Source organism: Ylistrum balloti, unplaced genomic scaffold, assembly GCF_031769215.1.
Source record: "Ylistrum balloti isolate Yb309-2 unplaced genomic scaffold, AGI_CSIRO_Ybal_v1 Utg371020, whole genome shotgun sequence".
Lineage (NCBI taxonomy): Eukaryota > Metazoa > Mollusca > Bivalvia > Pectinida > Pectinidae > Ylistrum > Ylistrum balloti.
This window is the reverse complement of record NW_026782567.1, coordinates 2114-113034: the sequence shown is the minus strand read 5'-3', so window position 1 is coordinate 113034 and position 110921 is coordinate 2114. Positions and strand designations below refer to the sequence as shown.

At 34.7% G+C, this 110921-nt stretch overlaps 3 protein-coding genes across 3 annotated transcripts; 2 read left to right on the top strand and 1 right to left on the bottom strand.

Annotated features, from left to right (window-relative positions):
* The first annotated feature begins 22783 nt into the window (after window positions 1–22783).
* Window positions 22784–24451, top strand: LOC132560133 (long-chain-fatty-acid--CoA ligase FadD15-like). Its single transcript, XM_060224782.1, has one exon. The coding sequence runs from the start codon at window positions 22790–22792 to the stop codon at window positions 24449–24451; it is 1662 nt and encodes a 553-aa protein (XP_060080765.1). The 5' UTR covers window positions 22784–22789.
* Window positions 24452–32299: 7848 nt separating this feature from the next.
* LOC132560145 (long-chain-fatty-acid--CoA ligase FadD15-like) lies at window positions 32300–36036 on the top strand. The gene is made up of 2 exons (XM_060224794.1): window positions 32300–32331; window positions 34073–36036. The coding sequence occupies exon 2, from the start codon at window positions 34085–34087 to the stop codon at window positions 35744–35746; it is 1662 nt and encodes a 553-aa protein (XP_060080777.1). The 5' UTR covers window positions 32300–32331; window positions 34073–34084; the 3' UTR covers window positions 35747–36036.
* A 4548-nt stretch (window positions 36037–40584) lies between these two features.
* Window positions 40585–104388, bottom strand: LOC132560144 (neurobeachin-like protein 1). Its single transcript, XM_060224793.1, has 60 exons — window positions 104329–104388; window positions 98987–99078; window positions 96525–96686; window positions 95457–95538; window positions 93057–93175; window positions 92224–92297; window positions 91421–91503; window positions 90309–90488; window positions 89667–89775; window positions 89210–89316; window positions 87933–88016; window positions 87692–87790; window positions 86824–87067; window positions 84932–85035; window positions 84375–84476; window positions 83661–83797; window positions 82588–82720; window positions 82131–82250; window positions 81195–81483; window positions 80650–80738; window positions 80276–80365; window positions 78003–78180; window positions 77118–77251; window positions 76515–76671; window positions 75762–75864; window positions 74374–74524; window positions 72549–72707; window positions 72144–72303; window positions 71147–71235; window positions 69849–70589; window positions 69388–69520; window positions 68518–68633; window positions 66800–66820; window positions 62098–62229; window positions 61711–61831; window positions 61133–61317; window positions 59319–59468; window positions 58879–59036; window positions 58407–58531; window positions 56714–56843; window positions 56293–56435; window positions 55842–55972; window positions 55251–55358; window positions 54839–54934; window positions 54316–54440; window positions 53601–53741; window positions 53083–53213; window positions 52282–52391; window positions 51384–51501; window positions 49355–49452; window positions 48629–48742; window positions 48143–48232; window positions 47653–47762; window positions 46438–46610; window positions 46024–46118; window positions 45402–45518; window positions 44810–44971; window positions 44190–44338; window positions 43891–44028; window positions 40585–41440 (listed from the first exon to the last, which is right to left on the bottom strand). The coding sequence occupies exons 1-60, from the start codon at window positions 104386–104388 to the stop codon at window positions 41407–41409; spliced, it is 8085 nt and encodes a 2694-aa protein (XP_060080776.1). The 3' UTR covers window positions 40585–41406.
* Window positions 104389–110921: the final 6533 nt, after the last annotated feature.

Below are 110921 nucleotides of genomic sequence, written 5' to 3'. Positions count from 1 at the left end.
TCCGTAGATACAGCCAATACGAACAGTCTCATTATTAGAAGTTCGAGGTCATCATACTCAATGTCAAGTCTTCGATTAATGCTTTGGTCACTCTTAAAATAGATGAGGTCGCCACCATCGCCATAATTACATGTACTTTTGTCCTTCCTAAAAACATCCCTGTAAGTTCAAGTGATATATCATCATCAGTAACAGAACTATTAAGATGGGTCTCTGAAAAACATAAAATACAATAAAAAAAAATTCAGCATCAAGAAGATGTGTTGTGTTTCTTACAGGCCATATATTAACATGACATAAAGAAATATTGTCAATATGGATATTTATGTCATTAATTCATCCGGGATTCGAGTGAATATCCCAACCTAACCTTAATATTAAGACTATCAATTCGTGTAGAATGAAATATCTATTTATGGTAATTACTGTCAGAGGATCAACAGCGATACCACAATAATATATAGAGCCATTTAACATTTTTCATCAAAACCAGAATAGTTTTATCCATGATCATGCATTATGTAAGAGAGTGCAGGTTGTATCCTGATCAAAGTAGAGGAAGTCGTATAAGGAAGAACCCAGTTATTGAACTTTACTACGTAGTTTACTAAGATTGACATGTGCATTTGTTTATAGTCTGTACATGCATTACATTAGTAGAAACATCTGCTATTAATAGCACCTAAACATTATTTACTTAAAGCTAACTGAAACCATACAAATATGAGTTGAAAACATGAAGCAAAAGTGTTGTTTTGTTTGGATGCAATTCACATAAATATATACAACCATGAATCCAGAAACGGCCATAAATCATATGTAACTTGAAAGAAAAGCAGACGACGACAAAAGACGAACCTGTCTCCGCGTGACTATAAATGAAATAACCGACAGATAAGAAAACAATCTAAAGTAGAACGCATATTTTTGATACAAGTTATATTCAAACTAATTTTAGCAAATGTTTGATTGAAGTCAAAACCGAATGTAACCAAGTTATGCCTGATGATGATACTGTGTGAACGGATATAGTGTAGATATAGATTAAGTGTTGAGTTGACAGCTTTAAGTGGGAGGTCCGGTTTAACAAAACGCATGCACGATATCTCAAATAACACATTGTCATTGTGGTATTGTAACAATGTTGTAGGTGAAGTTTCAAGATATACTTACCCATAAACAAACATTTCTTCCTTAATCGATCAACATAGAGACAAATGAACCAACGGTTACTTGCGGTATACATACTGATTAATCAAACATATTCCAGGCCATTTTATATCTGAAATGGAGTTTCACTTGCATCTCCTGTTCTTGGTGGTGGCTTCATTTACATGGTCTTATCAAAGTGTATCTTCTGATGTGGTTGTCAAACCATCGCGGGATGACTGTAAACCATGGATACCTCCAAATTTCAAAAACCTGAAAGAAAATGACACAGTGAAGCTTGATACAAGGACTATACCCTTACCAGAACAAGGCGCACAGGTAGGTGTGTACATAACACACACAAGATGGATCAACTTTGAAGGCTGTACAATCCATCACAATGAAGAATCATGTACTTATACACTAAGTGGAGATACAGATCCTATTGTAGAGTGTTATCAGAAATGCAACCAGACTAAGTTCTCTTTGTTTAATGACAAGTGTTGTTCCTGTAATGTGTTTACATCTAAGACTAATTTCTGTAACGCCAAACATTGTTTTCCTACGTATTTCGGATTATGCGGTCAGTTTTATAATGATTACAACTCAGCCTGTTACTGTCAATATCGTCCTATTGACCTTAATGTACATAGTACCCATGGTAACTGCTTAAAACTATTTCATAGAAGTAACAATGATGTAAGAATCCATTCCGAATATTGTCATACCGATTGGAAATATTTCGGCGCATCAGGAGGAGCTTTTCACGAATATACTACAAAAAAAAACTGGTGGGCAGCAGCCGCAGAGGTTCAAGATGACTTAAGAGCTTTCGCCAATAATTCGTATTTACAAAACAAAATATCTTTAAAAGAAAATCATTATTACTGGGTAGGAACTTTCAGAAAATTTATTTTCGTTACAGAGAGTAAGAAACCAAATGCGAACTCCAATTGTGTGTTGATTAAAATCGAACGGGGATCTGCTCGTGTTCAGATCAGATCATGTAATTCTTCATCCTATAAACTGTGTATAGCCGATGGTGAGTCATCACCCGTGTCTCCAACAAGCACCATCTCCACCACTGACGAGACAGCTGGTGGTATTGTGACATCAGACCGGATGTGTAGCACAAGTGACGTCATTCCGACGGTTCCGCAGGAAGAAGACACTGAAATAAACACAACAGCTATTGTTATAGTAATTATCGTTGGGGTTATATTATTGCTCGTTATATCACTTGGGATTTTTGTTAAGGTTAAACGAGCTACCCGTTCATCCGATAATCCAATGGGCCATCTGCCGGCTCCGAGAAATGTATACACTTCACAATCAGAAATGCTCGAGCTTCATAAAAGACAAACAAATGATGGAAATGGATACAGTGATGTTTGTATAAACGACGACAACAATGATTATCACGAAATCGAACTTCCAAGTATAGAACCTATTAGCGATATAAACAATAGTTTACCGAATAATAAAAAAGACGACTCTTACGATTCATTCGTCAGTGCGATACAAAGGGCAACAAATCCAGATGAGAGTCAACACATTAGTTATGACCAGGTACAGAGAAATGTAAATACTGGGGTATATGACGTATTTGCTTGCAAAGATGACGTCACAACATCGGATTATGACCAAGTGAACAAACTTGTTGACGGTGATTATGGGGTATTAAACAGACAAACTTCTGCCAAAGATGTGTTGAATGACTATGATTATATTCATGTAAATACAGATAACGAAATGCACCCATCAACAAATGCTTGACCAGTCAAGGTTCAGCCAATAAGAACGTTTTTGTGTGTTTGTTTATCGTGTAATGACACATTTAATTATAATTAACAACCAGTCCTCTTTTGAATTTATGAAAATCATGGTCCTTTGGTGAAGAGGCATTTCTCCTTCGGGATTTGTGGGTTAAATATTTGAAACAGATGATATCCAAACCCCATACCCATACATACCATTGCTAGGTATCAGTAGAGTATTGTGATGTAAGAGATCACACTTGAGTGTCTTGCTTCACCATTAAGGACATATTGCCTTTGTCATAACGTTCATATTTCAACCCCATGAACATTGATTTGCATCAAGGAATAAGCACAATCTTCATATAAGAATTTACCCAAGGGCCGGTACCTTACCCTCGACTAATTATTTAGCCCATGCCGGGCTCTTCAATAAGTTTGAGTATGAGATTCCTATACTATATCCATGTTGTATACCATCGCTGTGTACAAAGATCCAACTAGGCGATACATGTCATCTGGACCTCTTGTTCATAACATCATTCTCAGTTGGTAACGTGGCATCACTTGCTTCGATTCGCTAAAATTTACACGAACACGCTTACATTTCTGCAACACGTTGTCTTATTCTCCTTGGATTTCAGGGGTTCACTTTAAAAAAAATCGCTCATATTTTCTCCTTCATCGTGGATGTATCGTAGTTTTGGAGTTTAAATTCTTATGAAACGTCGGTATCTTCTTCCCTGGTGTTTTACTGTTGATTTGTTCTGAGCACAAATAAAACACTAAGTCAATTAGGGCAATCTATCTTAAAATTATGCAGAACTTGTGTGTTGTCTGTTTATTCTGATGTTGTTTTTATAGTAAAATTGCTGAATTTATGTGTTCTTTATAATCTATCATGACTTTAAGGAAACAAAAATGACCGTAATTCATCGATTATTTTTCTACATATTTTCACAGAAAAGTTTTTGACATACGTGTACATTAATTAAATATATTGTAATTTGATTTCTTAGATTTGTTACACATGTGGATATTTAAATGTCTCAGCCTGTTGTATCTATGAAATTTATTGTTTAAGTGCTGCAATACTTTGACAAATGTATAAGCAAAATATGAGATATTTTCGGTTATGTGTATAGACAGCTCCTTAAGTATATCATTAAGTTTACATATGTTCGTGTTTAAGTATGATCTAACGTTACAGGAGGAAGTATTTTATAAATATACTTGAATATGCTATAAAAGGGAAATGTGATTCAATCCTATTTCCCCGAAAAGAATGACATAACCCATGTCACCACTTCATACTGTGTATCAAGTTAAACCATATAATATCATGTTTTGTCAAGATGAAAATACAGATTAAAATAGTTTCAAATTGAAAAAGTATTACTTTTTTATTACATTTTTTCAGCTAAAACATTTTTTTCAAAGTACTCAAGCATAAACTTCCAGTTGCATGCACCAAAAATCAAATACAGTATTTGCCTCTTTATGTAAAGAGCATTTAATGAACATTTCAGGAAAATAGAGAACCGGTAAAGGTGTCATTTAAAAGCCAAAAGATTGGTATTTCAATTTTGGTCAATTTTGTTGAGGTTTGAATGGTGGATTTTTCAAATAATGCTGTTAAAACAATAGTGTACATAGTCATAGGATGTCAGTTTTGAATAAGTAGATTCTGCTGCGCATTTCCATATCAAAATTAAATATCTATATTGTTAATGAATAAGAATTAACAATCACGAACTTTAAAAATGACATTTTTTCAACAGTTTCTCAGATAGATATTTTTGTTTTGCACTAAATATCAAATTATTTGGCTAAATGTCTGAAACAATGAGAACAGGTAAAATTGTCATTTAAAGGCTCGAGCAAAGTTACTTTATTTCGAGAAATTGCAATAAAGAAGAGTATAATGGTCTAATAGGCAGTATTCTGACAAGGCAAGTGTTCACCAAAAATTAACTTGTCCCTTAAATATATCTTTCAGTAAATTTGTATACATCCGATGATTTAAGAACAACGTCAAGTACATGTGTATTCTGGACTGCGTCACTATTCGTTTGAATTAAAATTTCTGTTTCCTCTCTCTTGACACTGTCTGTCATTATGGTGGATTGGGAAGACCAGGATGTTATTGCGTAACTGTTATGTCATTTTGTAATGGAGATATAGTATTGAGTGGTGTATTTTCAACACACTATTTGTATATAACCTTAGACGTTACCAGAGCTCAAACATTTGTCTTAGGTTTCCGTAAGGATCAAATTTCTTAATTTTCTTCAGTTTCGATTCCAGATCTCTTCTCGTTCTCGTAAGATGAATGAAATTTTAGGACGAGGATATAAAGATTGTACAAAAGCTTTCAGCACAAATCTAGAGAATAAGGTACAGAAGAGCCAAACAATGAATTAACTTGTATCCTACAATTGTTTCGCCTTTCTATCTTAGAAAAAACATTGACGGTTTGGTTTAATATTGTTTAGCGTCCTATCAGCTTCTTAGGTCACTTAGGCACAGCCTCCCTATGGATGTGAGGTATACGTGCTGAATGTGAGAATTATATACGGATGTATAACTTAACCTCGAACTTAATGACAAAGTGTCCTGGTTCCTGTCTAGATTCGTTCATTGACCATACAAATTATTATACGACCTAATGTGTGGTCCTTAACACACAGTTTACAATGTTACATTAGTATCCTTCCCTATTTCAATAATCTGATCAAGTACATGAGAAACAAATTTAGTATGTTTTGTTATTTATTTATTTATTTTTTTTTTCGTTTCCTTGCCAGGTATCTGAGTAATTTCATGTTTTATTCACACAATACATATTGTGATCAGATTTCAATGAACAAAGGCCATTTCTGCAAGAAAAACGTATCTAAATACATGCATATCTTCATATAATGACCATAGTTATTGAATTTCAGATAGTATATACAGTTAAAACGTAAACTTCCTTGTCACATGACGAGAAAAACCCTTGAATTATAGACTTCAGCAACACCATAAGAGAGTACTGGTGTACAACATGAGTCGATTAACTATCTACATGTGTGTACTTCTAATCCAAATCAACACGGAATGTAATGGATTACATGTTAGTGATATTTCTAATTCAATGACGTATCACGAAGCAAGAAGATATTGCGAGCTCGTGAGACCAGCAAGTGAAAAGACAAGAGGTGTCCTTTTAGAATTTTCTAAATCTTTGACATATGTACCACAGCTGGCCTGGATAAACGCCTATGTTACATTCACAGAATGGATAAACTTTAGAGGTTGTAAACTAGCTGATCTAGGAAAGCTTAATTCAACATCTCACAATATCCCTGATGGAATTGACGACCCCGTTTTATTTTGCTACGAGAAATGTTATCCGTTAAAGTTTGGGCTGAATGTAGGAAACTGCAGTTGTGTTCGTGACATATCAAGAAAACATAATGAAACGTTTTGTAAAGATTTCCAGGTAAATAACAATATAGAAATTACAGGCGGTAAGAGGGTAGGGAAATATGCTTGTTTGTGTATATTTGCTCCAAGACATCGCAATGCCGCAGTACAAAATAAAGGATATGGACAGTGCCTGGCTCAGCGACACACTTACAACAAACTTCCAACTTACCAAGTTTCGAATTGTCAGACCAAGATGTACTACACATGCCACAAGAATAACCATTCAGGTGTTCTCTATAAAAATAACACCAAACCAAAGCAAACATTTTGGAAATCTGCCTTGGATTGTCAAAATCAAGAAATGTATCTAGGGTTTTATAACATTTCTGAAGGGGCAGTTTCAGCAGGATATCTTTTTTGGGAACCTTCATTTAGAAAATACAAACTTAATTTGAATACCAACTATACTTTTAGCAGTCCATATTGTGCAGCAGTAACTAAAACAGCCAACGGATCATTTGACATTGTTCCAAGGTCATGTACCGACAGAATTTCAGGTTTCTGTAGTACTAACCCAACACCAGGAATAACATCAATTGTATATACTTGTGTAGGTGTAGTATTAGCGACCTGCCTATGTGGACTGATTCTGTATATTGGGATTTGGAAGAGGGGTACATGTGAATTGAAAGATATCAATGACACAGACACCAGAAGGAATACAACTCAAACAAACCTAAACATTAGATCCGGTATGTATTGCGAAGTGGGTGGTTTGCCCGTCGGTGACAATGGTATCTACAATGTTCTACATGAAAGACAAAGGTTAGATAATAACACGGATACGGATATATATGACCATGCTACAGTAGTCCCTATCGCTAGAAAATCAACTGATAACTATGACATGATGATCAGGTCGACCGATCGATTTGATGTACCGAATGAATATGATCATGTTATGCACAGACCAGCCATGGACTCCAGTGATAACAATAGCGATCATACTGAAGTTAACATTGTCCAACCAAAAGATCACATTAGCTCTGACAACGATCTAGAGTTGACTCTAGCACATGGAAATACGTCTTGGTGAAAGAAAAATGTACTTGTATCATATTGCAGTATCCCTAACAGGACAGTCGTAGACTATTTCACGTCTTTGATTTTCAAGGCATTGGCACCAGAAAAGGTATATCCTCGTATGACCTTACCTATCGCAAAGACATTTGAATCCGAGAAAAAAGTGAGAAGCGGAAAACAGAATGTAGTGAAATATTTGTATACCACTATATAATTTAGAGATAGCCCTACTATGTTTTGAAATTTGTATATATTTGTTGTTGTTAAGCTGTAAGATGTTATAAATGTATAGCTGGAAAATACGGACAAATAATAGAGCGTACTGGTTAAACAGTCATGTTATGTCGTGATCGTATCTGGCTCTGCTGTAATTAATTCCAAAGTTGTGTTAGAAAGTGTTATTCATTTTTGTGTCTTTTTTTTAAAAATTAAATGAAAATCAAAATGAGATTGTTTCGTTCTCAATTAAAGCCTGATAAATTTCTGTTGGTCCACTTTATCCCACTTTATCTCAATTCAAGTCTGATAAATGTGTGATGGTCGATATTATTTCAATTCAAGTCTGATCAATTTGTGATGGTCGACTTTATTTCAATTCAAGTCTGATAAATGTGTGATGGTTGACTTTATTTCAATTCAAGTCTGATCAATTTGTGATGGTCGACTTTATTTCAATTCAAGTCTGATAAATGTGTGATGGTTGACTTTATTTCAATTCAAGTCTGATCAATTTGTGATGGTCGATATTATTTCAATTCAAGTCTGATCAATTTGTGATGGTTGACTTTATTTCAATTCAAGTCTGATCAATTTGTGATGGTTGACTTTATTTCAATTCAAGTCTGATCAATTTGTGATGGTTGACTTTATTTCAATTCAAGTCTGATCAATTTGTGATGGTTGACTTTATTTCGATTCAAATCTGATAAATGTGTGATGGTCGACTTTATTTCAATTCAAGTCTGATAAAATTTGTGATGGTTCACTTTATCCCTCTTTTTCTCAATTCAAGCCTGATCAATTTGCGATGGTCCACTTTATCTCTCTTATTCTCAATTCAAGCCTGATAATTTCAGCCCCCTGTGTCAATAAACTCATACTAGGAACGAGGTTGTAACTCAATCAGCCTAACAAAACGACCCAACGTTTGGAAACCGTGTAAAACTACTTTTCTTTAATTTGGTATGTGATTCCCTAAATATCTTGTCCTAAAACTGCCGCCAAACTTCGTGAAACATCGTTATATTGCCATCGTTTAATTAGCAATAATCACCTTATACATTCATGTATATTGAAAGGCGAAGATAAACCTCGGTGCATTGGATGTGATGAGCCATTCATCGTTAAACATTTTGTATTGAACTGCATTGACCTTCTGTCTACTCGAGAAGTTTTTTATCAGAACGTTACAAGTCTAAAGACCCTTTTTGAAACTGTGCAGATTTGTATAATTCTAGGTTATATGAAAGATGTTGGTCTATATAATAATATACGACTTACTATTTTAATCTTTTGTGATAATATAACCATATAAGATTTTTAGTATTTGTCTTTTACCTTTTTGTTCGTTTGATGTTATTTCCGTTGTTTTTTTCACTGGTTTATGGCACTAATGACCTTTTATGTGTTGGCGGGCCGTTAAGAATGTAAGAATAATAATAATGATAATAATAATTAGAAATTGTTTGAAACAATTTAACGGGCTTTTCACCCGCATTGTTCCCGAATGTCAACGCTCTGGTGGTTATTTTATTGACATTATTAAACTAATTCACCCCAGAGGAGTTGAAAGTAGATCAAGGTCACCACCACCAACCCAACCCCAACCCCCAACCCTGCAATATCCGTATGTATCAAATTTCGATAATATCTTTGACCAATAAGTGACCACCATTTACCTAAGCATGGTTGTCATGACAGAGAAACCTATAGTGCTGTTCGGCAATACAGCAAAATTTCACCTAAAGCATGTAATTGATACAGAATAAGGACTGTGATACAGGACAACAAGATACACACAAAATTAAAATTTGTATTAAGACTTCTAAAAAACCAATTAGCATTTTGTGAAGAATGAGGTTAACTGGCCCAAAGATTTTTTATTTATTGTCTTAATGAAAATCTTTGAATGTGTAAAGGAATCAAAACAAAGCACATTCTGTAAAGAAGCATTGTCAAATTTATGTAGGATTGTCCAAATCAATTTAAAGTTGGTAACTCATGGTAACCAATTCTCTATTGTTAGTAAATGATCTACACCTTTGGAACTGATGGGCTAAAACCTCTAAAATTCTGAGGTACAAGGAATCATAAGCTAGCTACTTGCTAGAAAAAACTATATTAATACCCAGAAAACATTGGAGTGAAGTATTGAATAAATGTTCATAATTTTTGGTGTCATTACAAAACATAAAACAAGTGGCCCGATGTATTGTATTGCTCACCTGGTTTGATATTGACTTTCCTGCACACCAATTTGGCAATACAGTGAACCAATAAACCAAAAATAATATACTTGCACAAACTGTTTAATCAACGGTTTTTAAGTTATTGTGGTTTTTAAGATTTTACTGTATGACGTCATGGCGCCCATATTGGATTTTTGACCTATTTGAAAATGTTCCTGTAGAACCTTCAGACCTTCATTAATAACAAACTAACCAAACAATTAAAAATGTCTTTCACTCATCTAAAAATAGACACTCCACAAAATACGGAAGAAGAGAAAGAATAAGTAGAATAAGACCCCAATGACCTTGAACATGTGTTATTTATATTAACAAATAAATTGTCTACCACTTGAGTATAATACTGACTAAATATCATAGCCTTAGGCTTTCTAGTTTTTGAGAAGATTTTAAAAGGTTATGTCACAAATTGAACCCTTAATCTTTGACGCCTTCCGAAAACCGGAAGTTGACGTATGACGGTGCATTTTTTGTCCAATAATGGTAGTTCTTTATCCAAGCATGCTACATATTAAATATGAGAACCCTGTGCAATTGGAATATTGAAAAAATGTTACATTAAAAATTTTAACACATTTGACCCTGTGACCTTGAATATAGGTCAAGGTCATTCATATTATCAAATAAAAGTTTCCACCACTTGAGTATAATACTTACGAAATACCATAACCTTGGACCTTTTGGTTTTTGAGAAGAAGATTTTTGAGTTTTATATCACAAAATTGAACCCTTGAACATTGATGCCTACTGAAAACCGAAAGTTGACGTATGATGGTGTAATCTTTTGTCCAATTTAGTAGTACTTTATCCACGCATGCCACATAACACATATGAAAAACAGGCACGTTTTAGTTATTGGAAAATATTATTTTTAAAAAATTAACATTTTTTGACCCATTGACCTTGAACAAAGGTCAAGGTCATTCATATTAACAAAGTCAATTTCCCACCACTCGAGTATGATACTGACCAAACGCCATGACCTTAGGCCTTTTGTTTTTTGAGAAGAAAACCGGAAGTTGAGGTATGACGGCGTATTTATTGTCCAAAAATGGTAGTACTTTACCCAAGCATATAACATAGCAAATATTAGAACTCGCAATTAGGTTATTGAAAAATGTTATATCAAACATTTTAACCAAATTGACCCCAATGACCTTGAACATAGGCCAAGGTCGTTCATATTAACAAACTTAATTTTCCACCACTTTGAGTATGATTTTGACCATATATCATGACCTTAAGCCCTTTGGTTTTTGAGTAGAAGATTTTTTGAAGTTTGTATTACAAAATCGCACTTTTGAAATTTGACTCCTACTGGAAACCGGAAGTTATTGTTTATAGAATAAAGTTTCATGAGAAATGATATTTATATGTAATTCTACATCACATATCAAAAGTTGAATTCAGTACATTAAGCCGTTCATGAGATACCGACACTTAAGCTAAAAACGGTCATGACGTCATGGCGGCCATTTTGTAATAACATACTAACCAATAATTAAGAATTTCTTTCACTCATCTAAAAATAGAGACTCCACAAAATACGGAAGAAGAAAAAGGAGAAGAATAAGAATGAGAAACTTAACAAAAAAATAGGTCTGTTAACCTTTGGGTGAAAAACCCTAATGATAATTAGCATTTAGTTGGACACTCATCTGGGAGCGAAATTAATCATCTTTAAATCAGCTTTAAGAACATCTTTCCGTGACATGAACACGATCCAACTTAAATGCAGTGTTAAGATTGGCCATTTACTAACATACGTATTATTCACTTTTATTCCCCTCTATATCCTGTCGAACATCACAGCTCTCTCACTACATACACGAACTAACCGGAAGGTATTAATATAACAGGAAGTGGTAAGTGTGACGTCACTGACGAGTCAGTCACAGTAAAGGTAATGTTGGTACTTCACTTGATGTTGTCTATGTAACATAAAACTTTGTCATCGTACAACTTTGATTCAAAATCACTTAAAATGGTTCATTTTAAGACCCAGCCATGACGTCAATTATAGATGAAGTGAAATGATAGTGTCTGAACTCATGATTGATCATGTGATCAGTGTTGAAGTGGTGGATTAACTCATATCTCACAATTACTGACAGTGCCTGAGATTAATGTAAACCGTGGAACAATATAAATAAGTCATAAAAACGTACTGAAACAAACATTGAGACGAACAACAATGATGAGAAAATGAATCGGTGCAATCTTCCGATATTCATTTTACATTTTACTGAAGGTTGATATAAGGTTAAATTGTGTGCTAACAGACACGCAGAGAGATCACTCTCTTAACTTATCTCAACATGCTTACTTCAACTGGAATGAATTATGTATGCAGTGTGAAAATTTCGGTACATATATTAATATTTTTAGTGATGTGTTTCTCAATATCCAGGTGCACTAACGTTATATCATTCCGTAATGTATCCTGGCTGGATGCAAGAAACGTGTGTTCAGTAGTTGTACCAGAATTAATGGAATCGGGAGATCTGAAATATAATATTTCTATTCTTAACGGAAGTGAGAATATAAAACTGGCATGGATCGGCAGGTATGTTTCGTATTCAAGTTGGATAGAGTTTGAAGGGTGTTTTAATACAAGTGAAGTTTCCGAGACGATCTTCAGCATCTCTAAGTATGACGATAACCGTGTATGGAGGTGTCACAATCTGTGTCCGGGAAAGTATTTTGGTTTAACAGAAAAGTTGTGTAAATGTTTCACGACCTCTACTAGATATGACAATATAGGATTACTTTGTGGAACAAATTTTAGGAATGAGATAAGTGGTGGGTTTTATGGAATCGGAGATTGTATATGTAAATACACAAAAAGCGACGTCATGTTTTCGGGATTTAACAAAGGAAATTGTTTAACCTATTCTGTAGGCAATTCCACAACTATAGCTACCAACTGCAACACGGAGAATTCTCTGTTAGGTTTAAGAGGTAACGAGTCGGGACACTTTCAACTACTTCGTCCTAAAACAGGAACCTGGTTGGACAGTGTTATGGAAAGCCAGTCTTCCAAAATTATATTGCCAAGTATATTGGATTTCGACGTGATAGAGCCTATAAGCCTAACATACTGGCTTAATATCTTCCGGACACAAATTTATGGTAAAGCAAATAACTCGATAACTAATTTCACACAACAATGTGTGGCTCTGCGCATGTTCGGAAACAAAAGCATAAGGACAGAAATAAGAGACTGTTCAGAAGAACTTCCGGTTGTTTGTCGTCTTACCCAACAACGTGACAGTGATTTTCCACAGGTTTTATTGACAAGTATTGTTGCGTGTTTGTGTGTTGTCGTGTGTAGCGTGTCTATCGTGTTTGGTGCTATGTGGTATCAGCAATACAGAAAAATGAAGCCCACCTTTCTCTCAAACTCACAAGAAGTTCGTGCATACCATGAAATCGAAATGAATACGATGGAATTAAGTTCAATTGAGATATATAACCAATTACACGAAAAACCACTCGAGGAAACTCCTGGAACAGAATCAAACTATGAAAGAGTCCAATCTGATTACGATCACATTCCCAAACCGGGAAAATTTAGGTCTGAACAGGTTGTGGTACCATCAGATTATGACACTGCTATGTTTTTTAGAAAGTAATGAGGTCTTGGGGGCATTACAGCTGTGCCTGAACAACAAACACAAAATGATCAATACCTTCTATATATCAATTGTTTACTTATCTGAAGCTATACATCACAAATGTGATTCCAAAATACCCTGGCTAGTTATCATATTGAACATTCCGTGTGGTGTACATATTTTATAATAATGCTTGTGTATGGAAATAGTATATAAAGTATGTATTGGAACATTCAGAAGATATCATATACACCGAACGTAGCTCAGGCGCCATCACAAGGATACAGATGTAACACGTGCAAAACAATCCATAATTTTAGTCAAAAAGTTGTCACACGGAAATTGTAGTCTTAGTAATGCTCTGCGCTAATGGCGGAAACAAACATTTCGGATATAGCTACAAGACCTGTATGTTAGGACAGGCTACAAAACTGGTATGTTAGGACAGAGCTACAAAACTGGTATGTTAGGACAAAGCTACAAAAACAGGTATGTTAGGACAAAGCTTCAAACAAGGTATGTTAGGAAAGGATACAAAACTGGTATGTTAGGACAAAGCTACAAAACTGGTATGTTAGGACATTGCTACAAAACTGGTATGTTAGGACATTGCTACACAAGCGGTACGCAATAAGATATTTCAAATAGTTTGTCTGCAATGATGCTATGACTAAAACAAAAAACACCTACAACCACAAAAACACAATTATATCTTCAATCGGGGTCTCGTGCCATTCAAAGCAAGTCTTGCCCAAGGACCCGACAACGTCAGCACAAAAGGATCTGTTTCTCAGTAGAATCGAGTCACGCACCTCAGTTCACCTGAGGTGTTAAGTATTTCAAATAGACCGTAAAAAGGTCAATGGTATGGCGTGATGGTCTTTTAGCAGTGGCTTCCAAATACAGATATAAAAAACAAAAACAAAAATATATAACCTATTGATTAAAACTTAATCATCTCTTTTAGAAAACACGTGTCCCAAATACTACAAATTAATCCTAACATACATAACATTTCAGAATTCTTACTCTGAGATTTATTTCACGTGGAATACTTTAGGATTACAGTTTTCGTTGAATCTTGAGTTTCATTCCTTATATCAATAAACTTGAATTTGAAAATTGGCTTTCCCTAGATCACTCTATCTAGTCATTCTTTCTTCTAAAATGAAAGTGTATGATGTTGAAATTTTTGTATAAATTTCCGTATCATTTATATCAGTATGAATCTATTTTTTGTTTTACATTGTATCAAACATTTGTTTCCTATAGTCCTTGTTCTATTTCAGTCAGTACATTTAAAAATATATAAATGTGTTATCATTACCTTGTTATGAACTGTAAATAAATAAAAAGTTTTTGTTTTGTATTAGTTTTAACTTACATTAGTTTGTGAATATGACACTGTATTTATCAGGTATCCACTCTACGCTATACAACTACTATCGTTTTCTTTGTCTTTGCGCCATTAAATGTACATTTGTTTGATGCTCGTTAGTATGTTTAGTGATTCCGGTGTCGCTTGCCTTGTTATCATTTAGGAACATGACATTCTTCTTGTATTGATCAAGATTTACACGGCGGACCTTATCGATAACCCAGAAGACTACTTGTCTCGTTCTCCTTTTACTTTTCAGGATTATGCGTATAAATCTCTGTTTTGTCCATAATTTGACCTAGTTTCATCAAAGAGTTTGAATTAAAATTCCGCTGACATGCTACGATTTTCTTTGATGTATTTATAATAGATTTACTACCCTTTGATATCCTATAATCGTCTTTCAATTGTTGATAGCTATGAAAATTGTATATTAGACACAAATTTATATATATATACATATTGTACATTAACTATGGGCATATGTATACATACAGTTGGAATGAAACAAAGATTAAAACTGATTTGGAGGAAATCAGAAAGGATGGCCTCGTGTAACATGTAGGATCATCGTACTCGGATATACGTGTTAGCGTTGAGATGAGTCACATCATACTGACAACGGCTGACAATAGGCATATTGTATTACTCGTGCCAGACGAGGTTAATAGATGTTGGTCGAACACTTACAACAACAAAATTACATCAAGAGCGCTGGGTTAAGATTGATAATGAAAAGGATAAATGTTCAACTCCACTTTTAGATTGCAACTCACCCGCCATACACAGCTAAAAGGAAAAGCGCCAATACGAAAAAAATAAAGAATTAAAAACATGATTTGGTACACTTGGCCCAAAACCCTGGTCTGACAAAGGTTGTGAAAAGAAATTACCTTGACCCTTATTCAAGGTCACAAGTACCGAATTGGTTAAAACATTAAAACGAATTCTTCTGATTGGGCGAAACTTCCAGAAGCACGGTATTTGGCAGATAAATCCGGAGGATGAAGCCCGATAAAGGTTAGAAAAGACATTACCTAGACCCTTTTTTCCAGGTATCGGGATGGAATTTGACCTGAAAACGTCTTGTTCTGATAAACGGAAAGTCTAAGAAGAATGATATTTCACTGATAGGTACCTAGGATGTTCGACAGTTTGCGAGAAGAAATTACCTTGATCTATATGCAATGTCACAGGGGCCGATTTGTCAAAACATTAATACAACTTCTTCCAATTAACCAAATGGCCAAGAAGCATGATATTTGGCTAAAATAGTAACAGAAAGTTCTAAATACATGGTATTGGGCAGTAGGTCTCTGGGATGAAGTCTAACGTAATTTGCAAAAGGAAATGGCCTTGAACCATAATCAAAGTCACAGGATACTTCTTCTGGAACACCGCAGGTCTGCGAAGAAGAATATATGAGGGAAAAGATACTTTCAATAATAATTGCCACTGCTAAGAGGTGAGTGTTAGAAGCTAACGTTTGTTATAACCGATTTGATGAGTCCACTTTGAATGCCATTGTGGATTTGTCAATGTATTTGTGATTTTAAACATTGTATTCTTGATGAAAATTGAATACCAGGTGAGCGATGCAAGCCCATTGGACCTCTTATTTGTAAGGAAGATGGTGTCTTGTAAAGATTGCCTCTAAATTGAATACGATTTTGTCTCGTGTTATTTGCTTTAAGTTTATCACCCTAGCAACGTCTAGGGCTATATGAGTACGAATATCTAGGACGACACCAACATCCGGGGTCATATGAGGAAGGATGTCAACATCAAGGGCCATATGAGAAAGGATGTCGACATCCAGGGCCATTTAAGTAAGGATGTCAACATCCAGGGCCATTCAAGGAATGATGTCAACATCCCAGGCCATACAAGGAAAGATGTCAACATCAAGGACCGTTCAAGGAATTATGTCAACATTCCAGACCATACAAGGAAGGATGTCAACATTCAGTGCCATATGAGGAAGGATGTCAACAGCCAGGGCCATTTAAGGAAGGATGTCAAAATCGAGGGTCATATCAGGAAGGATGTCAACATCTAGGACCATATAAGGAATGGTGTCAACATTCAGGACCATATAAGAAAGGATTTCAACATTCAGGGCCATATAAGGAAGGATGTCAACATTCAGGGCCATATGAGGAAGGATGTCAACAGCCAGGTCTATATAAGGAAGGATGTCAACATCTAGGGTCATATAAGGAAGGATATCAACAGCCAGGACCATGTAAGGAAAGATGTCAACATCCAGGGTCATATTAGGAAGGATGTCAACAGCCAGGGCCATTTAAGGAAGGATGTCAAAATCGAGGGTCATATCAGGAAGGATGTCAACATCTAGGACCATATAAGGAATGGTGTCAACATTCAGGACCATATAAGAAAGGATTTCAACATTCAGGGCCATATAAGGAAGGATGTCAACATCCAGGGTCATATTAGGAAGGATGTCAACAGCCAGGGCCATTTAAGGAAGGATGTCAAAATCGAGGGTCATATCAGGAAGGATGTCAACATCTAGGACCATATAAGGAATGGTGTCAACATTCAGGACCATATAAGAAAGGATTTCAACATTCAGGGCCATATAAGGAAGGATGTCAACATTCAGGGCCATATGAGGAAGGATGTCAACAGCCAGGTCTATATAAGGAAGGATGTCAACATCCAAGGCCATTTATATGGAAGACCGGAAACATCCAGGGTCATGTGAGAATGATTGTCAACACCTGAGGCCATATAAGGATAGGTATCAACGCCCAAGGCCATATAAGGACGGGTGTCAACATCAACTTTACATTCTGGTGTTGATAAGATATTATAAATCTTATTATAAAGAGGATGTTACAAAAAGCATTACATGTAACGATAACGGTCGTTTGTGTCGGTTTTACTGTCACTGAAATGTGCCTCATATTTCAGTTACATTGCGTCACTTCGACTGAAGGGTGAAACCGCTCAGGAGGGGAAAACGATCCCAGCACTACAAGTGCTTAAGTCAAAGATGACCTCAAGTCGAAGTAAATAGCAGACTGGAAAAGGTTAAATTTGTCGAGGTATATGATGTACAATATTTATGTTTGTTGTTGTTGTTGACATTCTTAAACAAGTATAAGAAAGTATTGTTAGTGTTCACATTGCATGGTAAATTTTGAGTGAACTACACAAATAAGCTGTTTCGCTGTTTAACCTGCTGTCGACTTAAATTGTCCCCAACCCCCATCCCCGCTAAGATTTAATCGTATGGGTAAATTACCGGATATGGATAGCACACGGAGAATATAGACGGATAAAATTAAGACCTAGTCTAAATCGTTGACAACTTATCTCAAATGTCCACGCGCGCTGACCTACAGTACCGTGAGTTGTTTAGATGCTTTAGTATGCGATAACGATATAACAAAATCAATATATGGGACGTTCTAACTACAGATGAAAATCACTAAATATAATTCATTATAGATACATGTACATTGTTGTCATATATATGCGACATAAATTTTGTTGAACTTCAAAACTTAATAGTCAACGATAAAACAAGAACAGTTAATCGAGTCATAATATATCCCGTAGTTCTTTTGTGCGGTGTAATCGGTTTGACCATATAATGGCAGTAAAACAGGTGCTTATCACATGGTACAGTAACGGAGACCGACACAAGGTTTAGTATTGGGGAACGACGTGTAAACACCAAGTCACGTTTCTTCTCTCTACCTGTAAGTATAACTTAATACTGACTGTTTTTTCTCACGAAGCTATCCAAGGGACCAGTTTTAAGGTTTCATATCAGTAGAGATCTATCATATTCATATGTATGTACAGAATCATATGTGACGTTTCCAGGCGTTTCTTGTCAAAGTGTTAGAAATGTTAAATTTTATCGTTACCCACCAGGCTAGATCAATATTCACAAATGTCTGTGTCGAGACAACGTTTGAGTCTTCTGCAAGTTGGGCACGTATAAATGAGAGCACAGGTACTTGGCACGAAATCCCAACCCACGGTCCAATACATGTATGTGATTGACATAACCGATGGAAACTTCAGAGGTCGGTAGCATGACACCATACGACAGCTCTCATACGATCCTTTTTTCCAAAAAAGGATAATGCTTGGTTTTAAAATATTAAAGCCTTTCCTTTCAATGTGACCTTGTAAATTTGATCCTTATCTGAGCAACATTGATATCGCCATTGAAAGTGATAACAGTATTCATCGTTGGAGTTCATTTATGCGGCTAAATCGACTGTTTCTCTATCTCCAAGCTTCAATCAAGTCAAGGAAAAAGTTTTAAAAGACCGCAGAAAATCATAATTTCAAGCTAAAAGCACATGTTGTAGGTTGCAAGACACTAAAACCCAGTTTGCATATTGAATAAAAAAGACGAAGAATAAATTTTCTAGACGCTTTAGGACTTGATGATAAACCCGGCAGACGAAAGGTTGGTGTTTTGTTATCAAACATGGGCAGAGACTCAGTGAAAATATATGATTCATTTGTTTGGGCACCGGAAGTCCAACCTAACGAGGATGCTGGTATTCAGGCACGTGCTGCTGAAGATAAACATGACTTGAACACTGTATTCAGAAAGTTTGATCAGCATTTTGGTGTTCACACATACAGAAATATTAAAAGACAAGAATTTCTTAACACCAAGCGAGAGGCAAAATCGATCATGGACTTTATTGCGACGTTGAAACGCAAGGCCGAACATTGTCAGTATGGCGAACAGACTGAGGGGCTGATATGCGACATGGTTATCAATGGCGTAAACGACAGGAAATGTTCAGAGAAACTTATGGAAATTCCCGTCGCAGATTTAACACTTGACAAAGTAATTCAAACATGCCGCCAAGTTGAGTTAACTGCAGCACATCTGAATAATCTTGGGGCTGAAAATCCAAATGTAAACATGGTACACAGAAGTCGGGGACGTGGTTCGACTAGGCATAAGAGAGATAGCGAAAGGAGCTACAAGGGAGACCACCCATATTGTAAAAGCTGTTGTAGGCATCATGAATATAAACAATGCCCTGCGTATAATAAATACTGTGACAACTGCGGTCAAAAGGGTCATTTCAAGGCATCCAGTGTTTGTAACCAGAAGTTTGACCGCGGTCGGACAAACCGTAGACCATACAGAGGTGCGGGTAGAGGACACAGGGGCACTGGAAATGGCGTTATCGGCAGACCATTGAAAGCGTGCGGAATGGTAACCCTCCCATGCGCGTACAAATCAGTCAAGCGATTGGTCGAGTTTCAAATTTTGGACACTGCGACCAAAGTAAATCTACTAGGTAGAGAGGATTGTGTTCAGTTTGGACTCATAGCCAGGGTAAACGAAGTAGAGCTAACTATGGAAGGGATACTCCGTAGCTACGATGACGTCGTAGGTGACCAGATTGGGTGCATAGACAAGATAGACAAGAGTATTACACCGGTTAATCATGCGCCGAGACCAGTACCTGTTGCCCTTCGCGAGCAAGTAAAGGCAGAGCTAGACAATCTGCAGAAATGTGGTATCATCTCTCCCGTGGAACATCCAACTGAATGGGTAAATAGCATGGTGTGCGTGAGGAAGAAAAACGGAAGAGTCAGAATATGCATTGACCCGGGAGACCTTAATAAGGCCATACTCCGTGAACACTATCCAATGAACAGTATTGATGATATTGTAACCCGCGTACACGGCAGCAAATACTTCTCAACCCTTGACGCTAACATGGGATACTATCAGATAAAGTTGTCAGAACAAAGTTCATTTCTAACCACATTCAACACGCCGTTTGGGCGTTACCGGTACCTACGTTTACCTATGGGTCTGAAATGTGCTGGAGAAGTTTTCCAACGCGAAATGATTACACAGTTTGGCAACCTGGATGGTGTTGAGGTAGTGGTGGACGATGTGCTGGTACACGGTAAGACAATTGAAGAGCACAATGCCCGTTTAGAGAAAGTCTTGAGCAAGGCTAGGTCCGCCAACCTCAAACTAAACAAAGACAAGTGTATATTGGCTAAACCAGAAGTCGATTATGTGGGTCACAGACTAACTGGAGACGGAGTCAAACCAACTCAGAAGAGAGTTGAGGCGATCATGCGTATGAGAGACCCGGAGAACCACAATGAGTTGGAAACAATTCTTGGAATGTTGGCATATGTATCAAAATTTATACCAAATTTGAGTGAGCTCAATGCGCCACTTCGTGAGCTGAAACACGCCAAAGAGTGGGAATGGACGGACCAAGCGAAGGAAGCGTTCCAGAACATAAAGAACACGCTAACTTCAACAAAAGTATTGAGGTACTATGATGTACACAAACCGGTAAGAGTGACTGTAGACGCGTCTATGAAAGGATTGGGCGCAGCGATCATTCAAGAGGATGGAGTTGTGGCATACGCATCAAGAGCCCTCACACCAGCTGAACAGCGTTACGCGCAAATTGAGAAAGAGATGCTAGCGGTAGTTTTCGGTTGCGAACGGTTTCACAAACTGCTGTACGGAAAATCTGACGTTACCATTGAATCGGATCATAAGCCGCTTGAAAACATTATGCGGAAACCGATACACAAGGCGCCGATGCGTTTGCAAAAGATGCTACTCAAATTACAGCCATATGAGTTTGAGTTGACATATGTTCAAGGAAAACACATAGGACTAGCTGACTGTCTCAGCAGACTACCGTTAGATGAGGTCGGTGAAAAGCCAATCGACGATGAAATTATGGTTCTGACTGTAGAGGCTCTATCGTGTGGTAACCATGACACGATTGCCAAGGCAACCCGAGAGGACAACCAGTTCAAGGTCCTCAAACAAGTCATATGCCAGGGTTGGCCACAGGATAAGGGAGATGTGCCTTTTGAAGCACTACCATTCTGGGACTATCGTGACGAACTTTCTACATACAACGGAGTTGTATATCGTGGGGAACGTGTGTGCATTCCTACTGAACTGAGGGCGGCAACCCTCAAAACAATTCATAGTTCACACTTGGGGATCGTCAAATGCAAACAGAGAGCCAGGGAATTAGTTTTTTGGCCTGGCATGAATAAGCAGATAGAGGACGTTGTAGGTAGATGCAGTGCATGTCTCACGTACAGGAACAAGATGCCCAAGCTCTCGAACCTGCGACCCAGAGATAGATTGATAGATCGATTGACTGATTGACCTTTTTTCTATCTTCGTGATTTCTCCCGTGTCCGGGTGTTGTCTCACTCACGAACGTCATTGTTATGGCCTTCTGGACAGGAACTGATAAAAACCGCGGCCCCTTTCCCTACACTTTTCAATATGTCGTGGCTATGTATAAAAACACACTTGTTCAATACCTTGTGTTTATAGTATATACGTAGTGTCGCTGCATTCTCACGAAAATACATGACGATTTTGTATTTTTACATCTGAGCGTTAAGTTCTGATATGATCATTACGATCACATACTGCATCTGAGCAGTTACGAGCAAAATATGATCACTGTCATTCTTTATTCCTGTGTTACTGTATTGTTCTAGTATCGCGAGATCCGAGAAACTACGAGATGCACGGCGTTGACTTCTGACGTCATAGGAACTCCGATATGGCTAATATCAGGCAATATTTTTTATCTAGATTGTTACACCATTAAAATATAAATGGTATATATCGACGGATTTAGAACATAAACAAGCATCTCCTTTTACAATGTATAACAATGATAACAACCCATGACGGTTTTCATATCATGATGTCACTTCCTGTCTATGTTTCAGATACAAAATACGGGAATGTGTCTTGGAAACGCAGCTATCGAAATTTTTCGAGTTTTCAACGTTTTCTTTATAACATAACACGAGATCTCTTTGCATAAAGAATATAATTTTGCATTAAGTTTAATCTTTGAAATCTTTTCTCATATTCAGGTCAATTGAAAGATGTCGACTTTGAGTTACTGGAACGAGTCAAACCCTTTAATATACGACAATACCACCATCGTCGATCGGGCGAGAAAGAGGACTGAAGTATACCCAGATGTTATCCCTTTTGTCGAAAGATCGTTGTCTGGATCCAGGCGATCAATAACGAATCGGGAATTCCTGAGCAAAGTTGAAAAGGTTGCTAAATACCTTGTATCTATAGGAGTTCAAAAAGGCGATAAGATCGCGATATTTGGTCAAAACTCGCTTGAATGGATTATAGGCGAATTCGCCATATTTTTTGCAGGAGCGGTTTCAGTTCATGTCAATATACTCAGAAAAGACGCAAGCGACGCTCTCGAAAGCATCGACATCTGTAAATGCAAATGTTTGCTGATAGATCCAACTGACAGCAGTAGTGCACTGCGGCTGATAACCGACTTCAAACAGAGAGATGAAAATAACAATATACTCCTTCTCAAGAAAAACGAGAACTGTCAGTTCCACCACATAGAACTGGAGTTCGATCTACCGGACAGGAAATTAGAATTACCACACGTTGTCCCAGAGGACGATGCTGTGATATTTACAACCTCAGGCAGTACAGGGAATCCGAAACTAGTTCTTCATACCCATTACGGAATAGTTTGTAATGTTCCGTCAGACGAAGAAAACCCTGGGTATAAACATTATGGTGGTCCGTCGAAGTTTGTCGTATTCAATGACCGTACATTCAGCTGGCTGGGAGGATCACCAATCACTAACTTCCTTTATGGGAACCAGTCAATATTTACTTCTTCATCGGCTCATCCAACAAAAGAACAGGCTTTAGAAATTTGGAACATGATAAAAGAAGAAAAATGTACGAGTGGATGGTTTCTGCCTTACTTAATGCAGAATATTATAGACGCACATGAGAAATTAGAGGATGACGGTTTTAGACTTTCGTTTCTGTTCTCTGGCGGTCAGATTATGGACGAAACTTTCGTCAAGGCCATTTATCGATATAGCAACCTCTTTTTTGCTTCATATGGCTTTACCGAATCCTTCGCTGGTGTATCTATGTTTATGTTGAAAGAAGATCAGCCGTATCATACAGGGTACACTGGGAAAGTTAGTAAGGGAGTCGAGTTAAGAATTGTAGATGAATCAGAAAACATCGTTCCTCTGGAAACACAAGGAGAAATCCAGATACGCCAAAAAGCACTGTTCAAAGAATATTTTGGAAACGAAAAACTTACAAAAGAAGTCTTGACGTCAGAAGGATGGTTCAAAAGCGGTGACATCGGCTATCTCCGAGAAGAAGGGACTCTCTTCATTACAGGAAGGAAAAAGGACATTATTTCGCGAGGATCTAGGAAAATTACACCAGGAAGTATTGAAGATAAAATCAAAAGCATGCCTGGAATAAAGCATGTGGTTGTTATCGGTGTACCTGATGATCGGCTGCTGGAAGAAGTCTGTGTATGCTTCATTCCTTTTGAGGGGATAGACCTGACCCCAGCAGCTGTTGAAGAGTTTTGTCAGAATATCTTTCTGAAAGAGGAAAGTGCAGACGGGATGGGAGAAATGCCAAAATATTTCGTACGCTTTGAAGCATTTCCGTCACTTCAAAATGGAAAACTGGACAAAGTACAGTTGAAACTTCTGGCAACAGAAAATCTGCCACTTGGAGAGTAATCAATGACCAATTAAGACAGTGTATTCTTCAGTGTAACACATATCAAGAAGATGTCACGTTCCGGGGCATCTCCTTACAGGGACTGGATTGTATATAATCATAAATGTTTGTGGTCAATAACAGAACTATCGAAATGGTTATTAGCTTACATAAGCTTGACATTCCACATGGTTCTTACTGTGGTTGTCAAACTAACATGAAGATTCCAATGTCTGGACAGTTGATGACCTCACAACATTGGATGGAAAGTTGTTCCATATTTTTCAAGTCATACCTTCAAGAAATGATTAATCTTTGTATTTGCTCGGTATGCATATATCATTGTACATTATATTTTTATGTAAAAATATTTATTGCATAAATAGTTGTAGACTTCATCATATTGATATTTGACGACTACAACACAAGGAAATAACTAGTGATTGAAAACCAGTTAACATCGATAATCGATTATAATCAGATTGGCTTTCCGATGTAGTTAATTTATTACATAATCGGTTGACTGCGCTGAATATTCATAGAAAATTAACGCATTCTTCCTTGATATAACTTTTCTTTTTTGTTACTTATGTTAAAATACCTTACTTACCTAGAATTTGCACGAGAATGAATTGTTAATGCACTATTAATACTGTGACAAACACACACTTCTATTTGTCCACCATTTTATTCACCGACTCTTTCAGACAAAGTTATCTTCAATGAGTAAGAGTGATGTACAGGGGAGGTAAGAACTAAATAGAACATAGTAAGGATTATCTCCCTTATCTCATTATAGTAGATTAACATGAATATCATTAAAATTAGAATCTTTGTTATGCATAATATGAATTTTTATTTCGCTAAAACACAAAGAAAATGCTAAGGTATCAGTGATCGATTATGATGAATCACAACCGATCATCACATCAGATGATGGCGAATGATTAGATAATCGATATTCAATCATTGTTCCATCCCTAGAAATAATTAAAGCTTGTTTTATCAAATAATTGTACCGTTCATTTACATCAGTTGCAACAAGTTTTTCCATCTTCTATCAATTACTCTCCTGAGTCCTGATGAAAGTGTGCGGGAGCAGGGGGTCATACTGTGACAGGAAACCGGAGGACCCGGGAAAAGCCACGTGGTCAAGCAGGTGACCCCATGCCCTTTCAAGTTTGGGAATCCAACCCCTGAAACCTAAGTGAAAGATAAGTGTGTTACATCTTTGTCAGTTCTTTGAGCGATATGAAGCTGGATGTGTTGGATGCTCGTTAGTTTTGAAAGTTGGTTCGGATATTTTATACCTTCTTTTCATTTGATAATATGACATTACTTACTTGGATTGACCAAGATTTACATGGCAGGTGTCGTCGAAGATGCAGAAGACCCTGAACACCTGGTCTTATTCGCGTTGTGCTTTGTCCTGAGTCTTCAAGTAAATCTTTCTTTTTTTAATATTTTGCCTCAGTTTAATTGAATTTGAGTTTGGATTATGATTATGTTTACATGTTTGCATTTTCCAGCTTGTTTTTTTGTATCCATGCAATATGAATGAGGTTGGGCTGTTTCATGATCATTTGTATACCTCTTCATTTCTTTGTTGTTAACAAGGTCAAAATTCTTCATTTAAATTTTTAAAATCTCAACATTCATGAGTTTTATGACTACAGTCAAATAGAATGTATGTAGGGCTGAAATTAAGTGGGAAAATTTTTCTTTTAATTTCGTATTCAGGAAGTGACTAAATTCATGTATTAAAAATATTTCTAATGAAATCAATTAAAATAAATATACCAACTAAATAAGTAATTTTACAATATCTAGATATGGTACTCTGAGCTTATATGATAATAATGGACAAGTCAGTGTGTTTACCAACTTACGTCCACGAAGCCTATCAGTTAACACATATATTCATAGGGTACTTAACAAATAAACAACAACAATTGAGTTTTGTGTTTTTTTTATTCTCCGATATTTCCCTTACTCTGTGTAGAATCTTAATTATTATACATATGAATTAATTTTTCAAAACTATTATCAATAAAATATTATGTTACTTTGTTCTATATTAACAGAATAGTATTTGTTCAGTGGTATTTACAAAGAAGTATTTAAAAATTGGAATAAATATTGCACTTTATATATCAAACAATTGTTTGGCATCTCTCTGTGCCATGTATACTGTACATAGAATAGACATTGTCAAATAGACTAGAGTAAATTTTGAAATAATCTTCGACAGAAGTTTTCAGCATGAGGAAATTTGACGAATAGTTGTGGAGAGTAGATTTCATCATAAGAAAATTCTAAAATAATCATAGAAAGAAGTTTTCAACATAAGAAAATTCGACAAGTTGTGTAGAGTAGATTTCACCATAAGGAAATTTTACAATTTTCCTGGAAATAAGTTTTTTCAACATAAGGAAATTTTACAATATTCTTTAAAATAATTTTTTCAACATAAGGAAATTTTACATTCATGGAAAGACGTTTTCAACATAAGGAAATTTTACAATATTCCTTGACATTTTTTTAACATAAGTAAATTTTATGTTAGGACAGGCTACAAAACCGGTATGTTAGGACAGGCTAAAAAACCGGTATGTTAGGACATAGCTACAAAACTGGTATGTTAGGACAGACTACAAAACCGGTATGTTAGGACATAGCTACAAAACTGGTTTGTTAGGACAGGCTACAAAACATGTATGTTAGGACAGAGCTACAAAACCGGTATGTTAGGACAGAGCTACAAAACCGGTATCTGAGGACAGAGCTACAAACCGGTATGTTAGGACAGGCTACAAAACCGGTATGTTAGGACATAGCTACAAAACTAGCATGTTAGGACAGAGCTACCAAATTGGTTTGTTAGGACAGGCTACAAAACATGTATGTTAGGACAGAGCTACAAAACCGGTATGTTAGGACAGAGCTACAAACCGGTATGTTAGGACAGGCTACAAAACTGGTATGTTAGGACAAAGCTACAAAACCGGTATGTTAGGACAGAGCTACAAACCGGTATGTTAGGACAGGCTACAAAACTGGTATGTTAGGACAAAGCTACAAAACCGGTATGTTAGGACAGAGCTACCACACTGGTATGTTAGGACATAGCTACAAAACTGGTATGTTAGGACAAAGCTACAAAACTGGTATGTTAGGATAGAGCTACCACATTGCTACAAAACTGGTGCTTAATAAGTTATTTCAAATAGTTTATAGCAATGATGCAGTGGCTTCCAAATACAGATATAAAAAACAAAAACCAAAAATATATAACCTTTTGATTAAAACTTAATCATCTCTTTTGGAAAACACGTGTCCCAAATACTACAAATTAATCCTAACATACATAACATTTCAGAATTCTTACTCTGAGATTTATTTCACGTGGAATACTTTAGGATTACAGTTTTCGTTGAATCTTGAGTTTCATTCCTTATATCAATAAACTTGAATTTGAAAATTGGCTTTCCCTAGATCTCTCTATCTAATAGTCATTCTTTCTTCTAAAATGAAATTGTGTGATGTTGAAATTTTTGTATAAATTTTCCGTATCATTTATATCAGTATGAATCTAATTTTTGTTTTACATTGTATCAAACATTTGTTTCCTATAGTCCTTGTTCTATTTCAGTCAGTACATTTAAAAATATATAAATGTGTTATCATTACCTTGTTATGAACTGTAAATAAATAAACAGTTTTTGTTTTGTATTAGTTTTAACTTACATTAGTTTGTGAATATGACACTGTATTTATCAGGTATCCACTCTACGCTATACAACAACTATCGTTTTCTTTGTCTTTGCGCCATTAAATGTACATTTGTTTGATGCTCGTTAGTATGTTTAGTGATTCCGGTGTCGCTTGCCTTGTTATCATTTAGGAACATGACATTCTTCTTGTATTGATCAAGATTTACACGGCGGACCTTATCGATAACCCAGAAGACTACTTGTCTCGTTCTCCTTTTATTTTTCAGGATTTTGCGTATAAATCTCTGTTTTGTTCATAATTTGACCTAGCTTCATCAAAGAGTTTAACATAGATTTTCTTTGATGTTTTTATATTATATTTACTATGCTTTAATATCCGTCTTTCAATTGTTGATAGCTATAAAAATTGTATATTAGACAAAGATATATAACACAATGCCATATACATATTGTACATTAACTATGAGCATATGTATACATACAGTTGGAATGAAACAAAGATTAAGACTGATTTGGAGGAAATCAGAAAAGAATTAACGAAAATTATATAATAGCTTACTTATACATTTTGAGAGCTCATGTAAAATACGACTCAAAAGTACAATATAACTTTGACTTTGGGAGAGGGTATGAGTTAGACGTCAAATTTGATGGCATATACAGAAAGAGTGGGAGAGGAAAAGAGAAAGCGAGAGAGAAGGGAAGAGAATGGGAGAGAGTAGGGGAGAGAGAGAGGGAGAGAGTTAAAGAAAGGGAGAAAGAGAGACAGAGAGAGAGGATGAGAGAGACAGAGAGAGGGGGAGAGAGGCAGAGAGTGGGAGAGAGAGAGGGAGAGAGTTAAAGACAGGGAAAAAGAGAGGCAGAGAGAGAGGGGATAGAGAGAGAGGCAGAGAGATGGGGGAGAGAGAGGGGAGAGAGAGAAAGAGATGGCGGGGTGGGGGAGGAGGTAAAAGAGAATTGTTTCTTCTGGTGTATTTCACGATGCATGTCATTATAGTTATTATATCATCATTGTTCTGTGTGCAGATTACGTGGTCACGCAGACCTGTAAAACAGGAGGAAGGACAGGCTATTATAGGCAGGAAACACTCAAGCGTCCTGCGAAATCCCGGGAGCATCACTATGAGCTAATCTTTTTCCAATCGATCTCCGCACATAGCACACTTTGAGTGACACATTGTCTTTTAAATATCATTTCCTGATTGTATTGTGAATTACTGACAATGGTGTCGACTATAAGAAAGAACGTTGATCAACAATGCCGACAAACATGTAAAATTGCATCTTTTGTCAAGAAGCGTTCAACCAACATCTGATGGCCTCGTGTAACATGTAGGATCATCATACTTGGATATACGTGTTAGCGTTGAGATGAGTCACATCATACTGACAACGGCTGACAATAGGCATATTGTATTACTCGTGCCAGACGAGGTTAATAGATGTTGGTCGAACACTTACAACAACAAAATTACATCAAGAGCGCCGGGTTAAGATTGATAATGAAAAGGATAAATGTTCAACTCCACTTTTAGATTGCAACTCACCCGCCATACACGACTAAAAGGAAAGGCGCCAATACGAAAAAAATAAAAAATTAAAAACATGATTTGGTACACTTGGCCCAAAGCCCTGGCCTGACAAAGGTTGTGAAAAGAAATGACCTTGACCCTTATTCAAGGTCACAAGTACCGAATTGGTTAAAACATTAAAACGAATTCTTCTGATTGGGCGAAACTTCCAGAAGCACGGTATTTGGCAGATAGATCCGGAGGATGAAGCCCGATATAGGTTAGAAAAGACATTACCTAGACCCTTTTTTCCAGGTATCGGGATGGAATTTGGCCTGAAAACGTCTTGTTCTGATAAACGGAAAGTCTAAGAAGAATGATGTTTCACTGATAGGTACCTAGGATGTTCGACAGTTTGCGAGAAGAGATTACCTTGATCTATATGCAATGTCACAGGGGCCGATTTGTCAAAACATTAATACAACTTCTTCCAATTAACCAAATGGCCAAGAAGCATGATATTTGGCTAAAATAGTAACAGAAAGTTCTAAATACATGGTATTGGGCAGTAGGTCTCTGGGATGAAGTCCAACGTAATTTGCAAAAGGAAATGGCCTTGAACCATAATCAAAGTCACAGGATACTTCTTCTGGAACACCGCAGGTCTGCGAAGAAGAATATATGAGGGAAAAGATACTTTCAATAATAATTGCCACTGTTAAGAGGTGAGTGTTAGAAGCTAAAGTTTGTTATAACCGATTTGATGAGTCCACTTTGAATGTCATTGTGGATTTGTCAATGTATTTGTGATTTTAAACATTGTATTCTTGATGAATATTGAATACCAGGTGAGCGATGCAAGCCCATTGGGCCTCTTATTTGTAAAGAAGATGGTGTCTTGTAAAGATTGCCTCTAAATTGAATACGATTTTGTCTCGTGTTATTTGCTTTAAGTTTATCACCCTAGCAACGTCTAGGGCTATATGAGTACGAATATCTAGGACGACACCAACATCCGGGGTCATATGAGGAAGGATGTCAACATCAAGGGCCATATGAGAAAGGATGTCGACATCCAGGGATATTTAAGTAAGGATGTCAACATCCAGGGCCATTCAAGGAATTATGTCAACATCCCAGGCCATACAAGGAAGGATGTCAACATCAAGGGTCATTCAAGGAATGATGTCAACATCCCAGGCCATACAAGGAAGGATGTCAACATAAAGGGCCATTCAAGGAATGATGTCAACATCCCAGGCCATACAAGGAAGGATGTCAACATTCAGTGCCATCTGAGGAAGGATGTCAACAGCCAGTGCCATTTAAGGAAGGATGTCAAAATCGAGGGTCATATCAGGAAGGATGTCAACATCTAGGACCATATAAGGAATGGTGTCAACATTCAGGACCATATAAGAAAGGATTTCAACATTCAGGGCCATATGAGGAAGGATGTCAACATTCAGGGCCATATGTGGAAGGATGTCAACAGCCAGGGCCATATAAGGAAGGATGTCAACATCTAGGGCCATATAAGGAAGGATATCAACAGCCAGGGCCATGTAAGGAAGGATGTCAACATCCAAGGCCATTTATATGAAAGAACGGAAACATCCAGGGTCATGTGAGAATGATTGTCAACACCTGAGGCCATATAAGGATAGGTATCAACGCCCAAGGCCATATAAGGACGGGTGTCAACATCCAGATCCATTTGAGGACGGGTGTCAACATCAACTTTACATTCTGGTGGTGATAAGATATTATAAATCTTATTATAAAGAGGATGTTACAAAAACCATTACATGTAACGATAACGGTCGTTTGTGTCGGTTTTACTGTCACTGAAATGTGCCTCATATTTCAGTTACATTGCGTCACTTCGATTGAAGGGTGAAACCGCTCAGGAGGGGAAAACGATCCCAGCACTACAAGTGCTTAAGTCAAAGATGACCTCAAGTCGAAGTAAATAGCAGACTGGAAAAGGTTAAATTTGTCGAGGTATATGATGTACAATATTTATGTTTGTTGTTGTTGTTGTTGACATTCTTAAACAAGTATAAGAAAGTATTGTTAGTGTTCACATTGCATGGTAAATTTTGAGTGAACTACACAAATAAGCTGTTTCGCTGTTTAACCTGATGTCGACTTAAATTGTCCCCAACCCCCATCCCCGCTAAGATTTAATCGTATGGGTAAATTACCGGATATGGATAGCACACGGAGAATATAGACGTATAAAATTAAGACCTAGTCTAAATCGTTGACAACTTATCAAATGTCCACCTACAGTACCGTGAGTTGTTTAGATGCGTTAGTATGCGATAACGATATTACAAAATCAATATATGGGACGTTCTAACTACAGATGAAAATCACTAAATATAATTCATTATAGATACATGTACATTGTTGTCATATATATGCGACATAAATTTTGTTGAACTTCAAAACTTAATAGTCAACGATAAAACAAGAACAGTTAATCGAGTCGTAATATATCCCGTAGTTCTTTTGTGCGGTGTAATCGGTTTGACCATATAATGGCAGTAAAACAGGCGCTTATCACATGGTACAGTAACGGAGACCGACACAAGGTTTAGTATTGGGGAACGACGTGTAAACACCAAGTCACGTTTCTTTTCTCTACCTGTAAGTATAACTTAATACTGACTGTTTTTTCTCACGAAGCTATCCAAGGGACCAGTTTTAAGGTTTCATATCAGTAGAGATCTATCATATTCATATGTATGTACAGAATCATATGTGACGTTTCCAGGCGTTTCTTGTCAAAGTGTTAGAAATGTTAAATTTTATCGTTACCCACCAGGCTAGATCAATATTCACAAATGTCTGTGTCGAGACAACGTTTGAGTCTTCTGCAAGTTGGGCACGTATAAATGAGAGCACAGGTACTTGGCACGAAATCCCAACCCACGGTCCAATACATGTATGTGGGCCTTTGGTTGGAATTTCGTGTCAAGCCCATGTGATTGACATAACCGATGGAAACTTCAGAGGTCAGTAGCATGACACCATACGTCAGCTCTCATACGATCCTTTTTTCCAAAAAGGATAATGCTTGGTTTTAAAATATTAAAGCCTTTCCTTTCAATGTGACCTTGTAAATTTGATCCTTATCTGAGCAACATTGATATCGCCATTGCAAGTGATAACAGTATTTATCGTTGGAGTTCATTTATGCGGCTAAACCGACTGTTTCTCTATCTCCAAGCTTCAATCAAGTCAAGGAAAAAGTTTTAAAAGACCGCAGAAAATCATAATTTCAAGCTAAAAGCACATGTTGTAGGTTGCAAGACACTAAAACCCAGTTTGCATATTGAATAAAAAAAGACGAAGAATACATTTTCTTACACATGTAAAACGTATAGGATTCGTACACGCACAGGTGAATTCGACAAGAAAACTATTGATTTCAAAGAGGTATGCTCTTCGTTACAAAGAAACATAACAATAGTTTTGTTTCTTTTTTTTACGTCGAATAAACAGCCAGTGTAATTTAAGGGCGTGCCAGGTTTGGGTGGTGCAGGAAAACCGGAGTTCCCACCACCTGTAGTCAGTATCTGGCACACGTAAAATTCCTCACGTAGCTCTCGAACCTGCGACCCAGAGATAGATTGATAGATCGATTGACTGATTGACCTTTTTTCTATCTTCGTGATTTCTCCCGTCTCCGGATGTTGTCTCACTCACGAACGTCATTGTTCTGGCCTTCTGGACAGGAACTGATAAAAACCGCGGCCCCTTTCCCTACACTTTTCAATATGTCGTGGCTATGTATAAAAACACACTTGTTAAATACCTTGTGTTTATAGTATATACGTAGTGTCTCTGCATTCTTCCGAAAATACGTGACGATTTTGTATTTTTACATCTGAGCGTTAAGTTCTGATATGATCACTACGATCACATACTGCATCTGAGCAGTTACGAGCAAAATATGATCACTGTCATTCTTTATTCCTGTGTTACTGTATTGTTCTAGTATCGCGAGATCCGAGAAACTACGAGATGCACGGCGTTGACTTCTGACGTCATAGGAACTCCGATATGGCTAATATCAGGCAATATTTTTTATCTAGATTGTTACACCATTAAAATATAAATGGTATATATCGACGGATTTAGAACATAAACAAGCATCTCCTTTTACAATGTATAACAATGATAACAACCCATGACGGTTTTCATATCATGATGTCACTTCTTGTCTATGTTTCAGACACAAAAGACGGGAATGTATCTTGGAAACGCAGCTATCGAAATTTGTCGAGTTTTCAACGTTTTCTTTATAACATAACACGAGATCTCTTTGCATAAAGAATATAATTTTGCATTAAGTTTAATCTTTGAAATCTTTTCTCATATTCAGGTCAATTGAAAGATGTCGACTTTGAGTTACTGGAACGAGTCAAACCCTTTAATATACGACAATACCACCATCGTCGATCGGGCGAGAAAGAGGACTGAAGTATACCCAGATGTTATCCCTTTTGTCGAAAGATCGTTGTCTGGATCCAGGCGATCAATAACGAATCAGGAATTCCTGAGCAAAGTTGAAAAGGTTGCTAAATACCTTGTATCTATAGGAGTTCAAAAAGGCGATAAGATCGCGATATTTGGTCAAAACTCGCTTGAATGGATTATAGGCGAATTCGCCATACTTTTTGCAGGAGCGGTTTCAGTTCATGTCAATATACTCAGAAAAGACGCAAGCGACGCTCTCGAAAGCATCGACATCTGTAAATGCAAATGTTTGCTGATAGATCCAACTGACAGCAGTAGTGCACTGCGGCTGATAACCGACTTCAAACAGAGAGATGAAAATAACAATATACTCCTTCTCAAGAAAAACGAGAACTGTCAGTTCCACCACATAGAACTGGAGTTCGATCTACCGGACAGGAAATTAGAATTACCACACGTTGTCCCAGAGGACGATGCTGTGATATTTACAACCTCAGGCAGTACAGGGAATCCGAAACTAGTTCTTCATACCCATTACGGAATAGTTTGTAATGTTCCGTCAGACGAAGAAAACCCTGGGTATAAACATTATGGTGGTCCGTCGAAGTTTGTCGTATTCAATGACCGTACATTCAGCTGGCTGGGAGGATCACCAATCACAAACTTCCTTTATGGAAACCAGTCAATATTTACTTCTTCATCGGCTCATCCAACAAAAGAACAGGCTTTAGAAATTTGGAACATGATGAAAGAAGAAAAATGTATGGGTGGATGTTTTCTGCCTTACTTAATGCAGAATATTATAGACGCACATGAGAAATTAGAGGATGACGGTTTTAGACTTTCGTTTCTGTTCTCTGGCGGTCAGATTATGGACGAAACTTTCGTCAAGGCCATTTATCGATATAGCTACCTCCTTTTTGCTTCATATGGCTTTACCGAATCCTTCTCTGGTGTGTCTATGTTTATGTTGAAAGAAGATCAGCCGTATTATACAGGGTACAGTGGGAAAGTTAGTAAAGGAGTCGAGTTAAGAATTGTAGATGAATCAGAAAACATCGTTCCTCTGGAAACACAAGGAGAAATCCAGATACGCCAAAAAGCACTGTTCAAAGAATATTTTGGAAACGAAAAACTTACAAAAGAAGTCTTGACGTCAGAAGGATGGTTCAAAAGCGGTGACATCGGCTATCTCCGAGAAGAAGGGACTCTCTTCATTACAGGAAGGAAAAAGGACATTATTTCGCGAGGAACTAGGAAAATTACACCAGGAAGTATTGAAGATAAAATCAAAAGCATGCCTGGAATAAAGCATGTGGTTGTTATCGGTGTACCTGATGATCGGCTGCTGGAAGAAGTCTGTGTATGCTTCATTTCTTTTGAGGGGATAGACCTGACCCCAGCAGCTGTTGAAGAGTTTTGTCAGAATATCTTTCTGAAAGAGGAAAGTGCAGACGGGATGGGAGAAATGCCAAAATATTTCGTACGCTTTGAAACATTTCCGTCACTTCAAAATGGAAAACTGGACAAAGTACAGTTGAAACTTCTGGCAACAGAAAATCTGCCACTTGGAGAGTAATCATTTATCTACAAGTTTTTCCAACTTCTATAAATCACTCTCCTGAGCCCTGATGAAAGTGTGCGGGGTGCAGGGGGTCATCCTGTGACAGGAAATCAGAGGACCCAAGATTTACATGGCAGGTTTCTGCGAAGAAGCAGAACACCCTGAACACCTGGTCTTATTCGCGTTGTGCTTTGTCCTGAGTCTTCAAGTAAATCTTTCTTTTTTTAATATTTTGCCTCAGTTTAATTGAATTTGAGTTTGGATTATGATTATGTTTACATGTTTGTATTTTCCAGCTTGTTTTGTATCCATGCAATATGAATGAGGTTGGGCTGTCTCATGATCATTTGTATACCTCTTCCTTTTTTTTGTTATTAACAAGGTCAAAATTCTTCATTTAAATTTTAAAATCTCAACATGAGTTTTATGATTACAGTCAAATAGAATGTATGTAGGGCTGAAATTAAGTGGGGAAATTTTTCTTTAAATTTCGTATTCTGGAAGTGACTAAATTCCTGTATTAAAAATATTTCTAATGAAATCAATTAAAATAAATATACCAACAAAATAAGTAATTTTACAATATCTGGATATGGTACTCTGAGCTTATATGATAATAATAGATAACTCAATGTGTTTACCAACTGACGTCCACGAAGCCTATCAGTTAACACATATATTCATAGGGTACTTAACAAATAAACAACAACAATTGAGTTTTGTGTTTTTTTTTATTCTCCGATATTTCCCTTACTCTGTGTAGAATCTTAATTATTATACATATGAATTAATTTTTCAAAACTATTATCAATAAAATATTATGTTACTTTGTTCTATATTAACAGAATAGTATTTGTTCAGTGGTATTTACAAAGAAGTATTTAAAAATTGGAATAAATATTGCACTTTATATATCAAACAATTGTTTGGCATCTCTCTGTGCCATGTATACTGTACATAGAATAGACATTGTCAAATAGACTAGAGTAAATTTTGAAACAATCTTCGACAGAAGTTTTCAGCATGAGGAAATTTGACGAATAGTTGTGGAGAGTAGATTTCATCATAAGAAAATTCTAAAATAATCATAGAAAGAAGTTTTCAACATAAGAAAATTCGACAAGTTGTGTAGAGTAGATTTCACCATAAGGAAATTTTACAATTTTCCTGGAAATAAGTTTTTTCAACATAAGGAAATTTTACAATATTCTTTAAAATAATTTTTTCAACATAAGGAAATTTTACAATTTTCCTGGAAAGAAGTTTTTTCAACATAAGGAAATTTTACAATATTCTTTAAAAGAATTTTTTCAACATAAGGAAATTTTACAATATTCATGGAAAGACGTTTTCAACATAAGGAAATCTTAGTATATTCATGGACATTTTTCTAACAAAAGTAAATTTTACAATATTCTTTAAAAGAATTTTTCCAACATAAGGAAATTTACGATATTCCTGGAAAGAATTTCTTTTCAACATAAGGAAATTTTATAATATTCCTTGAAAGAAGTTTTCAAGGAAATTCAATAATGAGTATAATACACAAAGAAAGTTATAAAATCAACATTAGGTTGCTAAAGACTTCTTGGTCTACATGGTAATGTAGTGAGGATCAGTTTTCAATAATTAATTCTGATTGTTGTTTTGAAATGAGTAAGTCAATGTTTAAAGTCCATGTCTGTAATTAAAAGACTATCCAAAACCTCAAACAAGGACCAGAGACAGGTATATTGTTTAACTACGAAGGACCACTGATAACTTCCAATGTTGTACTTACTAATCAGGGAGTCCTGACAAAGCAGGGACAAAAGACACACCTTGCTGAAGTATGAAAATACCACTACCTTTATCACTAGATGCAATAAGGTTTTGCAGAAATGACTCGAATTACAATTACAGAAAATCAAAAATTTTGTTGTTGTTGTACTAAATATTTATGGATATAAGGCATAATTATCATCATTGGCACATGAAATGGTGAAATGACCGACTATAAAACAATATCAAGCACACTGCATCCTGTCAACTGGGGAAAAACCTTAGGAAATGGCAAGTACAAATATCTTTATGATTTACTAAAGATCAAATTACTGTATATCACTTTGATTTTGCGATTACTTTATTTACCTCTTCAGACGTATTAGCGAATACATGATTTTTTCAGACCTTGATTTAGAAATGATTTTAAATTTGCAAATAAAGGGTTATTAGATATATAACAATACTCAAATCAGCATAGTTGTCACCAAGAGTTTTTTTCATATAAACAATCACAAGGGATATTTGAATATGTTATTGACTGTCATTGCATATATTCAGGCAAAATATGAGTAACTTACAATAGTAAAACACATTTCAATGGCTTCCACTTTTGAAAGTGGGGATAAATCTCATTTAAAATCATACAAAATGCAGAAAGCTAAAAATCTGTCACATTTCAAGCATACTTAACATACACATTATAAGATAGTCACATTATATACTGTAAAATGTACTGATTTTGGAGCAATCAAATTTTAATTTTATTAAATTAGTTATAGCGCGATATTGAATTCACATATTTGCAATAATTGCTGTATCAGCAACATCAAGAAGCTGCTATTAGCACAATCATATTTTAGCACTGTATCTTAAGCACAAAAAGTGCTATAATAAGATTACAGCCAAAATATGTACATTGACAGTATAAATATACAACATTTTATGAAAATACACACTATCATAAAAATCTTTCATACCTTAGTTTAGTATCTTTTATGTCCATGTTACAGACTATAGACTTTAAATATTCACAAAAGTTGTACTTGTCTTCAAACTTTTGGTAAGAATCTGATGGTCTTATACCATTATTTTACTTCCAATGACCACTGCTTGTACTTAATAGTGAAAATATTTCATTGGCTAATGTTTTTAAACAAGGGTTGTTAGAGACTGGACATGCTCCCAGAATGGGACAAAATTTAAGTATGAAAAATAACAAAGGGCAATAACTCCTATATTATGCAAAAGAGAGATGTGGTTCCTGTGTAATGCACTTCTCCTTGTTGAGATCTATCTACCTTTGAAATTTTATGTTGATACCTCTTCAGACAAAATTATGACAGACAGACAAATGGCCAAAAGGATGGACAGCCAATAAAGTGGCGATTGTATGTTCTTTCTTAGAGGAGCATAAAAATGATGAGCTGAAAAGATTAAGTACTGAAGAATGGAAACCATTGTCTGAAAATTAAGTACACGGCATTAAAATTTGCAGCAGTACAATTAACTATACCTTACTACTTTCTAATCCAACAAAAAACTTTGTTAATTATTTATATATAATTAAATTAAATGAAATATGTTTTGAAAAATGTTTGTTATTCAACTTATGAGAAATTTCATTATTGCATTCACTTTTCCAGCCACAACCATAAATGTTTATCACAGTAAATAAAACAGGGTAAGCCTTAAACTCCATTTTCATCAATACATTTATCATTAATGAATCACAAGAATTGTTAAAAATTTCCATATCCTTCGGTAAAAATTGTGATCCATATATTATCGTGAAATATGTTATCAATAGCAAGGAGGCTTGTTGCTCTGTGATAACACAATTACTCTGATACCAAATAATCAAAGTCCCCTAGGTCACAAAACATCTTCTACATCAGAAATTGCTACATAGGTATGGCCACTGAAACAAAAGAGTAATCAAAGTGATTTCCCTATTCACGAAATGTTCACTTAATTTTAGAAGTGTCAATTTTACAAATACAAACACTTTTTAACATTTCTTTTTTCATTAAAAATGCATCACTCTCCAACATTAATCAAACTAAATCTATATTCATTATGCAATAAGGTTGACTTTCACTTCAAAATTGTTGCAGAAATGTATGGATTTTTGCAAACATCGCTGAAACATGTTATCAATCAATTTGTATCTGTAGTGTAAGACCAATTTAAAAACTAACTCAAAAGGCAGCTATGAGTCTCTAAGTGATAAATGAAAATTTCTTATAGTATACTGAAAGATACCTATACAAAAGAGAAGATACTGTGTTTTATACACACACTGTACAGTTACAAGCAAGAAATGATAAGTTAAGCATACATTTTTTACCAAGCATTGTATAACATCGCAGTGACATTATGTACATCAGAAGCTATTTGATTTTGTGTTAGCAATATATTAAAATGATAATGATTTTTATATATGAGAAGAGAGATAGCTATAATAAAATAATATAGCAAATTGTGTGTTATTTCAAACACTCAATAATGGTTACCATTGTCAGTCTGATTCTCCAAAATATCAGTACATCAAATTGTTACATTTTATGATCAGTAATGAATACTGTTGTTTTAATTACATATTCAAAATGTTAGTTATCAATTATAAACAGATTTGTCAAACAACCAAAAAGTTTCGCTTCATATGAGTATACAATACTGAAATCCTGTAAAAAAACCTTTCCTCCACTGATTTTAAGTAAATTTTTGAGAAAATATTCACAATCAATGTCATGCTGTTCTACAGAGATTAAGAAACCATTACAAATTAATAGAGGCTCCATTTCCCCAAGCTTTATACAGTCACCAGAAATACTAAGATATTCTAATTTACACTGTATCTTAATATAATGTAGTCAGACGTAGTCAAAACCGCATGTTATTCTAGTCTAGCTTTAAACTGTGCCAAAATGTTGTATATACATACTTTGTAGTCAGATGTAATCAGAAACGCATATTATTCTAGACTAGCTTTAAACCGTGCCAAAATGTTACATATATATATACTTTGTAGTCAGATGTAATCAGAAATATTATTCTAGCATTTATTGTTACATATATATATACTTTGTAGTCAGATGTAATCAGAAATGCATATTATTTTAGTTTAGCTTTAAACTGTGCCGTAATGCTGTATACAAAATGTACTTTGTTACTAAAAATAGTACACAGTATGTTATATCTTAATATGGCTTACAGTTACTTTGTCATCTGTAAATTTCAGTATTGCCTTAAAACATTTTGAAATGTTGTAAAGCAATGTTACTAAAAACACACTTTACCAGTATATCACTCTGCCTTACACCAAATCATGTGTTTATATTGTAAACTTTGTTCTTGATTGTACTAAGCATGATAAACTTACAGGTTAACAAAAGTTCTTTAGAAATTTTTGTTTTGTTCTTCTCCATATCATCAGTTCAATCAATCCTTATCATACTTTACCGATATCATCTGTTTTTCTTAACAAGTAGTTAAAAACATTTTTATTCGTCTGATCACATCATCAAGAATGTTTTCAAATCTCTAGGAAATGCGTTTCAGGCCAATCATTCTTTTACACTGACTTTTCATTCTATTTATAAGTTAAAATATCACTGGCTGGCCGTACCATGTCATTTGTATGAATTATGTGTCAAAATATGCCATCAAACCTCAACGTTATTTTACAATTTTTCGTCTTTTTTTCTTTTTTACAAACTATATAAAAGAATTAAGTGAAAGACATGTAAACTTATTTTTCAGAGTCTGTATTTAATCTTACCATCAGTCTATGATAAAACTATAAAATTCTGTTATTAACCTTTATCAATGCTTAGTACAATCAAAGTATGATCTGTGTTAGTCACATGCTCTAAATCTAGTCATTGTTACCTGGATGTTTGCATTCTAATTTACAAATCAAACATTGGCTTCCTTTGTGGGAACCTAAAAATCAGAACCAAACACTATTCATTGTTTTACTGTAAAGAAGCATACTGGTATTTTCTGTATCAATAAGTCATGCAAACATTTTCTTTGTTTTTCTAAATCCTTTCTCTCTGAAAAAGAAACTAAAATGTCCTCATTTATTCATATTTCTCTACTTGTAAGTAGAGATAAACTGAATTATCAAATCAAGACCGAATTCTTTAAAAATAATCAAAAGATTCATATTTAAGCCAAATTTCTGAAGAATCGTCCATATTCACATAGTTTAACAACGTAAACACACCCAATTTTATATTTCCTGACATGAAATTTTACAGAAGACCTATGCCACCTGAATTTGGCCTTCTTTAGGGGTTCATTCTCAGTGTCTCACTAGACAAGGTATCAAGTGATGAAATATACCATTTTTTTAATGAGATCTTGTATTGTTTATTTTACCTATATCTATGATATATCTATAAATAAGCAAGTGGGGCAAGTTAGAAATTTTATGAATCTTATTTAAAATTCAAAAAGTGATAGATTGACAAAGATTTTCATGGTGTGTGTCTCAGATTTACGAGACGATGTAATACCTGGTCTTATTCTCCTTGAACTTTCTCAAGGCTGACCTCGTTCATCTTTCTTTAGTTCACATTTTGTCCTCATTTCATAGACTTTAAGTTAGAATATGAATTTTGTTCATGCGACAAGTGTATTGTTATTAAACCTATTTATACATTTATATACAGGAACCCGACTGTCTAACTGAGTGGGATATATCAAGTCATCCTCATGATACAAATAGGTTTCTAAGTAATGCCCAGCTTTAATGAATATGTTTGATTAATTTACCACAACCTTTTAACATCCAGTTAATATTGGATGGCTACTTTTGAAGCTATACACAGAGAAATCTGTCCAACATGAAATTATTCTGTCTAATCTGATCAACATATGATGTGAAGATGTCATCAGATCAGACAGTTAAATGTTACTCTGTAACTAATTAATGTTAATATTCTATGTGTTGTTTGTCACAGTGAATTTTATATGTTATTGTTTACAGATATATATATAGGTCTTACACACTTCCACCTCGTCTACTTTAACCTTGACCCCTTCTGAGTCAACATCTTACACTAGCAGTGATACTGTGTTTTACAGCTAAAAGGAGGCTATTTCTTGTAGTTAACAAGTTTGCTGTTATTCTCACCCCACCCATGCTCCCCCCCACCATAACTCCCCCCCCCCCCCAAAAAAAAAAAAAAACCATTGCATGCATTGTCTATGCCATGACAAATTTTCCATTTTGAATACTTCGCACAGAGTGTACTGTGCACATATTTACTGTCATGATAAATTAAATTGCATTATGGGGAGAGAAAAAGATGAGGACTAGATTTCAATATAAATTCTCTGTATATAGTAATATAGTATGTGTTATACATATTCATTATTCTATTACAAGTACAGGTATTAATACCACGTACAAATGTCTATGTAATTCACATTACTCTGGCTCAAAGCTAAAAAGGTAAAATATTTTAAGTATTTACATACTATTATAGTCAAATAAATAATTTGACACAAGGAGACATATCACATATTTAAATAAAAGCACTTCTCATCGATTATAACAAATAAAATTATATATGTTTGAAAAATAGAGAATATAGTAACTGTTTTGAGAACCAAACATGACTTACACAAAAAAAATTAATGTATTTAAGTTTCGCAATGATAGGAGATATTTACAAGACATCTTTTTCACTAGGAAATATTTTAAAGATATTTGTACATTTTAATAATTGTGGAGTATTCATTTCTTCTAATTAAAATGATAAAATAACAATGACTACATAAGAATGCTACTTTTATCAAACTGATAAACAAAAACTTGAGTAAATGAAAGAACAGCCACTAAATCCCCTTTTTATTATCAACACAGAGATATTTTCAATTTAGTAAAAATCTCGCTAATCTGAGGAAATTTCAAGGATATCTCTCTTTCTTCATAATTTAACCATTTTACTGTTTTGTCATATATTACGTCTATAAACATGAATTTGGTATGCAATAAATATTTCAGTATTTACAATTTTTGCATTTCATTTTGAACAATAGAACATATCACATGATCTCTTGAAAAAGGCATCCATTTAAAGCACTGCCCATACCTACAGGCATTAACAAGTAGCCAATGACTAAAGTTTTACAATTATCTTTTTTCTGAATTTTGAAAACTACAAAATGCAATTATATACATCAACAAATAAAAGATAAAGTTAAAATAGTAATTATTTTAGGTAGAACACATAATATTAAACAAAAATGTATCCTTTGAACTTATATTGTCTCTGACTGAACATGTCAGCCAATCACAACTTCACATTTGGTCATGTGACCTCTGGAGAACCAATCATATCTGCATAATTTATCATGTGATTTCTGAGATATGTTATCACCTGAGGTCAGACTTGTTCTTGACACCAATAATGATGAGCTTGCCATCTCGTAAACCAACCAAGATGTGACTTCCATTGGTCGTTATAGAAATACAGTGAATTGGAACATGGAGGGGGAGTGACGTCAATGTCTTCAAGCTGTATATGTCAAAAAGAAAAACGCTGCAATCAAAAGCGGCCATTTCGAAAAATTCTGCGTAAGAGATAATATGAGAAAATATTTTAGACTAAAAGAAAACTACTTTAACTTTTGTTTTAATTAGGTAATAGAAATTGGGTCAATATTTTTTTAGACTTACGCAAAGATTTCCAGGACATTGAGGTTGCCCTGTGTGTCTCCAGTAATGAGATGTTCACCAGAAACAATCATGTGACCTAAACCATACATCAATTTCTCCGCAAATAAGTGCTTCCCATTCACAGAATACAAGTGGATGGAAAACCTCTCCTGTAAATATATAAACAATTGTTTACTTTTCAATTATTTTGATTTCAATCAGATCTTGTGACAGTCATTGAGGGAAAGTGTCGTCTTTTATATGTCGACACAGGTAAAAGTTTGTGAAATATGTTTGCATCAATAAAGTTTCACTTCAAAATGTACTTATGCATATTTACCCAATTTGCTAATTCAATTCTCCTGTAGAAACAAAGAAGTGATTTCACTACAGGTGAGGTATCAATTTTAAATTTGTGCTTGGTCTGAGTAGACTGAGAAGTATTTGATAGGATTCCAAATCTTATTCCATTTTACATCAACTAAGCACCTCTGTGTTTTACCTTTTAACTTTAGTGTGTTGTGGGATCTTACTGTTGAACAGATAAACGGATGGACGGACAGATGTCAAGACAGACAATCTATTTTCAGTTTATCTCCAACTTTGAATATTGGCAGGAAACATTTTAGAGAATTTCTTACCTTTGGATCTATTGGGAATGTTTCATGACAATACAGGGCTATATGACCAGACTCATCTACAACAACCATAGGTATGTTGAGAGTGTAGCCGGTCAAGCAGGGCGGCCGTAGTGTCCTCATGTAGTGGCCATTCCTCACAGTGTGGACAATCACAGTTCCATCCTAGAATATCAGAAAATAATCAGTAAAGTTAATTTTTGGAATGAATTATTCATCAAGAATGTAAAATCACAGATTTATTGACAATCTTATAAACCATCAGGAAGGGCATGGCAGCAATAACAAATACTGGAATAGATTTAAATTCTATTTATTTGCCATCAATTATATAAAAGTTTATGGGACTCCAGTTAAGACATAGCAGGCTATTTTAGCGAGTGCTAAAAATTAATGTGCGATGTCAAAATTAGAGGGTGAAATTTTAGCAGGATTAATTCAAGCAACTGAAAATTCTGATTTTACATTGATTTTATAGCAGATATGTAATATGTTAAATAACATGTTATATGGTAACATCAATCATGATAAGAAAACATTCCTTTAATTCCAGGCCTACAGACTACTGTCTAACCATCAGCACAAACTTTCTTACTTTGGCTGCAGACACTGCCATGTCCAGTTCAGTCGAGATATGGACGGCAGTCACCTCAGCATCGTGACCATAAAGTGTCTGAAGTGGGTTAGGCTTGATCCCCATATTGACTCCTCCCTACATTAGAACAATGAAAAATAAATATACACAGAATTTGCTATAAATATTCACTCCTCTCTAAAGTAAGACAAAGAAAAGCAAATAATTACTGAAAATAGAAAAACTCCTGACAGAGTGGGAGAGAACAAACATCCCGATTGTCTTGGGATATAGATTAGAAATTGTAGATGTATACCCAGAAGAATTCATTAGAGCTCTATCAAGGGAGGTAAACCCAGAAAATAGATCATCAATTTATTCCCTGCTTCTATTTCAAATCGTAAAATAATGTAATCAAAATCTTGATGTTCCATCTTCTATGTCCTCTGTAAATATCTACCCAGTTTACAATACTTTTGTAAAGAAAGAATATGATCAAATGTATCTACTGCTTGTTTGATAGACAAAACTATTTTTACATCATAATTTTCAACTATAAAAAAATGTCTTGGACTGGAGAATATGCTTGAGACAGGTACATCTAATGATTGCCTTTAAGTCAATTGTGGTTGTAAGAACCTACCTGTTGTTGTATCTGCCAAATCATACATGTTGTGTCACGTGACCCAGTGATGAGATGACTTCCACAGTAATCCAGAGCCAGACACGTCACAATATCTGAAAAGTAAAAAGTGCAGAAAACATGAAATGTCCATAAAATTACTGCATACAGTTTACATGATAAGAATTCAGATCTAATAGACCTAAGACATGCTACTATTTTATCTGAGAAGTGTAGATAAATTATGATACCAAAAGAGAAACTGTGTAAACCAGGACTAATTGATAAACCTACCGACAATGATGGATTTTTTTACCTTCACCAAGGTTGTACACCTATAAAGACAAAATTTGACCTACCTACGTGTCTGACGATGTGGTTGACCTTTATTCCCTTTCCAATGATACAGATCTGTTAAGACAAATTTCAACTTACCTATGTGTCTGACGATGTGGTTGACCTTTTTTCCCCTTCCAAGGTTGTACACCTGTAAACTGTTGTCCCAATGACCACCACTAAAGAGAAGCTTTGCATCATGGGATACCACAAACAGTTTGGCATCAATTTTCACTCCTGGTGCAAATGGTCCCCCTACTCTGCGCTTTATCCTGCAGCATAAATGATTGAAACAATAGCTATCAGTCTTATAAAGGCAATCTTATCAGTGTTAAAAAAAACACCTTAAAATTGTCATATATCCAAAAGACTGTATTGTCTGGAACCAACTTTTATAAGTTCAGATAAATATTGTGAAGATCTTTTAATCTTCGGCTCAACAGTTGGTAATTAGTTCCTCCTACCTGCTGATAATACTTAAGAAGTGTTTTCTTTTTAAGTAAAGATACAGAAAGAGAGCTCTAACCCGAGTGGCAACTTCTCTAATAATTTGAGGAGACAGGGCATACAACTGTTTTATACGGTAACATATTTATTGGCTATCTTCAATAATTTGAGGAGACAGGGCATACAACTGTTTTATACGGTAACATATTTATTGGCTATCTTCAATAATTTGAGGAGACAGGGCATACAACTGTTTTATACGGTAACATATTCATTGGCGATCTTCAATAATTTGAGGAGACAGGGCATACAACTGTTTTATACGGTAACATATTCATTGGCGATCTTCAATAATTTGAGGAGACAGGGCATACAACTGTTTTATACAGTAACATATTTATTGGCGATCTTCAATAATTTGAGGAGATGGGCAGACATTTGTTTTATACAGTAACATATTTATTGGCGATCTTCAATAATTTGAGGAGATGGGCAGACATTTGTTTTATACAGTAACATATTTATTGGCGATCTTCAATAATTTGAGGAGATGGGCAGACATTTGTTTTATACAGTAACATATTTATTGGCCATTTTCAATAATCTCTGAGGTCTACAATACACTTAAGTGTGAGATGTATCACCTGTTCATTAGGTCTTGGGTCTCACAATAACTGAAGGTTAAAACACAGGCAATGCAGAGATATGAGGCCTTTTACTTTACCCAAGCTGGCTAAGACTAACTCATTCTCGTCATGATTTTCAAACATAATATAAACCAATATAATCAATGCATCATTCATCCAAAAACTTTAAATCAAAAATGTTTTCTTGTTGAACAAAAGAACTGAGTTTGTTTACACTCACTTTGAGTTTGCAATAGCGGGATCTTTGTCGAAGGTGAAGTAGTTAGAGATGGACTTATCATACGGAAGCCAACCATGCAATCCCACAATTCCCTCCTCCGACACGGTCACCTGGAAATATAACCAGAAAAAAACTTTTACCTGAAGCCTGCTAGGTAAATATTGGGAAAGCATACAGTTTAACTACTCAGATAGTAAGTACTTTTACCTAGAGCCCACTAGGTAAATGTAGGGAACACAGATAGTGTAAATACTCAGAGTAAAATTACAGGTAAAATGAAATGCCTTTGTTCCTAATCTTCCTATTCGTTAGTTTCACATTTCACATTTCGGCTTTATCCTTTTACTTCTACAAATGACTTTGAAAAGTATCTTCTAGTATAATACCTTAAAACACTAGATTTGGTTTTACCATCAATATGTAAACTCTGTTGTTAATATTTCTAACCAGAATAAGGTAAGAAAAGCTAAAGGACGACGCTCATACTCACCATTGTGTCTGGCATGCCATGTTGTATGATGGATCGAGCCTGATTACGAGGAACACTGATGTACACCAAGGGATCTGTTTCCATGGATACCTAACAAAATATTTGGTGATCTTACTGAAGTTCCGACCTTGGGCAATGATAAATATTTCTGAACTTATATTCATTTTTTAAAAGAGAGCAAAATATCAACAGCTAACTTTTTTTCTGGGGACAAACACTTATAAAATCTAATGAAACCTGATAGATAATTGAACACAAAATTCTATTTATTTTTCTGCTATCCGTAAATTCATTCATAACATTTTCCTTTATACTTTTGATCTCTATAAAATTGTTCAGTCACTTTGACAAAACAAGAAAAAAAAATCTTCCGAACAACTCCTCTGACAAAGCAAGACTGAATGCCAATAGATATGTAGCTTCTATTTTTCTGGTCGTATTTCACATGCTAATTACTCTACATAGAGACATATCAGGCATACTAACCTCGACAAAGAAGACCTTGAGTTGGTTGAGGAAGAAGAAAACGTTCAGAGCTTTGTCATTCTTGATTGACTTCGCCACCATTTCATCGAAGCTCATGCGTCGAGGGTGGGACTCCTGTCATTTACATCAACCAGTAAAATTCATCGGAATAAGAACAATTGTATTGAATTTGAAATTTTTGCTCAACTTAGTCTTACCAATATACAGAACAACAATGTGAGATAGTATAATATGATCAACATATGTCTTCAAAACAAAGATAAATTCCTAAATTGAAAAGAACAAGAGGCCCATGGGCCTTAATGGTCATCTGACATAAAATACAAGATTTCAAATTTTGAACTTAAGAAGAAGTCGAAAATGTGTTTTCAAGATGGTGGCCATGGTGGCCATGTTGGATTTCGTACCAACCTGAAATTAATAAACTTTGGTAAGGATCATGTCATGATCATTTCAGGTAAGTTTCAGTTCAATGAGACATGTAGAACTTGAAAAGAAGTTGAAAATTATGACGGACAAAAGGTGATCGCAATAGGTCATCTGACCCTTCGGTCAGATTACCTAAAAATATGATTTCAGCAATGGCTATCTATACAAGTACACCTTTTCTTTGTAATAATACATACTTCCCTCCCTACCTGTACTGAAACATTGCAACCCAAATGCTCATGCTTCTTGACCACAAATCTGACAGAAAACTTTTCCAGGGTTGACCATTTTATTTACCTTCAGAAGTTGACATGGTGTCTGACCGAAATTATTAATCATTCCTTCCAATGCCTTCCTCTCACGCGGATCTTTGATAGCGTCAAGGTCCACTGCACCTGATACATCAAGTCAACATCGTGATATAATTAAGTCATGCGTGTATGTCGGAAATAATGAATTTGTTTCTCAAGCAATAAAGTCTACAAGATTTATCAAAACTCAGAGTTTAAGTGGTTCTGTTGAATTTATCAAATAAATTCCAGTAAAGCTTGAATTTCTGGAAAGGAACTAAAACAGGACCATGATAAAGTTATAGATATTATACTGATATTTAGCCATCAGTATATCTACCAGACAACTTCATTATCATCCATTTCTGTTATACGCTGTCATAACTTCAAATTCTTTCTATATAAGAAATCTAAGATCTTTATTACATGTATTGCATCCAATCTCCTTACTAAGACTAGGTTGTGACAGTAGGGATTGTCACTCAATCTCCTTACTAAGACTAGGTTGTGACAGTAGGGATTGTCACTCAATCTCCTTACTAAGACTAGGCTATGACAGTAGGTATTATCACCCAATCTCCTTACTAAGACTAGGCTATGACATTAAGTATTGTCACTCAAACTCCTTACTAAGACTAGGCTATGACATTAAGTATTGTCACTCAATCTCCTTACTAAGACTAGGCTATGACAGTAGGTATTATCACCCAATCTCCTTACTAAGACTAGGCTATGACAGTAGGTATTATCACCCAATCTCCTTACTAAGACTAGGCTATGACAGTAGGGATTGTCACTCAATCTCCTTACTAAGACTAGGCTATGACAGTAGGTATTATCACCCAATCTCCTTACTAAGACTAGGCTATGACAGACTAGGCTATGACAGTAGGTATTATCACCCAATCTCCTTACTAAGACTAGGCTATGACAGTAGGTATTATCACCCAATCTCCTTACTAAGACTAGGCTATGACATTAAGTATTGTCACTCAATCTCCTTACTAAGACTAGGCTATGACAGTAGGTATTGTCACTCAATCTCCTTACTAAGACTAGGCTATGACAGTAGGTATTATCACCCAATCTCCTTACTAAGACTAGGCTATGACATTAAGTATTGTCACTCAATCTCCTTAAAAGACTAGGCTATGAAAGTAGGTATTGTCACTCAATCTCCTTACTAAGACTAGGCTATGACATTAAGTATTGTCACTCAATCTCCTTACTAAGACTAGGCTATGACAGTAGGTGTTATCACCCAATCTCCTTACTAAGACTAGGCTATGACATTAAGTATTGTCACTCCATCTCCTTACTAAGACTAGGCTATGACAGTAGGTATTATCACCCAATCTCCTTACTAAGACTAGGCTATGACATTAAGTATTGTCACTCAATCTCCTTACTAAGACTAGGCTATGACAGTAGGTATTATCACCCAATCTCCTTACTAAGACTAGGCTATGACAGTAGGGATTGTCACTCAATCTCCTTACTAAGACTAGGCTATGACAGTAGGTATTATCACCCAATCTCCTTACTAAGACTAGCCTATGACATTAAGTATTGTCACTCAATCTCCTTACAGAGACTATTTACTAAGGTAAGATAGGAACTATACACTACATTCTGGTAACAAATCCAGCCATGTCTGTTACCATTGAAAGAAACAGTAGTAGTTAAACAATAATCATTATCCTGTGATAAGCCCCCAGACTCTGTGACAGAATTTCTGTGTTGACCTCTGGGCTGAAATTTGGAGACGTATAATCAAGATCTAAATGTAGGTCAGAGTGACCTACTTTTGATAAACAACACTCTTCAGAGTGAACCCAAATCCCAAGCATGATGCTCACTAGTAAGTAGTGTAAAAATTAGACCAAAATAGATAAGTGAAGAACAGATGAATGGACACAATGCAAATATGTAGCCCCCCTACACCCTCTCCCCCTACCCCCGTGTTCAAAGTAGGGGACTTTAAAGTTAAATATGGAGAAGGAACTCCGTTGTAGACAAACCAATGCTTCTGTTACCTTCGTAGGTACAGTAATAAAAGACATTCAGCGCCTCAGCAGCTGCTGGTCCCTTCTGTTTGTATCCAAAGATCAGATCTATCCAGTGATGCAGGTTACTAGAAACATGTTCACACTCCTGGAAATCAAATATTTGTTGAAATAACTTTTATTTTAAATAAAATGATAAGGTGACACTTAATATATTCGTCAGAATCTAATGTTCTGCCATCCTCATTTTTCACTGTTTTAAAGAGTCTGATGACATACAATGACCCAGATTGTAGTTATATTCTACTGACTATGGAGTGTCTGATGGCATACAATGACCCAGAATTTAGTTATATTCTACTGACTATGGAGTGTCTGATGGCATACAATGACCCAGAATTTAGTTATATTCTACTGACTATGGAGTGTCTGATGGCATACAATGACCCAGAATTTAGTTATATTCTACAGACTATGGAGTGTCTGATGGCATACAATAGATTTTATTATATTCTACTATGACTATGGAGTTTAGTTATATTCTACTGACTATGGAGTGTCTGATGGCATACAATGACCCAGAATTTAGTTATATTCTACTGACTATGGAGTGTCTGATGACATACAATGACCCAGATTTTAGTTATATTCTACAGACTATGGAGTGTCTGATGACATACAATGACCCAGAATTTAGTTATATTCTACTGACTATGGAGTGTCTGATGGCATACAATGACCCAGAATTTAGTTATATTCTACAGACTATGGAGTGTCTGATGGCATACAATGACCCAGATTTTAGTTATATTCTACTGACTATGGAGTGTCTGATGGCATACAATGACCCAGAATTTAGTTATATTCTACAGACTATGGAGTGTCTGATGGCATACAATGACCCAGATTTTAGTTATATTCTACTGACCAGGGCCTGCTTATGTTTCCATATGAAATCCTCTGGAGATTTGGCCCAGGTAGGTAAAATCACATCCCCTACAGGCTCCCTCGACAGCTGTAGTAATCCCAGGTCAAACCCTATGTCAATAGAAAATTTCATTCCACATACAATATTTTCATTCATCTCAATAATTGTTTTTTTGTTGATAATATTATAGACAAAAACTGAATGTGTATTCTTCAAAGAAGCACAGAAAGCATCTATAAAAAAAATGTCCTTCTAATTATCTTCAGTTTGATTCTAGTTGTCTTTAATTTGACTTCATAAACCAAAAACATTGATAACAACACTTACAATTATTTTTTGAAAACTGAACATAATGTTATATAGATGAACTTAATATCAACGAAGCCTCACTTGCTTTCTTATTTTTTTTTTTTTTGTCGTCTGATCACAAATACTAGATATACTTGACTACAACAACCTCCAGAACAAATTTAAACTAAGAGAATGCCACTAAATTACATAAATACTGATTTCACTATATCAAGTGTTAGATATGTAAAATAATAGCACTCTTAATCTAGCATAATTCATATCAAGTTATCATGGACGAACTTTCACATGATCTGCCCCCACTCATCCTCAAAAAAAAAACAAAACAAAACAAAACACAAAAAACAAAAAAAAAACAAAAAAACAACTGTTCAATGCACAAACCCATGCCAATGGTCACAAAAAAAAAACCAAATGCTTTTAAAAAAAATTCAAAATCACATATTTAGAATTCAGAGTCCTGTTCATTTATAAGACCTGTTTAACACATACCATTGTTATTGACTAGAAAATCTGGGAGGTAGAAAAACTCAGGTATCAACTCTTTGACATCATTAGGATTGTCCATCAGACTTGACCATGTAGCAATCACGGAGTGAAACTGTCGGTCAGCCACGTCAAACCTGTATTTAAGTCCAAAGAATAGCATTGATACAATTTTGTACAAAATTTGAAACCAACCTGATGATTATAAGATGGTGTTAAAAACAAAAATTCAAAATTTTTTAAAGAATGAATTTTGAAAATTGAAGTTGTACGACCTAAACTCTAACTTAAAGTCATCACAGACAGCTCTAGTACCTACACCTATATTAAGAAATAGAGGTGAATGCATCATTTGAACTATATTAATGACAGAAAATTATGCCTTACTCCTGTTTTTGCTTCTTTGTCAAGGCATGATAAAAATGATAAAACTGTGTTTTTAGATCACTTCATTACCAGTTAATAGTGATTTTTTTCAGATTATTCCACTAGTTATGCAAGGGGAGGTAATCATGCTACTTTACCTGCCACTTTGAAGTTGTATGTGTAATCCTGTAAAGGGTTCCATGCGGATCATGTAATGCATCACACCGGCTGCGTTTGAGTAATGTGTACCGTAATGGAACTTCTCAATCACTCCCGAAGGGTCTTCAAATGTTTCATATCTAAAAAAAAAATACCACATTTTACCGAATCAAGAGTTTTGTAGAATTATGATTGTGGAAATATTTAATACAACATCTAGAATAAATTTAATAATTTGCCTAGCAGTAACAGACAAGAAATCATGGTTAGAAGTGATTTTATTTGGAGTTTTGCGGTCAAGTTGACGTATAACTGAACCCTTATGTTACTTTGTCGCGATAGCTAATATTAAATTTCACATTGATTTCTTTCAAGTTTAATTAAATTTCTTACCTCACTAGTAATTTGCATCATTAACAAGCTTTTCTGGTAAAATTTGTCGTTGTTTCCTATTGATTTTATCTCTCCTAAAAGCTAAGATTCCTATTTTATCCTGGCTTGCTTCACATTTGTTGTAAAATAAATAAAGTTTATTATCATCATCATCCTAGCTTTGTATTATTGGTTAAAAAAAAAATGAGAAACCAGAGACATCAAAAATAGTTAGTCTTTAGAAACTTGACCTTGGTGTCAAGGTCTAAGTCTGACCAGCTCACCACAAATGTTATGCATCTTACCCAACTTGGTCTTAGGTGTAACAGCATTGTGACTTACTTTTCTCTGACACTCTCAATGTTCTTTGGATTCACAACTCCAATTGGTTTTGACAGATCTCGGAAGACATCTGGATTGTCCAAGTCTAGTGTTTCTGAGGTATAGTCGCTCAGTATCCATGGAAACTGATATGAAAAAAAATATTTTAAATTTTTGATTACAATGAAAGCTGATTTTACTGATATCTGACTTTAATGACATCCTGTAATATACAGTAAAACCTGACTTTACTGACACATGACGTTAATGACATCCTGTAATATACAGTAAAACCTGACTTTACTGACACATGACGTTAATGACATCCCGTAATATACAGTAAAACATGACTTTACTGACACATGACTTTAATGACATCCTGTAATATACAGTAAAACCTGTCTTTACCAACACCTGACTTTACTGACACCTGACTTCACTGACATCCTATAATATACTGCTAAACCTGTTTTAACTGACACTTGACTTTAAGAATACCTGGTATTATCAGACATGATTCTATTGATACAAGGTATAACATTACCACAGGGTACTGGCTGAGGTCGTTGTATGTCCTCCCTGCTATAGTGTTGAGTTGTATCAGGTAGTCAAAGTTAGAAATCTCCCTTTGTACCCATTTCTGTGAATGAAAAAGGGGCAGTGAAATTAACTTTCAGAATATTACTTTAAATGTTTAGGTTTTACAAGCCAAATACAATTGCATTCCAAAGAAATCTTGTCTTTTTTCAAAATTGAACACACAACAGAAACACAATATGTACAACACAGTCAACTAAAAACTATAAGATGGAAAGCACTTGTTCCATGTATATGTGCTTCTCATAAAAACCTTATGAAAGGACGTTCATCATAATTGTGAAATAAAATTTTGCAATATGCCTCATTAACACTCATGAAAATAGATGTTACATTGTCGGATATTGTAGAGGACATACTTGTGTAAGACCTGATGACTTGAGCAGTTCTGCTGGTGATCGTGATCCAAAGTAGATCAGATTTGGCGGACGGAGACCTAGAATGCGACTATAAACTTTGTTTCGGACCTGTAAAGTATAGAAAAAAGAGTTCCTATATGAATACACAGTTGAGAATCATTTTGAAGCATACAATCTGCACACTACTTAAAAGAAATTTTTTGATAAAAAATTAATGAAAATTTACAACTTCATAAAATCAATCAATAATAGAGCCTCTCCCCTCATAACCCCTCCCCCCCACAACCAATGAAAATCTAATTAAACAAATCAGCACCTTAAACAATGGATTACTGAGAAACAGACAGAAATGGTTCATGCTTTTTGCCTCCAGGTCTTTCCAGAGAGCAAAACAAAAATTATTGTGTATAATAGAGAAGTATATATCTCTGATCCTTAACAGTTAATAATAAACTCATTCTCTTTATAACTCCATTGATAAACAGATAAGAATGAAAAGATTAATATGTAAAATAGGGCATATTTATCACATATTACTAAATATGGTCCTAATAGTTTTACAAGTTGTATAGATAAACTGACAATACTGACCTTTGGCTGAAAGTTAACAAAATAGTTAGTCTGATCCACCAGGAACATTTCTAAGGCACTACGGCGCAGGTTGTAGCGACGAAAATGGATTTCTCTCAGTTTGGACACAGCCCACTTGAAGTCTTCACCTCCTGAAATTTGAATATAGCATTGATTTTTATATATCTCTCCAATTACTGGTATCAGTTGTAATAATATTTATTGTCTCAGGTATGCTTTATCTGATAATTGTTGAATTAGCATAAGTTAGGGGAAGATGCGAGATATTTGTCTAGTTTTTCATAGTTTTTCAATAAGCAACCATAGAGTGAATATTGGAAGTTAAAAAGAAAGTACCTTATAAGTATATTGTTTACTCAGGTATTAGAAGTTGAAAAGAACAAGAAATGAATAAAATCATTTAAGATAGCTGTACATTTGATTAGAGTTCCAATGCTAATGTCTCTCTTACCTTCCTCTTTGTTTGAGCTGCAGTCAAAAAAATACACATGTGTTGTTGTAATCTCCAAACGACCTTTGATGACATCCACTAAGGTCACGAGTTCACACTCTTCAGAATGGACCAGTTTTTCTTTGTCGTTGTGTTCACTTGGTCTAAAACACAGAATAAGATGATGTTCATAAAACATTTTGGTTTGGAAAAATATCAAAATAAAACTGAATATTATAAAATATTATGCTTAAATGATTGTTAGATGTATTTCATATATATCAGTAAATATAGAAGTTGTCATGTAAAATTTCCAAGACATTCCTGGTCATCAAAAGTTTTAGTCCAAAGACGTTAAAATATCTCATGTTGCTCCTACAACAGTTTACAAGTAAGAAAACAAAATGAGAATTCTCTCCGATATCAATTTAAATATTTTTACCCTTGAGAACTAATAACATTCCACTCCTCATCTGTGATTGTATCATCTGCAATGTTTTCCTTGGATACCAAAGCTTCCTTAGCAACACTGAGTCGCTTAAGTTGCTCAGAGTCATCTGTTTCATTGATGCCTGTAAAGAAAACAAAGAAATAATTCCTTTGCAATTTCAAATCCTTTTTCCATTTTTGATATTTATTTTTATCTTAAATGAATCAATAATGTAAAATGTCAAAATTTTACTGAAATTCTTTTTCAACCCATTGCTGAAGGAAGGTGAACTAAAAACAGGAGTGAAAACAGAAAATTTTTTATTTCTTTTACGAGCATTATAAGTAAATGGAACTGGCCCATATACATGGTCTATATGAAGAGAGAAGGACACATTTTCCATCCAAATGAAAAAGCAGTAGTCATGCCAGCCAAGGCAATATCATATTTTGGGTTTTTGATAATACATTATCCTCAATTCATACCAAACATGCACAATTGCCAGTCTAAGGAATAACCTTGAGAAACTACAGAAATCTAAAGACTTAACAAGAGGCCCATGGGCCTTAACGGTCATCTGACAAAAAGCAAGCCAAACCTAGAAAGTGGGTTGAGGTCATTCATTTGAACAAACTTGGTAGCCTATCCTCCAAGCATGTTACAGGCCCAATATCAGCACTCATGGACTTTTGCTTGTTGATAAGAAGTCGTTTATTTTAATTTTGACCCCTGTGACAAAGTGGGTTGAGGTCATTCATTTGAATAAATTGGTAGCCTTTCCTCCCAGCATGCTACAGACCCAATATCGGCACTCATAGACTTTTGCTTATTGAGATGAAGTCCTTTGTATATTTTAAAATATTTGACCCCTGTGACCTTGAAAGTGGGCCAAGGTCATTCATTTGAACAAACTTTGTATCCATGCCAGCATGCTAGAGAGTATTTGAGAAGAAGTTATTTAAAGATTTTGACACATTTGACCCCTGTGACCTTGAAAGTTGTTCAAGGTCATTCATTTAAACAAACTTGATAGCCCTTCATCCCAGCATGCCACAGGCACAATATCAGCAATCTGAGCCTTTTGGTTATTGAGAAGAAGTTGTTTAAAGATTTTAACATATTTGACCCCTGTGACCTTTAAAGTGGGTCAAGGTCATTCATTTGAACAAACTTGGTAGTCCTTCATCCCAGCATGTCACAGGCCCAATATCTACACTCTGAGCCTTTTGGTTAATGAGAAGAAGATGTTTAAAGATTTTAACATATTTGACCCCTGTGATTTAAAGTGGGTCAAGGTCATTCATTTGAACAAACTTGGAGAGCTCCATGCACAGTTTCCTCTGTGCCAAGTATTAGCCCCCTAGACCTTCTATATTTGAGAAGAAGTTTTTGATGAAAAGTTTACTCAATTCATACCAAACATCCACAATTGCCAGTCTAAGGAATAACCTTGAGAAACTACAGAAATCTAAAGACTTAAAAATTTGACACAACTTCTAAAGATTATAGAGAGTCAGTCATATTCCGACCGACTTCTATAACAAGACTATAATAAGGACAGTTACAAGCATAATTTTACCCAGATTTCCGACTGACTTCTGTAACAGGACCATATTAAGGACAGTTACAAGCATAATTTTACCCAGATTTCCGACTGACTTCTGTAACAAGACTATAATAAGGACAGTTACAAGCATAATCTTACCCAGATTGTCACGCAGCATCGCCGCCTCAGTATGAAGATCAAAATTGTAGTTTTGGACTAGTTTCACCTTCATGCGTGAGAAATTCTCCTGGTTAGACAGTTTCCAATGATGTGCAGCAATATTTCTAATAAACAGGAACATCAGGGATTTTCATATCTTTAAGATCTGTACTCAATGATATCAATAAAGAACAGTGTTGCATTTTGATTCCAGAATATTTTTCTCTCTTAGTGTCTGCACTTTACATCAAAAAATTGTTTTCACCTAAGAGTAGGGCTCTCACCAAACTGATATATTATTCTCATAAAATCAATTACTTTTAACAGTCTAAATCTTAATCCAAAAATAGAAATAATTTACATAATAGTATATAATCAACACCTGTATAGGTATTTTTGAGACTCTTGATTTGGAACTCTGACAAAAGTAATTATTATGTAAAACTGAGAAACTTCTCCTTTCAAAACAAACCTGTCTGCCCAAGCTCCACGCTCGCCAGTGAAAAAACGCCGTGTAGCTCTCCAGTGGCGGAGGGTAGAAAGTTGCTGGTTACGCAGTTGTGTAGTTATATTTTGAAACCTTCGTATTTCATGTGAGGCTTTGCTTTTAAATGGCTCCATTATCTGAGTCTGCAAGAAATAAATTTGTTTTATATATGGTGAGCTTTACTTTGGAAACTTGAAACATCATGTCACCTGTAGAAATCGCTACAGATTTGAAGTTGTTAAGATGGATAACGGTGAATTCTGAATAATAAGATTAACATTTATGCTGTTTTATATAAATCTTCTCCAATCCCACTCCATTATCACTGATCACCACTCATCCATTAACATATAGCTAAATTTAGTGAGTTATTTAATTTTGAGTTATTACATAATAATCAGGTTTAGAAATATGATATGCTTTACCTGGAACTTGAGTTTGCTGTCCCCTCTTTCACGATTTCGTTTGTGCATGTTGACCATCATGGCTTCCTCACAATCTGTCCAAAAGTCCTTAGTTGCCATCTCAATGTCACCAAACGTGTTCTCCACAAAGTGGTTCATTTGAGGATTCACCTAAAGTGTAGCACACATTCTCAACACAAGTTCTTAATTTGAAATTATCACCTGAAGATTCCACTTCAATAAAATCATAAATTCACAACTAATGTAAGAAATTCATTCCAATAATTCTATTTCAGGAAGCAAAATTACATGTTGTACCAAAATCAAGACATCTACGCAAATCCAATTGAGTTTTGACGACTGACTATTTAAAAAGATATATATACATATATATATATAGATATATATATAGACTTTTCCAATTATATAGTAAAGCTTTAAACAAATAACAGAATGATAAAAACTATCACTCAGACTTATCTAACAGAACGTCAGAAAGTTTTTTTTCTTAAATTTGTGACCAGTTGATAAAAGGAGCCAGAAACTTAATCTGAATCCTTACAAATTATCTGTACACAAAACATTATATATATATAAAAACTCATAAGACTTTTATAAACATAAATAACAGACAAGACTCCTATGTATATAAATAACAGACAAGACCTGTATGTATATAAATAACACACATGTATATAAATAACAGACAAGACTTGTATGTATATAAATAACAAGCAGACTTGTATGTATATAAATAACAGACAAGACTTATATGTATATAAATAACAGACAAGACTTGTATGTATATAAATAACAGACAAGACTTGTATGTATATAAATAACAGACAAGACTTGTATGTATATAAATAACAAGCAGACTTGTATGTATATAAATAACAGACAAGACTTGTATGTATATAAATAACAGACAAGACTTGTATGTATATAAATAACAGGCAGACTTGTATGTATATAAATAACAGACAAGACTTGTTTGTACATAAATTACAGACAAGACTTGTATGTATATAAATAACACACAAGACTTTTATGTATATAAATTACAGACAAGACTTGTATGTCTATAAATAACACACAAGACTTGTATGTATATAAATAACAGACAAGACTTGTATGTATATAAATAACAGGCAGACTTGTACGTATATAAATAACAGACAAGACCTGTGTGTATATAAATAACAGACAAGACCTGTATGTATATAAATAACAGACAAGACATGCATGTATATAAATAACAGGCGGACTTGTATGTATATAAATAACAGGCAGACTTGTACGTATATAAATAACAGACAAGACTTGTATGTATATAAATAACAGACAAGACTTGTATGTATATAAATAACAGGCAGACTTGTATGTATATAAATAACAGACAAGACTTGTATGTATATAAATAACAGACAAGACTTGTATGTATATAAATAACAGGCAGACTTGTATGTATATAAATAACAGACAAGACTTGTATGTATATAAATAACAGACAAGACTTGTATGTATATAAATAACAGACAAGACTTGTATGTATATAAATAACAAGCAGACTTGTATGTATATAAATAACAGACAAGACTTGTATGTATATAAATAACAGACAAGACTTGTATGTATATAAATAACAGGCAGACTTGTTTGTATATAAATAACAGACAAGACTTGTATGTATATAAATAACAGACAAGACTTGTATATATATAAATAACAGACTAGACTTGTATGAGACAGAGTCATAGATGTAAAGCATGCGAATTTCTCCTTGAATTATCTCCCCACTGATGGTATACAGCCCCCTTATATATTGTACTTACATAGTTTTCCACAAACAGAGTCCATTCCTCTGTGAGACAGTAGGCCCTGAAATCGTCGAAAAAAGTTGGACTTCTGGCAGTTGGAGGCAAGTTTGGCAGGTGGAGGTCAAGATTCAGAAGGTCAAAGGCTTTGTCAATGAGCGCCTTTAATACTGGTATTAGAAAGGAGTAGTTGTCTGTATTCTCTGTAAAAATAAACACAATATCAGTGTTTTGTAATTGTTGAATACAGGAGATTTGATCAAGTCAACATAAAGGATATTAATGTAAATCTGACACAGTAATTTATCTGGCCAAAAAGGATAATTCAATTTTCTACTTTTAAAATCATGAACCTTTATATTATAACAGCTGTTCCAGTCAATAGGACAATAATGTTTCATTTATATATAACGTGAGGACAATGTTAGAAAAAAAAACAAATTAATATTTAAATAAATCTCAAAATGATGAATTACTGAGGATATATATTAAATAATGCATGCATTACCAGAATTATTCAAAATTTCTAATTAATTCATATTTTATAATTAAAAGATCAAACACATCACCAGTTTGTATAGGAAGTGTCTCCCTACCTGTGACAGCTTTGACGATGATGGTGTGGAGGTTGCCAATGATGTATGAAGCTTCGGCAGAACTAGAGATGAGCTTTGTCTGGACAAGGTTATGAAGCTTTGCTGTTGCTACAGCACACAACTGTAATATAACACAAAATTATTTGTCATGATTTTAGCAAGATTTAATCAAACACTCACTTATAGCTTCCATCTATCTACAATGCACAAATTCCATCCATTCATTTTTTATCATAAGTCCATTGACAAGTCAGCTACGGCCATACTGGTGAAGTGACTTGAACCAAAATATTTCCAGGTTTAGAATTTATTATGATGTGTTAAAATATCTCCAATGTCTGAAAAGTGATTACACTAATAGACAACAGTACACAGTGTATAGTATACCTCCAGGTTAGGATGTTTGGCAAAGAGTATGAGGAGGTTAAGTCCGAGACGAGCCATTTCTTTCCATCCTCCGTCCGATTCCACATCCCACACGGAGAGAATGTCTAACAGAGTCATCGTGTCTTCAATCAGCTGTAAAACCAGGTCACAGAAACAGCATTATAAATATGTCTCTGTGATTTCAAATAAAAAAGGTTCTTTCCATTTTATCAAGAATTTGACTGATTCTGAACTTACAAAATTTCCCTTAATCAGAATATTCCAACAGAAGTATTTAAAAGACAAAATAACCTCCAGATGAAGAATAACTAATACTGCTGTTTACACAACTGCAGTAAATCAGAAACTACAGGATAATGTTTTGAAAATGCAAAATTTTAATTATTTAATTTTATATCCAATTAACTACTTTCAAACAGCAGATTTGTTTTTAAATATGAGGCCTCGGTTAATTAATGTTATTTCTTATAAGATATTGGTTTTCACACCTCTAACATGCATCTGAGATTACAATTTTCAAGTACATTTAATATCACAGTATGTAATGATTATAATTCTCAATAATCATTATAATAATCATGATTACAAAAAACCCATTATAATCATGATAACAAAAATCATTATAATCGTGATAACAAAAATCATTATAATCATGATTACACAAATCATTATAATCATGATTACAAAAATCATTATAATCATGATTACAAAAATCATTATAATCATGATTACAAAAATCATTATAATCATGATTGCAAAAATCATTATAATTATCATTATAAATTATGTTCATATTTTATTTCATTTCAAACTTCACAAAAACAAATCATACAATTTTACATATTTTTACATTTTCTTTACCTTGAAAAAAGCATAAAGATGATATAAAGATAAATTCATTATCATTTGATACAAGTTTGGCAGTTTTATAAAAAGACATGATGACAATTGGTTAAAAAGATATTTACACCAAATCTATTAGATTCTCTTGTCTTGAGTTAATGTGTATGTAATTCTTACTGATCAGATAGTTAGGGTGTGTTTATACTGGTTTTAATTATTTCTATAATTTATCAATATCTTCTATCTTTGTAAACTATCTATTTAAACTTTTCTTTAATAAGTTTCCAATTTCTAGAAATAATATCAGTAAAACATGACTGCTTGAATAAACTATCCTCATGTGTCATTTATGAATAACTGTCCCTTTGTATCATTGTTAAATAAACAGATTTTTCAAATGTGACCTTCGACCCATTAACTTTGACTGCTGATTACCTTGACATGATATGTGGAGAGGTTCTCCAATCTTGAAATATGATATTGATTGAGAATCAGACATGATAGACAGACATGGCTGTTAAGACGTCTAGTTCAGTTACTATTTTGAGCTGGAGACACAATGCGGTTTATTGGTAAACAGAAATACTATTACAGTAGTCAAGATATACTTGTAAGAATTTTTTTTTCAAAAAACATTTTAAAGAATATGGTATTCTAACTCATACAATAAAAATTAACACATTCATTAATTATTAAATTAATATGTCATGCAAGACAATCATTATTTATCACATGACTACTGTTTTCCTGGGTTAAACAGCACATCGTTTGTATCACAGTATTAGCTTATGTTATATGTTATTTTGTGATGTAATAATATTGCATTGGCATGATATGCCTGTAAGTGTTCCGACATTAATGATGTCAAAATGCAGAAATTGATCAACCAAGTCAATATGACAGCAAGGATGATTTCAAAAACAATATCTTTTTCTGCCATACTTGCGCTCCAGTTATAAAAATAGGAAAGTTCATCTGTGACAATAAGGCTGACAGTCATCTTCATCAAACAATGTAACAAACCTATACTTAAATGAAGATAGTAAAAAAAAAAAAAAAAATATTAATGACCAATTGATTAAAATAACCAAACAGCGATTTCTTATATTAATGGTGTGGAGAATGATTAGTGGTGATCTAATAAGTCATGGTGTGGATCAAGGACTTCAATGGATGTGGATCAGGAAGGACTCTAAATTTGCAATGCATCATGGGTAGGATAAGGTTGGCCTGGGAAATTGTTTGGTAAGACATGGTGTCATTTTGAATTGGTTAACTTATAAATAATTGGTAATATTTTCATTTTTTTTTTAATAATTTCCTTCAAGTAATAAAAATCTGTGTAATTTATGCATCTTTTTCGTATATCATTTGTGTTTTCTAGCTATCATCTAAACCTTTCAGTCATTGAAATAATAACATTATGTAAAAATTAGAACAAGTCACTGATTTAAACTAAATCCATCCTTTGAAGGTCGATATGTCGTAAAAAAGTGTAAATAGACAATCAACAGTAACCCAGCAGATTTTACTCCATGGTTAAACTTCTTCTTGATCTGTCATGATCTAATAGTTACTTTGGACAAATCTTAAAGCTAAGAAATATTTATCGAAAAAGATTAGCTATCAAGGAAAAATACAGAACATAATTTTTTTGGCGATAAACAAGGAGAGTAACCATGAGTTTTAAGACCATATACCCTAACATTCAAATTAATGTGCAGTTGTGGTAACAAACATTGTCCGAAATACTTCCTACACACATCGTACACACATCGTACATACATTGTACACATCGTACACATTGTACACATCGTACACACATCGTACATACATTGTACACATCGTACATACATTGTACACATCGTACACACATCATACACATCTTACACACATCGTACATACATTGTACACACATCATACACACATGCACATGCGCACACACACACACACACATGATAAAGAAACTAGCGCAAAATTGTGCAATATGACTGCACATTTTGAGCAATTTGGTAACAAATGGTTACATAATATTTTTTTAAATGAAACAGAAAACTCACTACAGTACTTATGACAGAATAATGACCATAGGCATATCAAATGCTGATCAGCTACTGTAAATATCATTTCTAACTTCCACAATTATCCAAATACAACTGACCGTGACTTAGCATCTGTAGCGTTTAATTTCACACTTAAGAGAATAGTGAATGGTGTGTACTTGGCAACAAAAATTAACAGTATATTGGTATATACATGACAAGTCAATAACATCCAGGTCTCCCATGTGAAAAATCACAACACTTAAATCTACCTCGGTTTATATTTTTTTCTTTACAAAATAAAAGCAAAATGAAAGTAACACAGAAATAATGAAATAAAAATAATAACCATGTTGACCTTTCTTAGATTTTAGATGATTTGTTGTCAAGGCTAAAAGGGACGTCCATGTTATGTTTACATATATAACAAGTGTCTGTACACAAAGACTGGCCACTTGTGGCACTTTGTAAACAAACACTCTAAATTACTAGTGTATATAACTATTCAGTCTGTACCTGATAGATCTACATGTCTGTGACCTAAATATAATGGCTTAATTAAGAAATTACTTAATTTACCTAGCTGTTCTAAATTTATATATATTTATAGTCACACATCTTTGCAATAGAATTGTACACCATGCCACAGATGTGAGATGGCAAATTATGTTCAGTTTTCCTGTAGTTCACAAATTGTGTTCACACATCCTGTGCACAATATTTAACATTATGCAATCCCACAACTGCACATATCAAATTTACAGAGTATGAAATTAACACTTTTGTACCAACAAACTGGTTAAAGTGAGTTTTAATATTGAAGCTGAAGAATGAAATGAGAGCCTGAATCCCATGTAAGATAGACGTGATAAAATTCCACATGGTGAATCTGTACAAAAAGAGAATCAAATGTGCACAGAAATTGCCACTCCAAAAAATTGCAGATAATATATTCAACAGCTCAGAAAGGAAAAACACGTCTGATTTCTACATGCTCAATTAACTAACAATCTCTACAACTTTTACTTCATAACATTTTAAAGTGCACTGAATCAAGAATTATCTTACCTCAACCCAAATATTTTTTTTTCAAAAAAATGGTCACATTTTTTCTTTGATTGTAAGGTTTTTATCTTATTTCAATTTATTGTAAATCATTCCTTGCCGAACAAACACAAAGCACTTAAAAATAAAAAAAACTTAAATGTTCACAGTATCTTCTAAAATTATATTACAATGGGAAACTAACTAGATAACTAATATATCTATATAATATAGAACGTAAATTTTCCACAATTCATTATCAGAAAGAAAATCACACTTAACACAACCCAGTAATAAATCAAAATTCCTGACAAAATATCAAAGTCACTTTGATCATACTTTTCAAAGGGATAAAAATTTTGAAAGAAACACTTAAACAGAATTCGAGGAAAATTGGGCAAAATGCACTTAATGTATAACATAATATTTGTATTCTAATATTTCTTAATCATGGTGTAAAGTTACTTCCATGCTATTTTTCTCTGACAACCAAAAAACAAAATAAAGACACCAGGAACTATTTCTGATTTTCCTGTAGACATCAAGAAAAATTTCCTACCTGTCACAATGCTTAGGCTACATAATCTGCTACCTTATTGTAAAGGATTAAAACATTATCATATATGAGTCAGGATACTTTAAAAAACAACATTCCATGACAGAAGGAGATATACAGAGGACTGAGAGAAATACAGGGATAGAGGATGCATGGTGGCCATTTATTATTTCAATGGCAACAGAGTCTTGCGGTGAATTGTAACCATTTTACTTACAAATGAGCCTTCTGAACTTTCCTACAAATCAAAGGTGGCTGAGAAATGTTTCATCTGACAATTAAATGAGCAAATAAAAAAAAAAATTTTAAAGAAAATCTGACGTATACAAAACAAGAGGCCTAGTGACCATGACGATCATCTGAATAAAGCAATATTGAAGATAAAGGTTAAAGGGTAGTTATCAAGTTTCATGAAACAGAAATTGTGACACTGAATATAGTAAGTCAGTAAGACTTTTAAGAAAATCTGACGTATACAAAACAAGAGGCCTAGTGACCATGACGATCATCTGAATAAAGCAATATTGAATATAAAGGTTAAAGGGTAGTTATCAAGTTTCATGAAACAGAAATTGTGACACTGAATATAGTAAGTCAGTAAGACTTTTAAGAAAATCTGACATATACAAAACAAGAGGCCTAGTGACCTTGACGATCACCTTAATAAAGCAATATTGAACATAAAGGTTAAAGGGTAATAATCAAATGTCATGAAACAGAAATTGTGACACTGAATATAGTAAGCCAGTGTCAATACATGCATGCCATCAAAACTGTCTTCCTATACTGATAATTCCAGTGGGAAATAATCAAAGTTATGCTCAGCAATACTATTATTCTATGAAAATTACAAAAAAGTTTAAAAAAAAATTTTAAATCAAAGCACCTGAAGATGTTTTGATTCATACTGAGCATTTGATTCTACCATATCTGGGTGTTAATTTGACTCCATTTGGCCCCACCCATCAGCCACTGGAGGTCAGCTAGGATCAATGTGGGCATACCATCAAACCATCATCCTCCACTCATAATTCTAACAAAGTTTGAAATATTTCCACCAGAAATTAAATAAATTATACTCGAAAATCTAGTTTTCCCAAATTAATTATATTAAAATGTAACCCCTTCACGAGGGGAAATGTGAGACCCTGGGGCCATGAAATTCACAATTTTGGTTTAGCATGTTAAGATTCTACTATCCCTAAGAGCATTTGATTCTATTATATATAGGTGTTGAGAAAATTTTTTTTTTGAAATCTGAGTCTAATTGACCCCATTTGGCCCCATCCATTAACCCCTGGAAGTCAGCCAGAATCAATATAGGCATACCATCAAGCCATCATCCTTCACTGATAATTCTAACCAAATTTGAAATATTTCCAATGGAAATTAAACAAATTATGCTCAAAGATATCTAGGGCCATGAAATTCACAATTTTGGTTAAGCTTGTTAAGATGCTTCTATCCATGAAGAGAATTTGATTCTACCACATCTGCAGGTTGAGAAGATTTTAAAAATTTCTATCCCTTAGAGCATTTGATTCTAATATATCTGGGTGTTCAGACTAAGATCTGAGTCAATTTGACCCCTTTAGGCCCCATCTCTGAGGCCCTTGTGGGGTGGGAACTGTATAATTCACATTTTTGCTTCATCTTAGGCTAGGAAAAATTTCATTGAACTCGGATCAGGAGTTTTAGAGAAGAAGTAGAAAATGTTAAATAGTTTACGGACACACGACGCACTAGATCACCATGAGATCTTTGTCTCAGGCGACCTAAAAAGCTACAACGCATCAACAACAGGTACACCAAAAGACAGACATATGTATCAGATATATGTAAAATGGTGAAAGAATTCAAATTAAATTACAGAAAAAAAGTATCAAAATAAAACAGCTGATCAATATTTGATTCTCTGCTGTTCAATGATCTTACCCTTTCTGTGAATTTATCTTCCTTGCAGGATAAAAGGTTGACGTCTGCTTGCATGAAGTGTCGAACCAGTCTGACAAGTTCAATGGCATTTTCTGTTGGACCTGCCACTGCTTGTCCTGATGAAATGAAGAAATCTGACTACACCTTCCAAATCTTAGAGTTTGTATGGGGGTTTACTTAATAGTTGAAATGTTTGATCAGCACCTGCATAATCATTTGCACAGGGAATACATATTTACCGTGCTGAACTTGAGCTATAATATCAAAGTGTCTAATATCTTCAGAAGAATCTGTCAACACTTTCTTCCCACTACAACTTCCATCTAGTTTATAAATCTATTAGAGAATTTGTAAATATTATCCTATAGACAATTTCAAAGTCATTGTAACATTATTTCTTATGATGTTGGAACACAAGTTACGACTCAACAATTATGTAGACACAAGTGTTTTAACAGAACAACAATTGTGTAGACACAAATGTTTTAACAGAAGTTTGACATGAGAATTATGTTAAGTACCATCACAGAAGTTAGATTTGATAATTATGAAGACATCTGTGTCTAAACAGAGGTTAGACTTGACAATTATGTAGACATATGTGTCTTAACAGTAGTTAGACTTGATAATTATTTAAACACCTTATCAGAAGTTAGTCATGAAAATGTAGACACAAGTGTCTTACCAAAACTTCAATTAGATATCTACACAGTGTTGCACCAGTCTGTTGATTAGGCATAAAGACGCAGTTTCAATTATACATCCAATCAAAGTGTCTTACCAGAAGCCTCATGTGACATACAGACATTGTGTCTTCTCAAATACCATGATTACCAGAGGTTTGGTTGGACATGTAGACATGTGTCTTACCAGCTTCCCTAATGTCTGAGGTACATGAGTGGAGCATCATCTCCAGCAGACGACGCTTCAACTCTGTAGGGGATCGTAAAAGCTCATGTGTCTCTGCAATTCTGTCAATCCAAGAAAACACCTGTCCTCGTTCCTGTAACATTCATATCAACTTTAATATCTAAGGCATCAAAAGATTGTGTGTCATTTAGTCAAACTTCACATCTTTGTGAAAAATTCTTATTACTTTATTCAATCTTTCATTTAAGATATTGTAATTTAAAAAATAACAATTAAGACATTTCAGAACACTAAACCTGGGTTATATAATGTTATCATGTAGTGAAAACATTTTCCAAACCGAAAGTCCTAAATCTACAGAGTTACTTCCCTTGTACCATTCTAATTAAGGTGATGCCACATTGTAACCTTCCTAGTATTCACAAAAACAAACAATTCCTTTCACAAGTTAATGTACAAACCTTCCATGCAGTTTTGTCTGATCCTTCAACACCCTTCCACATCAAACTGAGAAGTATGATCAACAGATTCTGGGAAAGTTCCTCAGTGCGTTCAATATTGTTCCGTACATAGATCTTTTGTATTCCGAGATTATCTAACGCTTGCTGTATATGCTGAACCTCGTCCTGGGATTTTCTTCCAGATTCCTCAGGCCCTCCTTCTGTGACATCTGTCAGGCTCATGATACTGTCACTGGTTGAAATACTTAATGCTGATTGGCTGACAACAGACCCCGATCGGTCTTGTGATCTTTGACCTAATGTGTTTAAATCCTCAACACTTGCACTTGAACTTCGACTCATTGATCTTGGGCGTTCGTCTTCGGAGTTAGCAATGTCTTCAAATTGCTGTTGTGAAATGAACATGGGTGTGCGTGGAGTATTTGGTGTGGGTGTGAGAGAAAAGTCATTAGCACCAAGATTCAATGATGTTGGGTGTTTCGGAGTCCCATTCACTGTTATCTGTGACGGTGAATCCTCCCTCCCTTCTCTAGCTGTTTGAACCCTACTATTTGTCAATGCAGAAACATCACTAACTGTTACACCAACAGGGTTCTCAGAACCTTCTACACTGTCATGATTGTTAACAGGGTGATCAACAGTTGAACGGAAGATGAATAGCTTTGTTAAAGCTTCCTGCCATCCCAATTGCTTGGAGAAATTTTTGGCAGAATTCACTTTACCGACCAGTAAAGCTAATATCTGCAAATAAATTTTCAAATCTGAGATATGAAAACGTTTTTGGCTTTCATTGTTTTTTCCTTTTTTTTTTTTTTTTGCTTTATTACTAACCAGTAGAGCTAACATCTGTAAAGAAATTTCCAAATCTGATATATGAAATGACTTCATTACATTGAAATCTGAGAAAGAATATGAATTTTGCAATCTTGTTTAATTTGGTGAGGAAATCAAAATTGTACATTAAACTTAAAGCGAAGATCAGGTTTATATTAAAGACAGTTCAAGAGAAACAAAGAAAGATTGCTGGGAAAATGTTGAGGTAGCAGAAAGATGTATCTATTGAGGAAATAGAAAATTGTTTTTGAGCAGAAGAAAGGGAAGTAATTAAGAGTAAGAAAGGGAAAAGAAAAGATACAGAGGAAAGGATAACGAAAAAAATAAGCTGGCAGAAAAGTCATTTCTGTTTGGGAGGGGAGATAACTGTAGTAACATGTATATAAGTAGGATGAGGAAACTGAAGGAAAGTACAGTGAATACAGGAAATAAGAGAGATTAAAGAGAAGGTAGAAATACTATACCTGTCGACTGGCCTCCAACTTAATATCAGAACTGCTGTAATATATCAGTTGTAATAACGCCAACAGGGAATTACAGCACTGTGGTGAATCTGTAAGGAAAGCAACAAGTAATTATCAGCTGTAATAATGACAACAGGAAATTACAAAACTGTGGTAAGTCTGTAAGAAAACCAACATGTAATTATCAGCTGTAACAATGACAACAGGGTATTACAGCACTTTGGCAAGCCTGTAAGAAAAGCAACGTGACATAACCCACAGAAACAAGAAGTTGATAACAGCTGTCTGCAAGGAATTTAACTACATCATGTTAACATGGCAATTAGGTGAACTACTGTCCACCACAAACACACTGCCTTACCCAGGTGAACCCATACCTTAAATATGAAGTTCCAGTGATAGGTAGAGTAGGAGATAGCGACCAGAGAATTTTTTACTTTGACGTAAGTCGAAGATAAAAATATATATCAGAGTGATCTGCTTTTGATATACAACTGACCACTTCACCAAGGTGAACCCATGCCCCATGATAGAAGTTCCAAGTGAAAAACCAGTACAAGAGAAAGAGGTCAGACAAATTATTTCTCTGATAGAATCAAAGGTCAAAATGTAGGTCATAGTGACCTACTTTTAATACATAACACACTTAATTATCACGGTGAACCCATATCTAAAATATTAAGTTGTAGTGACAAGTAGAGAAGGAGGTAGAGTCCAGACAAAATAGCAGAATGATGGACCTAAGGACTTAAAGACACAAGGCAAGACTATAGTTCTCCAGGACATCAAACAAATTAAGTCTATATACTGATATTTTATTTCTCCCTTTACCAAGCATTACTCTCTAACGTATATAGAGTAGCAACATAAGCCATCAAACAATTTTTCACTTATATCGAAGAGTGGTTAAAAACACACAAAATGTAAATGTAATGATAATTTCAAATAATATTATTGCACAAGAACTAAAAACTCACAACAGCGAAAAATAATTTACCTGCGATGGCGACAAATTCAATGAAGCGTTTGATCATAGGTCCTGATACTTCACAGTTCTGCATCATGCCAACCAATCCAAGATGACCACATTCGTTGAGGCGAACACGACTTTTGCTTTTCTCATATACTTTATCTGACTTCAAAATTGTATGTAGCACCTATAGAAAACATGATTAATCATCTATCTGATACTTCTAATACTATGGATATATTTTAATATGAACAACAAAATCTTTCTGGTAAATTAATTATTGTTTCTTGAAAACATATAAACATATCCAGAAAAAGTCATCATAATTGAAGTAAATTATAATATATTCTATGAAAATATACCCCCCTTATTCCTACATATTGGTCAAAGTTGACATGGTCAGAGAAAGGAATTATTGTCAAAAGAATATACCTTTATGATTTTTTCGTAGAACATGACAGAGTATCCTCCCTTGACTAAAAGTCCCAGAAACAGTTCTGCCATATCAGGTTCAAACATGAAAAGATATAGCTGGTCCTGCCGTCTCTGCATGTCCAGCAGAGAGAGTAGCATATCCAGGGTCTCACACACCTGTCAATACAGTAGAAAATAATGTTCTCACACACCTGTCAGTACAGTAGAAAATAATGTTCTCACACACCTGTCAGTACAGTAGAAAATAATGTTCTCACACACCTGTCAGTACAGTAGAAAATAATGTTTTCACACACCTGTCAGTACAGTAGAAAATAATGTTTTCACACACCTGTCATTACAGTAGAATATAATGTTCTCACACACCTGTCAATACAGTAGAAAGTAATGTTCTCACACACCTGTCAATAGAGTAGAAAGTAATGTTCTCACACAACTGTCAGTACAGTAAAAAATAATGTTCTCACACACCTGTCAGTACAGTAGAAAATAATGTTCTCACACACCTGTCAGTACAGTAGAAAATAATGTTCTCACACACCTGTCAGTACAGTAGAAAATAATGTTCTCACACACCTGTCATTACAGTAGAAAATAATGTTCTCACACACCTGTCATAACAGTAGAAAATAATGTTCTCACACACCTGTCATAACAGTAGAAAATAATGTTCTCACACACCTGTCAATAGAGTAGAAAATAATGTTCTCACACACCTGTAAATACAGTAGAAAATAATGTTCTCACACACCTGTAAATACAGTAGAAAATAATGTTCTCACACACCTGTCAGTACAGTAGAAAATAATGTTCTCACACACCTGTCAATACAGTAGAAAATAATGTTCTCACACACCTGTCAGTACAGTAGAAAATAATGTTCTCACACACCTGTCATAACAGTAGAAAATAATGTTCTCACACACCTGTCAGTACAGTAGAAAATAATGTTCTCACACACCTGTCAGTACAGTAGAAAATAATGTTCTCACACACCTGTCATAACAGTAGAAAATAATGTTCTCACACACCTGTAAATACAGTAGAAAATAATGTTCTCACACACCTGTCATAACAGTAGAAAATAATGTTCTCACACACCTGTCAGTACAGTAGAAAATAATGTTCTCACACACCTGTCAGTACAGTAGAAAATAATGTTCTCACACACCTGTAAATACAGTAGAAAATAATGTTCTCACACACCTGTAAATACAGTAGAAAATAATGTTCTCACACACCTGTCAATACAGTAGAAAATAATGTTCTCACACACCTGTCATTACAGTAGAAAATAATGTAAAAAGTTTCTCTTTCGATGGTTCATATTTTTCCAATTTTAACAAAAGTTTGAAGCAAAAATGAAATATTTTTCATTGAAATGTAATTCTTAGTAATTGAACCTCTACATAAAGGTCACCTCTTTATAAAGGCCACATGCTATCAAAATCAAAAGGTCCATGGGCCTTAATGGTCACTTGAGGTTTCAGGCCATCGATCCCAGTGTTGAGGCAGACAGAACAGAACCGATATATGCATACTAAGTTTTTTATTGTTTCTAATTTTGCTTTGAACAAACATGATAGCCTTTTATCTCAGCATGCTATTGGCCCAATATCATAACCCTGGGCCATTATCAAGACCTAAAAAAATTCCTTCATCAACAAAATATATTTGCTTTTTATATAAAAGCAACCTGTCTGTAAAGACCGCTTTTTCTGTGCTCTGTTGAGTGGGCTTTTTAAACAGGTTTGTCTGTACAGTTGTTTTATGTGTGTGATGTGTTTGATGGTGTCAGTAATGATAAATGCAGTGTTCTCACCAAGTCCTCTTCCTTAACAGTGAGGATGAAGGAGATGATGGTGGACACCTCCTCTGCAGTGACATCTTTTGTCATGTAATACTTGACTAGACTAAGAAGGGATCCGCGAATCGTCTTGGCATCCACCGCTGATAATCCACTTTCACAAGAACTGCAATATACAAGTTAATGTAGATAATGTGCTGTCGCCATAAAAAATTCTCACATTACAGATCATTTAGTCTTACACTTTCTGCATTCAATTCCAATTTCATGGACAAGATTGTAAGCGCCTTCCCACATGTGGTGCAATCGTTTTGTAAAATGATAGTTAGTATGGTAGTTCTTCTGCTCACCTTATCACTTAACCAGTTATCACTCATCATAACCCATATTTTGCTTGTGTGCACAACTTATATGTATTCTTGCTTCATTTCAACAATAAACTTAATAAACATGTTCAATAGTTTTTATTCGTTTACTCTGTTTTTCTCATTTTCAATGCCTCTGAAATCAAATGTAGAATCCAAGTCTGCCATTTTGTTGTCGTAGTAAACGACCCAATATAAACAAGTCATTCAGGATTATTTTATGATCTTAACAAATGAGTATGCTTGTAACACATAAAGATTGAATTCATTATTTTGTGTTTGCTAATCATTATTGTTAGATCAATATTTCTTCAGCCAACTCCTACATGCAACCATGCCTAACTGGTGAGCAATATGTATTTCATGATGTCTGGAGGCATTACAAAAGGGACATAACTTTAAAAATACAGACAGGAAAGAAGGCATGTTTATTACGACATATGAAGATGTCATGAAATATATGGGAGCACGTGATGTCATAAAATGTCATGAGCTTACTGACAATATATTGAAAACATGTAGCCGGGACAAATTCTACCCATGACTTTCTTCTAACCTTCAATACCTTGTTTAAAACTAAACGAAGGGACATAACTTTACAAATAGACAGAATTTGGTGTATGTGACTTTATTTATCAACTTAAGTCAATACACCATTAGAAGATGTTCCCTTGACAGATAGTGATCTATTTATTGAGAACTTGAAACTAAATTTATGTTGACTCAAGACCAAATTTATATTGCCTTGAAAATAAATTTATGTTGACTCAAGACCAAATTTATATTGCCTTGAAAATAAATTTATGTTGCCTCAAGACCAAATTTATATTGCCTTGAAAATAAATTTATGTTGACTCAAGACCAAATTTATATTGCCTTGAAAATAAATTTATGTTGACTCAAGACCAAATTTATATTGCCTTAAAAATAAATTTATGTTGCCTCAAGACCAAATTTATGTTGCCTTGAGACAAAAATTTATGTTGCCTTGAGAGTTTCATAGACATGATAATCCTGTCTGGAAATCATTGTACAAACCTGTAGTAGGTTCTAACTATGTCCATTATATACTGTACACCAAATTTCTTCCTGAAGTATTTTCTGTCGTCTTTGATTATTGTAGATAGGTACTGGATATGCCCTGAAACCAAAATCATATAAAATCAATGTTGGTCATTTTGCATTTTTTTTTCAGCCAAAAACAAGCTAAAAACTTTTTTTTCCCAAACTGAAGATAAAAATTTTTCATTTTAAAGAAAATACTGCTATATTTTCCCCAAACTAAACAACAATACATACTACATTTTACTTATTTATTCAAACAAAAAAGAAGGAGAAATCTATTTATTGCTGATTATTTACAGCCCTTTCAATCAACAGGTTAATTTACATTGTTTGAAGAACAGAGTACCGTGCTATTTTAGTCAATGAATGGATCACCATCAGGAAACTGATATCATTAACTTCATCTGGACTTCCTATTTCAGTCGAAATTAAGATAGGTTGAAATATTTCCCACAGTCCCTTGAATTTCCAGATAATGAGTTTCAACTATATTTTTTTTTCAAATGCTTTGACATGTTTGATGTCTTCATTGCACCTTGGTTTAATATTATCAAATACATATTAAAGTCTTTAATTATGATGTGTAATATTTCTATATTTTTCCCCACCATAACTTCTAAAGTTCTAACAATTTTACTTGTTAATTTGCTATGATCTTAGTCCACAAAACAAAAATAAGAATTGAGAATTCAGTTAAAAAACTTTTAATGTGATTTCTGTTAGTACCTATCCTGACAGGGAATTCGCTCTTGCTCCAGATCCTGAAGTCAAACAGGATGTGCTGATAAAGATGGTTCACCATACTTTTGTTGACAGTCATCGTCGTCTCCACCAGTAACTGGACGGCCATTAATACGTTGACATCTATCAGCTTTGGGTCAACCTGGAAGTTAATGTATGTCATTCAGAGCTATTCACAGATAGACAGATTATTTAATGTTCCCAGTCAAAATCGATCCAACAGTATATAAAAATATCTCATCTCAAAATAAACTTCTCCAGAGTGTACTTTTAAATGTTATTCAAAGTTTCTAAATTTTCTATTATCTTGCACAAAAACCCTGTCTAAATCTGGTATCCAAGAAAATCTAAGTCTCAGCAATTATCAAAACAGTTATATTAGAATCAATTTGGGCTGAAGACTTTGATTATCTCCCATTCACTTTACATACATGATCTCTTCATGCAGGAAAGCTCTTCTTGAAATTGGAAATGCCAGACTAATAAATACTTTCAATATACATGAAGTATACTTTCTGGCTTCTAAAAGAGAGTTCCATATAAGATGACAATGTCAGTTCTTGTGTTAAAGAGACATCACACATGTACCTTTTGCAGGAGAGCTCCGAGTGTGGTGGCAGCACCAGTTCTAACAAATGTGTCCTGGTTCATGCTCTTGGTGTGAACCATGTGGCGTAACAAGGTCAGGAATCCCGACACCTGGTTCTGTTCTAGTTTGGCATCTACATCACCAACAGTGACACAAAGTGAGTTAAAACAAACAGATGACAAATTCTTATTTCTATTAAAGGACAGAATCTTGTAAGAAATTTTCGCTACCAAGAAGATCAACCATTTTATTTCTATCAAAGGACAGAAGCTTGGAAGGAGATGCAATAAAAGCTGATGATAGGTGGGCACGGAAAAGATGGATTGCACATTGCAGTTGGTATTTTTCATCACCTTCAGATTGGGAACTTGGCTTTGAATTTTGGAGAAACTTTCTACAAAATCTAAACTTAGGAGAAATAGTGAAACACAAAGATATTTAAAGTTAATCAGAACAAATAGGTTTATTTCTGTCCAATGTTGCTATTAAAGCAAAAACACTGCCATCTAAATCCGGAGCTAACTTTACATACCCAGGGTAAGTTGTACATTGGAGAATACCATCTAGATGTTTATTTTAAATTCTTCAACAACCATTTATTTGGGGATTTTAACAGTTGGATTGGGAAAATAATAAGGGCTTTGTCATTGAGAATAGGGATCCTAATTGGCCCCAAATACTACTTTGTAATAAATCATCTACAGAAACGCAGTCAAAAAAACAAAATAGATAAAATGTACATTAAATCCTATACAATCAACATCATCAAATTAAAAAATATCACGACAAGAAAATGAGAAATAGATGAAAAATCAAGATTTAAAAGATAACAGACCAATGAGAACTCTGACCATTTTTATTTTAATATGAAAAGATTTAGCTACCTGCATATGAACTACTAGGGATAACAACCCAGTCATCTTGTTCCTGTGAACTGGAGTGTGACATGACACCTGGACTTTCGGGAGGGGATATGACCACCTCCCCAGGGAAGGGACCTTTGTTCACCTGCTCAAGCAGAGGAATTAGCACCTGAATACCGCCAATACAGTTGATCACATCCTGAAAAATAACAAAATCATTCAATGTTTATGTTCAGTTTTTTTCCAAAATCCCTTTTAAGAAATAATTTCAGTCACTAGAGAATGTTGATGCTATATGTTCAAAAATCTAATGAATAAGTGTTTAGAAGTTATTCATTCAACTAGAACTGACCTCTGTGACCCTGACTGCATCAACTTTGACCTATGACTTCTATCTGATAATCAACAGCAACTGATTAGTGAATACATTTCAATTACATGGGACATTCCTTGACTGTTAAAATCTCTCTTCAATGTATTCTCAATAATTCAGATTACATTGTATGGTCATGTATACAATGTTGACACACCTTAATGTTTGTTTTTAAAAAATGATTGAAATGGTCATCTCTCTCTCATGTTGTTCAAACAAGACAGAAACCAGTAGAGTCAGGCGTCAGTCAAAGTTAGATGTCAGAAAAGTCAGGTGTCAGTAAAGTTGGATGTCAGAAAAGTCAGGTGTCAGTCAAGTTGGATGTCAGAAAAGTCAGGTGTCAGACAAGTTGGATGTCAGGTGTCAATCAAGTCACTATTATTAATAATATACAGGATATCTGACATTCAAGTCAGACATCAGTAAGCTGGACACTCTACTGCTCAACTAAATGGCACTTCCCACTAGTGGAAGCTAGGATGTCCTTTCAGTCAGATGTCTGAAATGTTAGGTGTCTGTAAAGTCAGATGTCTGAAATGTTAGGTGTCTGTAAAGTCAGGTGTCTGAAACGTTAGGTATCTGTAAAATCAGGTGACTGTAAAGTCAGGTGACTGTAAAGTTAGGTGTCTGAAACGTTAGGTATCTGTAAAATCAGGTGACTGTAAAGTCAGGTGTCTGAAACGTTAGGTATCTGTAAAATCAGGTGACTGTAAAGCCAGGTGACTGTAAAGTTAGGTGTCTGAAACGTTAGGTATCTGTAAAATCAGGTGACTGTAAAGCCAGGTGACTGTAAAGTTAGGTGTCTGAAACGTTAGGTATCTGTAAAATCAGGTGACTGTAAAGTCAGGTGTCTGAAACGTTAGGTATCTGTAAAGTCAGGTGTCTGTAAAGTTAGGTGTCTGTAAAGTCAGGTGACTGTAAAGTTAGGTGTCTGTAAAGCCAGGTGACTGTAAAGTTAGGTGTCTGAAACGTTAGGTATCTGTAAAATCAGGTGACTGTAAAGTCAGGTGTCTGAAACGTTAGGTATCTGTAAAGTCAGGTGTCTGTAAAGTTAGGTGTCTGTAAAGTCAGGTGACTGTAAAGTTAGGTGTCTGTAAAGCCAGGTGTCTGTAAAGCCAGGTGACTGTAAAGTTAGGTGTCTGTAAAGCCAGGTGACTGTAAAGCCAGGTGACTGTAAAGTTAGGTATCTGTAAAGGAAGTTTATAATTTGATATCTGTAAAGCCAGGTTAAAGTCAGGTGTCTGTAGAGTTAGGTTATTGTCAGATGTCTGTAAAGCCAGGTTAAAGTCAGGTGTCTGTGGAGTTAGGTTATAGTCAGATATCTGTAAAGTCAGGTTATAGACAGGTTATAGTCAGGTATCTATAAAGACAGGTTATAGTCAGGTATCTATAAAGACAGGTTATAGACAGGTGTCAGTAAAGTCAGATTATAGTCAGGTGTCTGTAAAGTCAGGTTATAGACAGGTTATAGTCAGGTATCTATAAAGACAGGTTATAGTCAGGTATCTATAAAGACAGGTTATAGACAGGTGTCAGTAAAGTCAGGTTATAGTCAGGTGTCTGTAAAGTCAGGTTATAGACAGGTTATAGTCAGGTATCTATAAAGACAGGTTATAGACAGGTGTCTGTATAGTCAGGTTATAGTCAGGTATCTATAAAGACAGGCTATAGACAGGTGTCAGTAAAGTCAGGTTATAGTCAGGTATCTATAAAGACAGGTTATAGACAGGTGTCAGTAAAGTCAGGTTATAGTCAGGTGTCTGTAAAGTCAGGTTATAGACAGGTTATAGTCAGGTATCTATAAAGACAGGTTATAGACAGGTGTCTGTATAGTCAGGTTATAGTCAGGTGTCTGTTAAGCCAGGTTATAGTCAGGTGTCTGTGAAGTTAGTTTGATATTGCTGTTGTGTTTATAAGGTACCTTGATATCCCAGGTGACACACCGTTTGCCAATGAGCTGGCCATGATTTAGATTCTGAGACAGGTCCACACACAGTCCATCCCTGGATGCCTGTAATGACATGCACAATGATTAGGAATTGTTCTGATATAAGAATTTCTATTCAATATACATATTATTAACCAGAGGAAAATGTTGGGAGGTTTACTATACCTGGGGAGATACTTCTAACAGGTAACATATAAGTAGTCGGCATATTATAATGTAACAACATCCTATAATACATCCCCCCCAGCAGTCTCTTGTGTTATAAGAACATGTTTAGAGCTGACCATACATCATGTATCACTCAGTAATGGTGATAGACTGTGTGACATCATGTTTGTGATACATACCTTGGCATCATATTGGAGAACCATCTTTGGGACTAGATCATTCAATTCAGAGAATTCTTCATTGGCAAATAATGTCTGATGATTTGGTCCTGTAAACAAAGGTCACGCTTTTAACTTGACATTCAAAAATATTCTTGTATTAAAATTGAGCATTTTCTTCCCATGGCAAAACATTTACTTAAATGTAACATTTCTTTATTTTCAGACCACATTCATGAGAACTTGAAACAGTTAAAATAAACAATTGTCAATAAAGTTTCTAATCCTGACTCTGAATTGTTGCTTTACATTCTTCTAACAGCCAGGGTTATTTAAGGATGTGCCAGGTTTTGGTGGTGGAAGGAAGCCACACTTCTCGGAGAAAAACCACCAACCTGTGACCAGTACCTGGCCACTGCCTTATACATAGGCCCCAAACCTGTGACCCAGAACTGGAGAGCTAGTGATAGACAGTCAGATGCCTTACCACTCAGCCATCCAAGGACTCTAAAGCATTAACATCACATCAAAAGGTCAACAAGAGACAACATCATCATGTTACAAACCTGCTGAGAATAAAGCTTTCACTTGACTTGGATGCAAAGCATCATGGAAGAAGCAGATCAGACCAAGTTGTCCGTGAATTGAAATGGGAGACCCCCACGCATCATCCTGTGTTCCAGTCAGTAAGGAGTTCACCCCTGGTTCACAGGGACTTGGCTTTGATTGGCTTGGAAATAAGAACTTCAGAGGTGATTTTTTAGTCTTTGTGTCCGCGACTGGACCTGATTGGTCGAGTACCAAGTTCATGGTTGAACGAGGGCATGGCGATCCAACACGGCAAGACGTAAACGCCTGAAATACATTTCCATTATTTGGCTATTGTCGTAATTTTGATGTCTTTGAATTCAAACGATTACTGTTACTAAGTCCAAATAAAAAGGATTTACATCATAATGTATTAATTCATATGCTGATGTACATTTGATGACTTCAATCATCCACACAAACATTTATCATATATAATCTGTGGCTAGGTATACTGTAAATTTTCACTTAATACATTCTGTCAAGGAAGCAGAGATCATGAATTTTTTTTATCTGAATACCTCCTATACATGTCAAATCTCAAGTTTTGGACTCTAGTTTCCAGTTTATTTAAATAAATTTGGCGGTTAACAATTTATAATTTCGTTCCTAAAAAGGAGACTTTTGAAAATGAAATCTGTTGTTTTCAATCATACAATCTGTGAGCAATTTTGTTTATACTTAAAAAATTACAATACACAAGGTTGTGCTCAGATGTTGAAGCACAAATATGAATGAATTTAAGAAACATAGCCAAACAATCTTCTATTAGTAAAAGATTTTCTAATTGGAAATATACTGCTCTGATTCACTGACATTTTTGGATATTTATGAGGCCCGATAATTTCATTGGTTTAGAATAAGTGACCTAAGTGTGACCATTGACTAACAAGAGAATATGTTATAATACATACTTCAGTCATGTTAGGAGATTTTAATTGTGAGTTGAGTTTGAGTCTCCCATCAATGTAGACATTGAGCTGACTATTGGTGAATGGCCGACGTGAACTGGTATGGACTATGGCTATACAATGCTGAAATATTTACAAAGTATGTTTTAATATCAATTTTTAATAAAATTTGAGAAAAAATATTCAATAATGTAATGAATTTACGATCTAAATGTATCATATAACAGAACAGATATAGGATTTATCTTGAAATCAATGTCTATTTGCTTCAAAATATTTCATATGCAGCAATACTGTTTTATCACATAATGTTATTTTTAATGATATTTTTTTTCTATGAACGAGTTATGTTGAAGAGAAATAAGTTCTAAAACTCTTGACAGTTGGTATAGACAAACAGATTACTGATAATGAGACAGTACTCTACCACTGTGATGTGATATTAATAAGAACAACTCACCCAGAGATTGTCGTTGAGGCCTGTATCTGTTACTATCACAGTAGAGTATTCTTTACGGTTATATACAGCTATCACAATATCAAAAGTTGGCGTCACAAACGCCTCAAATCCACACCCAGCATTGGACACAAAGCTGTAACATAAAACATTTATCTACAGCTAAAAAGGTCTCAAATCACGTACACATCACAAATCCTTCAAATCCACACTCACCACTACACACAAAGCTTTGTAACATAAAATATTACAGTTGTATGATGATAATCACTATCAACTTAAGGTTTGAGAAAACCAAACATTTGGCAGAAAGAAACTTAATCACACATCTAGAAATCCAAGAGTGACCTTGAAGGAAATTTAACCTTGGTCAACGTTGAGAAAGTTGAGTAAGGTATGCACTTACTTTTTCTCCCGACCTCAGATTCTACCTACTCGCATGTAAAGGATCCTACTAAAGTACATGTTGTCCTGTAGGTTGTACACTTACTCGAACATTCACACCCAAAGTGTTGTGTTATAGGTTTGTCCTACTCACCAATAAAGAATTCTTCTGTAGGAAGCATTGTCCTGTAGGTTGTACACCTACTCAAACCTTCACACCTAGGATTCTCCTATATGAAGTGTTGTGTTATAGGTTTGCCCTACTCACCTATAAAGGATTCTTCTGTAGGAAGCATTGTCCTGTAGGTTGTACACCTACTCAAACCTTCACACCTAGGATTCTCCTATATGAAGTGTTGTGTTATAGGTTTGCCCTACTCACCTATAAAGAATTCTCACATTGTCCTATAAAGACACCCAGGATTCTTATATGAAGTGTTGTGTTATAGGTTTGCCCTACTCACCTATAAAGAATTCTTCTGTAGGAAGCATTGTCCTGTAGGTTGTACACCTACTCGAACCTTCACACCCAGGATTCTCCTATATGAAGTGTTGTGTTATAGGTTTGCCCTACTCACCTATAAAGAATTCTTCTGTAGGAAGCATTGTCCTGTAGGTTGCACACCTACTTGAACCTTCACACCCAGGATTTTTCTATATGAAGTGTTGTGTTATAGGTTTGCCCTACTCACCTATAAAGGATTCTTCTGTAGGAGGTTTTGTCCTGTAGGTTGTGAAGTTTAGTGTCTACAGTACCATCAAGACAAATCCAAGACAGGAAGGAGAATCCAGCACCAGGCCATTTCCGGAAAGATGGCAATGTTATACACTGCAAATACAAATATAATTTTTTTCATTATTTCAAATTCAATCATACAAGGTTCTACTTTCAATATGCCTTCATCTGACGACATATTCGTTTTTTACATCAATCTAACAATGTTCCCATTTTATACCTCAATATGAAGACATTGATGACAATGTTCACGTTTTAGTGTCAAAATTTCATGTACCATAAAACCCTTTATGATTGAGGGAGATTGATTTCTGTTGCTTTGTGGGTATTCTTAATCAATTAATGAACATGTCCTCAACCTGTTTCTCTAGCAGTTGGATATTCCTTTCATTATTTGTTTTGTACAGCTACTGTATAAGTAATTTCGTTATTATCACATTGGTAAGATGCTGAAAATGTCGAAATACAAAACCACACCATGTAACATTTTTTTTGGTGCTAAAAGGATCATTCCTTTTTTTTTTTAGAAATTATCCCTTACGAGGCAGTCATCTTTCTGTAAGGAACACCTAAAATGTAATCCCTCAACTTTCACTTAATGTAAATATGCAGATTTTAAAAATTAATACTTGTAACCATGTAATGATTCTTGCCTATAAGAAAAACTTACATCTGCTGTTTCCTGGAGGTTGAAGAAATGAAGTGCTCCCTCTTTCCCCTCACGGCGGGCCATAGTGGATATAGCATGCATCAGACGACTACAGTACGGATTCTACAAATCCAAGTCTTATAAGTGAGTAAAACTAAATATGGGTTTAAAAATTTTCATTTATCATTACAACATACTGCAAAGGCTGTTATTTTTGAGGGGTTTTTTTTATATATATTTTTGAGGATGAAATAACGTGAAGGAAACTAAATACCTTGAAAATAATTGAGAAAATTATAGTCCATTTCATGAATTTTGTCACAAATACATCATTTCTGATTCCAGCAGTTCTGCATGGAACGACCATTTCTAATGGCAAATGGTATAAATTCATGGCTACTATGAAACTGGCTTTAATCACCTTAATTTGCATTTCTGATTGAAGATCTTAAAATGTTAGGATATCTATATATCATTAAAAATTATAAAATTAGAAATATTATGAGCCAGAAAATTACAATTCCTAATTGACAGTTATACATGATTATAAATGAGTATCTATTGAACTGTTTTCCCACCTGTTTTTCCTCTTCATCCAATCGCAGGAGACCGATTAGCTGTTTTAACTCTGTTGCTGTGATGGACTGGGTCCCCAGGGACTCCAGGAGGCTGATGAGGTGACCTAAGAAAGTCGTAAGTCATTGAGAATCAAACTGACATTACCTATCACCAGATCATTAGTTATAAAACTTGACTGCAGTGTCATCAATAATTTTTATATCAGAGTTCATGATTAATCGGTGTTGACTTACGTACAGATTCAGCTTTCCTAGGAATGAACAGTGACAGGACAATCTAACATAATTCTTCAACCTCATCTAATGTGATGATCAATTGTTATTTTTCATAATCCAGCACTGGTACCTTAATATTTTCTTGAGTTTTAGCAAAAACTAAAATCCATAAACAAAATAACATGCCATTTGCAAATAATATATATTCTTATGCAAATTCTTGGTAAGTTAGGTTAAATAGCTTAAAGTTACTGAAAAATTAAATATTACTACAATGAGGAATGCGTTCACTTTCTATATCTACTGAACACAGTCAGCCAAGCATGTAACCAATTAACTACATTGGAAAGCCTATCCAAATTTAAGTGGTCAGATTTTCAATTATGGATTTTAAGCAAATTCCCATTACTAGCAATAAATACAAAGACCCGCATACAAGTATCTTTTGAGTGGAAACCATGATAGCCTGTTAGCAGTCAAACAAAACCAATTTTATGTAGTGCTACAATGAGCAGAATTTTGTTTACATTTTTTTTTTTTTACAGAAAATTACCCACTTATAAAAAATTTCTGTGAGCATTTCAAACATGACAGAAATAATTAACTTTTTAATCCCACAGTTAGCCAATGACTGGTGTCCATCCATATATCTACAAAGCTATTTTTACAAACCAATGCTACTGTAAAGTCATATATTTTACCAGGATCAATTTTTGTTATTTAAAAAAAAAACATGATTTCATGGAGATTCTATTTTGCTGTTGTTATAGCTCAAGAAATGTACTTTTACTAATTTTGAGAACTAAACTGAAGCATATGTCATCAAAGCTAAGCCTAAATCAAAGAAGAAATATTCAGGGAACAAAATAAAAAAAGATGACTGAGTTTCTGGCTGACAACATCTTCGTTGGGTTTGGTTGTATGATCTTCCAACAGACTATTGGTTTACCAACAGGAGGGAACTGTGCCCTTCTGTTGGCTGACTTGTTTTTGTTTTCATATGAGGCTATATTTATAGAACAGCTTATCAACACAGGTCACAAAGACCTTTGTAAAGTAATTTAACTTCACTTTCAGATCTATTGATGATGTCTTGTCTTCATTTAATTACAAGAGATTTATTGACAATATCCATCATATAGACCCACCAGAATTGAAAATCATGGAAACAACAGACTCTTCTGCATCAGCCACATATCTCGATCTTTTCCTAATTTCCCTATTTTGAATTTTCCATTTCTGTTGGTTCTGTTGTTGTATACCTTGTTCCCATTTGAGAACATGCCATTACATACTTGGATTGACCAGGGTTTACAAGGCAGGTATCATCAATGAAGTAGAAGACGCTTACTCTTCCAGAACACCTGGTCTTATTATCCTTGTGCTTTTTCAGGATTTCTTTAAAATCCTTCCTTTAATCAAATTTTCCCTTGATTTATAGAATTTGAATTATGATTGTATTCCCCTGTAGATATTTTCTTGTTGTTTTTTACAGTTTGTGAACAAATGCATTCATGGATCTAGAGCACCCTAAAAATTATCGCAAATAAATTCCCCACAAAAATGTATGATTTTACAGAATTTCCTTGCCCTTAAAATAAGCCCATCCACTGATTGTGATTAAGTATTTGTAAATTAGTTAAAGCATGATACATACATCAGTAGAGAAGTCTTACCAACAGCTTTCTGATTGATTTGACGTTCTCGTCCTAGAACGGTTAAAATGGCACTGATCATTCCGTCATTACAGCAGTTCATCTTGTTGTTGTGACCTCTCCCACAGAGCGTGCTCAGACTCTCTGACAGCCATATTTGGAGATCATGTGACTGTATGTCAGGCAACCAACATAGCAACATAATGGCTGCTTGTGTATTATGTACATTGAGTTCTTCTGTGTTGTCAAAATCGCTCTCCACAACCTGAATATTTATTACATAAGAATAAATCAATGGGATAAAAGCTTTCACAAAAAGCATTGTAATACCAAAATCCTTGTCTCTACATCAAGAATGAGATATTTTAGTAGTTATGACAGCAAAACGACTGTTTAATGTACAAAATTTCATTTTCTATTGAAGAAAACAGCGAGTAAAACTGAAAAGTGCTCCCTAAAAACAACTTTATTGAACACAAAATTTTAATAAAGGGCAATAATTATGTGATTAAGGAGTGTCGGAACCTGAAGTTGGTACACTTCACATCATCTTAGTATGTACCAAGTTTCATTGTCCAAGTTTAAATAAAAGCAAAATTGTGCTCTGGACACAAGGGCAATAACTTTGTTATTAATAGATATGATTAGTCTATAATTGTGGGGTTGGGAGACCGGAATTTGGTACACTAATATTTGCTTAAATATGACGAGTGTATACAAGTTTAACCATCTCTGCTTAACTAGCAAAGTTATGCTCCAAATACAAAAAAATGGAAGGAAGTTCTACACTGAATAACTTAATGCTGTATCATTAATTTATACAGTCCCTTAACAGACAAAGCTAAACACAACTTATAAACCCGGATGCTAATTGGCAGGGCATAGTTACCAGATTTAAGACCGCCTTTAGTAGCTCTATAGATGGTTGTCCAAGGCTCTTCAAAGCCTCCACAAACTTTGTATAACCAACCCTTAGCTGGAATCTCTCCTGTTTAAATATAAACACATCCAAATCAACTCAATGGTATCACCAGCGTGCCAGTTTGCAAAAACTGAGTCACATATCACTTTTAAACATTTTCCCTCAATAGTGAACGATTCAAAATGCCGCAATGAAATGTTACACTAACCTTGGCATTTACAGAACCTGACAGCACTGTACTCATCACCCGCAGTACAGACATGGCTAGTCTCTGGGCCTCGCTCCCAGTCAACTGTAAATATAAATAAACAAATTATTTGTGTTCTGTCATATCATTCATTTATGTAGGGTTTCTATTTCCTTTTCACCAACTGATCATGAATTCATGATCTGTTGTATTGTGACTTTGTACAAAACACGGATTAATCTAGACAAATTTTACTATTGGAAAAGGTAGTATTCCCAAAGTGGGATGTTTCCGCCTCTGCATTTAAACAAATTCCTCATAAAGAAAGTATACTGAAAACATGGGAAAATTTCCTCAACACAGACTACTTACAACAGATTATTAACTTTTTTTTTAAAGCAACCAGCCATGAAAAAGAAGTAACAATCCAGCCTCATTTGTCTTCTTTTTGTTTATGAAATCATCATGCATGTCATATATTCAACCTTATCCCTCTTTGTATTCTGAGAAGAAGAACTATCTGGAATTTCTCCATTTCTCAAAATTGGCCAATAATTCCCCCTTTTTTCCACAATGTGTAGTATTTCCCAGATTTACCCATACAGACTGTACTTTGAGTATGTGCTGTCTGTAGTATTCTAATTCAGTGAGATACCATATCCTAAGCTCAACCATAAACAAAAGTTTGTGACGTCATGACTACCAACTGAAATTAAAGCCTGTGTACGGAGATAGAAAACTACAACACTTCAAATAAAGGCACCTTAATAAAACCTGATCCATTCTGAAGGAGGGTATATTTATAATCATCAGCCAGAATACATGTTAAGTATCTCTCACAAGTGTCCATATACAAAATGTTCTTTACAAGAATTCAGCTTCATTTATTGGGATTATCTCCCCTTGAACAGTTGCATGATTAAGGCACAATGTCATACTGAACAACATGCAATAGGTCTGTCGTTTCCAATCCAAAGCAATTGTGTTACAATGTCTTGTCAAAAGACTCAACCATGTTATCACAAACTAGACCGCTTCCTGAGAACACACATGGTTCTGAGTAGAGACAAAACATCTGACCATCACATCAGGTCACGAAGTGAGATGCTCTACGAAATATAATATTGGATAGTCTTACGTATCCGTAATACAAAGTATTTCACATAATGACTTATTCTGTTCTTAACCTTTGTGTATTGTGTGTGCTTTATGATCTCTTGCAGACATTAGATAATGATACAGCTGTTAAGCCAAGTACAGTAATTTTATGATTCTATGGTGATGAAATTTATACTTACAGCAGTTTTCTGTAGCAGTGATACAAATGCATCGAACGTGCCACCGCTCACCATGATGACCTGTAGGGCACTTTTATCCTGACATGCCAACATCTCGTTAATGGCACCTTCAACACAAAACACTCATATTCAAATGTAACATTGATTCCAGTCACCTATAGGTCCATCATAAAACATCTAAATATTATTTTTATTTCTTCAATTTTTTCTTTTTTATTATTGTTGAATTTATTTTGATTTGTTGGTGATGTACCATATTTACACTGGCAATAAACCCATGCATTGTAATAAGCCTAATCATATCTGTTTCTGTTCAATAGCATTACCAACAGATACTTTATCAATACCCTGTAATAAACCTATTATCTGACTTCGAGTGTTGGCCTCCTGGGCCTAATGCAGAATAGTATAGTGTAGTATCAATTATGATACTTTATTTGAAAACTTCGCTACATACCTATCATGGCAATCTGCATACGAGTTTCATGTTCATCCTCTGGCTCCATGTCATTCTCCAGTAGCACCTGCATGTAGCCCTCCATCACCTGGGAAACCTCTACCTGTCTCTGTGGTAACAAGAGAACTGATTTATATTAATCAACATCACTTAATCATTAAATCCATTTATGTTCAACCACTAAGCTTCAAATACTATTTTGGAAGAAATCACTACTAAACAGTACTATTTGCCATCTTAGCTACTTTAAATCAAGTTTTTTTTTTTAAGATATGTGGACTACATGAAGTACAGGTCATGAACACCAAGATCATTGCACCTCATATTTATACTTATGTATCATGTGAACCATACAGGTCAAGGTCATCCTCCCCGATCTGGTTTGGCACCATGCATCATTTAGACAGTGCAAGTCAAGGTCACCCCTTACTTGATCAGGTATAACTTTATGTATCACATGGTCTACCAGGTCAAGGTCACCTTACCTAATCTGATATAACATTGTGTATCACATGACCTACCAAGTCAAGGTCACCTTACCTGATCTGATATAACTTTGAGTATCTACCAGGTCAAGGACATTTTATATGATCTGATGTGACATTGCCTATCACATGACCTACCAGGTCAAGGTCACCTTACCTGATCTGGTATGGCACCGTGTATCATATGAACCATACAGATGATAGACTTGAGGACTAGCTCCTTCAGAGTGAGCAATTCCTGTCGCTGTTCGTTTGTTGGACCCTGTTTCTTGTCAAAAACCAGCATCTTGAGCAGGACATCCAGGGTAGCAGGAGTGATCACTTTTAATGCATTTGACTGCAAAACAAATAAACTTGTAAATATCTTGCTTGTGTGAATTCTCTATTGCCATTAAACAAAATGAACACATCAATTTTATTTTCATGGGAATCATCACCTATTTTGGACTCAACAAGTCACACAATGTGTTCCTTTTGAAATGTGAAAATTGTAGAAAGATGGCTCCAGTATTTTTTGCTTATTAGATTGAACATGTAAGGGTCAAAGTCTGCAATAACTATTTGTAAACCACTTAATCCTTCAAATCAGCCTCAAACTAAAACAATGTCATGCACAACTAAGGACAAACACAATGTACATGTAGATGATCACAGAAACAGTCATTCAGTGCATCTTGAGAAAGTATAACTTTGATCAATCTTTAACCATCAGTATTCCAGACAGCCAATCACCAGTCATCCCTGGTCTCCAATCTGTCTCATGATTAAATTACTACAGCAGCACAACATGAAGGAATCTATATATGACATTTCAAAATGGGAGATACCTTGTGTAATTTTTCTGAGAAATAGTCATAACAAACTTTAACTGTCAAATTCAGATATGGTCTGGTCATTCTCAGAGTTGGCGATGCACAGTTAGGGACAAAGAGTAACCTAACTATCAAACATGGTAATGATTCCTCTAGAAATTTCTGTGTTCAAGCAATTAATTTTACCTATCAAAATCCAAGATGGCTGCCAGTCAGGGTTTTACAATGTATTAGGTATGTACTGTATGTAATTTCCTTCACACATACAAACATGTGAGAGATTACCCAATGCAGAGCCAGCAATAGATAAAACATTCTGGATAAAGAAATTATCTGATTGCAATTATTAATATTATCATTTTTCCCAATTATGGCACTGACATTGTACTTTTATTTCATTGCTTTAAATATTGGATATTGAATTGAATGACCCCAAATATGTATGTATGCAACTTACCTGGTCTCCACACATTATGGCCCCGAACATGTGAAGCTGTCTGAGTTTCAGGTCTGTACTGAAATTTCCACGTTCACAACAATCTACAAAGATAAATCATGAATCATCCAAAAATTCCTGGATTTGTTTTACTAAGAATTGAAACTGTGATAAACCAGAGTGACTAATGAATGCACCCTGAAAATAATTTTATTACGTTAAAAACTTTATCAAAGGGCAATAATTCTGAAATGAAGGAGTTGCAGGCCCTGAATTTAGTACAATGAACATCTCCTAAGCATGAATAATGCACACACGATGTTTCCTTATACTAGATTAAAAGCAAGCAAAGTTATGCTCTGGACATGAAAATTTCAACAAAAGGGCAATAACTCTGCAATTAAGGTGTTGTGGACCCCAAATTTGGTACACACGAAGAAACATGATCGTTGCTTAACTGTGGGCAAAGTTATGGTCCAGACATTGAAGCAATAAACAGGACAACGCAGCAACTATATGTTCACTCGAAACTTTTTTAGGGGAAACACATCAAGATAAACTTGCAAATCAATTACAACATATTTATTTCTACATCACATTAGGAAATTTCCTCAGTTTTTTTTCTCTTTTTTTGTATATGTTTTCCAAACATGTAACAACTGTGGTCTGTTAATGGTGGTTGGGACAGTGAGAACCACACTGGTGTAAAAATAATATAAATAAGTTGTAAAAATCAAACTATTTAGACACTATGGCCTGGATAGAGAATCTAACATCACTCAGACCTAGTTACACCAATGTAGGGTATAATGATAAAATGTTACCGTAGAAATATGGGACAACTTCAACATGAAGAGAGGCTGGTCTACACTTGATTCTACTTCTGTCTACAGTCCACCTACAAAGAAAAACTTAGCGTTGTTGGATTGCTTAATAAACAAAAACACAGACACAATGTAAGACCTATATAGTAATCCGCAGGATATCTTTGACTGCATGATGAACACAAGTTCCAAAAATTTCAGCAGAAGGTCCCATGATCAGCAGAGAAAAATTTTAATTAAGCTTATTTAATAAATTTATTGACATAAATAGGTTTATTACATTTTCAATTTTGAATTTAATGTTGATTGGTCCACAGGCGATAACATGTTATTCCATTTAACATCAAACTGCACTCTGTATAACAGTAATAAAACATCATACTGCATGCTTGTGCAAGTGTTCTGTGATGTTATATCGTGTCAGGCAATCAGATTTGTCCCTCAGTTTCCACAAGAATGCAATATGTTTTATCAAAGACAAAGTATTCATGATACTGTGGTAAATATTAGGTGTTAAGATAGTATTATGTGTTCTGGTTTTGATAATGATATGTAAAAGTTCTGGTTCTTTCTTTCACCTGATATGAATTATTGAGTTAAGATAATTAGTATCAGTCTCAGTTGATTATCTGAACTCCATTAATTATCACATCAACTACACAGTGTCATAATTGTATAATATGTAAACTACAATATACTTGCTAGATGATTTAAGATTAAATCAGCTGGGTTTGATTTTTTCTTTCTCTGATTCTAAATATTTCCTTATATACTGATGGCTATAGACAGGTAATTACAAGACAGGTTATGCATAATTCAAAAATGTGACATACTCTCTAATCCGACGACGCCACACAAAGTATGGATCGTAGAGGCACTCAAAGAAATGGACAGTAAGTCTCACAAAGGTAGACAACTCTTCCTTCTCTTCTGGCGGTAAGTCTGATGACATCTGTAAAACAGAACATGCTCTAATGTTAAAAAATCCCTAGTTTTGATCATAATAATATGAATGATTTTTAAAAATTCCAATAAAATTGAATAATAAAACCATTTCCGGATTAATGAAAAGACACTGAAATGAAATTAAATGAAAATTTAATGAAAAAAATTACAATTTGAATTAAAATGTGTATGGATTTTCTTTAATATTACCAGTTAACACCTGAGAGCTATCATGATATTTTAATGGACAACAAAATACTACTGTTTCCAGTGAAACTGATAAATGCCTCCAAAAAAATAACTTTATTGGACACAAAATTTTAAGAGATGTTAATAATTCTGTAATGAAGGAGTTGCAGGCCCTAATTTTGGTATACTGTACATTGTCTAAGTATGACCAATATATACACCAAGTTATATGATCCTAGATTTAATGGAAGCAAAGTTATACTCTGGATAAGATATTTTTAACAAAGACAATAACACTGTAATTTTGGGGTCAAGGGTCCTGAATTTGGTACACAGCATATTGTCTTAGTATGATTAATATATCCATCAAGTTTCATTGTCTTAGTTTGAATGTAAGCAATTTAATATTGAGCTCTAGACACAAATTTTAAACAAGGAACATCAACTCTGTAATTAAGGGGTTATGGACCCTGAATTTGGTACATTGAATATTGTCTTCGTATGATCAATGTATACACCAAGTTTCATTACCCTAGTCTAAATGCAAGCAAAGTTACGTATCAGACACAAAACAAAGGGTAGTAACTCCATAATTTAGGGTTGAGGTTCCTGTTTTTGGTACATTGTCATCCCCTTAGTATACACCAAGTTTCATTATCCTTGCTTGACTTGCCAAGTTATACCTTGGACAAGAAAGGACAGACAGACCGAAAGATGGACGGACAGATAGACAAGGCAATGACTATATCCTCCCCTCGAAATTAATTTGGGACCATAAAAAAATATGTATGATTGCCACAAGATAACTTAATAAATAAATATCATCTAAGATTGTTTTCCCAAAATATCACAAAATTATTAACAATAGAGTACTTAAATAAATGACAGGCTTGTAACAAATATAATATCAATACAAGACATTTGTAGGTCATTGACATGATAAGAGATTTCTAAATTTCAATTTTGAAATTCAGAAGTTAAAAACAAGATTATACAAAATGATGACATTTTCTGAACAATAATAAGGGAGTGCCCAATACTTTGTCATTTCAAAATTGATGAAATTTGAAATTTCTAGGTGACCAAGTATATATGATGCTATATCAGTTGTTTTCTTCCAATGGTTAAAACTTTAACAGTTTTAACCAAAGCTTGATGCCAAAGGAATGTCTTTTTCACAGATCTAACAAAATGAACTATCATATTCTTTATAAAATTAACCAATCTCTGAAGTGGTGAAAAAATGGGATTCTCTTGGAAACAATTAAAGTTTATAGTTTGACCAGACAAAGCCACACATCAATGATAAAACTGACTAACTGATAGATAGACTGATAGACAAGTGGATTTATATTGTAAACAAAACAGAGCAATGTTAGTAGGGATGAAATGATTTATCATCACTGTTAGATATTTATGATACACAATACATCATTTACCAGGAAGTATAGTGACTTAAAAATAATGGTGGACATATCAACCCCCAGCCCCCTAACCCAGGGTTTTCCATAATTTTGTTAGTAGTAGGCTGTGTAGTGAAAGTAGGAGGCTGGCCTGCGGTGTACGTGTAGTCGTGTACGGAACATTATTACGGAACTGGATTGGTGTAGGTGGCCAAATGATCAAAGTAGCTGGTCAAATTGGCCAGCGACCAGCTCTTATGGAAAGCCCTGCTAACCCCTGCCCCACCTCCATTGTCAGGAATAATTTGTCGTATTTGCTTTTCTCTAAAACAAATAATTAAGAACGGATGACATCTTTCTACCTGTTTCCAGGATGATGGTTATAAGTAAGTAATACTGATATCTTGTTCTGATACATCGCTGAATTGTAGCTGACTTTTGATATTCCTTTTTTAACGTCAAGAATGTTGGTTTGGAAACAATCAAATCAAAAGGTATGTATTGTGATGTACACCATACCTGAGATAAACTGCATTGTTACAGCCCTTGTAGCAGGACAGAATACACAACATGTCATCCTCTGTTTCTACTCATTGATCAATCTACATGCGAGTCCAGAGTGCAGTAGACATTGAATTTTCATGTTTCTGATTCTGCTATATTTACTTCTGGATATACAAAACATTATATGCTTACTTGTTCAATAATGGTCATCCCGATGTTTACAATATACTTCACAAAACCACAGGAGGCAACCATAGGCACATTGTCACAATTTCTGGAAATAAGGCAGGAAAATAGAGTTACAAAATATCACTGGTCAGTGGTCTTCCCCTACCAAACCATACACATTACATAAAATATCACTGGTCCGTGGTCTTCCCCTACCAAACCATACACATTACATAAAATATCACTGGTCCGTGGTCTTCCCCTACCAAACCATACACATTACATAAAATGTCACTGGTCCGTGGTCTTCCCCTACCAAACCATACACATTACATAAAATATCACTGGTCCGTGGTCTTCCCCTACCAAACCATACACATTACATAAAATGTCACTGGTCCGTGGTCTTCCCCTACCAAACCATACACATTACATAAAATATCACTGGTCCGTGGTCTTCCCCTACCAAACCATACACATTACATAAAATATCACTGGTCTATGGTCTTCCCCTACCAAATCATACACATTAAATAAAATGTCACTGATTCAAATACATGTATTGGGGCAAATTCTACTCTAATCCAACAATATCAACAACATCAAAGTCCTGTACTTTTACCTAAATATCCCTTTTTCCTTCTCCTAAATTGGAACATATTCTTCCCATACCGTAACATACACATATTAATGGCCCTTACCTAAATATAACAATATCTTTTTTTCCCTCTCCTTTGGAACTCCTTTAGAAAATACTCTTCCCACACCCAACATACACATACCAATGGCCCTTACCTAAATATTGGCATAAATTATTTCATCACTGACCAGAACAATGAATACCTATACCTCAGAAAAACTCTCAAACACATTCAGTCAAATCTTAAATGATAGTTCCCACTTACACTAATTCTGATGATTTCTTTCACTTTCCATTAAAAATATGTGGTGATTGGCATTTTTCTAGATTATGTTTACATGTATCAGATATATTTCATGTAGTATATCATTAACTTTTAAGTAAGTACCACATCGATTGGGTAACATAAAATATTTAGTTTTCATCTCAACTTTCGATTTTGAAATAATTACCTGCATATGACAATAAGGCACTGTAAAATCGACTTGGCAAGTGTGAGGTGTGACGGATCTTTCTGTTGAGCATAGATCTCACTCGCCTGTGATAGGTGGTTTCGAAATACCTGAAGGATGCCATCAGGGAGTCTGGTCATATGGGGTCCTTCATCTGAAAACCTGTTGCAATGAAATCAACAACAATTAACACCTTCTAATTAGAGACTCCTATAACACTGGAACACGATCAATGTAGTAATCACAGATTATTTCTATTTGCGATGATTTCTTATTACAATTTTTTTTCTGGAATATTTTCTTCAGGTTGGTGATGTCAATAGAATAGAAGTTCATGGTGTACATAGAATTATACTGCAGCCAAAAAAGTTGGTTGATTTGGTACAATCTCATACACTATGTATGTCAGTGCAAGTGTACTCCACACTGGTCATTTATCTGACGAAAGTGACCGTGTAGTCATCAAAACGTCATACTCTAATATTCTACTGGTTGTGTTATAAGATGAAGGTGACCATGAAGTCATTGAAACGTCACTCTCTAATCTTCTACTGATTGTGTTATAACATGAAGGTGACTGTGTAGTCCTTAAAGTGTCACACTCTAATCTCCTACTGGTTGTGTTATAAGATAAATGTGACTGTGTAGTCATCAAAACCCCACACTCTAATCTTCTACTGGTTGTGTTATAAGATGAAGGTGACAGTGTAGTCATCAAAACCCCACACTCTAATCTTCTACTTGTTGTATTATAAGATGAAGGTGACAGTGTAGTCATCAAAACCCCACACTCTAATCTTCTACTTGTTGTATTATAAGATGAAGGTGGCAGTGTAGTCATCAAAACCCCACACTCTAATCTTCTACTTGTTGTATTATAAGATGAAGGTGACCGTGTAGTCATCAAAACCCCACACTCTAATCTTCTACTTGTTGTATTATAAGATGAAGGTGACAGTGTAGTCATCAAAACCCCACACTCTAATCTTCTACTTGTTGTATTATAAGATGAAGGTGGCTGTGTAGTCATCAAAACCCCACACTCTAATCTTCTACTTGTTGTATTATAAGATGAAGGTGGCAGTGTAGTCATCAAAACCCCACACTCTAATCTTCTACTTGTTGTATTATAAGATGAAGGTGGCAGTGTAGTCATCAAAACCCCACACTCTAATCTTCTACTTGTTGTATTATAAGATGAAGGTGGCAGTGTAGTCATCAAAACCCCACACTCTAATCTTCTACTTGTTGTATTATAAGATGAAGGTGACAGTGTAGTCATCAAAACCCCACACTCTAATCTTCTACTTGTTGTATTATAAGATGAAGGTGGCTGTGTAGTCATCAAAACCCCACACTCTAATCTTCTACTTGTTGTATTATAAGATGAAGGTGGCAGTGTAGTCATCAAAACCCCACACTCTAATCTTCTACTTGTTGTATTATAAGATGAAGGTGGCAGTGTAGTCATCAAAACCCCACACTCTAATCTTCTACTTGTTGTATTATAAGATGAAGGTGGCAGTGTAGTCATCAAAACCCCACACTCTAATCTTCTACTTGTTGTATTATAAGATGAAGGTGGCAGTGTAGTCATCAAAACCCCACACTCTAATCTTCTACTTGTTGTATTATAAGATGAAGGTGACAGTGTAGTCATCAAAACCCCACACTCTAATCTTCTACTTGTTGTATTATAAGATGAAGGTGACAGTGTAGTCATCAAAACCCCACACTCTAATCTTCTACTTGTTGTATTATAAGATGAAGGTGGCTGTGTAGTCATCAAAACCCCACACTCTAATCTTCTACTTGTTGTATTATAAGATGAAGGTGGCAGTGTAGTCATCAAAACCCCACACTCTAATCTTCTACTTGTTGTATTATAAGATGAAGGTGGCAGTGTAGTCATCAAAACCCCACACTCTAATCTTCTACTTGTTGTATTATAAGATGAAGGTGGCAGTGTAGTCATCAAAACCCCACACTCTAATCTTCTACTTGTTGTATTATAAGATGAAGGTGGCAGTGTAGTCATCAAAACCCCACACTCTAATCTTCTACTTGTTGTATTATAAGATGAAGGTGGCAGTGTAGTCATCAAAACCCCACACTCTAATCTTCTACTTGTTGTATTATAAGATGAAGGTGGCAGTGTAGTCATCAAAACCCCACACTCTAATCTTCTACTTGTTGTATTATAAGATGAAGGTGGCTATGTTGTCATTAAAATGCCATGCTCTTATCTTCTACTGGTTGTGTTAACTTCTATTCTATTGGGGTTTTTTTATCATGGTTTTAGTAAATAACAACCTCTTGGAAAACAAAGAAATCACTACAAATTGTAGACACAATAAATATATTTACACATTACACAATATGATGATACTTTCAATATAATGAATACATAAAATCAATTTAGAAAACAGATTATCTATATAAGTTGATTAATATAAACTTACACTTCGTTGAGGTGGTCAAAATCATAGTCAATCAAGTTCTTGTAAGTTTTGATGAAAATAGCCAAAAACTCCTTAAGGGTTTCAATGTCATTCTGAAATAAAAATGGTAAAATATAACTTCAAAATTCAACATGCATCTTGATGAAAATTGAAATTATAAAAAAAAAAAAAACTCAAAGTCTAGGCCACGTATCCCTTGTGTCTAAAATGATGGAAAGAAAACAATATCATACACATTTAACAGCAATTATATACATGTACTAACACTTAAGTATAAACTTTCCAAGAATCTAAAAACTTTATATTTTACTATCAATTATCATGACTTTGAGTATGATTTGGAATAAAGCTGATGAACCTTAAGGAGGTTATATATACAACAACCATAACAACAAACTTTTTCAAGGCATATTTAAAAAAACTACTACATTCATATATATGTATTTTAAGCCTATTTCCATGGTAACAGATAAATTATTCTACACAGAAATCATACAGAAAGGTAGCTTATGATATGTGGCAGTGTAATTATAGTTACACTGCATTGTTTCAATGAGTATTGTTGGCAATGCACTGTTTGCATTTTGTTTCATTATGTTTCCAAGGTTACAAGAAAAGAAAAAAGAAAAGAACACGAAAGCTCTGTCATATGAAAATGCACTGTGGTGAGTGCATGCTTGGCAAGTGTACAATGTTTCAAGTAGTCTGATCTCCATCATCAGTGAACAGACTGTAATGTAAAATTTTGCTGATCTGGCCATTCACTTGGGTTTCATTAAGTAATCAATTATGACAACTTCCCCCCAGAGGAAGTACTTTACTAGTTACGAGTGCTCTGACAAGTACACAAAACAAATCACATTCAATAGATACATATGCACAATGTATTTGTTACAATAACAGGCCCAAGGATCTTAATAGCCATCTGATAACTATTCAACATTTTACATTGGTAATAGACGTTGTGGTAGTAGTAGAACAGTCAGTTCAAAATATTCCAGCAGTCAGTGTTAAAAACAATCTTTAATTCAGCCTCTCAACATTCAAAAAACAATTATCCCCAATGGCATCATTGGAACTAGGTAAGAAATCTAATGTTTGTTTTCAAGATGGCAGCCATTTTGAATTTTGGATCCTGAAAAATAACAAGATTTTGTTGGGGCCATCTCTGGATTATTTCAGGCAAGTTTCAGCTAAACCTAACAGGTGATGTAACTTCAGAATAATAGATTGTGCTCAAGGTTTTTAAGATTATGCAATCAAATTACGAAATAGCCACTATGGCTGCCATATGGAACTTTGGACTGGGCTGAAAAAAAACATTTGATGGCTTAATTTTCTTATCACCTCCAACAACTTTTAGCTCAAATAAATCAAACAGGTGGAACTTCGGAAGAACTTTAAAATAAGTCTTGTTCAGGAAAACCAAGATTGTGTTATTATATTAGAAATGGCTAGTGTGACTGTCATATTAAACTTTCAAGAAAAAATAACAGCACTTTATCGGGTTCCCTTCGCTAATATTCCCAACCAACTTTTAGCTCAATGGCACCAGTAAAACTTGAGTGGAAGGTTAAAATGTGTTTTACAAAAGTGCAGTCATGACAGCAGGATTTGATTTTCCGACCCACCTTAAAAGTAACATACTGTCAAGACCATCTCAGGATCATTTCAGGCAAGTTTCACTCCAACTTGCGAAGAAGTTTAAAAAACCTCAATAGTTTATGCACACAGCATGCAACAACAAATAAACATGATGGTTACAGGTCATCCTGACCCTTCCGATCAAGTGACCTAATAAGTATTCTCAGCTATGTAGAGTTCTTTATTTAGAGCTGTCCAGGAAAAATGCATTGAATTCTCAATAGCTTTATATAACATGTCTAGTGTAGGAAAACCAAAACATTTCTGTTTCCAATCCCTCCAAAACTTACTGACAGTACAACCAATGAAGCTTTCTCTAAATTTATCTAGAAATGTGCAATATATTGATGTACATCCAGTAAGCATAATGACCTAATTCAAAGACTTCAAACAAGTAACAGACGTAGCTGGCCACACTCCCATGTTTACAAGCATCAATATTTGACTAAGTTGAATAAATGATAATGGTGACCTTGACCTTCGAACTCTGAAACAAGATTTGTTCTGATGTACGATCACTGATAAGAAGTGAAGGAGTTTGGTAATACTAGATTCAGGATGAGGGGATACCTGGACTCAACAGGCCAAACCAGACAAAGAATAAAACTAAACACATAAAATGAAGGAAGCATAGAAAAATTGGTTAGTAACCAAGTACTTTAACTCAAGAAAAAACATAAAACAAAACTTTCTCTAAAGGTCGATTTTACACCATACAACTTGTCATAGACACTGTGATATTGTGTCCTTATAAAAGTTATATTAATTTTCAAATTACTCTCTAAACAAAATGTCATCCATTAAGCTATACCAACTTAAATCGCTAGACACACAGCTTTATGGATGGTAATATTAGCAGATCTACTACTTTCCAACTATTGAATTAACATTAATGATATTAAAAAATTGTACTTTTTTGAAGTTTTGCATTATAAATTCATTAAAAATATATATACACATTTGTAAACAGAAACCTAGTCATCAGTCAAGGTATAGATACTTAAGATATTAATAGAGATTATTGATTGCATTTCAACCCTGTATGCAAGGTTCCCTCCCCTCCATGAGTTCACCTGTTGCATGTCCACCTGTGACAAATATGGAATCCCATATACATGCACATGTGACACAGTGCTGCATTTGAAATTTGTATTTATTACATTATATCAGCCAAGTAGCATTATTAAATTATCTCTTTGATTATAACTGATGAAACCAACATGAAAAAAATGTATAAAAATCTTAAGTGTTTTCTGCTCAATGTATACAGTTATTTGACTTGTTTAAGAACATACCTATATTTTCAGGTAGGTAAACAACATTTATTGATGATAAACAATCTAAGAAATAAATAAACAATTGGTGTTTATTGATGATAAATGTTAGTCGATCAGGGCTCTCACACCCCATTTTGGGACTGGGGCCCGGGGCCCTTAGAATTGGGAAAAATAGCTGTGTTTTCCTTAGAATTGGGAAAACTTGGGGTCTAAATTGGAAAAAAAAATATACTATTTTGCATTGAGAATGGGGCCGAATATCGGCCCGAAATCTGGCAGATCGAGAGCCCTGTCGATAAATTGAAATTTTGATTCAAATCATGCCAACTACCGATAGCTATGCAAATATCAACAAGGGCGAAGTTTTCAAATAGGTCCATTGTCCTTAGTAAAATTCTTCACTGAACAGATACTAAAACTAATGTTGTTCTCTTATTCAATGTGTTGTAATCTTAATCATGATTTGCTATGTTTGATCATGATCACAGTTTGATTAATGCATGGATAATTTTGAGTAATGTTGATTATTAACAAATCAAAAACCTGATTAAATAATGATTTTATATATATATCAAAAGTTAATCTTACCATTGCATTCAAATAATGTTTTAAACAACGCTGATATTTAGGATTTTTTTACCCTTTCTATTGAACACTGATATACCAGGTAGTATATAGATATATCTATTTCAGTTTTAATCGTCATATGCTTGAGAAAAGTGCTGGTGGATGATTTGTTTTGGAGATTTTCTCAACTCTACTTGTAAAATCATTCACAACTCTATATTGTAATATACCAGTAATATGCCTGAGAAATGGAACTATGTAAATTATTACCGTGCTATAGACTTAAGTTTCAAAGGTGTTTTATGACCTGTTAAACAGCACAGAAAACTTTTTAGCTAAAGGCCTTTTCAACTTTGGTTGTTACAGTTTAGAACCTTCAACCATATTTCAACTACAAACTCATTTCTTTTTAAAAGCAAAGCTAGTGGATAGTCCTCTCTTCAACCTCTGTAATTAAAACAGAAACTATCGTACATCAATTTGGGGAATGTGATGAAGTGCAATATCTAATTCAAAGTCTAGACACCTTGATGGAATCTTAATTCGTACCTTTTGCATTAAATAAACAAACATTACTTTTTGGCAAAATCAATAATAACAACAATCCAATATATAAAGCAGAGCAATATAGTTATATAACAAGATGTCTACGCAAGTCGCTAAATATTAATGCATTACTCAATGCCACCTATGACCATTATAAAGTTCAGAAATATATCACTAGTACTTAAAGGCAGATGAAAAAAGAACAATTTATATACAAATGGAAGAAGTAGGAAATATTAAAACAAATTATGGACTGATATATACTATTTATATAAAATTATCTGTGTTTTGATACTGCATGTTTCTCATTACAATCATATTATAATAATTCCTAGTGTCTGACGATATAGTCACGTGTTTCTTTTCCTAATGACCTCATCTACTATCTATTTCTCTTCCTCCTATTTCCAATATTTTCGAAACCCCTTCCAAATACATTAGCAAAAACATCAAGCTCTTATTTCTTATTAAGATACCAGATCTGAATTCTTTCTTTCTTTTTGTTTTCATCTTTCATAATGTATGGGTGTAGGAGTGGGTGTGAAAGGGTGTGCTTGTGATAATTCTGATGTATTTTATATTGATGATTGCATTCATTTATGATATTAATAATGATGATACATTAATTTATCTTAGTGTGGTTATGGAATGTATGAGTCTGTGTCTTGTCTAATATACATGTTGATGTAAAAATCTTGCTAGAAAAATTTGTTAAAAAAAGCATGCTATTTTTCAACATGTGACATATAGGTCATAATTTCAGAGTTATATGTACAGGCAGAGAACACTTATGCACACATATTTCGTTCTGATTAAGGTAATTTAGGTAATAATTATAGTATTAAAAAACGAGTCAAATTAGCTACCTGGTTCCGCCTACCTCCACGTTAGAAAGAACAAATAACATAAATCTGTGATAGACTTGTCTCAACAGATAGAGAACGTTCTCAATTTTGTTTAATTCGTGTTCGATCATTTTCATTAACTACTAGTTATATCGGATCAGCCTTTGAACAATCATGTTTTGACCGCTAGTGACCGGAAATTCATAATCCGATCTCCCTTTTTGCTACACGAAAACTTTACAAACTTGAGTATGAAATGTTAATGCCTAGACCCTGAGTCATCCGTGCTTCCATTCGACAAGACTCAATGACAAATAAGAAATGCTATAAATACTAAGTTACTCATTTCATCAATTCGATCGAGACTTCAGAAGGTGTGGTTTTGATGCAGCTGCTGAAAAATTACAAGGACTGTCAAAAATTTGATGGATCTGATTCAAGGAAAGAATTCCAATAAACTCACCTTGGCAGAGTAAATCATCCAGAGCTGGAAGAGATTTTCTGATGTAGGTAATTCTTCCATTACTGCATCCGGATGTGCCACAAATTAAAACAACTTTTCAAGTGTCAAGTCATTTTCTTTCCAAATTTGTGCTCACAGGTGAATATGACGGCCATGACTGTAAGGTCTATTTCTATACTAATGTTACAAGTAATGCGATTGGTCAACTATTGATCAGCACATAACAACCTTATTTTCATTGGTTAGCTATGCACATCTAAAAGTAGCTCATGGTCACAGCTGGGGATTCCCTTCCGCCTTGATTTCCCGCGGGATTTCAAAAGCGCTTACATTTGGTTTCTAAGACCGTGATAATGCAATACTGTGAATTCATATTTTGTGTAAAACATGTTGCACTGCTTTGATTCGCTCCAAAAAAGGAGATTTTAAATTTGTTTTCTATCAACAGTTCAGGTTACACATGTAAAAGTACAATATTGGGCAAACTGACTCGAGGATCTCAGACATCTTTAAATAATACGTAAGTTATATATAGATCTCTGAACAAATTCTTTATTCGTGTAATAGTATTACCGTTTTCTGCTGCTGGCAAACAGAAGGACATAATTTCTTTAAATACGAATTCATTAAACTCGTAGTACATTTTACTTCTCACTAAGATTTATGACTTACATTCATAAATAGCAGTTAGTCAATTCTGAGTTTATATCTTGTTTACAAAATTATAGAAAAATGAGAGTAATACAGAAGAAATGAAAAATAAATCCGTTCTAACTGTAAGAGATTTTAGATGATTCATTGCGGGGACAAACTGTTTACATATATAATCAGAGACATATACGTTTCTGATAATGTATATGATCACGTTCGGCACTGTGGAAACAAAACCCTTTAAATTACTGTTCTATCAAACTGTTCAGTTTGCATCTTATTGATCTACATATGTCTAACCATATACTTAGTTGTACCCTTATTTATACCCCTACAATTCATCACCAGAGAGGGAGTTTTGGGAGTGGGATGTAAGTTGTCATAGTCGCATGCTCATCAGGAGAGTAATCTCCCCTTGAGCAGCATTGACGAATTACTGTATGAAAATGAGGCGTGCAGAAAAAGGGCAAATATTATTTATCTAAAGTAAATATACCGACACAATCGGACGATATGTGTCTCGTTAGTACGAATTTTCAAAGTTTTCAAAAAATGGTAAGTTATGTGAAAACTATATCTGGAGGTGTCGGTTTAAGGATTCTTCCACTATTGGTGTGATTGCACTGTCTCTGATCAATGCACTTTTCATAACGTGCAAAAGATCTACCTTTATAAATATGGGTTTTTTTTATTATGAAATAAAACATGTAGAATATTACTGAATTGTAAAGAAATTCACTGGACAGAATTATCAGAGCATGTTGTGAATTAAAAACTGATATTATGTCTCTCCTTAGGTCTGGTGTTCGCCCTAGTGCCCTCAACCCTGTAATAGTTGCTAGATTAATCAAAATTAAAGTATATCCATCTGCTTTATTTGGGTGCGAACATTGGTTTCTTTCTAAAACTGAAGTTATGATTTTATAGAGAGCACAAACTTTTAGAGTAAAATCCATTCAAGGTTTTGGTTAAAAAACTAGAACTTACATGTGTGTTTCATTGCTTGGCTGGACTAGCATTGAATCCTATATCAACATCAAGATATGATTGTTTCTAGGACAAATTTGTAATATAGATTGTAAAATGTTAGTATACAGAATATCTATCACTAGATTTTATATGTCTGATATAACACTGAAAAACAACAGGGATTTATATCCGACATTATAGTGTATCTTGAGGAAGTACTCATTGTATTATAATGTTGATGACTGTATGATGTTAACGTCATTTCCAGGAAAACTTTAATGGAAAAAGCCTGTTTGTAAAAGTGTATATAGCACAGAGGAAATGCATGGTTATAGCGTATGTCAAATGATAACGATTTTTTTTTTCAAATTTATTTGTATCCATCTTAAGCTTTAAACACATCACTTATGGAAATAAGCAATAAAGCATCCTCAATATTATATATATACAGTGTATTTAAAAAAGATGTGTAAGTTCTCGTATCTTTAACAATTAGGAACTGTGTCACTACTGTAGTATGTTGTACAATGATTATACAACATAATATTTGTCATTGTGGAAAAATACTGATATTCGAGATGAATTAACGTGTCAATTAATTGATAAGTTTGACATCAAGTTCATGGTGTGGTTGAACCAGTTGTCAGCCTTTGACTTAACGAATACTTTGTTGGGTGTACTTTAAGTATGAAATGTGGAATGAAGATATGAAATATTTCAGACTTTCTGTATCAACTGTTTGAAACTCATGAACTACGCTATTATGAATAGTTACTTAAGGTTAATTTACATGTAGAATTGCTATGTATATTTATATGACTCTTGCTTGATTGTATTTTGGTTGTATTTATTCTATTCATGTTATCTTCGATCTTGCAGGAAATAAAGAGAATAATGATATGCAATAGCCATATATTTGATAGTAATTATAATGACAATCTCTTTTGATTTAAACATATTTTATTGCATAAATTGTATATACAAATGGATTGGGCACAAGTTTACAAACTTATATAAAGCCCGTTCCAAGATAAATAACAGACACATATAAATGCAAAAGATGACCTATTCGAAATTTACAAGATACAATTATATATACAGAGAGAGAGAGAGAGAGACAGAGAGAGAGAGGGGGGGGGGAGAAAGAGAGAGAGGGGGGAGAAAGAGAGAGAGAGAGAGAGTACATCTACAAATGTAGTGAAAAAGGAACAATAGCGATATGGTCTAACCCAACCCAGGTGACAATCACATTCTTTATACTATTCCACTCTTCCTAGCGTTCAACTTGTCAATGTCTATCAAAAACCGTGCCACCGATGTCCTTCTCCTTGGTCCATGCTGATCCTTCTGGAAATAACATATCTCAACCGATTGTCACCCGAGTTGGGAAGGAACGATTATAATTTACTATAGAGTATAATTTAAAACCGGTTTGTATTTATAATAAATCTTTGGGTGGATTGGCATATAGTTTCGTTTTCCTGGTTAGTCAGCTCGGAGTTTCCAAATAATAGAAGGTGGAGGTCTAGTGGAATGAAATCATTAAGCTCACGATAAAGTTGTAGGCGTTGGTAGGCATAATTATTACATACAAAAAAGAAGTGATGAGCATCTTCGATATAGTGCCCACATTGACAGTGTTTATAATTAATTAAGTTAGCATGAAACAAGTCATTATTTAAAGTACTGGATCTGTTACGTAATCTGGCATGCAGGATGTTAGTTTTTCTATCACCAATAAGAAAATAGGGCGGAATTCGAATGTCTGTGTTTTTACGGAGAGAGTGTTTAAAGACCGAATATGTTTCACTTTGTCGGATATCGTGATCTAACTGATTCCAAAGATGAATAGTAGAGGGAAAGAAAGAAGATTTTGTGAGTTGTAGACGGTAGTTTGGTATGGAGTAATTATTGGCATTTCGAAGGTTATAGGGTGAATTTTCTGAGACTAAGGGGGGAAGAAGAGTGGATAAATAATCAGGTGTTAAGTTATTTTTGATTTTATAAAAAAGCTGCAATTTCCTTCTAGAGCGTCTAAAGCAAAGTGGTTCTAACCCACATTCAGAATATAAGGAATCTCTGCTCGTATAAGATGGTAACCCCGTAATCACACGAGCAGCCTCTAATTGAAGTTTTTCTAATTTGTCTGCGTCACCGAGAGTACATCCATCCCATACCTCACAGCAATATTCTAATAGTGGAATAATATAAGAATTATATATTCTATACAATGTTTGTCTACCTAGAATAAATTTAAGTTTTCGCAAGATACTAATCTGCTTAGATACTTTTTTACAAATGTCCTCAATATGACTTGTCCATTTACAATTCTGGTCAAATGTTACCCCCAAATGCTTATGATTATCTACAAAATTCACACTAACATTATCAAATTTTATATCTATCGCGTAGTCTAATTCGGAATTATGGATAAGTAATGCTTCTGTTTTAGTTGGATTAAACTTTACTAGCCACTTTCTCGCCCAATTTTGAATTTGTTCTAAATCATCATTTATTACAGTTTCAACGTTGTAAGGGGATGGGTTCGAGTATAATAAAGAAGTGTCATCGGCAAATAATTTTGAGAAACTCTGAAGATTATCGGTTAAATCATTAATATATAAAATAAATAATAGGGGACCAAGTACTGAGCCTTGTGGAACACCCGCATTAGAAGATTTAATAGAGGATTTAGAGTTACCCACGCAAACTTGCTGTTTTCTTTCACTTATATAATTAACAAGCCAATTTAAAAGTTTACCCCGAATACCATAATTTGCTAGTTTCACTTCCAGACCCCTGTGCCACACACGATCAAACGCTTTCGATATATCGCAAAAAACTAAACATGTAGGTTGCATTTTTTCTAGATTTTCGCATAAAGTATGATAAATTTCGATAAGTTGATGTACTGTCGAGTGACCAGGTTGAAAACCAGATTGGAACTTGTATATCAGTGAATTTTCTAGTAAATAGTTATTAAGGTATTTTACAACTAATCTTTCAAAAACTTTACCAACAGTGCTTAATAATGAAATTGGCCTGTAATTAGCAAAATTGTGTTTGTCCCCTTTTTTGAATAATGGTATCACTAATGCATGTTTCCACATTTTAGGAAAAACCCCAGTTTCCAGAGAGGATCTAAAGATGAGAGATAGTGGGAAAGCTACTGATACTGCTGTATTTTTTAACATATTATGACTGATTGTGTCTATACCAACAGCTTTATTCACATTTAAAGATTTAAGTATGTCAATTACGTCCCTCAATTCAAAATGTATATCTGATATTGTCGAGTCTGTCCGTAATTCTACCGTCGGAGATTCTATATTAATGTCGTCTATAGTAGAAATGGAAACAAAGTAATCATTTAAAATATTAGCTTTGCCATCATCGGTCATTTCAATGTTGCCATGAGTATTTCTAATAGGGGGTATAATGTTTGATTCGTCTGAAGATTTAACTAATTTACGTACAATTTTCCAAAAATTTCTAGGATTTGAATTCGAGTATCGATCTAAAATTCCATTTATATCAGCATAAAAAAATTCTTTTGTTCGTTTCTTCAAGTTATTCACATGATTACGTTGTTTCCGAAAGTTAGATAAGTTGTTGTTGGAGCGGTTTGATTTATACAATTTCAACAGTCTATTCCTTTTCCAAATTTCACGTCTTAAATTTGAGTCAAACCAGGGTTTGTCATTAGGTCTAACGGTCACCGTCCGAGTCGGTATACATTCCCTAGCTATGTCTAGGTATCGCGTTGTAAAAATTTCACACATATCGTCAGGAGAGTTAGCAGTCGCAAATAAGTCTACCCAGTCCGTATCGTTTAATTTATTATTAAATAAGTTATAATTTGCGTCATTGTAGCATCTTATAGTTCTTTCATAAGTCTTCCTAATACTAGTCCTAACTGTCAATTCAACCGTTGTCGCGCTATGGTCAGAGATGTCACTGTCTATATCTATTACGTCGGTGTAGCTAAAACTGCACGTGTCAGACAGAATAATCGGGTCAAGTAAGGTCGAGCTTGTACGTCTTACACGTGTCGGTCTTTGAACGATATTCGATAGATTAAAGGAGTCAAGGATATCAACAAATACATGATTATTATTAATAGTTAAGAGGTCAACGTTGATATCACCAACGATTACTACGTGTGAAGTTTCATTAAAAGCCGTTTCAATTGAGTGTCGGAAGTAATACCAGAAGGAACGATCACAATTAGGAGGTCTATACACAGTACAAAGAAGATATTTTTGCTCTGAAAACTGGAGTTCTGTCCAAATAATTTCACCCACCCGGAATTCCAAATCAGCTCTATGACGGGTGCACAAGAGCCTGGAAGCGTAAACAGCTATCCCCCCACCCGGAGACCCACGATCTTTACGGTATACATCATAATCACTAAGGAGTATATCAGCGTCTACGGTGGAGTTATCAAGGTGAGTCTCGGTGACACAGACAATATCATAATCTAATGCTATATTTTCTAGAAATGATAATTTGTTTTTCAGACTTCGAATATTTAGATGAAAGATAGAAATGTCGGTTTTCTCGATAGGGCCGGGGTTAGGATGGACATCGTTACATGACAGGATGAGAAGTTGTAAAATTAATAGAAAGCAAGAGTTGTTAGTAATGGCAGACAGAGTAGCGTGAATGGCTAATAATAAAGAAGTAATGATACTCATTAAGCTAGACCTACATCTTGTAAACAGTTTACTGATAGAAATAAAAATGAAAAAATGTAATGTAGTATTTATACCGTGTATCCGTTGGTAGAAGCAACCAATAGCTACTCTATACTGCATTAAATCATTACCCATCATCATCAAAAATTACATAAACAATAGAGTAGACAATAGAGTAGCCATCAGGTCCATCTACCAAGGTTTTATAGCCAATACACCCAGTAGTAATTCTTACAAGGAAAAGAAAAGAACAGAAAAGATACAAGATAGAAAATA

Coding starts and splice junctions, on each gene's coding strand:
- LOC132560144 (XM_060224793.1), bottom strand. CDS start 104,388: ATGGAAGAATTACCTACATCAGAAAATCTCTTCCAGCTCTGGATGATT. Junction 70,590..71,146: donor AGTTGGAGGCCAGTCGACAG/GTATAGTATTTC, acceptor ATTTATTTGCAG/ATATTAGCTTTACTGGTCGG. Junction 69,521..69,848: donor CAGACAAAACTGCATGGAAG/GTTTGTACATTA, acceptor TGAATGTTACAG/GAACGAGGACAGGTGTTTTC.
- LOC132560133 (XM_060224782.1), top strand. CDS start 22,790: ATGTCGACTTTGAGTTACTGGAACGAGTCAAACCCTTTAATATACGAC.
- LOC132560145 (XM_060224794.1), top strand. CDS start 34,085: ATGTCGACTTTGAGTTACTGGAACGAGTCAAACCCTTTAATATACGAC.